At 34.9% G+C, this 144,179-nt stretch overlaps 2 protein-coding genes and 1 long non-coding RNA gene across 3 annotated transcripts; all 3 read right to left on the bottom strand.

The window, feature by feature from the left end:
- Nucleotides 1-5,838: 5,838 nt before the first annotated feature.
- Nucleotides 5,839-7,911, bottom strand: LOC141405996 (uncharacterized). Its single transcript, XR_012413302.1, has 2 exons — nt 5,999-7,911; nt 5,839-5,918 (listed from the first exon to the last, which is right to left on the bottom strand). It is a non-coding gene; the product is annotated as an uncharacterized lncRNA (long non-coding RNA).
- Nucleotides 7,912-27,717: 19,806 nt separating this feature from the next.
- On the bottom strand, nt 27,718-90,857 carry Pal2 (Peptidyl-alpha-hydroxyglycine-alpha-amidating lyase 2). Its single transcript, XM_073988581.1, has 7 exons — nt 90,383-90,857; nt 90,093-90,325; nt 89,809-90,007; nt 89,627-89,740; nt 59,519-59,606; nt 28,363-28,462; nt 27,718-28,137 (listed from the first exon to the last, which is right to left on the bottom strand). Exons 1-7 carry the CDS (start codon nt 90,542-90,544, stop codon nt 27,834-27,836), a joined length of 1,200 nt encoding a protein of 399 aa, XP_073844682.1. The 5' UTR covers nt 90,545-90,857; the 3' UTR covers nt 27,718-27,833.
- Nucleotides 90,858-98,789: 7,932 nt separating this feature from the next.
- LOC141386734 (uncharacterized) lies at nt 98,790-100,565 on the bottom strand. The gene is made up of 5 exons (XM_073955654.1): nt 99,772-100,565; nt 99,510-99,708; nt 99,267-99,455; nt 98,998-99,195; nt 98,790-98,936 (listed from the first exon to the last, which is right to left on the bottom strand). Exons 2-5 carry the CDS (start codon nt 99,705-99,707, stop codon nt 98,790-98,792), a joined length of 732 nt encoding a protein of 243 aa, XP_073811755.1. The 5' UTR covers nt 99,708; nt 99,772-100,565.
- Nucleotides 100,566-144,179: the final 43,614 nt, after the last annotated feature.

The following is a 144,179-nucleotide window of genomic DNA, read 5'->3' as shown; positions in this document are numbered from 1 at the left end:
AGAATATGAAGCCAGGTTAACAAAACAACGGGAGCGATACACACAGATGTTTGTTGCCTTTAATACTATCATGGGCTTCTACAATACATAAAATGCAGGCCAGCACTGTGGATCACGCAGTCGTATACTTAGGTGCGAAACTGTTTGAAGAAGGTCAAGCCTACGTGGCTCTTAGTAGAGTAAGATCTTTGCAGGGACTACGTATAGAGGAGTTGGACTGCAATAAACTAACGGGCAAGAAACCTTGCAATAATGAAGCACTAAATGAATTAAACAGAATGCGAAATAAAAACTAAAAACTAGAAAATAAAAATAGGTAAAAAAACTTTTTAAGTTAACGGTTTTATGTTAAGCATACATTGCAATGTTTAAGATAAATGTACTAAAAACCAAAAAATAATAAAATAGATACAGTCGTGGGAATTATAAACATAAGCATAGACTAGACTAAAATAAAACCGTGGGGCACGTCAATTGTCTACAATCGTTGATTAAAATGTTTGTTTTGTAATGTTACACTATAATTAGGCAGTTGTTCAACCGACAACGATGGCCGTGTGATAAGTAGGGCTAGAATGTGGAAACAAGCTAGCAAGCTCGATTATAAGCGAGTTTTAGGGTTTCATAGTGGTGAGCGAGTAGTACTTTGTCGATTAAAGACAAACTACGAGCAGTGAAACGATTCCTCGCCAGCCAGCAGTGTGAATGTCCAACGACAAACTAGTTGAAACATCTCGTTTATTTACATGGAGTGTATAAATATTGAAATTTCCATGAGCAAGAAAATAGTAAGTAATTTCCTCACCGTCTGCGGGCCAACTGCCTAACAACGAATTAAACGATTCTTCTATCGCACATTAAGTCGATAATTTGTAGACAATTGACGTGCCCCACGGTTTTATTTTAGTCTAGTCTATGCATATGTTTATAATTCCCACGACTGTATCTATTTTATTATTTTTTGGATTTTAGTACATTTATCTTAAACATTGCAATGTATGCTTAACATAAAACCGTTTAACTTAAAAAGTTTTTTTACCTATTTTTATTTATAACCAGTTGGTTCAGAGATCCCTACAAAAAATAATCAGTTGGTTGAACCCTACCCACCACTGGCGAAATCATTTCTTCCAAAATTAAAAAAGAGTGTATACATTTCTAAGCATTTGTTATAAAAAAAATAAAAACTTATAGCCAGTTTCTGTATGTCGAAACGAAAAAGAATGCGAATGAAACACGTCCAAACTTTGGGTTTCGAAATATTTTTACCTTTGCTCTTGCTTCAAAACAAAATACAAATTTTAAAAACACTCACAAGTTTGGTACTATTCTTTCTTTCTTTCGATATACAGAAACATGCAGTTAAGTTGCGAACATTTTTGCGCTAATTCACGAGACGGAATTTTTTAATGAAGTGGAGTTGGAGTCCATGTCGAAAGTTGAACTAGTGATGGGAAGGTAACATAAAAAACATTTAGGATGATGAAGCATAATCCGATGCGCTTGGATTAAACGAAGAACGGAGGAAGCAAGCTCAAATGTAACCGAATTTAATGGAAACTTTTTAATTTGTGTTTATATAATAAAGTTCTTTGTATTCTTTACGCAAATAATAAATGCATTTTATTTATTCTGTTATATTTCGCAATGGCTTGCATTTTTTTGCATCTTTAGACTGATTAAAAGTACAATCCAAAGGAAGCCTTTAAGTTCAATCCAAAGCACTGCATCAAAAGCCGTGATTTGGATCAAAAATGGAGTGCATCCTAGCTGTGTGCTGTGAAAGCAAAAAGCAGTGCATCCTTGCTGAGACTCTTGTAAAATTTAACAGCCCTATTCTGAACATTCCCATGGGAACTGTTTCCCATGGGAGCGAAATTTCCCATTCCCACGTTTTCCATATTCCCAACGACGTGGGAACATCAAATCATGGGAGTTGAATTTTCGAAATTCGAAATTAGTTACACCAAATTATGATAGCATACTTTTAGGGGGCTGCAATTTTGTTTTGTAATACAAAATGCCTATTTGCATTGAATTCGCGGTTTTTGAATTAGATTAGCAAAAGCACAACTTACTTAATTCAACAACCGTGCATTGATTTATGGATTTTTTAAGTGAATGGAGTCAACGATGTGTGATGTTGTTCTAATAAGCACATTTTCTTCAGATTGTGCGAATTGGTGTAAGCATTTTTTAATTAGTAGGCAAACATAATTTTTATGTAAAAAGTAATAGGAACTTTTTAAGTTTGTAACGAATTTAAGAATTGTATGTTGATACCGAGTAATTTTAGTTAGGGGTTTAACGAGTATATCGCTAGTTTTACTTATTCCTAATGATCGCTAGAACTCGTATTTTGCATATTTTAAAAAAAAATCAAAAAGATAAGTTCGGATATTTTTCTCTATTATTACACATTTTTGCTTGTTATTACATATCGTCACCATAAATATCCGAAGACGTATCTAAAAAAAAAAAATAATAATAAAATACGTTTGTGATTGAATCTAAAACTAAAACACATGCCCTTGCAAAATTTCAAGCTTCTACGTTCATAAATAACGATCCTATTCAAGAAAAGGCATTTCGGAAAATGGAATAGCATTGCAATAATTTGGCATATATGTATGTACGCCTGTGATCTTTGTCGTGTCGTTGAGGGTTAGTCTCCTCAATAGAACGTTGGTCGTCTGATTTAAAAAACCCGAAAGTTATATTACGAAAATGAATAAAAGTTGTAAAGATTGTATATTATGGTTATTTTCCAATATATTTTAATAATTATTGCCAAAAATTCTTTTGAAATTGATTTGTTTTTACTTGTTGTTCTGCGTTAATAGAATCAACCATGACTCTTTTTCTCGTATTTCAATACATATGGTCTGTTCCAGAACTGCAAAAATCTACTAATTTTTACTACTTTTTTTGTTTTGTTCGATAACATAAAGGAACATTTTTTATCGGTGTAAAACATGTTAGATTCTTGCAGGTTTTTGTATCATATAAGAATATGCAAAATCCGAAGTCTACTAATGACATATTTTACAGTACATTTTGTATGCTTTTATTAAGCAAACACATGGCGATTATAAATATTTGCAATAATTTTGTCGTGTAGATGTCTTAAAATATGAAATTTCATAAAAATATGAAATTTCTTGAATTTTTTTTTCAAACTCCCACACTGTTTGCTGGGGAGATTTTTCCCACAAAAAGACACAAAATTCTCCCACAATTCAAGATAGAGAATGTATACTTTTTTCCCATGGGAACAAATTCCCAATTCGAACTTCATTCAGAATGAGGGGAGATGGGAAATGGGAAAAAAACTCCCACAAAATTTTGTTCAGAATACGAAAATGTGGGAATGGGAAAAAATTCCCAACTCCCATGCGTTCAGAATAGGGCTGTAAATGAATTTTCTTTTTTAAATCCTCAGCCTTTATTGTGGGTTTAAAATGGGTTAAAATAAATATTTTTCGGCTTATGCTAGGTTTACATTTACGAAATCCACTCGATTTCAACTGTCGATTCCATTGCTTAACCCTTTGAACCCCGATTTTTTCTCCGTAGAGATAAAAATATTTTTCATATTTATTATGATTAGTAGTCGCAAAAATAAGTCCTTTATGCAAAAAATTCTTATCAATTCCTTGCGGTTAGGGAGGTAGCAAATGTTGCCTGTGGGCAACATCGGGCCATTGTGGTTATAAAAATGAACAAAGTTTGTTTCTTAAGTCATTTTATTATCGTTCTATTTTTCTTTATTCATGATGTGAAAAAGCATAATCTGATGAGTTTGTTTAATTCTAGAAGAAAATTGTTGGAAATTTAATGGAAAATTGGTCTATATTTATCACAAATTAGCAAATTTTGCCGTATATGATAGTGTTCATATAACCTGAAATGCTCATATTGAGATTTTTCAGAGAATAGCGTTTGAAAAATATTTTCTATTTTGTATGCAGACTCTAAACCTGATAATATTGACCTTCATCCAATACATAAAATTATCATCATCGATATTTGAACAGATATTCGCTTGATATTATACAAATTCCTAACATGTAATATGTACATGCACCAAAAACTGTGTCAATCTCATCTTGATTCAAGTCCAATCTTCGAATAACAATATAAATACAACATTTTTCACAACCCCGAATGTCCCAATTACCCTTTGTATTTCATTGAATACCACTAACCAGCATTTTCGACTTCCACTAATGTAACCAATTTATTACCACAATGGCCCACAGGCAACTTCCAAATTTCAAAAATTTGTAACTACTAATAGGAACTGTAAATTGTATGTGTGTTTTTTATTTTGTTAGATCAACATCTCAGTAAGATTTTTCAAAAAATGTTGGCTGCAATTATTCAATTCGTTTGACATTTAACGGCATTTTATAAAATCCCTAAAATATTTCATGTCCAAATTTGTACTCGACTACTTAAACAAGCATAACTTCGCCAATCTAGCTATTTATTTAAAAGTAATTTCCATTTTTTTAATCTTCTGAAATCAATCTACCGACACTCACTTTGTATTTATAAATATCTCAAACGGTGTCGGAAATACGTATACACGAACATGCAAAATTGCCCACATGCAACATCGGGCACAAAGGGTTAAACGTAAAATGAAATCCAATGGATTTCAGATGAGTTTTCGTTTTACGTATACACAAAGGAATTGAGAGTTGAAATAGAGGGGGTTTCGTAAATGTAAACCAAGCATTATACTGTTTTATGAGACAATTTTATGCATTAATTAGCGGTGGGTCATATATGGTAAAAACCAAATTTCTTTCGGAATTTCATTTAAAAAAATTAAAAAAAAAATTTTGCGGGCACATCTACGATTTTTGGTATAGAGGTTAAGAAAAAAATATTTATTTCAAATCTGTTCGCGTTCACAAAATTGGCCGATGCGCGCAAAAGTTATATCGGTTTTTATTCGCACTTAAAGAAAAAATATTTAAAAATGTCTTATTTATTTTTATGAGAAAATTTATGCATAAGCAACAGCATTCCATATCTACTGGTAGGTGTTTAAATATTTACTAAATGTGTTTCTGTTTTCGCGGAAAATTAACAAATAATAAAAAAATCTTGAAGTAAATCCAAATTATTCTGTCCCAGAGCAAATATGTAAATATATTAGGTCTGTTCGATAACCCAAAAGTTTGTACAAATTTTTCGCGTTTTGTACAAAATCCTGTTCGATAACAAACTTGTTCAGTAAAAGAGAAATGGGAAGTATTTACCAGTACTTGCAAGAACTTGCAAATACTTTCTACTTGCGAAGTTATCGACAGACTTATGAAGATGGGAAAAGTCAATTGTGCAAAATTACCAATAGATGGAGTTAACCTCTGTTGTTACGATATCATAACAACATTCTGTTTTTTTTTTTTTTTATTTCCCTACGCCACTCTTTCCCGCCCTTGCCGACCGAGAGGGCCACCTCCCCTTAACGTAGGGAGCGCGTACACCTCATATTCCGGAATATGGGGGATTAGTAGACTAGGGAAAACCAGCTACAGCAAAACATCATTTTAAAGACAAACACATCAAAAAAAAATAGGTCTAATCTAACATATTGCCTGGCAACTGCTACAACAATACTAATAACGTAAGATAAAGTTTTTTATGACATGCAGAGGTTCCGATAAAGACATCCTATTATATAACTTGTTATATTCATCACATAAAGATCGGAGTGGATTACTTATTTCATAATTAGATTTCGCTAACGTTAATTTAAGTGGTATGTAGTTTCGAGTATTACGTAAAGGTACATTAAATTGGTTTCAATAAAACAGTTGTATATTTCGTTGAGCTTTAGGCCATATTGTGTTTTATTTATTTTCCAATATTTCGCAATTGATTAAATTGCATCTTCAGGGGATCTACAAAACATACTTAATATTAATATCACAGCTTTTTTATATCTAAAGACACCAACACATTACACAAAGAAATTGCTTACATGTAAAACTTAATTTAGCGTCAAGATTACTTAAAAACTATGACAGACTTCACCGTCATCGTCGACTGTAAATATTGCACTGGATTGCTTTACATATTGCACGATCTCTTCTGTGTTAAGTGTCGGTAGCAGTAGGCTGCGTTGTCGGTGTCGCTTTTAAAGTTGATTCGTTTTGTTGTCTCTAGGTTGTTTATATGTAGCATCTCCAACATCAATCGTTTATTGTAATTATTTTCTGTTTGAAGAATTTTAACTTTCTCAAAGTTTGGTACATGATTGTATGTCTTGCAATGTTCTGCAAGAGCTGTTTTTGGTGCTGTATGATTGTTTCTTAGTTTAATGTCTGATTTGTGGGCAGACATCCGAGTTTTTAACTTATTTTTGGTGGTACCCACATATAATTTGCCACATTTCTCATCACTATTACCATCACATTCTATTTTATATATTACATTGTGTTTATCTGCATTATTTATCTTGGTTTTTGTATTAGTAAAGAATTTGTTAAGGGTATTACTCGTTTTTTGTGCTATTATATATTTGGTTTTATCGTACAAATTAGATTTTTGAAATCTTTCGGATATCTCCGGTACATAAACCATAGATTTGTATACTTTTTCAGTTATTTTTTCTTCGCCTCTCATGTGTTTCGAATTCTTGTTGTAATTATTTATAAGATTATTTATAATCTTATTTGGGAAATTGTTTTTCGATAATATATCTCTTATTTTATTTTTGTTATCGTTGTGAAATTTGGTGTCGCTTATGTTTAAAATTCGGGTTACCAAATTCCTCGCTGTATTTATGACCATCTGCTTTGGGTGTTTAGAATAGAAATTTATAATTCTCCCGGAAGCCGTTGGTTTTTGGTACCAGTCTATCTCTAATTTTCTTGCTTTTTTGTATACCAGAGTATCTAAATATGGTAAGCATCCATTGCATTCCTCTTCCATCGTGAATTGAATATTCTTATTGAAGCTATTAAGTATTGTCAAAGTATCCAATATTGCATCATTCCTGAGTATCACAAATAGATCGTCAACATATTTTGTCAGTATCAGAGGTTTCGTCGTCAATTGTTCCATACAGGTGTCAAGTAGTTTCTCCATCACTAAATCAGCAACTATGGGAGAAGCTGGTGAACCCATTGGCAGTCCTTTCTTTTGTTTGTACACCTTGTCATTATATTTGAAGTACCGATTTTCTTTAATGCAAAAATTGAGAATACGGAAAAATAGGCACTTAGTCATATTAGTGTATTCTTCGATTTCATTCCATCTTTCTTCTACAATTCTTATTCCCAAATCGACTGGTATACTCGGAAAGAGAGATACGACATCAAACGATACCATCTTATCTTTCTCACTAATTGGTAGATTTTTTATTTTATTCTTGAATTCTATCGAGTCTTTCACATTGTATTTGGAATTCTTAGTTAAGTTCTTTAAAATCTTAACCACATATCTACACAATTGAATGGAGGGGGAGTTGACGGACGAACATATAGGCCTTAAAGGGTAACCTTCCTTGTGGATTTTCGGAAGTCCATATATTCTAGGCGCTGTTGCCACGTCAGTTTTTAGTTGCTTCCTTTCAATTGCCGAAATTATATGATGTTTGTACATTTCTTCTACAAGCTCATTATTCTTCCTTATTAAATTTGTTGTTGGATCTTTGCTTAGTCTTTGATATGTCATCATGTCCGATATAATGTTGTTCATCCTTTGTTCGTAGTCATTTTTACTAATTGCCACCGTCACATTTCCCTTATCTGCATTCAAAATGAAAATATCTTTATGTTGTTTCAAGAAAGCACGGGTATGTTCCACTGTACAGTTTACAAATTTGTCTCTTCCACTCTCTGTCATTCTATTAATGTGTGTATCGATCATTGTTGTGAACTTTGTTCTCATCACTTCTTCTCTTTGGTGTCTTTAGATATAAAAAAGCTGTGATATTAATATTAAGTATGTTTTGTAGATCCCCTGAAGATGCAATTTAATCAATTGCGAAATATTGGAAAATAAATAAAACACAATATGGCCTAAAGCTCAACGAAATATACAACTGTTTTATTAAAATCAAAAAGGTCGAAAAAACAACAAAAACTAAAATTACAATACGGTGAGCACGACGTAAAACACCAACAAAATGATCTATAAAAACATCAAGAAAAAATGTAACATTGGACACATCTTAAATAAGCACAAAAATAGAAAGGTAAAAACGACAAAGACAAAATGTTCTTTGACCTTCTTAATAAAATGCCGCAATCATGGAATAGTACCTAATTTTATTAAGAATGCAATTAAAAATATTTATGCAATTTTTAATACACATCCTATACATCACATTCAAAATAGTTTAAAAAGATACATTGAAATCTTTCAAAACAAAATCCTTAACCTCGTCATAAAACAAAAACATTACGAATTGAAGCAATACAACAAAGAAATTCAAGAAGTAGAAGAAGTATTAAACGAACACTTAACACAAGAGGAGAAAAACAGCATTACTCTCAACCAAAGCAAAATAACAACAAATATAGAGAACCAAGTCAAAAATACTCAGAGGCTAAAATTTGAAAAACTAAAACAAAAACAAATGATAGAACTAAACATAAAGCATAACGAAAAATGGTTTGTTAATAAAACAACAACGGATTTCCCATTCGATGTAAAGTGGCTTCTCTCACTCGGAGATAAATTTGGACTACCAACAACAAAAACGCAGTTTCCATTATTCAAGTTTATTGCGGACGGAGATGAGGTTATTCAAACATGGAACGAAAAAGAAAGAGAAGAAGTGATGAGAACAAAGTTCACAACAATGATCGATACACACATTAATAGAATGACAGAGAGTGGAAGAGACAAATTTGTAAACTGTACAGTGGAACATACCCGTGCTTTCTTGAAACAACATAAAGATATTTTCATTTTGAATGCAGATAAGGGAAATGTGACGGTGGCAATTAGTAAAAATGACTACGAACAAAGGATGAACAACATTATATCGGACATGATGACATATCAAAGACTAAGCAAAGATCCAACAACAAATTTAATAAGGAAGAATAATGAGCTTGTAGAAGAAATGTACAAACATCATATAATTTCGGCAATTGAAAGGAAGCAACTAAAAACTGACGTGGCAACAGCGCCTAGAATATATGGACTTCCGAAAATCCACAAGGAAGGTTACCCTTTAAGGCCTATATGTTCGTCCGTCAACTCCCCCTCCATTCAATTGTGTAGATATGTGGTTAAGATTTTAAAGAACTTAACTAAGAATTCCAAATACAATGTGAAAGACTCGATAGAATTCAAGAATAAAATAAAAAATCTACCAATTAGTGAGAAAGATAAGATGGTATCGTTTGATGTCGTATCTCTCTTTCCGAGTATACCAGTCGATTTGGGAATAAGAATTGTAGAAGAAAGATGGAATGAAATCGAAGAATACACTAATATGACTAAGTGCCTATTTTTCCGTATTCTCAATTTTTGCATTAAAGAAAATCGGTACTTCAAATATAATGACAAGGTGTACAAACAAAAGAAAGGACTGCCAATGGGTTCACCAGCTTCTCCCATAGTTGCTGATTTAGTGATGGAGAAACTACTTGACACCTGTATGGAACAATTGACGACGAAACCTCTGATACTGACAAAATATGTTGACGATCTATTTGTGATACTCAGGAATGATGCAATATTGGATACTTTGACAATACTTAATAGCTTCAATAAGAATATTCAATTCACGATGGAAGAGGAATGCAATGGATGCTTACCATATTTAGATACTCTGGTATACAAAAAAGCAAGAAAATTAGAGATAGACTGGTACCAAAAACCAACGGCTTCCGGGAGAATTATAAATTTCTATTCTAAACACCCAAAGCAGATGGTCATAAATACAGCGAGGAATTTGGTAACCCGAATTTTAAACATAAGCGACACCAAATTTCACAACGATAACAAAAATAAAATAAGAGATATATTATCGAAAAACAATTTCCCAAATAAGATTATAAATAATCTTATAAATAATTACAACAAGAATTCGAAACACATGAGAGGCGAAGAAAAAATAACTGAAAAAGTATACAAATCTATGGTTTATGTACCGGAGATATCCGAAAGATTTCAAAAATCTAATTTGTACGATAAAACCAAATATATAATAGCACAAAAAACGAGTAATACCCTTAACAAATTCTTTACTAATACAAAAACCAAGATAAATAATGCAGATAAACACAATGTAATATATAAAATAGAATGTGATGGTAATAGTGATGAGAAATGTGGCAAATTATATGTGGGTACCACCAAAAATAAGTTAAAAACTCGGATGTCTGCCCACAAATCAGACATTAAACTAAGAAACAATCATACAGCACCAAAAACAGCTCTTGCAGAACATTGCAAGACATACAATCATGTACCAAACTTTGAGAAAGTTAAAATTCTTCAAACAGAAAATAATTACAATAAACGATTGATGTTGGAGATGCTACATATAAACAACCTAGAGACAACAAAACGAATCAACTTTAAAAGCGACACCGACAACGCAGCCTACTGCTACCGACACTTAACACAGAAGAGATCGTGCAATATGTAAAGCAATCCAGTGCAATATTTACAGTCGACGATGACGGTGAAGTCTGTCATAGTTTTTAAGTAATCTTGACGCTAAATTAAGTTTTACATGTAAGCAATTTCTTTGTGTAATGTGTTGGTGTCTTTAGATATAAAAAAGCTGTGATATTAATATTAAGTATGTTTTGTAGATCCCCTGAAGATGCAATTTAATCAATTGCGAAATATTGGAAAATAAATAAAACACAATATGGCCTAAAGCTCAACGAAATATACAACTGTTTTATTAAAATCAAAAAGGTCGAAAAAACAACAAAAACTAAAATTAAATTGGTTTCGCCAATTAAAAACTGTGATTCAATTTGTCCACGCAAAAGTTTAATAATGAATATAGATCTGAGCATTTAACGTCTTTTTTCCAACGTTGGAAGGTCAATTAACTTTAGACGGTTTTCATATGGTGGAAGAGATTCACTTGTGCTCCACCCTAAGCCTCTAAGAGCAAATAAAAGAAATTGAACTTGTACTGATTCTATCTTATCAGAATAACATTTGTAAAAAGGACTCCAAAGTACACAACCGTATTCCAATGTTGGTCGGACAAGGCTAATGAATAAGCGTTTGGTCACGTATGGATCGTCAAATTCCTTAGACCAGCGTTTTATAAAGCCAAGTAAAGACTTGGCTTTATTAACACAAGACTCTATACGTAAGTTGAAACGCAATTTACTATCTAAAATAACTCCAAGATCCACAAACGAGTCTACATTATCCAATTTGTGCGAACCTATGAAGTAATCGCAAGAATCAGGACGAGATCTATAAAATGACAATTTTTTACATTTTTTTAAGTTTAATGACATACCGTTGACACTACACCAGTTGGAAAGAGAATACAAATCATGTTGCAGATTAATTGATTGATTATAAGAATCATGATTGCTAAACAGTTTAACATCGTCAGCAAACATTAATACTTTAGAGCAACGAATAACAGATGTAAGGTCATTTAAGTAGAGTACAAAAAGTAATGGACCTAAATGGCTACCCTGAAGAACACCAGAATGCACAGTTATATTTTTTGACAGAATATCATTAAAAGAAACCCTTTGGGTACGGTCCTGTAGATAAGAGCGTATCCAAGACAAGAGTATTGATGGTAACCCCATCGAATCAAGCTTATATATTCAGCCCTATTCTGAACGCATGGGAGTTGGGAATTTTTTCCCATTCCCACATTTTCGTATTCTGAACAAAATTTTGTGGGAGTTTTTTTCCCATTTCCCATCTCCCCTCATTCTGAATGAAGTTCGAATTGGGAATTTGTTCCCATGGGAAAAAAGTATACATTCTCTATCTTGAATTGTGGGAGAATTTTGTGTCTTTTTGTGGGAAAAATCTCCCCAGCAAACAGTGTGGGAGTTTGAAAAAAAAAATTCACGAAATTTCATATTTTTATGAAATTTCATATTTTAAGACATCTACACTACAAAATTATTGCAAATATTTATAATCGCCATGTGTTTGCTTAATAAAATCATACAAAATGTACTGTAAAATATGTCATTAGTAGACTTCGGATTTTGCATATTCTTATATGATACAAAAACCTGCAAGAATCTAACATGTTTTACACCGATAAAAAATTTTCCTTTATGTTATCGAACAAAACAAAAAAAGTAGTAAAAATTAGTAAATTTTTGCAGTTCTGGAACAGACCATATGTATTGAAATACGAGAAAAAGGGTCATGGTTGATTCTATTAACGCAGAACAACAAGTAAAAACAAATCAATTTCAAAAGAATTTTTGGCAATAATTATTAAAATATATTGGAAAATAACCATAATATACAATCTTTACAACTTTTATTCATTTTCGTAATATAACTTTCGGGTTTTTTTTAAATCAGACGACCAACGTTCTATTGAAAACGTGTTAGTCTCCTCAACGACACGACAAAGATCACAGGCGTACATACATATATGCCAAATTATTGCAATGCTATTCCATTTTCCGAAATGCCTTTTCTTGAATAGGATCGTTATTTTTGAACGTAGAAGCTTGAAATTTTGCAAGGGCATGTGTTTTAGTTTTAGATTCAATCACAAACGTATTTTATTATTATTATTATTTTTTTTGAGATACGTCTTCGGATATTTATGGTGACGATATGTAATAACAAGCAAAAATATGTAATAATCGAGAAAAATATCCGAACTTATCTTTTTGAATTTTTTTAAAAATATGCAAAATACGAGTTCTAGCGATCATTAGGAATAAGTAAAACTAGCGATATACTCGTAAAACCCCTAATTAAAATTACTGCTTACACCAATTCGCACAATCTGAAGAAAATGTGCTTATTAGAACAACATCACACATCGTTGACTCCATTCACTTAAAAAAATCCATAAATCAATGCACGGTTGTTGAATTAAGTAAGTTGTGCTTTTGCTAATCTAATTCAAAAACCGCGAATTCAATGCAAATAGGCATTTTGTATAACAAAACAAAATTACAGCCCCCTAAAAGTATGCTATCATAATTTGGTGTAACTAATTTCGAATTTCGAAAATTCAATTCCCATGATTTGATGTTCCCACGTCGTTGAGAATATGGAAAACGTGGGAATGGGAAATTTCGCTCCCATGGGAAACAGTTCCCATGGGAATGTTCAGAATAGGGCTGATTAACAATTCGTGTACAACGGTGTCAAAGGCCTTACTGAAATCTGTGTATATAACATCAGTTTGACATTTATTTACGAATCCATTGTGAACGTGACATGTAAGTTCCAATAAATTTGTCAAGGTAGACCTACCCTTAACGAAACCATGTTGATAAGGTGATATTATAGATCTAGCGAAATGAGTTATTCGGCGTGAAACCAGATGCTCAAAAAGTTTAGGAATTGCACTTAGTTTTGCAATACCTCTATAGTTTTCAATCACACATCTACTATCAGATTTAGGCAAAGGAATAATAAAGCTAGATCTCCAGACAAGTGGGAAATATCCCAATGTCAACGAGTCATTGAAAATAATTGTTAGGGGACGATAAAGTTCATATGCACATGATTTTAAAATAGAAGTCGGAACACCATCAGGACCTGGTGAGTTTGAATATTTCAATGACAATAAACCATTTAATACTTCATCCTCAGTGAGAATAATGCGAGGAAACTGGTTAAGTTTATGAATATTATAAGGGTAATTAAGGGAGTTAGTTGAAAATTTGGAGTAAGTATTTTGAAAAAAGTCAGCAAACATATTTGCAATGTCATTAGGGTCACATGATTCTCTACAACCAAGTCTCATGCTACTAGGAAATTCACGTACTTTTCTTTTAGAGTTTACGAATTTATAAAATGTTTAGGATTACTATGAAAATTATTTCGCATCTTAATTAAGTAATTTGAATAACACCTTGAATTTTCTCTGTTGAACGCATTTCTAGCTTTTGCATAATTGGTAAAGTTTAAAGTGGAATTACATCTTTTAAATTTTTTATACATTCTACTTTTCATATTGCGCAAACTCCTGAGATGTGGAGTAAACCAAGCAGGACCCATTTCTGAGCACATCTTTAAGAGAGGGACTGATACTGTTAATGCATCATTAAGTACTTTATAAAAATTTGAAATACGGGAATCAATGTTTCCCTGAGGTAACCAAGTATTATTTGATAAGATAGAACGCAAAAGGACCACATTAGTTTTACCAAAATTTAGTTTACTTGGCTTAGTTTGTGATAAAGTTTTAGTAGTTGAACTATTATTGAGGTCAAGAGTTACCATAAGGGTGGGATGATACATATCTTCAGGTTCTGAGAATGGAGGACTTGCACATACAGACGAGTTTATGGTTGAAGAAAACACTAAGTCTAAAATTTTGCCTTTAGAATTATAGATATTATTTATTTCATATTGACATTGATCAAAAATATTTTCCCAGAAGGATAACATGTCTGTAGAGAGTTCTGTTGATGAAACAGGTACATAATCTACTATGTTGTCACCTGAGACCCATGTTAAGTTTGGTAAATTAAAATCACCAAGACAAATCAATTCAGAATTTGCTGAAACTTCTTTTATTAATTCAGAATGTTTAAGATAAGTGTCTATGTCTGAGTTTGGGGCAATGTAGGAGCACGTTATAATAAAGGATTGATTTAAATATTTTATTTTAACACACACAAATTCAATATGAGGGTATTCGGTAAGCATAATTCGCTCTGATGCAATGGAATTATGGGGGTCGATTATGGATAGCAACTCAACTGTCGTTGCGTTGCCAGAAGAGAAAATCATGCAATTAAAATGAGCAAAAAGACGAAATTTTTTGTCAAATTCAATCAATATCAGTGTTTTGAACCTTCAGCTATTAATTTAATTGTAAAAAAGTATAAATTTTTATGCGGAAATAGAAAATTCTATTACTAAATTTGCTTTGGGCAACGCAACTGGAGTTGGGTTGCTATCCATAATCGACCCCATGAACTGCAATGAATACTCCTCCACCAATTTTGTTTAATCTATCTTTTCTGTATACTTGGTACTGATCTGACAAAATCTCAGTGTCACGGATACCAGGTTTCAGCCAAGTTTCTGTAAAAACTAAGATTTTAAGATCACAACCAAAAGATTTTAAGTAAATATTATTAAGTTTAGTATTAAGACCTCTAACATTTTGGTAAATTAAGGATAGCGAACTTATTGGTTTTTTGAAACAGGCACGACTGAAGGAATAACTACAGGATTATTAGTATTAGATTTCTCTCTGTATATATATTCTTTACCTAGTGTACTTTCTGGCCAAAATGAATCATTTAATATAACATTAAAGAACTCATGAGGCACAGTTAATTTAAAAGATGATATGACACGTGGCGTTGACGAATTATATTTCATAATTTTGCAGTCAGTGTCACGTAAATTATTCAATCTAGCTTTTAGGTAATTATAGATGTTATCTACAGTTGTATTAGGATGTAGTCTGGAAATAAAAATGCTTTTTCTGGGAGGAATTACGATTAGTTCATTACTACCCCCAGACCAAGAAGGATTGGAATTTAAAGTTTGATCAGTTTCCTGAATTTGAGGTGTAATTGGAACAGAAGCATTAACATTTGAACAGGGTCCATTGACAGTAACTAGAGGAACAGAATTAGTTAGAGAACATATGGGTAACATTTCTGAAGAAGGCATTTCTATTGTCGAATTTCCCTTTGAACTTGAGACGATTGGAAGTGATGGACGCTGCCCCGGTAGGGCCAGGCTATTTTCCGAAGGTAAGGTCTCAGCAGACTTGTGTGGCGGAACCACAGCTGGTGAATTAAGGCTAATTAAGTTATCACCAGGAACAACAGTTGAGATTTTTTTACGTTTCGGAGAGCCATCAGCGAAATCAAAGTTTTTAAACATTTTTTCAAAAATTTCAAGCCTTGAAAAAACGACTTCAAAATCCTTCCTCATGGCAGCAAGCTCCATTTTAGATTCCCTGAAGAGACGCTAAAAATCTACTTCCAGGGACCTACAATTGGCACATGCCCAACGAAATCCATTATTGCGATCAGTAATGACATCAAAATGCTTGCCAGTGAAACCTAAGCATTTCAAATGTTCATGCTTCTCACATAACCAACAAGTCAACAAACGCTCTTTCAAACTTGTAGCTTTACAGTCTTTATTTATACATTCCATTATTAATAGTTATGCCTAAAAGTATGCTATATCAAAAGCCAATAAAAAGTTGTAAAAAATTTAATGTTGTTTAATTTTAAAACCGCCTCAAAGTATGCTCTAAATATTAGTCCAATAAAATATTACGAACAAATAAAAGCACAAGTTATCCACTTTGTAGAACACAAAAATAACACAACTAAACACAACAAGGGTTGCCAGGACTTACGAAAACTCTTTTTTTATTTGAAAATTTTGCGTATTAGACGAAGGTAATGTTTTTATTAATTTTTAATTATTAATTAATCCTCAGACACATCGATTGTGGGGCGGCTTCGCTCAAGCTGATATTTATTTGAAAATGTTGCCTATTAGGCGAATGTCATTTTTTTTTATTAATTTTGAATTACGATATCATAACAACATTCTGTTAAACGAAAACTCTTTTTTTAATTGAAAATTTTGCGTATTCAGACACATCGATTGTGGGGAGGCTTCGCTATCATCTAACTTTTTTCCTCTTTCAAATGCAATTTGTTTTTTACAAAGTTGAATTTTTTGTTCAAATCTTTGTATGGCTTTTATGACAAACGCTTAGCGTAGCCTCTGAAAGTTATGAGTTTGGTTGTGAACACTAACACGCCGTGACAACACTTTTTTCCATGTGTTTTTCAAGGACGTGGGTTCGAACCCCAGCCTGGCTCAAGCTTTTTTTATTTTTCTCTGAAATGTATTGGGATATTGCCAAGAAACAAATTTAAACTCAAACTAATTTTTTATTAAATAAAAAACAAATAAAAGTAAAAAAAAAAAAAACAATTTTAGCCACAAAACACGACGTTTATGTTTTCTATGGGGAACAAATGGAAAACAAAAGCGATTAACATTGCTGTTATCTTTATTTTATTTATTTTATTTAAATATATTTATTATAATTATAAATTATAATAAAGAAAAATTACAAAAAGCTCTAGCAATAAAAGCTATCGGCTAATTTGCTGTTATCTATTACACTAAATTGTTTAGCCCTCTTTAACCAAAATTTGGAACTATTATCACATGTTTTTGGAAAATGCATGTGTTTACGTCTTAGTTTCTATACGTCTTTGCCCAGACTCCGTAGAAACCTCTAAAAAAGAAATTAAAAATATCTACAGAATCTACACCATTTTCACATGTAATTCGAAGAATTTCAGTTGTAATTTGAGAATTCCAGTTGAGTTTCGAACTATTTCATTTGTAATTTGAGAATTCCAATTGAAAGTCGAAGTTTTTTTAATTTGTAATTCGAATTATTTCATTTGTAATTTGAATATTTCTATTTGTAATTTGAATTTTTCCATTTCCATAAAACTATGTCAGGTTTACATTCTACTCCCAAAGAAACCAAAATACAAATTCTTAGCCAAATTGATTGGAAAATGTGGCCAAGAACCTCGAAATACGTAAAATCAAGATGTACCTTTATATGGGCGCTACTACGAAACTTGGAAAAACTTTGAAAATTTTCTGGGAAATGGCGTTCTTTACCCTGGGCAAAAAAAAAATATGCAAATTGCAGACCAATCAATTGGAAAATCTGGCCAGAACCCTTGAAATAGCTTAAATCATGCGGTTCTTATATATGAAGGTTATACTTAAACGTGGACCTATATTTCGCCAATATTTGGCGAAATTAGTTAGAAAATGTGCCTAAAACGTAAAAAGTATTGGAAATCGAAGTAAACCCTTACATGGGAGCTAAACCAAAAAAATGGACCAACATGACCCATTTGTTGTACCAATGATTCAATACGTAATCCAAAGGTCTCTATCATAGCGTTATCTTTAATCTTGTGAAGTATAGCGCATAATATTGGGAACCCATCGTCCTGGGTTAAGGTAATATATAAGGGACTCTAAACAAGTTTGGCCTGAGAACCCAAAACTGTTTTGGCGTTTTGATCTACTAACCGAATACACAATCGCCCCACTTGAAATGTCTCACCCCCAGACCACGACCTAAAATTTATTGCACAGTGTAATCAACCATAACCGACATCGCATGAACTAATGTTTAGCACCGTCACCCTCTGTACTTAAACCACTATAACTTAGCCATTTGTTAACCGATTTAAAACAATAATAGCTCATTCAAAAGATATTATTCACCCCTTTAAGAGGAAGCAGAATCAAAAGAAATCCGTTGTGATAAAAATAAGATATGCCCGTTTAAATTTGAAAATATAAGAAACCCAGATTTTCACTACTTTTACCGTTATAAAAAAATAATACGAAGCGACCCAAACGAACTAAAGGCATTTTCGTTCTCCATGGATACCAAAACGATGGAATTTTTCATCAGAACGCTTGAATATTTTTCTGGTCAACTTTTGTAGCACAGTGTCATTTATCGACATTTTCCGAAAAGTTTGCACCTTCTCAAGACCAAAACTGCCTGAAAAAGCGTTCCAATGCTTTTGCGATGTATTAGAGAGTTCTTAACTACTGTCTTGGCTACAATTTTTGTCTTTGCGTTGACTCGAGTGGTTTGGCTGGTATATGCGAAGATGTCAAAAAACGTAGATAAAAAACTTAAAGCCAAAATCGGGAGGCTCGATTTTCATCGCAGACATATGGTCCAGTAGACTTTTTTGCTCAGTTCAATCCCAGGAATCAGAATCGCGAAGGGCCTATTAAGGTTTTTTTCCTTCCACACAAATCGCCCCGGCCTAATATGTATGTATACCTAATTGTAAATAAATATACATATGTATGGATGTATGTATGTCGGTAACATTTAAAATTTAAATGAAGTAAATACTTAAGCTATCAAATTTTGATGTCAACATTTGTAGTAGTATGTGTAAATTTTTCAAAATAAGAGAATGTGTGTGTGAATTTTAGACCAAAACTTAAAACTCGACGCCTGACGTGTGCGTACAAAAATACAAAAACAAAATACATGTATTTGTTTTTGTTTTCAATTTGAAATACATGTATTTTGTTTTTGTATTTTTGTACGCACACGTCAGGCGTCGAGTTTTAAGTTTTGGTCTTATGGATTGAGGAAAATCAAAATAGCTTTGATTTTCAAAATGAAACCCAGTCAATCCGATGAATATGGTTTATTTTCAAATTGTCAAAAAGAAATTCTGGAAAAAAGAACATTTTGTTTGTGAAGAAATAAAAAATTTAAGTTCATTAATTTTTAGAGGAAATTTTGAATTGATTGAATGCTTTGCTACACACTTATGGGTACTTTACACGTTATGTTTTTTACATATGGGTTGTCACTTTTTATATACATACAAAAGGAATATGCAAAGTGACAACACATATGTAAAATAACATATCGTGTAAAGTACCCATTATCAAGCACACACGTACGTAAGGGGTTCATCGTCTGGACAAGCCAATTTGATAATGTATGGGCCGCTTTAAACTTGAGACCGAAAATTCTGTACATACATAATGGTTTTGAAGGAGAAATGCAAAGATGTAAATATACTAAGATGGGAAAAGTCAATTGTGAAAAATTAACTGTAGGTGGAGTTAACCTCTGCTGAGTTTAAATGTTTTTCTTGTCAATATTCCAATGAACTTTCGTTTAACAGAATGTTGTTATGATATCGTAAAAACAGAGGTTAATTTTTCACAATTGACTTTTCCTATCTTATGGGTACTTTACACGATATGTTATTTTACATATGTGCTATCACTTTGCATATACATTTTGTATATAAAAAGTGACAACCCATATGTAAAAAACATATCGTGTAAAGTACCGATTAGTATATTTACATCTTTGGTCTTATTGCAGACTATGACAATTTTCTTTGTTATTCTCTTTCAAATTTTCATTGACGTCCACACACCTATATGAAAATTTTGATATTTTCATTGTTTTACATTGCACGATGGGGCCAATGACAGGTTTTTTAGACAAAAAGTCATTTTTTTCAAGTCAGTGGTTGAAATCAAATAATAACGGAATTATATTCTTAACACTATCAAACCTCCAAAACCAAAAAAATTACAATCTGGCAACGGCCCACTGCGACGTGCCAAGCTGTCAAAGATGTCATAATTATACCCTACACCACTATGTGGGGAGGGTATTATAAGTTGGTTTTGGCCAAAAAGTTTGTAACGCATCGAAATAATGGTCGCAGACCCATACTTATATATACCAAAATGAATGTCTCGACGAGCTGAGTCGATCTGGCTATGTGTGTCCGTCAGTCAGTCCGTCCGTCCGTCCGTCTGTCCATCTAAACCTTGTAATCACGCTACAGGTCGCAATTTTGATCGGATCGTCACGAAATTTTGCATGTTGATAGGGGTCCCGGAGGGGAAGAAGCCTATTGATTTTGGTGATGGTCGGATAATATTTAGGGGTCGGAAAGGGCAAAAACTTAGGTGGATAAAATGACAACGTTTTTTTTCCAAAGTGAATATCTCAGCTTCTATATGGGGTATACCAAAAGCAAAACCTGACAATGAAAGTAAAAAATATCACCTTTCTAATGATGTAAAGCAGGTGCTCGTAGGTAATCAAACAACGAAGATATCACAATAGAAGCAAATAAAACCCCAATTTTCATTTTTGCGATTTTAACTATATTGACGAATAGCACAGCTTTGGTTGAAAACTTTCTAAAAGCAAAGTCTGACTCTGAAAGTAGAAGATCCCCTCTTTACAATGATGCAAACTAGGTCGGCGTTGGTAACCAAATAACGGAGATATCGCAATGGTCGGTAATACATCCCATTTTTCTATTTTTTTGGAAATCACGCTACATGTCGCAATTTTGATCGGATCGTCACGAAGATTTGAGGGTTAATGGGGGTCTCATAGATGAAGAAGGCTATTGATTTTGGTGATGGTCGGATAATAATTAGGGGTCGGACTGGGCAAACACTTATTTGGAGAAAAGTCAACATTTTATTTTAAAGCCAATATCTCTGTTTCTTTAAGAGGTATATCAAAAGCAAAACCTGGCAAGGAAAGTAGAAAATATCAGCTTTACAACGATGTAAAGTAGGTTGTCGTAGGTGGTCAAATAGCAGAGATATGGCAATAGTCGATAATGCATCCCATTTTCCGATTTTTTGTAATCACGCTACAGGTCGCAATTTTGATCGGATCGTCACGAAATTTTGGGGATTAATGGGGGTCCCAAAGAGAAAGAAGCCTATTGATTTTGATGATGGTCGGATAATATTCAGGGGTCGGAATGGGCAAACACTTATTTGGAGAAAGGTCAACGTTTTATTTCAAAGCCAATATCTCTGTTTCTTTAAGAGGTATATCTAAAGCAAAACCTGGCAAGGAAAGTAGAAAATATCACCTTTACAAGGATGTAAAGCTGGTTATCGTAGGTGGTCAAACAACAGAGATATCGCAATAGTAGATAATGCATCCCATTTTCCGATTTTTTTGTAATCACGCTACAGGTCGCAATTTTGATTGGGTCGTCACGAATTTTTTGGGAGTTTATGCGGGTACCACAGAGGAAGAAGCCTATTTAGTTTGGTGATGGTCGGATAATATTCAGGAGTCGGACTAAGCGAAAAGCTTATGTGGAGAAAAGTCAACGTTTTTATGCGAATATCTCCGCTTTTGGTTGGCGTATTCCAAAAGGAATACCCGTCAATGGAAGAAGAAAAGATCTCGTTTATATTGATGCAAAGTATGTTGGCGTAAGTGAGCAAACCGAGATATTGCAAAATTCAGTAATATACCCAATATTTCCATTTTTTATAATCACGCTACAAGTTGGAATTTTGATCGGATAGTGACGAAATTTTTGGGGGTAGATGGGGGCCCCACAAAGGAGCCTATTGATTTTGGTGATAGTCGGATAATATTTAGGGTTCGGAATGGGAAAAAACTCATTTGGAGACAAATTCAAAGTTTTATTCTTTGTGAATATATCGGCTTCTAGTAGGGGTATTCCAACGGCAAAGCCTGTCAATGGAAGAAGAAAATATTACCTTTACATTGGTGTAAAGCAGGTTGGTAATGCATCCAATTCTTCCATTTTTTGCAATCAAGCTACAGGTCGTAATTTTGATCGGATGGTCACGAAATTTTGGTTGCTTATGGGGGTCCCAGAGAGAAAGAGGCATATTATTTTTAGTGGTAGTCGGATTATATTCCCTAAAAGAAATGTTTACCAGTGAAAAGTTTATGCACAGGGGTAGTGGTGTAGGGTATCACATGGTCGGCCCCGTCCCGACTATAGCCTTTTCTCACTTGTTTTAATTCCGTTTATTTCTGACATTCAGTCGTAATTAAACAATTTAAGCTTAAAACACATCCAACGTTTGGGTAGTTTTGTGTCGTTTTGGCCGTTTTTACACTGTTGGGCATGATGCCGTAAAATTCAAATTCATTTGAAATATATGCCGGCAAACAGATCAACGCTGGACTTTGGTGTCGGCGTCGCCCTGTTGTTGTTGTTATTTTCTAAACGCCCAACACAAAACTTTACTCAAACGTTGGATGTGTTTTCAGCTTTAGGTATTTTGGCGCCAAATCCTGATCTTGATATTGATGTTGATATTTTAAATTTTTTATAATGGAAAATACGGGTAATGATGTGTAAATTAAGATAATTATTAAAAATGTAAATGTAATATTAGATGTGGTCAAGTGATGTGTCAGTAAGTGATGCTTTTTGATGTAGTCTGTGGTATCGTCCATGTGTTCTTTGGAGTAGAACTTTCGGTACCGGTGCGTATTCTCGTAAATATATATACATATACATTTGGTGAAAGGTGACGATATCAGCTAACAGTTTTTGAAAAGAAATTTTGCGTATACTTGCGAATTAAAAAAAATCAATTTCCAGATTTCGTAAAACTGCAAAATTTGGATATTTCTATTTTTTGGTTGGAAAACCATCTAAAGCCTAAACATGTAATACACTGGATTTCTGCCAAGGTTAATGGAGGTGACAACGACAACTATATGACTGTAGTTAAAAACAAATTAATAACATTTGTGCACGCCTTAACCAAATTAATAACTTCTGTGCGCAGGAAAAGACCAAAGTCGGACGAGGTCAACTACGTGATACCCTATCCTGAACTGAATATAACACAAATTGACCGACTCTACTCTTGGCAGAATTCGGCCAGAAGTACCGATCCGGATCGGACTTATTTTATGAATTTAGTGTACAATAAACATCAAATCGGATGAAAAATGTATATGGAAGATATATCTAAATCTGAACCGATTTAGATATAACTTGGCAAACCTATTTATAGTCTGAATACCGCAACAATTGCCAATTTACATCAAAAGTAGACAAAATTTGCGTATTTGGTGCACCGAATAACTCAAATGGGGCGAAAATATATGTATGTATATGGGAGCTATATCCAAATCTGAACAGATTTTAGTATAACTTGGCAAACTATTTTCTAGCTCAAATTCCGTCATACAATCAAAATATCAACAAAATTGGACAGACATAGACAGACATAGACAGACATAGACAGACATAAAATATATATGGGAGCTACATATATCCAATTCTGAACCGATTTCAATATATCTTGGCAAACTTATTTCAAGTCCGAATTCGGTAACATGTTGCAAATTTCACCATAATTGGACAGAATTTGCGTGTTTGGTCCACCAATTACTTGAAATCGGGCGAACATATACTTTTATTTATTTTATTTTTTTGTTGTAAAATAATGCAGCCTATTTTCTCGGGTTTTGTTGTTTTAAAATTTTAAAAACAACAAATTTTATTTAACACGTTCGCGGACGTGAATGCTATAGCATTCAATTTCATGGTGACGTAGGATGACGTGAATGCTATAGCATTCACATGCAAAGTCAATCTTTAGTCATTTACTTGTATACAATCGCATGTTTTCGTGATTTATGTACATAATACGACTCATTTCATATATATCCATAATATAATAAATAAAAAATTATTATAATATTAATAACTGATTAATAAATACACAAAAATGAATTTCGAAAAAAATGTCGCAAATGTAATCGGACTAAACTAAAGCGCCCCCCAATTTGAGGTACAACAAAAACTATTAAAATCTATATTTCGTTGCGTATACTCTATTCTAGATGACACAAGGACATCTTTTAGGCATAGAGGATACTAAATTATTAATTATTGCAGGCGAAATAATTCATTTTCGGAAAGTTTAGCTTAAACCCTAAAAAATACTGAAAATCGGGTGGTACCGATATATGGGGGCTATACCCAAACGTGGGCCCGGGTCCACGATTTTCGGTGGAAATATTTTGTGACCAACAGGAACCTTAAGTACCAAATTACAGCTAATTTAGTAGGAAAATGTAGCTTAAATACCCAAAATACCGAAGATAGGAAGGTACCGCTAAAAGGGGGCTATACCAAAACATTAGCCGGTGTTCTTCATATTCGTCCAAAAATTATGCTACAGCATCCTCTGGTCAAATACAAAATCGCTTAGATTTAAAAATTAGCAAAAAACGATTCACAGAAGAACGGTAGACGACGGCTTCTTCAGTCGACGACCAGGAAAAAAAATCCTTTCATATCGACAAAAAATGAAGGAGCCAGACTGGAATTCGCCAAGACCCATTTGAACTGGATTGTAAAAAATTGAGGACTGTGCTGTTTTCCGATGAATCTATGTTTAATTTAAAGTATTCAGATGATTAAAGGCGTGGGCCAAATGAGCAACTGTTAAATTCTTTTTTCTCGGACTAAGGGATTGGACCAATTTATAAAATTAATGGAATTATGGATAGTTTCAAGTATCGTAACGTATTAAAAGGCGCGATGTTGCCTTATGCCGAAGAAGATATGCCACTTAGATGAACCTTCCAGGAAGATAACGAAAGTGGTTAAGGAGTGATTCTAAAACAATTCGACAGAAGTTCTCCATTGGCCTGCCCAATACCCTCAACTTAGCTCCCGATTGGGACTTGTGGGAGATCGATAACTCAAAAATCAACCGAAAAAAATTGCAAAACCAAAGAAAATTAATTTGAAGCCGCAAAAGTAGCCAGGGAAGCGATATCGCTAGCAATAATTGGGGGGTGCTTTAGTTTTGTCCGCTTATATTTGCGACCTAAAATGTTTTTTGAATTTTAACTTTAGTTTATTAAATTCTGGCGAAAAGACCAAATTGATGGTGTCGACGCGCAAAGCGTCCATAGAGCTCGGACCAACTGTGGAAGTTGGTACCTACAATTTTGAGGTAGTTAAAGACTTCGTCTACCTCGGCACTGCCTTAAACACAACAAACAACATCAGTTGTGAAATAAGAAGAAGAATTGTATTGGCCAACAGATGCTACTATGGTCTAATGGGTACTTTACACGATATGTTTTTAACATATGGGTTGTCACTTTTTAAATACAAAATGTATATGCAAAGTGACAGCCCATATGTAAAAAACATATCGTGTAAAGTACCCATAAGTAAGTATTTTTAAAACAAAGCCACATCTCGTCAAACAAAAATAACACTATACAAAACGCTGATACTACCCGTGCTAATGTATGGCTCCGAAGCATGGGTACTTGCGCAAGCAGATAAGGCAGTGCTTGGTGTGTTTGAGAGGAAATTTCTTCGAAATATCTACGGGCCGATTTGCGTTGACGGTGAATATCGACGTCGTATGAACCACGAGCTATATAAGCTATACAAAGAATGAGTGATGATGAACCCGCTAAAAAGGCGTATGAATACATGCCACATGGCAGTGCACGCAGAATCGGCAGGCCTAAGCTTCGATGGAGCATACAAGTGGATGAAGAAATGGAAAGGCGCGGTATTCCAAAAAGTCAAGCGAAAAACAGAGAGGAATGGAGATCTTTTCTTAGTTCGGTCTATGGAACAAATGTTCTGTAATGGGCCAACTAAGTAAGTGAGTAAGTTATTAAATTCTGATTTCCTTATTTTTGTGTTTTCCAATAATAAAAATATAAATAAATAAAAATAAAAAGAAAAAATAAATTTATAACTTCGTTTTCTTAAAAAATATTATTTTAAAAAAATGTACTGAGGGTGTGCTTTAGTTTTGACCGACACTGTATATGAGAGCTATATCTATACATACATATATGAACCGATATCAACCAAATTTGGCAGATTAGTTTCTAGGCCGATTATAAACATCTGCACTAAATTTCAAAGGTCTAGCTTGCCCCTGTGATTATTTGCCTCAAAACACTGACTTTGGCCCCACAGTGAATTGGTTTGAGAGTTACGAATTTAAACACCAAGAATAATTTCAGATTACAGAACCTTGTGTACAGAGTTTCACCATAGACTAATGAAAGTATAGACAGAGAAATCTTCTCACCTAAATTCTCTCACTGAGTGTGAATTGAGTCAGTCAGCTATGCACTCAATTTTAAAAATAAATTTTTAAACTATTTTATCTGGTAAAAGATAATATTTTGGTATTATTTGGCCGGATCTACATCCTCATATAAAAATATTCAACAAAATATTGCAATTTACCACAAAACATTGTGCAATTGAGTGAGATGTCTGCGTAGTTTCCGTTTGGGCGACATCTACAAAAAACAAGAACACTAAAATTTCTCTGTCCATACTTTTATTATTCTATGGCTTCACCCCATTCACACCTCTTACCTATAAACTCAACAATTTGTACAAATTTTCAGTAACTTCTTGTAATCGGCTAAGGTCTTCTTCATTGTACTGTAGAGCAGGTATCGGCACCAATACAAATGCATTGTTTGCGGCCTCACGCATACGACTCTCTCTCGCTCTCTCCACAAACAGCGTGTGCGTTAATGCATTGCTAAAATTAAAAATCATTGAAACAACCGACAACAGAACCTTCTTCTTTGACTTCTGAACGAAGACTGAGAGGTGGTTGTTCTGTTGTTATTCTCATCAAGGGCACGTGTGCCCCTTTTTGCCGGACATTGCTGTAGAGCAGCATTCGGCACACAACAACAACAATTTGAGCAAACACTGCTGACAGTGCATTGTTTTTCAATTAGTGAGTGGAGAGAGAAGCTCTCTTTGCTTGCTCGCGAGTAAAGAGGTGCCGAATTCCGCTGTAGAGTAAACTAACAACATCCAGTAACAATTTGTACAAATCTTGAGTAAACGAACACACATATTTTCATGTTAATGAAAATGTTCATAGTCTGGCTTATATTTCAAATAAATCTTCATAAAGAAGGTTAACCCAGCAAAGAGCTATAATATAAACAGCTTCTTTCTGGGTTAACCTTCTTTATGAAGATTTATTTGAAATACATATAGCAATGGAATTGACATTTGAAACCCAGTGGGTTTGTTAAATCCGGTTATATATAAACGTACTATAAGACTTACAGAAAATACCAGAGATGGGAGTCCGAAATTATAAATGATGTTACCTTTAAAAATTGTTTTTCGAATTCGTTAACAAAGAACACTATTGGATATACATTAAATTTATTTAACATAAGAGTGTGTATCATACATTACTACATATTTTTTTACATACATACATATGTTCATGACAGAGTTTTTGTCATGTTTAAGTTTCATAATCTAAACCAATACATATTTCCAGATACGATTGGTTTGATGATTTGTACCTATTTCTGTGACGTATAAAGCCGAACCATTCACGCTAACTGCAATCGAGTGGGGATTTTTGAAATCTCCCCAATGACCAATAATGGTTTCAGAGCGAGGGTCTAAAGTGAAGCCTCTTACTGGTAACATTGAAGTAGGCCCATTTACAGCATATACGAAATTTCCATAAGCTGCAACTCCGAACACCCTACCAAAATCAGGCTCTTGAATGGTAGCAGAAGGTAGACCTTCTCCCTGAGATGACTTTAATCCAGCCCTGCAATTATATTTATTTAAACAATGTAATGCTTGATTTACATTTACGAAATCCACCCGATTTCAACTGTCAATTCCTTTGCGTATACGTCAAATGAAAACTGATCTGAAATCAATTGGATTTCATTTGTCGTTTAAGCAATGGAATTGACAGTTGAAATCGAGTGGATTTCGTAAATCTAAACTTACTACAAGTGATGTGATGAATATATACACTTTTACTTACTTGGGACAAACAACTCTCATATTTTCACGATCAGCAATACAGAGAAGATCCAGTTGTTCCAAAAGAGTAATAGCATGAGGTACTTGCAGGGACAAGAATTCTAAATATTTGAAGAAATAAATTTATTATAACAACAATATGCTTATGTGTGTAAGTGTAAAATGTTAAAATATTAATAATTACTTTTATAATAAATTGCTCTATTCCAGAACCTGCAAAAATCATCCATTTTTTTTAATTTTTTACAAATTTTTAAAAATAAATGTTGTAAATAGTGGGCTCAAGGCATATCGACCAGGTAGTGGCATCGACATATTTGTAATATGTTATTTCAAAATATTCTTTATGTTGTTGGCGAAATTACAACATAAATATTTTTTATAAAGGGATTTGACACTTCATATTCGAACAGCTGGTGTGATACCACTACCTTGGTAATTGTGTCATGAGTGGGCTCTTGCAGGTTCTGGAACAGAGGACATATGTACATATGTACATAAATGACATAGAAATATAAGTATAGGAAAACTCAATTGTTAACATTGTTAACCATAGACTCAAAGACGTATAGAATAGAAATAAAGACATGAACAAATGCATTTTCCAAAAACATGTGATAGTAGTTCCACATTTTGGTTACAGATGGCTAAACAACTTACTGGAATTGATAACGGCAATGTCAATCGCTTTTGATTCCCATTTATCCCCACAGAAAACATAAACGTTGTGTTTTGTGGCTAAAATTTGTTTCTTTACTTTTATTTGTTTTTTATTTAACAGCTATACCTAATTTAAGTCGTGACGTGCAAAAAATATTCACCTATCTACCACAACAACGGTCCCTGAGCGTCCGTATTACCCAAATACGTTGAATCCGAAATCCCATTTCAAACACAAAATCCGCGACCAAAACTTATTTAATTGTTTTCATTCGTAAAATAAATAATTTTCCCCTGCAATGAATTGTATTTCATGTTTTGTTGGGCTTTTGTTTTCAAAATACAAAACACACACATACATACATACATACATACAATAACATATCGTACGTTCTGTCAAAGTTGAAAATGTTCAACTTACAAAAAGTATACGCTCGACGTATTTCGGTAGTTCTCATAAGAATACATGTCGACACCTCCAAATAATAGTATGCTAAGTCTAAAAAGTGAGTTTTGCAGAAGAAGCTCTCAAAGTGTGGACATTTTTTGAACTTCACTACTATGCTAAGTCAATATTTGTTTATAACTTCGGTTCGGATTGACCGATTATTACTAAAATTTGACAGAATTTAAGTTAAAGGACGTTCGACACCTCCAAATAATAGTATGCTAATTCTGAACAGTGAGTTTTGCAGGACAAGCTCTAAAAGTTTGGAAATTTCTTTGGCTTTCAGTACTATGCTAAGTAAATATTTGTTTATAACTTCTGTTCGGATTGTCCGATTATTACCAAAACAGAATTTAAGTTAAAGGACGTTAAATATAAAAATGTAAAGAACTTGAAAACATGCTAAGTCGACTTAGCATACTATTGTTTGGAGGCGTCGATGTGTTCTACTTTTTTCACCACACACGCCCTGGGAATATGGTCGTATTTAGGCATAGCAGTAATAAAAAACAAAAGCGAATGCCGTCAAATTTAAGTTTAAATGTTTTTCTTGTCAATATTCCAATGAATAACAGTTTTCGTTTAACAGAATGTTGTTATGATATCGTAACAACAGAGGTTAACTCAACCTACAGTTAGTTTTTCACAATTGACTTTTCCCATCTTAGTATATTTACACATTTGACTTAGAACAAAATTATAGTCAATTTAGGCCGAAAATTTAGATAAAAACTTTAAAATGCCTGAAATCGTGTAGTACCGTTACATAAAGGCTATACCAAAACCTGAACTTATGTCCATAGTTTTTGGTGGGGAAGTTTCTGTACCAATGGGGTCTCCAAATGCCAATTTACAGCCAATTCTGGCTAAAAATGAAGATAAAATCCTTAAAACACTAGAAATCGGGTGGTACCACTATATGGGGGCTATATCAAAACATGGACCTATGTCAACAATTTTTGCTGGAGAAGTTTCTGTACCATTGGGGACTCCAAATGCCAAGTTACAGCCAATTCGGATTCGGCCTCAAAATGAAGATAAAATCCTCATAATCAAAGAATTGGGTGGTACCGCTATATGGAGGCTGTAGGAAAAATTGGGCCCATACATATATTGTCATCCAAATCTGAAAAGTGCAAAGTTTCAGTTCGATTGGTCAACTGCAACTGTGTGCAAAATGAGTTACCAGAGTTGAAATGCATGTTAAATAAAACTCCGTCAAAACACTGTAAAATGGACCAATCTTTGTTTTAATTTCATATTCATGTGTCATCCAAATCTGAAAAGTGTGCAAAGTTTTAGTCCGATTGGTCAACTGCAACTGTGTCAAAATTGAGTTACCAGATTTGAACTAAACGGACCAAAGCAAGTTAAATAAAACACTGTAAAAATGGCAATAACTATAAATTTAAGCTACTTATTATGGTAAAAGACAATATGTGGTTATTCCTGGCCGGATCTACATGCTCATATAAAACAGCGTTAATCACCACTGGGCTCGCGAGCCGTGTCTGTGTGAACACACACAATCTCAATTGTGGTGAGTTTGAACGTTACTCTCACCACCGATCATCTCCTTTGTTTTAGCAATGAATTAACGCACACGATGTTTATCTAGAGATGGATAGATAATCTCGTGTGTGTGCCCAACACAAACGCAGCGGTTGAATTTGTTGTTGCTGGTAAACACTGCATTAGTCTATGTCAGAATTCCGCAGACCTTTACTCGCGAGCAAACAAATAGAGCTTCTCTCTCTAGCCCATTAAAAACCACATACACAGAGTTTGATCATTTTTTGTTGTTGTGTGCCGATTGCTGGTCTATGGCTAAACCATAGATCAGTGTTAATCACCACTGGGCTCGCGAGCCGTGTCTGTGCGAACACACACAATCTCAATTGTGGTGAGTTTCAACGTTACTCCTACCACCGATCATCTTCTTTGTTTTAGCAATGAATTAACGCACCAGTGACCTGCAACCGGTGCCAATTTTATGAATTGCGGTAGACACAAGAAAAAGCGATACTAGTACGCACCACCACTCTCTTTTTTGCGTTAGAATGTAATCAATATTCTGTTGAAAGTCAAACACAAACATTGCTGATTCATATTTAACGCATTGTATGTAAAGACTTTACTGCTTCGTACAAATTACTACCTCTTGCTCGAATTGTTCGTGTTGACTTCGTTTCGAGTATACCATGGTCCAATTATAAAGGTACTCTCTCAAAAACAAATGATTTTGATTTGAGCTGTCAAAATTCATATTTGTCATTTGAATTCGCTGTGAGATAGAGAAATGTCAAACTGTAGAGAAACAGGTAGATGTATATCGAAAAAAGAAAACAAATCAACTTTATGTTGTACACGTAAAATGTCAACATTTGTTGTGTTTTGTATTAGAATTTATTTTACAATAACTTATTTTGGCAGTTAAAGATCGATCAGCTGGTATTTTCTGTTACGCCAAACGGAAAATGTTTTGTATGCATCTACCTTAATTGACAATAAAGAAATTCGCATCAAACATATTCCGTGTCGGCGAAAACAAATTTTTCGCCTTTGTTTATGAATTATAACATTTCAAATCTTTGTTTTTGTTTGAATTCGTTTGAGAGAGGACCTGTATAATTGGTCCATGGAGTATACTTTATGCTTACAACTAGCGAAAAGAAAAACAATCGAAAACACATAAAAAAATCTAAACGCATCAAATGAATCACAGTTATGTCCGCCTATGTACGTTGTCGTAACACCTAAACAAACGCATTCTCTGTTTAGCTAACACAGCCTTTGTATAACACAACAACACACCTCTCTCATAAATTCCCCATATTTGTAGGCAGCTATATTTAGACCCAGGTCAGGCAATTAGGCGCCCGTGTGCGCTCATTTAGCGTTACTCTCTCCACACACACAATTCAACCCATTGAAAAAGCATGCACTCACACAATGATGCCCCGTAAAGTATGCAATATAAAAGTATGGTGCCTGACCTGGATTTAGACAACTGTGCCGCTTTTGTTTTCAGTTCTCTCTTACTTTATGCCTTGTAGGATTACTACTCTCTCTTCATGTGGTGTTTGTTTGTACATTAACGATCACAGATTAGTATTTCGTAGATCACACACATTTATGAATGAATCAAACCGATTGTTTGAGATAAGAAATGCATTCTTGTGGTAGTCATTGGCGTATGCTGATTTTTGGTCAAATGAATGATTTGTTTACGAAATGATGCGATACACTACATAGTTGCGTTGATTCAACGCAGGCCTCTGCAGTATAGGTAATTTGCCCTGTTTTTGAGACAAAAATTAATAACAGCGGAATTAAAGGATTTTTTAACTTTTTAAATTATTTATATGTAAAAGTGATATAAAACAAAGATTTTTACAGATAAATTCGGATATAAGGAACAACGGTTATAAGCAACTACGTATATAACGAACAAAGCTATTTTTCCTAATGCCATTTTTATTAGTTTTCTTATACACAACAAATTGATGAAAACGATCACGGTAGTAAGTAAAACAAATTTTGCCCCCGCGAGTATATTTTCCAACGAATTGTTACTACAGTTTTGTATATTTTTTGAATATACTTTAATAACGACGAGTTCAGTACTCCCTTAAACCGTATCAATGATTAATATGTAATAGAGAGATAAAATAAAGCTTACTACTGCCTCACCGTTTATAGAAAACCACGGATATACCGAACAATTTGTCGCCATTACTAATTTTACTTGCAATGAAATTGTAAACACCAATATTTTTTACATTTATTGTTTATTTCCTCAAACCAAACTTCCACAATTTTAAGACTTTTTATTGAGAAGTAACCTAATAAAATCTCATAAATTTCCAAAAACGGGCAAAATCGGGTTTTGAAACCTAGTAATACCAATGCAGAAGACTTTCAGTAATGTGTTCTAGGTGGCAAAATCACGGCCAAACACGGCCAATTTAGTATAAGTCTATATGAAGTGAGTTTAAGAAAAATAAAATATTTATTTCTGACTTTTTGTGTTTTTTGGTCCCTACACAAAATGTTTAAGCTATATTATAAATTAAATAAATTCCTCTCGCAATTGCCAATATATTCCATTTTACATATATTTATACTAGCAAAGTGCCCGCAACTCCGTATGTGGAAAGGATATAAAAAATATAAACAATATATAATATGGAAATTGCGAACACTGAAAATGTTGGTGCACTAATACCAATTTTAATCAATATTAATTTTTATTTTAGTACTGTGCGTACCCCTTTAATTCGATTCTCAAAAAGGTCAACCGTATCTCACCCTTACACATTAACAACGTTGCACACCAATACTCACTTTTACTCCAAAAAAAATACAGATTCCAGCACTGTCCCTTCACCCAAAAACAAACTGAGTACCATTAAGTACTTTAAGTGTAAAATAATTACAAAAAAATTAAAGTAATCTTAATTCTAAGTCTCAGGATTCCAGCTGTATCCGTTCGTCCAATTCCTAATTGTACCAAACATATTATTATTTCGCACTCTTCGTATCCACAAGTAAGATTTTCCTAAACTACCTCAATCCTTCACTTTAACAGTAATCTTAATTCCAAATTTCAGGATTCCAGCTCTATCCGTTAAAACAAATCCAAATTTTACCATATTTGGAACAATTTAGAACTTTTGTACCCATAAATACGAATTTTTAAAACTTCATCAATACAACAGGGATGCAATAATTATAATTTCAAATTGCAGGAATCCACCGCTATCCGTTCACCTAAATCCAAATAGTACCAAATTTAGTACTTTTCGTACCCATAAGTACGATTTTTCAAAACTACCCGAATCCTACTCTTCGACTGTAATCGTAATTCCAAATTTCAAGATTCCAGCTCTACTAATTCACCCAAATCCAAGTTGTACCAAATTTAGTACCATTTAGTACTCTTCATATCCATAAGTACGAATTTCCAAAACTACCTTAATCCTACACTCCAACAGCATTCTCCAAATTGCGGGATTCCAGCTCTATCCGTTCACCCAAATCCCCATTGTTCCAAATTTAGTACCATTTAAAATATTTCGTTCCCATAAGTACGATATTCCAAACCTACTTCAATCCTACACTCCAGCAGAAATCTCAATTCCACATTTCAGGATTCCAGCTTTATACGTTCACCCAAATCCCCATTGTACCAAATTGAGTACCATTTAGTACCTTTCGTACACCCATAGTTTCCAAAAACTCTTTAGTACATCTCTCTTACTCTATTCATTCACCCAAATCCAAACTGTCCTAAATTTAGTACTTTTCGTACCCATAAGGACGAATTTCCAAAACTTCCACAATCCTAAACTCCACCAGTAATCTCAATTCCAAATTTCGAGATTCCAGCTCTATCCGTTTACCAAAATCCCCATTGCACCAAATTTAGTACCATTTAGTATTTTTCATATACATAAGTAAGAATTTTCCAAACTTCCCCAATCGTACACTCCAACAGTAATCTCAATTCCAAATTTCAGGTTTTAGCTGTATCCGTTCACCCAAATCAATATTGTACCAAAAATGTAGTACCATTTAGTACATAAGAGCGAATTTTCAAAACTACCTCAATCCTACACTCCACCAGTTATCCAAATTTCGAGATTCCAGCTCTTTCCGATCACCCAAATCCCCATTGTACCAAATTTAGTACTTTTCGTACACATAAGTGTGAGTTTTCCCAACCATCTCCTTTTAGAAGCACCACTTTCCAACCTTGATTTCCATATCAAATTCTATGATTCTAGCTATATCCGTTCAAAATATACAATTGGTAGATACTAAATTTTGTAAATTTTAGTACTTTTCGTACACTTAGTACACCCTACACCCTTACAGTAATCTTAATTCAAAACATCAGGTTTCAAGCTCTATTCGCTCGCCCAAATCCAAGTTGTACCAAATTTAGTACCAATTAGTCCTTTCCGTACCTATAAGTACGAATATCTAACACTACCTCAATCGTACACTTCAAAAGTAATCTTAATTCCAAATTTCAGTATTCCAGCTCTATCCTTTCACACAAATCCCCATTGTACCAAATTTAGTACCATTTATAACTTTTCGTTCCCATAAGTACGATTTTTCAAAACTACTTCAATCCTACACTCCAACAGAAATCTCAATTCCACATTTCAGGATTCCAGCTTTATCTGTTCACCCAAATACCCATTATACCAAATTGAGTACCATTTAGTACTTTTCGTACACTAATAGTTTCCAAAAACCCTTTAGTACATCTCTCTCACTCTATCCATTCACCCAAATCCAAACTGCTCTAAATTTAGTACCATTTAGTACTTTTCGTACCCATAACTATGAATTTCCAAAACTTCCACAATCCTAAACTCCACCAGTAATCTCAATTCCAAATTTCGAGATTCCAGCTCTATCCGTTTACCCAAATCCCCATTGTACCAAATTTAGTACATTTAGTACTTTCCGTTGCCACAAGTATGAATTTCCAAAACTTAGGCGTGTCGCCCAGCGCGATGAAAACAGTCGCGGCGATAGTCGCAGAAGTCACCCTGAAGTGACCTCCGTTGTGAAAAAATGAACCACGCCGGCGTGTCGTCTTAGAAGTCACTTCATCGACACTTCTAGAAGATCATATCCGCGATAGTTCTAGAAATTAAAAAAAAATATTTTTTTCTATTTTTTATTTTAATTTTTATTATTTATTTTTTTATTTTTCTTCTCTTTTAGAGAAATTATTCTTTGCAATTTCGCATACATTACTTTTGTAATTTTAAAAATGTTATGTTTTGTTGCCTGACTTGAGAAGCGAACCCGGAACTTCAGAGTACAAAGCGAGTATGCTTACTACTGCACCACCGCCTCATATAATCATCAGATAGAAAATGTTCTATATTTGTTCAAATGTGTTAAATCATTAAATAAATGTAAACAATCGCCTTGGAAGTCACTCCGAAGGGTCGGCATACGCGATAAAACGTAATCACAATAAGACTATAGAAATAGTTTGTGTAATTCACCAACGATCTTCCTTGGCGTGTCTCCGGAGTGACCTGTTAGGCGAGGGATTGCGGAACTCACTTCCAATTGCTGGCAGGGTTGTGATTACGTTTTATGCCGACACTTCAGAGTGACTTCCAAGGCGATTGTTTACATTTATTTAATGATTCAACACATTTGAACAAATATAGAACATTTTCTATCTGATGATTATATGAGGCGGTGGTGCAGTGGTAAGCATACTCGCTTTGCACTCTGAAGGTCCGGGTTCGCTTCTCAAGTCAGGCAAAAAAACAACATCACATTTTTAAAAAACAAAATTAATGTAGGCGGAAATTGCAGAGATGAAAAATAAAAAAAATAAATATAAATAGAATTTTTTTTTAATTTCTAGAACTATCGCGGAAATGATCTTCTAGAAGTGTCGCTGGAGTGACTACCAAGACGGCACGCCGGCGTGGTTCATTTCTTCACAACGGAGGTCACTTCAGGGTGACTTCTGTGACTATCGCCGCGACAGTTTTCATCGGCCTGGGCGACACGCCTAAGTCACTTCCGCGATAGTTTTTCCTTGCAGAGTGCTGGTGAACACTGCCATAGATGAACAAAATGAGCACTCGCCGTTACGTTTTCGTACGATTCACCATACAAATGCCCTCTTCTTGTTCGTCATTGGGTTAAACTCTGTTGTTACGACATTATAGCATTGTCAGTGATTTTAACCGCTAAAACAAATACTAATGGACTGGAAAGACTGGATTACAATTATGAGTTCAAATATTTTTATATATCGTCACCATAAATGCCGGAAGACGTAACCCACAAAAATAAAACTTTACAGGAGAAACAAAAAACGTTATAAAATAAAAACGGTGTTATAAAATATCGAATATTTTTAGTATCGTGTTTTAAGACAGAGAAGAAATATATTTTTGGAAAAAAATTAAATTTTTTTCCAGAATGTTAGAAGCTGTGTGGGTTACGGACCAAAACAAGTTAAATAAAACACTGTAAAAATGGCAATAACTACAAATTTAAGCTACTTATTATGGTAAAAGACAATAGGTGTGTACGATAACTTTCCCAGCAATAATTACTCAGTCAGTTCCAGCAACCTCTCTCAGTGAATTTTACTCTCTCAAGCAAGAAAAATTGCAGAAAGTTATCGAACAGCATTTTGCAAAAACTTGCAAGAAAGTCAGCTGTTTCCGAAAATGTATGAAATTTGTTTTTGTTTCTTTTGATATTTTAAACCAAACGGAACAAAAACATACATTTTAAAATTGCACTTTACTTATTTAATGCTTTAATCCTATCCACAACGCTTTAGAATCTAAAAAAATGTGCAATCGTGAAATTTTCTTGGTCGAAAATGTTAACATTTCGATTTGTTTACATTGAACATGTGATTAAAAGTCAGCTGATCAGACTTGCAAATTTTTGCGGGACAAATTTTCCCAGCAAAAATTTGCAAGTTCTCAGTCACAAAACTCTCCAAAAATCTCTCCAAACTCGCTCTCTTTTGCTGGATAATTTTGTTATCAAACAGCATTCAGCAAAAATTTGTACGAATTTGTACAAATTATTGGGTTATCGTACACACCTAATATGTGGTTATTCCTGGCCGGATCTACATGCTCATATAAAACAGCGTTAATCACCACTGGGCTCGCGAGCCGTGTCTGTGTGAACACACACAATCAGGGATGCCAGATAAGTTTGGTCGAAAATCGGCACTTTTCGGGTGCCAAAATCGGCAAAATCGGCAAAAAATTTTCAAAATCGGCAAAAAATCGGCAAATTAAAGAACATTTATTTCAGTTCAAATTATCGCTTTATTTAATAAGCATAAGTTTAAAAAATAACATTTTAAGTACAACAAAACCATTAACAATTTATAAACCAAGGCAACAATTCAAAATATGTATGAAAATAAATGGTTTTACCATATGCGTAAGTAGTACATATATATTTATAAGTACGTGTATATATGAGATCAATATATTTTCAATTCAGTCAAGCTAAACAAAACGTATACAAATATTGTCTTAAGATGATAATTAATAAGGTGATTGTTTATATACCCTCAGCATTTATGCTAACGAGGGTATATAAACTTTCATACGGGCAAAATGTGCCTCATCGAAATAATGGTTTTAGACCCCAAGTATGTTTGGACTAAATGTGTTTCAGACAATTTGGAGTCGCCCGTCTGTATGTCTGACTGGGTATGGGGCATGCATGGGCATTATCGGTCAACTCCTTCAGGTACCTCTCCCACAAAAGTTCGAAAATATTTGGTCCATACTTTGCACATCGTGAAATGTCTACCAGACTTAGATGAGGTTCCAATACGCACTCAATCGGTCCACTCCTTCGGGAACCTTCCACACAAAATTTCGGATAAGTTCAGTTTAGGACCTGCTCTCGAATCGCATTGGTTTTTGTTCCAACATTTTGTATACGCTGCCTCCATTATGACAGTAAAAGCTTTTTCAGGGGCATGTCCATACTTCATGAGAATATAGCCCGAGAGGTGTAAAAACCCCTATGGCACCAAATATAGTGGCTGTAGAGCACTATAATTCTCGAACTGATCAACCGATTCCAAAAGTTATACGATGACCCACTGAAATGACTAGTGGGCGTGATATCTATCGGAAAGATATAACTCTCATGTCGGTCCATTCCTTTAAGTACCACCTCCACAACACTTTTGAATTTAAATTTTAATCCACATTTTTCGGCAAGTTCAAATGTCTAAAAATGGCCACAAAATTCTGAAAAGACCTTAAAAACATTCGATCTGTCCGAAAAAGAAAGTTTGAATTCACATAGGCTGAGGGTATACCTCTGTCAGCAAAGCCGACTGACACTTTCTTACTAGTTGTATTGGAATTTTGAAATTTTGGTTTACAATTAAATTCAATTTCTGTAATAAATATTTAATTTTATTTAATTTAAAGTAGTCTTTAGTAAAGAGAATTCCTTCCATCGAGTCCCTAACTAATCGATTTCGGCACTTGTTTTTATTTAAATTTACTTGGTTACAAACTCTTTTCACATTTGCTGAAGAATTTGGCAAGACTAAAATATGTTTAATAAATTTCGACAAAATAGGAAATAATGGTTCAGAATTTGCACATATTAATTCACCGATTCCAAAAGTTATACGATGACCCACTGAAATGACCAAAATTCTAGCAACTCTATTTCTGAAATTTAAACGTGAAAGTTCGCGTGATTCTTGCTTTTCGTTTATGTTTATAAAGCATTCGTATTCCTTTATAATGTCGAAAAATTAATCTTCTGTGTCATTTATTATAAAACTTTAATTTATTGAAGCTAGGCATTTAAATTTATTTTCAAAATTAAATCGCTTCAAAATCTGACCGCAAAGTTCAATGTAAAAGTTTGTGCAGTTTTTAATTATTTCCACTAACTAACCCACTTTTCGACAATTTCGTTTTTTGAAAAATTTCCTTGGCGTATATACTGAAGTACACGTTTTGGTAATCAAGAAATTTCAAACTGTTTTTATATGTTAAAAAATTTTATTATTATTAATCAAACTACTCTTGACGATATAGTTGACTTTGTTATTGTACCAAACCTAGCAACCACAATTTTCATGTGAACAAGTTGCCTTAACTAAAAATCGGCATTTTAGGGGTAAAAATCGGCAAATCGGCATTTCTATTTTTTTGGTCTAAAAATCGGCAAAATGCCGATAAATCGGCAAATCTGGCATCACTGCACACAATCTCAATGGTGGTGAGTTTGAACGTTACTCTCACCACCGATCATCTCCTTTGTTTTAGCAATGAATTAACGCACACGATGTTTATCTAGAGATGGATAGATAATCTCGTGTGTGTGCCCAACACAAACGCAGCGGTTGAATTTGTTGTTGCTGGTAAACACTGCATTAGTCTATGTCAGAATTCCGCAGACCTTTACTCGCGAGCAAACAAATAGAGCTTCTCTCTCTAGCCCATTAAAAACCACAGACACAGAGTTTGATCATTTTTTGTTGTTGTGTGCCGATTGCTGGTCTATGGCTAAACCATAGATCAGTGTTAATCACCACTGGGCTCGCGAGCCGTGTCTGTGCGAACACACACAATCTCAATTGTGGTGAGTTTCAACGTTACTCCTACCACCGATCATCTTCTTTGTTTTAGCAATGAATTAACGCACCAGTGACCTGCAACCGGTGCCAATTTTATGAATTGCGGTAGACACAAGAAAAAGCGATACTAGTACGCACCACCACTCTCTTTTTTGCGTTAGAATGTAATCAATATTCTGTTGAAAGTCAAACACAAACATTGCTGATTCATATTTAACGCATTGTATGTAAAGACTTTACTGCTTCGTACAAATTACTACCTCTTGCTCGAATTGTTCGTGTTGACTTCGTTTCGAGTATACCATGGTCCAATTATAAAGGTACTCTCTCAAAAACAAATGATTTTGATTTGAGCTGTCAAAATTCATATTTGTCATTTGAATTCGCTGTGAGATAGAGAAATGTCAAACTGAAGAGAAACAGGTAGATGTATATCGAAAAAAGAAAACAAATCAACTTTATGTTGTACACGTAAAATGTCAACATTTGTTGTGTTTTGTATTAGAATTTATTTTACAATAACTTATTTTGGCAGTTAAAGATCGATCAGCTGGTATTTTCTGTTACGCCAAACGGAAAATGTTTTGTATGCATCTACCTTAATTGACAATAAAGAAATTCGCCTCAAACATATTCCGTGTCGGCGAAAACAAATTTTTCGCCTTTGTTTATGAATTATAACATTTCAAATCTTTGTTTTTGTTTGAATTCGCTTGAGAGAGGACCTGTATAATTGGTCCATGGAGTATACTTTATGCCAGCCAAGATCACCCATATACGTTAACGTGACTGCAACAACAAAATATGTTCTCTTTATTCTCATCTGTCTCTCAAAATATTTTGAGCACCATCGCTTTATGCATACAACTAGCGAAAAGAAAAACAATCGAAAACACATAAAAAATCTAATCGCATCAAATGAATCACAGTTATGTCCGCCTATGTACGTTGTCGTAACACCTAAACAAACGCATTCTCTGTTTAGCTAACACAGCCTTTGTATAACACAACAACACACCTCTCTCATAAATTCCCCATATTTGTAGGCAGCTATATTTAGACAACTGTGCCGTTTTTGTTTTCAGTTCTCTCATACTTTATGCCTTGTAGGATTACTACTCTCTCTTCATGTGGTGTTTGTTTGTACATTAACGATCACAGATTAGTAGTTCGTAGATCACACACATTTATGAATGAATCAGACCGATTGTTTGAGATAAGAAATGCATTCTTGTGGTAGTCATTGGCGTATGCTGATTTTTGGTAAAATGAATGATTTGTTTACGAAATGATGCGATACAATACATAGTTGCGTTGATTCAACGCAGGCCTCTGTAACGCACACGATGTTTATCTAGAGAGGGATAGATAATCTCGTGTGTGTGTGCCCAACACAAACGCAGCGGTTGAATTTGTTGTTGCCCTGCCAGCAATTGGAAGTGAGTGATTTTCGCACTCCCTCGCCTAAGAGGTCACTCCGGAGCACTGATGGGCAAATTGCGAGAGACTCGTGTATTTTTTACACTTTTGTGTGTGAGGGAGAGCATTTCTGCCCATCAATGCTCCGGAGACACGCCAAGGAAGATCGTTGGCGAATTACACAAACAATTTCTATAGCCTTATTCCCTGCAAGCAAAAACTATCGCGGAAGTGACATAGGCGTGTCTCCCAGCGCGATGAAAACAGTCGCGGCGATAGTCGCAGAAGTCATCCTGAAGGGACCTCGTCTTGGAAGTCACTCCATCGACACTTCTAGAAGATCATTTCCGCGATAGTTCTAGAAATTAAAAAAAATATTTTTTTCTATTTATTTTTATTTGATTTTTTATTTTAATTTTTATTATTTATTTTTTTATTTTTCTTCTCTTTTAGAGAAATTATTCTTTGCAATTTCGCCTACATTACTTTTGTAATTTTAAAAATGTTATGTTTTGATTACGTTTTATCGCGTATGCCGACACTTCAGAGTGACTTCCAAGCGATTGTTTACATTTATTTAATGATTCAACACATTTGAACAAATATAGAACATTTTCTATCTGATGATTATATGAGGCGGTGGTGCAGTGGTAAGCATACTCGCTTTGCACTCTGAAGGTCCGGGTTCGCTTCTCAAGTCAGGCAAAAAAACAACATCACATTTTTAAAAAACAAAATTAATGTAGGCGGAAATTGCAGAGATGAAAAATAAAAAAAATAAATAAATATAAATAGATTTTTTTTTAATTTCTAGAACTATCGCGGAAATGATCTTCTAGAAGTGTCGCTGGAGTGACTACCAAGACGGCACGCCGGCGTGGTTCATTTCTTCACAACGGAGGTCACTTCAGGGTGACTTCTGCGACTATCGCCGCGACTGTTTTCATCGCCCTGGGCGACACGCCTAAGTCACTTCCGCGATAGTTTTTCCTTGCAGGGTGCTGGTGAACACTGCCATAGATGAACAAAATGAGCACTCGCCGTTACGTTTTCGTACGATTCACCATACAAATGCCCTCTTCTTGTTCGTCATTGGGTTAGACTCTGTTGTTACGACATTATAGCATTTGCTCTGTTCCTTTACGTACCTGAGGTTACCATTTCTTACCATTTTTAACCTGTAAAGTGTTCCCTTACTTTTAATAGCATACAATTTATATGATAGCAGTTTACCACTTTTGCCATTTTCTGCCATTGTTACCATTTTTAAAAGTAAAGGAACAGACCAATTGTCAGTGATTTTAACCGCTAAAACAAATACTAATGGACTGGAAAGACTGGATTACAATTATGAGTTCAATTATTTTTTTATATCGTCACCATAAATGCCGGAAGACGTAACCCACAAAAATAAAACTTTACAGGAGAAACAAAAAACGTTATAAAATAAAAACGGTGTTATAAAATATCGAACATTTTTAGTATCGTGTTTTAAGACAGAGAAGAAATATATTTTTGGAAAAAAATTAAATTTTTTTCCAGAATGTTAGAAGCTGTGTGGGTTACGTCTTTTGGTATTGTATTTTTCTGAAATGCTAAAAGACGTAACCCACACGTTACGTCTTTTGGTATTGTATTTTTCTGAAATGCTAAAAGACGTAACCCACAATTTATTGAGAATACATTTGAAGAAACTAGTATAAACGAAAAATTATAAACAAATTAGAACTGGTTTATTGGCCTACGCGGTTAAGCGAACTTTAAACTAGCAATCTGACGGTGTTGGGTTCAATTCCCAGTCTTGACGTTGATATTTTACTCTAGTATGGAAATCGACCTATGAGCCCTGGATTTCATGAAATTGTTTCAATGAAACCATCTAGTGTGACCAAGGACTTAGGTGAACTGTCTATTCCAACCATCACTATAATTACTTATAATTTCAATTGTATTAGACGATATTAAATCTGGAATATTATATTTATTGTTGTATTTAAGTCAATTTATGGACAAAATATAGTTCATATAAATTAAGTGATCTGTAAAAGTTTTAATGTAACTTCTAATTGTCATAAAAGCAATGACAATCACTTGGAATTAAGCGTTTTAAGTCTTGCAGGTGTTGAAATTTCTTTTTTGAAACTTTTAGCCTTTGTGTTTACATCTGAGGAGCATCCACTGGCTCAGTATTTCCGGAACTTCTCTATGGTATAATCTGGTAGTCGTCTTTGATATCAGTTTTAAAAAAGATTATACTGCTAGGATCAAAAGAAAAATGCTCGCAGTGACTGTAGGATCTCCTGTCTTTTTGTATAAGTAAACCAATACCGAAAATTTGCGTTTTTCTCTGAACCTATTTGATTACAACAATCAGTTGATCTCTATTAAACCATGGGTTGGTTGACAAGACCATATTTTGCAAACTTACAGCCTAATCGTATCCGTCTTCAAAGAATACATCTTTGTACTAGAACGACGTGAAGTTTGAGCATATACACGTTTTCGTATCAACGCCTCAAATATTGAATATTTCCTTTTTTTAAGTTTTTGCCTTTTTAGGGGCGAAGGCCATTATTATTTGTGAGATTTAATTAATTAAAAAAAATTTCCGTTCGTTCTTTCTCTTGGGAAAATGAACAATATCGAGACGAGCATTGCCTTCCGAATAACCACTTCCTTTTGTACGGTTAAAATATTGTTTTCCATATGTTCATTTAGATGTTTATTTAAATCAGGGCATAGGTCTTCTGTCAACATCTTCAATTATTTCAATTATGGATTTTTTCTGTAAGACCAGTAAAAACCGTCTAAAGTGAAAGTTATTGCTTAAAAAATTAACTAAAAGAATGGTCTTTGTGATTTTTGAAAAAAAGCTACCATTCTTGAGATATCGTCACCTAAGAGTCAAATTACGGATATGGAGAAATAAGCCGAGTAAGAGACAAAACTGTTAAAACAACTACACCATGTGATAGGTATTTCCATAAGCTTTCATACGTTACCCATTTTTGAACCTGGATTTTCGGGTCAAATAACCGGTTAACCGAATCCGCCCCCGTGGCATTATAATTGCTGCAAAAATCAAAGAATACATTGTTTGCACTGCTGTTTAGTTTTGAAATAATGTGGGTTACGCCTTTTGTGTTCTATGAAAGTTACAGTATGCTGTTACGTCTATTGGCATTTATTGAATAGGATCGTTATTTTTAAACGTAGAAGCTTGAAATTTTGCCAGAGCATGTATTTTAGCTTAATATATCAGATTCCATCAAAAAAACTAATTTCGGTTTCCATGTCGGTTACGTCTTCCGGCATTTATGGTGACGATATACACTTTGATACGAACATAATTACATACAGTGAGCGTTAAAATAAACTTTAGACCTGTCAACAATTTTTTAATTGCATTATTACACCGACATTGGGATATTATACATATCAGATGTTTCATTAGGGAATAAATTAAGATTACCAAAATAACAAAAAATTTGTCGCGTCAAAATAAAGTTTACACTTTTGCCAAACGGAAGAAATGTTGTATTTCTTTAACAGAATGAAGGTATATTTCGGCTTTTGAACTTCTTTTCATTATATAGGAGCCTGCAAACATTAAATCAACGAGTGTTTTGGTGCAATCCAGTGATATTTCTTTTATTGGACCCGTGGTACCGCTTTTGTGTAAATTTTTTTTGCAGTATAGAGACTATAATGATTGATCCTAGATACGTAGGAGTCATGTTACTTATAAATATGGGGGAAACGCTTCAGATCACTGACCGTATGTTACGTTAACCTTTTGTATTTGCCCCATTCTTCTACACTAGGATCTTGAGTATTGTGTAAATATGGGTGGAATATTTTGTTCTCATATCCCTGATAGTCCAGTCAAAGTAGACATGCGCGTAAGGGATTAAGCGTAAGCTGTAATTTTGAGTGAGGGTTTCTATTGACGATTGGTGTCTGATATGTCTGCGTTTTTGGAAATTCGTACTAGAAGGATTCAAAAATTGCTAAAATGTACTTAAAATTGTATAATTTGATTACCAGTTAATCAACACCGAGGAAAAACGGCTGAAACTAGAATCGTGAAATTGTGGGCGACGGTTCCTATTAAGGTGTAGGTGTGTGGTATGTCTGGTTTTGTAAAAATTGGTAAAAGGGTGCGAAAAGTACGAAAAATTGGAAATTTGGACACTATTGGATAGTTGAATAAAAGGGCTTTTGCAAATTCGGACAATCAATTTACGACAAGTAGTAAAAGTTGCTAAATGTGGTATCATTTGGTGTTATGTGAACGAATAAAGCTAAAATCTCAAATATTGTTATGCTTATCTCGATTGGGATAATTTGTTTATGTAAGGACGTGACTTGGAAATGTATACAAATCATGGTGGAATAATAAGGTGTAACGCCAAAAACAGCTGATCTTCATACCAGTTGTCAAAATGCGTTATTGTGAATAAAATCACATACAAAATTTAAACAAGCAATTCACAGTAATGCATTATTGTGAGCAAATTTGACGTTTGGCATGATTTGATGTAACACCTTCTTATTCCACCATGATACAAATGTATACGAACACTACTAAAGTCGTTATTTGCCGCAGGCATAGCGCTTGGACCTGGACCTAGAGCTACGAATCTGATATAATGGTACTAGGGCAGCCCTACTCCGAACGGTGAGATGTTTCACCATCAGTTCTCTTTCGGTTTTGTTGAAACAGAAATAAGTGAATATTTTTTAGAGTTTTTTGTTTAAATTGTTAATTGTTTAATCAGGGGAAACGTTTTTGTGGATACTGAAGTGCAAAAATGAATGAAACGTCGAAAGAAACTTCCAAAAATTTTTTTTTCATAATTTCTCTTACAGCCAGTTTCTGTATGTCGAAAGAACAATGTGTGCGAATGAAGCACGTCCAAAGTCTTGTGTGTTTTTCATCTTTTGTTTGTTTTGAAGCAAAAGCAAAGTTTGGGCGTGTTTCATTCGCACACGTTCTTCTTTCGATATACAGCAGAGTACGTAAAAATACTTTAAATAACATTTCCAATCGTTTCGTTTCGTATTTTCCATAGGAACAATACAAAACGAAACATAACCCTCGTTGGCCGAGCTCGCTGTTTAGTTTTGTTTTGTTTATATTCGTGAGTGCGAACAAAACGAAAAGCGAAAAGTACTCAACTCCACAAGAGCAGATAGAAAACGGAATAGTACTAAACACATGTGAATAAATCAAAAACGTTTGGTGGTTGATAAAATTCACTGTGGTATGCTGATTGGTGGTTGATAAAATTCACTGTGGTATGGTGATGCTAACTTATAGGGTTGTTAAGCAATCACATGTGTGTGTTTCTGAGTGTGTCATTGACAATACGCACGGCAAACGTTTCCCAAAAATACTTCTTGTTTGGGTGGTGAATGAAACAACTCGGCAAAGCATAGTAGAAGTTACATTTACGCAATCGTACGGTTTCCATCTTTTTACATTGAAAAGTTTGTGTTTTTGTTTTGGTTGTGAGAATGAAACGATTCAGAGAAGCTGAAAAGTTTGTGGCTTTGTGTGATTGGTACGGGAATCGTTTTGTTTGTTTCCGTTCATTGATATACAGAAACTGGCTGTTAAATTGTGTTTTTATTCTCTTTCTTGTGAAAAAAACAACTTTGTGTGTTGAGTTCAGATAAGGAGGTGATTGTGGAAAATTTTACTATTAGTGGAAGTAGTTAGTGGTACTAAATTTGATATGGACCGAAATATAAAACTGGAGTTCTAAAATGTAAGAGTGCGAAGGCTTGAGAAGTGGCTTTCGGAATTTGTGCTTATGTGAGGGGTTAAAGGACTGAAAATTGTATTACGGTTACTGCAAAGTAACAAAAATTAAAATTATTGTTAATGCAGCGCACTCGTGTAGATGTACTCAATTCCCTAATTATTCCCTTTACACTTTTACTCAAACACCGATGTATCAAAAGATAAATCGTTTTTTGTCTCTCCTGAAAAGTTGAAAGATGCGAGGTTGAGAAAGTAAGGCATCGGTATTCTAGGTATTTCCATAAGCTTTCAAACGATACGCACTTTTCAGTAATCGGTTCAGTGAACCGGGTCTAGCACGGTTTTAAATCTGGCCTTTCGTGTCAAATAACCGGCGAACCAGATTCGCCGCCCATGAAAATTATGCATTTCCGTAATCAGAGCAACAAAACCTATGTGGGTTAAATGGGCTATTGTTGCATAAAATGTCTCTAACTTGGAATAACTATGCTAAACACGCTCCGATTTTGTTGAATTTTTTTTATAAGAACGTATAATTTCGCTCTTCAAGGAAACATATATTTTTGGGGGGACAGAACCGGTTACTCCGGTTATTTTAGCTGTTTAACCAGAATACGTGTGTATTTTCTTTATAAGTGTATATAAATCATGTGTTTTTTAGAACCGCTATATCTCAAGAATGGTTCCTTCTATGAAAAAAAATATAATGACGACACCTGTAGAGAATTTTTCTGTCTACAATATTTGCCTTTGTCACTTTTTGATTAGATACACCGTTTTCAAGAAAACACCCGAAAACCTAAAAAGGCCATACATTTTGACCCCGAATAAATATTTTTGCACACATGGGAACTTTTAGGACAATGCTTCTAATGCAAACCCTAGCTCTCCACCAAAATTCGGCGTTGTGGGAATTTTTGCTATTTCAATGTCTAATTTGACTGGACTAAAAGCCATTTCTTCGCACCCCGTTACTGTCATGCATCATCCGAACATGCAAGAGACTTCACAACATTTAATTTTGTAATTCAGCAACTTACCGGACGGACGTGTTCTTCGTTGCTGCGCCAAAACCAATAAAAATCACTGCTAATAGCATCTTGCGGTTGGTGAATTGTTGTGGTATTGGAGTGTAAGCCCCTCCTGATCTTCATTTCACTGATGTTTAAGATTAAGCGGCGGTGAGTGTTTATTAAAATTAATATTTATTTTGCCTAAAACCGATTGTTAAGCAAAATAATAAAAAAAACTTGCGAGGGAGACAAACATTGCTTTTGCCAGCAGAACAGTTGTTTACAAATAAAAACACCGTCAACTGGCTGTCTCTACAAGATCTATTTAACAGGTCACGTAAGTAGCACAACAACAACTCATTTTTGGCGGAAAATTCTTCAATATGTCAAAATGTTTGTTTACGTTTTCATACAATTTATTCACAATAACAAAAAATTTGACAGATTGAAACCAATCAGCTGGACGTTTTACGCCACCTTATTATTTCATCATGTGTCTCTATCAAAAATAGTGGTTGAGTTCAAGATCTATTTAACAGGTCACGTAAGTAGCACAACAACAACTCATTTTTGGCGGAAAATTCTTCAATATGTCAAAATGTTTGTTTACGTTTTCATACAATTTATTCACAATAACAAAAAAATTTACAGATTGAAACCAATCAGCTGGACGTTTTACGCCACCTTATTATTTCATCATGTGTCTCTATCAAAAATAGTGGTTGAGTTCAAGATCTATTTAACAGGTCACGTAAGTATCACAACAACAACTCATTTTTGGCGGAAAATTCTTCAATATGTCAAAATGTTTGTTTACGTTTTCATACAATTTATTCACAATAACAAAAAATTTGACAGATTGAAACCAATCAGCCACCTTATTATTTCATCATGGTTGAGTTGTATTTTCCCAACACTCATAAATACAGTGTTGCTTCGGATTGTAATACATATACGAGATTTGAGTTGGGTTGGCAATGCGTGAGCATTTGGTGTGTGTCTTGGATACACACTAATATTGCAATATCGACATGAGTCACCCTGTTTCAGATCCAGTAAATTATGAATCTGAAGAAGTAACGCCACGTAACAGCATTGGTTTCTTCCGATTGAATAAACTTCAAAAATTGGAAAAATCGAATGCTGAGCTAATAGAAAAAAACCAGCAATATGAAAAATGATGTAAACAACTCCAGAAAGATGTTGATTTTCTGAAACAACAACTAAGCAAGCAAAACGAAACTTTCGAAACGGATGAAGATGAACTCCAACATGAAATAGGACTGTTTGGCAAAAAATCAGTAAGCCCAAAGCGTGATGCAAATCCATTAGAACAGTGGCAATCCCAAAAGCGCAAAAAACGTCAAAGAGAAAGCCCAGTACAGCCAACAAATACAAAAAAGGCTGCCCCTGTAAGTAAATACTGGCTAAGCAAGACACCGCAAACATCTAACAAATATGCATTGTTGGATAATGAAAACGAAAATGATTCAATTATCCCTACTGAAAAAGAAAAATCAGTCAAACCACCTCCAATATATTTTGAAAATGTGTCTAATATCCAACCATTGATTGCCCATCTCTCACAAGTTGTCCCAAATCAATATGAACTTAAATCCCTCCGAAATGACCAGGTTAAAATTCTACCAAAATGTCACGAAACCTACAAGAAAATTGTTATAGAACTGGATCAAAAGAACACTGAGTTCTATACATACAAACCCAAGAATGAGAGGGGATTTAAGGTCATACTCAGGAACATGCATCCCACAGTGGATATAGAACTTCTCAAAGAAGAACTCGCGAGAGAAGGGCACCAAGTAACTAACATATGGAACAGAAAAAGTCGTTTCACAAAGAAGCCACTCCGTCTCTTTGAAATATAATTGGTTAATAAACCTAACAACAAACACATATACTCCATTACAAAGTTAATGGACAGTATAATCAAATTTGAACCTCCACGACCAAAAAGAATTGTTCCTCAATGCTCGAACTGTCTGCAATATGGTCACACGAAATCATATTGTCGCAAAAAGGCTGTGTGTGTCAAGTGTACAGGTAACCATGAAACCAAAATGTGCCAACGGAAAAATTGGGCTGATGACGTAAAATGTGCTCTTTGCGAAGGTAACCATCCGGCAAATTACAAAGGATGTTCAGTATATAAACAGATATACAGTCAACATTATCCCACTCTTAGGAGAAACCAAGAAAGCCAACAGAATGAACCTGAATCTATTTCCAATCCATCGCAACGCACTGAAAATATTTCATATTCAAAGTCAGCCAGAAGTACAGTTCCAACTAAACATCAAAACACGGAAAATCAATCACATCCACCTACAAAAGTGACTGAAATTCATGCCATGCTGAATAGCCTCAACACGATAATGCAACAAATGGCAAAACTCATTGTAAGCATCACTCAAAAAATTTCTGATATTTAAATGAAGTTACTAAAAATTGTTTTCTGGAATGCGAACGGCTTATCGCAGCATTCCTTAGAATTGAAAAATTTTCTTTTATCCAATCAAGTTGATATATTACTGATATCGGAGACACATTTTACTCAAAAGCATCATTTTTCCATTCCAAAGTACAGATTTTACCACGTCATGCATCCAAGTGGAAAAGCACGTGGTGGATCTGGAATCTTAATAAATGAATCCATAAATCATCACCAAGGCGCGCCATACTGTACAGAAGAAATACAGGCTACAAACATTATTGTGCAAAGTCTGCATGGTCCACTTACAGTGTCTTCACTATACAGCCCTCCAAGACATAATATAAAAAAGGAACAATATATTAGTTACTTCTAAACTCTTGGGAATAAATTCATAGCTTGCGGAGATTATAACGCCAAACACACACAATGGGGATCGCGACTTACCACCCCAAAGGGTACACAGTTGTACAATACCATAAAAGATCTAAATCTAAGAACTATTTCACCTCACTCTCCTACTTTCTGGCCCACTGACCTGAACAAAGCTCCTGATCTTATTGATTTTTGTATCTCAAAGGGGATCCCAGTATCTTCAGAAACTTGCTTCACTACTCATGACTTGTCTTCTGATCACTCACCTGTTTTCTTGACGTTGCATTCAAAACACATCATGAATGATGAACAAGTAAAAAAGCATTAAGTTCGGCCGGGCCGAACTTTTCATACCCTCCACCATAAAATATTCATTCCTGTACCCAACATTAAGTGAGTACGTTAAAATGTCAGATAATGTACATAAAATGCTTCATTCGGGAGGCCCTTTTTATGGTGCCTATATCTAACTGTTGACAATTTTTGGTGGGCTAGAAATTGGGAGGTACTGTTATATAGGGGTTATAATAAAACATGGGCCTATGTTGACAGTTTTTGATGGGAGCCATGTCAAATAACTCCTAATTCGGTTAAAAAATTTAGCTAGAATCCTCAAAATATCGAAAATCGGTACATAACGTGGGAACTTCAAATATCATTAACAGCTAGTTCGGAAATATGAACTTAAATGAACAATTTTTGTTGACTTTTAAATTTCAAATTACAGAAAGTTCGTCCAGAAAATAAAGCTAAGGTACGACAAATCGGGAGGTTTGTTTTGGGGCTATACAAAAACATGGACCTACGTTCCGTTAAACATTTTAAGTAAAATCCTCAAAGTACCGAAAATCGGGAAGTATCGTTATATTGGGGCTATGTTGAAAATTGTTGATGCAGATGTGTGGTGACCACTACAACCTTCAAATGTCAAATTTCAGTTAGTTCTGTTAAAAATTGTAGCTAAAATTGCCAAATTACTGAAAATTAGGAGGTACCGTTACATGGGAGCTATATCCGAACATGGACCTATGTTGACAATTTTTGATAGAGAGGTGTTGTGACCACTAAGAACTTCAAATGTCAAATTACTGCTAGTTCGGTTTAATATTGTAGCTAAAATCATCAAATTACTGAAAATCGGGAGGTACCGTTATATGGGGCCTTTCTTGACAATTTTTGGTGGAGAGGTGTGGTGACAACTTAGAATTTCAAATGGCAAATGTTCAAATTACAGATAATTCGGTTAAAACTTGTTGGTAAAATTCTCAAAATACCTGAAATCGGGCGGTAAGGTTATATGGGGGCTATTCCAAAACATGGACCTATGTCCACTAGTTATATAAGTTTATTGACATTTAAGAGCCCTAAATGTCAAATTATAGCTATATCGGTCTGAAAATGTAGCTAAAAACGTCAAAATACCGTAAATCGGGGGTACCGTTATATGGGGGCTATACCAAAACGTGGACCTATATCCACAACTTTTGTTATATAAGTTTATTGATACTTAAGAACCATAAATGTCAAATTATAGCTAAATCGGTCTGAAAATGTAGCTAAAACAGTCAAAATACCGTAAATCGGGGGGTACCGTTATATGGGGGCTAAACCAAAACGTGGACCTATGTCCACAACTTTCGTTATATAAGTTTATTGACATTTAGGAACCCTAAATGTCAAATTATAGCTACATCGGTCTGAAAATGTATTTAAAAACGTCAAAATACCGTAAATCGGGGGGTACCGTTATATGGGGGCTATACCAAAACGTGGACCTATGTCCACAACTTTTGTTATTTATGTTTATTGATACCTAAGAACCCTAAATGTCAAATTATAGCTAAATCGGTCTAAAAATGTAGATAAAAACGTCAAAATACCGCAAATCGGGGGGTACCGTTATATGGGGGCTATACCAAAACGTGGACCTATGTCCACAACTTTTGTTATTTATGTTTATTGATACCTAAGAACCCTAAATGTCAAATTATAGCTAAATCGGTCTAAAAATGTAGATAAAAACGTCAAAATACCGCAAATCGGGGGGTACCGTTATATGGGGGCTATACCAAAACGTGGACCTATGTCCACAACTTTTGTTATTTATGTTTATTGATACCTAAGAACCCTAAATGTCAAATTATAGCTAAATCGGTCTAAAAATTTAGATAAAAACGTCAAAATACCGCAAATCGGGGGGTACCGTTATATGGGAGCTATACCAAAACGTGGACCTATGTCCACAAGTTTTGTTATATAAGTTTATTGATATTTAAGAACCCTAACTGTCAAATTATAGCTACATCGGCCTGAAAATGTAGCAAAAAACGTCAAAATACCGCACATCGGGGGGTACCGTTATATGGGGGCTATACCAAAACGTGGACCTATGTCCACAACTTCTAATATATAGATTTACTAACACTTAAGAACCCTAAATGTCAAATTATAGTTAAATCGGTCTAAAAATGTAGCTAAAAACGTCAAAATACCGCAAATCGGGGGGTACCGTTATATGGGGGCTATACCAAAACGTGGATCTATGTCCACAAGTTTTGTTATATATGTTTACTGACACTTAAGAACCCTAAATGTCAAATTATAGCCAAATCGGTCTGAAAATGTAGCTAAAAACGTCAAAATACCGTAAATCGGGGGGTACCGTTATATGGGGGCTATACCAAAACGTGGACCGATATAGCCCATCATCGAACTTGACCTGCCTGCAAACAAAAGACGCATTTTCCCAAAATTTCAGCGTCCTATCTCCATTTTTGTGGATGCTAGAGTGATTACCACAGACGGACGGACGGACGGACGGACGTGCTCAGATCGACTTAGAATTTTACCCTGATCAAGAATATATATACTTTATAGGGTCGCAAATGAGTATTTCAATGCGTTACAAACGGAAAAACAAACTTAATATACCCTCCATACTATGGTGGAGGGTATAAAAATGTAAATTACATAACAAAAAAACCAATTGGCATTACTTTAGATTCTAAATACGTAATTCTGTCAATCTTAAAGTATCTTTGAAAACCGAGAATGAAATCATAGAGGGTGTCGAACACTTAGTGCAAGTTATTCAGAACGCTTCATGGAACTCAACCCCTAAATTAAGCTTCCAAAATCCTCCATCCGTACCAAATCTAGTGCGGATAAAGATATCTGAAAAAAGAAAAGCCAGAAAGCGATGGCAACAGACTAAATCTCCTGAGGACAAACGAATTCTTAACAAGGCAACCTCCGACCTCCAAAAGCTGTTAAAAGATATAAACGAGAAAAAAATTGAGCGAGAGATTCAAAACATCGGTCCTTCGAAGTCTACAGATTATTCTCTATGGAAGATAACAAAAAAGGTTAAACATCAGACCAAAACAAATTATCCAATTCGTAAAGCAGACAACAGCTGGACCAAAAGTAATTCAGAAAAAGCAACTACATTTTCAAGTTATTTATATGATGTATTTACTCCAAATTGCAGTGAAAACACTCCATCTTACATCAAGAATTTCTTAGATCAAACACATCAACTAGATCTACCGATAAGGAAATTCTCAAAAGCTGAAATCTCACAAGCTATAAAATCGTTAAAACTTTCCAAAGCTCCTGGATACGACCTGATTACTCCTTAGATTCTGAAAGAACTCCCGCAAGAAGGTATAAGTCTGATTACTTATATCTTCAATGCATGTTTAACTCGCAATTTTGTTCCGCCACAATGGAAAGTGGCACAAATTTCTATGATTCAAAAACCTGGTAAACCGGCCGATCAAGTGAAATCTTATCGGCCTATAAGTTTATTACCAATTCTTTCAAAAGTCCTAGAATCACTGTTCCTTAAAAGATTAATGCACATTATAGAGGGCAAACATCTAATTCCTCCCCATCAATTTGGGTTCCGAAAAAAACACGGAACGATTGAGCACATTCATCGCTTAGTTGAAACGATAAACGATGCATTTGAATCAAAGAAATACTGTACCTCTGCGTTTCTAGACATCTCACAAGCCTTTGACAAGGTATGGCACGATGGATTATTGTACAAAGTCAAACGACTTCTTCCAGTAAACTACTACCTGTTCATTAAGTCTTATATACAAAATAGACTGTTTTTCGTCTACGAAACAAACGAAATGAGTGAACTAAAAATCATAAGAGCCAGTGTCCCACAAGGAAGTGTCATGGACCCAATATTGTACCTTCTGTTTACATCAGTCTTCCTCAAAGTGAAAACGCTATTATTGGCACATTTGCTGATGATACAGCCGTTTTAGCCACCGACGAAAATGCTCCCAATGCTAGTCACAAACTACAAAACTATCTGAATACTCTTAGTACATGGCTAAAGTGTTGGCGTATAAAAGCAAACGAATCCAAATCTACTCATATTACTTTCACCCTCAATCACGGAATCTGTCCACCAGTTCAGATGAACCAAATAGAACTTCCTCAAGAAAAAGAAGTCAAATATCTTGGACTTTATCTAGACAAAAAACTGAACTGGAATACCCATATAAAAACCAAGAGGAAAGCTTTAGACATTCAAGCCCACAAAATGATCTTTCTTATCTGCCCCAATTCAAAAATGTCACTTGAAAACAAATTACTTATTTACAAGTGTATCATAAAGCCGATTTGGACATATGGCATACAGTTATGGGGTACAGCCTCCAATACCACAATAAAAATTCCCCAACAATTCCAATCAAAAATGCTACGTAAAATTACTGGCGCGCAGCAATACATAACAAACAGCCAACTGCACAAGGATTTGAAGATAAACACAGTTAAAGAAGAAATTTCATCCCAACTACAAAACTACAAATTAAGGATTGAAGCACATCCAAATCCCCTGGCAGCAAATTTGATGAACAATCCAGAAACTTTTGTCAGACTCCGAAGAAGAGCTCCTCAAGACATTATATAAATCTAAAGTCAAAAATAATAATTAAAAAAAAAGAAACTGTCCTGTATTTTTCTATAACATAAATATTTTTGTTTTATGTATATATACACAATATAAACAAATTATATGGGTTAACCACTGGGTGACCCCTATGGAATGAATGTAATTACGATATACAGATCAGAATAATGTAAATATCGCTTATATGATAGAATGCATTAATAAATTGAATTTAAAAAAAAATTGTATACATCATTCGCACCTTTAAAATCTTTGTTCATAGTTTGCAAAATGCAAAATGGTCGGGATTATTGGAAAACATCTTTTCCCACACTGTTGCTAAAAAACTACTAAAAATTCAAAAAATGCCTAGAAAGCTTTCATTGATGGGCATCGTAGAACAAACCATGTAAAGTAAATACTACAACAAATACAACTCAACAACAACCACATAGAAATTTGTTTTTGTTTGTAATGTTAGTGTCAACGGTAAATGTAAACAAAAAAGTCTATAAATTATTGGAATTTAAAAAAACTAAAAATTTTCACATTTGATTCCATATCATTGATTTCCATATCATTCCACTAAATGCATAATTTCTCGCAGAAAGTCGAATTCTTGCAAAAATGTTTGGGGTCGCTTCAATCTTTTGTTTGTTTGGTTTAGACACACAAATTTCTCGGGAAAGTAAATTCAGTTTTTAGGCAATAGGGGGTAGGAAAGAGTATTGAGGAGCTCTTTCCTCTCCGCTCTCTCCCAAAAAAACTCAATTTAATTTCCCGAGAAATTTGTGTGTCTAAACACAGACTATTTGAAATCAAAATAGCACACGTTTATTATGGCTTTATTCATTTCAAGTTTAACAAAATACCACACATATTAACAAATATTGTACCGTCTCTATAAGCGGTGTTTTCGTGTTCAGCACGTCGTTCGGACCTGGAGGAGGTTACATGCCCATTATATGAAGAAGTCTTTATGGGAAATAGTTTTTTGTTCTGAAGAATAAATTTGTTCTTCAAAATATACATATATGTATATCCCTAATATACATCGAACATAAAAAATACATATATAAAATGTCGTATGGAATTTGACACTAACTTTACAGCCCAGTTCAGTCAGCTGGGTATTGCTGTTACCATTTATTGTTCTACCATGAGTGATGGGAATGTGCAAAACATAATCAAATATTTGCTCTGTTCCAGAACCTGCAAGATGCTACTATTTCTTACTACGATAACATTTTTTCCTTTATGTTATCGGAAAAAATAGTAAAAATTAGTAGATTCGTTCACTCAAAAATTTGTTTGAACATACCTGTTATCATAGCGATTATGAATGATCACGCAGGGAGCTCACCTTTCACTACTAGAGCAATTAATAATGAGAAAGGTCCATATTTATATTAGGCATTTTTCCTTGCGGCAATTGTCAGTTTGATGGAGAGAGAGGTGAGGTATATGGTAACCCTTTGCCTCTCAACATTCTCTCTCACCGACAAACTGACAATTGCCGCAAGGAAAATTGACGAATGTAAATATGGACAAGGAGGAGCAAAAAGTGAACAAGGGTTCACGCAGTTTCAGTGCACACTCAACATTCTGCTAGTATAATCAGGATACGTTAGCTGGGAACGGCTTGATTGCCGAGGATCTGGAAGGGGCATTATAGTAAGTTTACATTTACGAAATCCACTCGAATTCAACTGTTAATTCCATTGCTTAAACGTCAAATGAAATCCAATGGATTTCAGATGAGCATGGTTTAATAATAAAGGTTAGCTAAAGCTTCCTGTCAATTTAAATTTTTTTCTTTCGACTGTTCCTAAAACGTCAAAACAATATACACAATCTTTGTATGTGTGTGTGATGTTTGAATAATATGCCAACAATTTTAAAAACAATCGAATTCAATGATTTTCAAAATTGTTTTTAGAACATTTGTATGGAAGAAATCCTTCAGCTTATTATTGAAACAAACATTTTATCATATCCGCAACTCGATTATGTGGAGAAACCTTGGCCCTTCATTCATTTTTCGCGTTTTTTCATAAAATGCTCAAAATTGGTATTTTGTAAACAAACCCACTTGTTGCCTTTTTGTTTATTAATTTTGAAGTTTTATGAATTCAGGAAAAACAAGGGCTCTATAGATTTTTTTCATTTAAATCTACCTCTTTACTTATACCATGCAGATGAGTTTTCATTTGACGTTACGCAAAGGAATTGACAGTTGAAATCGAGTTGATTTCGTAAATGTAAACCAAGCATTATACTTATACCCTAGACAGACGGCAGAGTTAATTTGCATTAAAAATTCCTTAATTTGAATTAACTTCTTACCCTGACAGACGATAGTTCTGCATTTATGAAACAGCTGTTTGTGTTTTTTGTTTGTACCCAGCAGATCATTTCATAAAGTTTTACAAAAGTTTGCCAAAATATGCGAAACAAATATACTTTCTACCATTGAGTCCGCGATATTTTCGAGTAATTTTAATATTAAAAAAATGTCGCATAACTCTAAAGAAACATTTGAAGAAGATATTATTTTCGATAGAATTGGTATGGTGGGTAATGAAATGCTTGTGAAAATAAAAATTTTAAAAATAGATTTGATAGAAGGCGCGGAAAACGATTAGCTGCTAATCTATTCGAGAAAGACCACTACTTATTTGAAAGAAAAGCGAAAATTTCTGATTTGTTTTCCTTTTTTATTTTCTTCAATTCTTAAATTCAGTTTAAATTCCCTTTGATTTTGTGCATTAAGAATGTGGATAATGCACGAATTAATTTGAATTAAGGCATCTAATGCAAATTAACGCTGCCGTCTGTTTAGGTTATCACCCCATAAAAATATAGTGTATATTTTGTGGGAGTATTTTCTGTTCACATGCACATATGGGTGACCTTAAAACATCATAATGACCTATGTCGTACATATGTATTTACTTACCTGGGGGCTGAGGTATGGTGCGCAAAAGTCTTCCCGCTGCATTAAATTTCAGAATTCTTTGATTGCAATAGCCATCGGCGACAAAAAACTGTAATATAAATGTTCAATCTTGATTTATTAAAATTGTTCATTTTTAGAGAGCGCAAGAATCAACAAAAGTGTCTTAATTGTCAGAACTTCAAGTTCCTTATGTTTAAAATGTATAAACAACAACCTCAAAAATCATTATTTTAGACCAGGGGCTGGATTCTGTATGAAAATTTGAAATGAAAAAATAAGTGTGTCTGCGTACTCCATAATTTGTAATAATTATTACAAATTATTACTGAATGTTGTTTTTTTACACAAATGTTCAGCAAAAGAGAATGAATTGAGAAAATTGTTTTGAAATTTTTATTACTGAGAACTTATAATTTTTACTGAAGGAATTTTGTTCAGTAACATTTTGTAGCTTTAGGCAGTTGTCAAAAGTTTAAAATATTCAAATATCATAATCGTAAATATTAATCAAATTGAACATTTTTACTGAATGTTGTCTTTTTACTTTTTTAATTTTTTCCTTTGAAAGAGTATAAAATACTTTACTCTCTAAAAAGAAGTTACTGAGTAATATTTACTGAGAAAGTACAAGGACAAAAATAATATTTCCCTAATAATTTGTTTCATTTGACAGTTTTCTCCATTATATAAGTTTTCATTTCACATTTTCATAGAAACGGAATTGAGCCCCAGGAATTCTGTACCCACCATACCAGTTGCTGATATTTTTCGAATGCTTGCCGTAAGTTCCGAAAACGATATCATTTTCGAACGTTTGGCAAATGTTTTTGAACATTTGGTGAACGTTTTTTCTTCACAAGAAAAATTGTTTCGAGAAACATTTTTTACTTTGGAAATTTTTTGTTTCAAAAGATAATTTTATGTTGTTTGTATAAAATTCCCATTTGCATTTTTCAAATAATTTCGATATAAATGCTACGCATAATATAAACAATAAGTGTTGATAAAGACAACCTATGGTGCGTAGGTTACCAAATACAAGGCAAAAATGCTTTTCAACAGTATCGCAAACATAACAAAGAAATAATGACGAAAAAGGTACATAACAGAAACTCCACCAAAAATGTTTTCGCCTATATCGTAAATACTATCGTCAATTCATTCGCTAAAAATATTATTACCGATATTCGAAATCGAAGGTTTTCCTCCCACAAACTGTAGTGGGATTCTGTAACTCTCTACCGATGGAATTAACGACAAATGTCGATAGTTAGCGATATTTGTCGGTAAGTGTTATTCTGTATACAAATTCTACCGATTTTATCGAAAATCTTCGGTATTTATCGAAAATCTTCGGTCAGTTACCGACGAAAAAAAAGGTGTCGTTAAGTCTACCGACATAAAAGAATTTTCATATTTTAGACGAAAAAATCAATAAAAATCAAAATTTTAAAAAATGATTTTGGAATATATATTATGCCAAATAAAAAGGTAAGCTGAGATATTTTTACGCATAAAAAAGAAAATTCTGCGACATATGGTGGATCCTTTCAGTCTAATTAATAGGAAGCTTATGACACTTTACGAATTGGAAATGGATACATTTTATAAAATAATGGATGAAATTGGGGGTCATTTGGTAACCTCCAGAATTGTGCGAAAAATTTCTGAGAAAATAATAACTATTTTCAGTACGAACAAAATATGTTTAAGGATATATTCCGTAACAGTTTCTACCCATATAAAATTTATTGGTGGCTTCGATTAGCATCAACAATAAAAGAAAGAATATCACCATGTTCGTCATATTCCCTGATAATACGTAATTCTGAAATAACAGATCAATAAACAAAATTTAAAAAATCCTGTTCAAAATACACATATTAAATGTTAGAATTATACATCTTCTTTTTCACTCTATATTCGATCTTATTAAAAATACCCCTCCACATCATAAAAATTCTGAAAACAAAAAACAATCCAACCAATTTGTCGAATATTACACCACGTTTACATTAGAACTTGTAGAGTTATGAGAATTTATATGTACGTATACCCAGTGGATTTGACAATAAAAATCCACTGGAATAAATAAAAAAATAAAATAAATATAGTTATATGTAAACGTACATTTATAGTGTTAACTACGATTTTTAATTTTTAGTTTGAATTTTTCTACATGTAATTTGAAAAATAATCATTTCATATACAATTGTGATTTAAATAATTTCATTAAAAATTTGAATTATGTTAATTTTGAATAAGCATTATGTCGTTTAAAGTGTGACCTGCATCTTCTTTAAAGTTCCGTCATTCTACCGATTTTCGTCGGTAAAATTTTTGTATCGATAACATTGAAATAAAGAATAGCACTTTCGGTAATTCAACCGAAAATTTTCGTTAATTATCAATATCGGTTCGGTAGAAAAAAAAGTTACAGAATTCCACTACTGAGCGACGAATGAATCGCTTTCAACTCATTATCGTGTGTCGTTTTCGAACAAAATATCCGGAAAACTATCATGAAACAAGATCAATACTATCAAGAAAACGATTGCTATCGAAAATGGTATGGGGGTAACTTTTATCGATTGAAAATTTGTTTATATTTCTTTTGTTTTTGCAACAGCTATACCTAACTTACGTCGCGACGTACAAAATTATTCACCTACCTACCACAACAACGCTAAGTTGAGTCCAAAATCACATTTAAAACACAAAATCCACGACCGTATTTCAGGTTTTGTTTGGTTTTTGTTTTCAAAATACAAAACACATACATACATACATACACGTTATACGTTCTGTCATAGCTGAATTTGTTCAACTTGAAATAAAATACGCTCGACGTATTTCGGTAGTATTCATAAGGCCCATACCTATATACGTATGCCCAGGGCGTGTGTGGTGAAAACAGCAGAACACATGTATTTTTATGAGAACTAACGAAATATGTCGAGCGTATACATTTTAGCTCTGTTCCTTTACGTTCAAGAATCCTCAAGTTTTTACTCGAAAAGCGTTCCTTTACTTCAGACACAATACAATTCATATGGGAGCAGTTTACAACTTTTACTACTTTCGCCGGTTTTGCCATTTTCAAAAGTAAAGGAACAGACCATTTATAAGTTGAACAAATTCAACTATGTATATATATATATATATATATATATATATATATATACAAACATCCCATACGGGACAAGGGAGACTTCTCTCATATCAATGAGTGCACCCCGATTCATATTAGCTCAATGATATGGGACCTACAGTTTATCGCCGAGTCCGAACGGCGTGTCTTAAGACACCACTTTGTAGAGAAGTTTTACATGGCTGAAATACTCAGGAAATGTCGCCAACATTACTGAGGGCTATTTTGCCACCGTTGAAAATTTTGATGTTGACTGGCCGGGGAATCGAACCCACGACCTTCAGCGTGCAATGCGGGTGTGCATACCATTGCACCACGGTGGCACTATGACAGAACGTTATTGTTTGTATGTTTGTGTGTTTTGTATTTTAAAAACAAAAACCCAACAAAACATGAAATACAATTCAATGCAAACTCATTACTTTCAAAGGCAGCGCTAAGCGTTTTTCATGAAAGCACAACTAAATGGGAAAATCCCCATTGTTGTTGTAAAAAAAAAAAAAAAATAAAATAAAAAAAAACAAAACAAAATGCATTTGAAAGAAGAAAAGTTCGAGGACAGCGAAGCCGCTCCACATCCGATATGTCTGAGGAGCCTTTACCGAAGGCGTAACATGCATGTCACATAGTGTTGGGTGTGTGGGTTCGAATCGTCGTCGGCTTCCCTTTTTCACTTGCATTATTCATTGATCATCAAGCTCGATTCCAACGAGAAATTAATTAAAAAGTAATACTAAAAATGATCTTCGCCTAAAAAGGCAAAAATTTTCAAATAAAAAAATTGGGCGTGTAAAAAAATACTAACATGGTTGCCGGCGTCTGATTGGCTGATACGCCGACTTTGACATTTTTTCCAGTTTTTTACGTATTTTCCATTTTTCCGTTCCCGAACTATTTCAAAAAACTTGTGTGTGAGAACAAATTTTTTTGCAGTTCTCTCTTTTACGTGTTTTACCATTAAAAAGTACGGGAACGAAGCTAAAATCAGCTGAGCCAGGCTGAGGTTTGAACCCACGTCCTTGAAAAACACAGGAAAAAGTGTTCTCACGGCGTGTTAGCGTTCAGAGCCAAACTCATTACTTTCAAAGGCAGCGCTAAGCGTTTGTCATGAAAGCACAACTAAATGGGAAAATCCCCATTGTTGTTGTAAAAAAAAAAATAAAAAAAACAAAACAAAATGCATTTGAAAGAAGAAAAGTCCGAGGACTGCGAAGCCGCTCCACATCCGATATGTCTGAGGAGCCTTTACCGAAGGCGGAACATGCATGTCACATAGTGGTGGGTGTGTGGGTTCGAATCGTCGTCGGCTTTCCTTTTTCACTTGCATTATTCATTGATCATCAAGCTCGATTCCAACGAGAAATTAATTAAAAAGTAATACTAAAAATGATCTTCGCCTAAAAAGGGAAAATTTTTCAAATAAAAAAATAAAAAATTTGGGCGAGTAAAAAAATAGTAACATGGTTGCCGGCGTCTGATTGGCTGATACGCCGACTTTGACATTTGTTCCAGTTTTTTACGTATTTTCCATTTTTCCGTTCCCGAACTATTTCAAAAAACTTGTGTGTGAGAACAAATTTTTTTGCAGTTCTCTCTTTTACGTGTTTTACCATTAAAAAGTACGGGAACGAAGCTAAAATCAGCTGAGCCAGGCTGAGGTTTGAACCCACGTCCTTGAAAAACACAGGAAAAAGTGTTCTCACGGCGTGTTAGCGTTCAGAGCCAAACTCATTACTTTCAAAGGCAGCGCTAAGCGTTTGTCATGAAAGCACAACTAAATGGGAAAATCCCCATTGTTGTTGTAAAAAAAAAAAAATAAAAAAAACAAAACAAAATGCATTTGAAAGAAGAAAAGTCCGAGGACTGCGAAGCCGCTCCACATCCGATATGTCTGAGGAGCCTTTACCGAAGGCGGAACATGCATGTCACATAGTGGTGGGTGTGTGGGTTCGAATCGTCGTCGGCTTTCCTTTTTCACTTGCATTATTCATTGATCATCAAGCTCGATTCCAACGAGAAATTAATTAAAAAGTAATACTAAAAATGATCTTCGCCTAAAAAGGGAAAATTTTTCAAATAAAAAAATAAAAAATTTGGGCGAGTAAAAAAATAGTAACATGGTTGCCGGCGTCTGATTGGCTGATACGCCGACTTTGACATTTGTTCCAGTTTTTTACGTATTTTCCATTTTTCCGTTCCCGAACTATTTCAAAAAACTTGTGTGTGAGAACAAATTTTTTTGCAGTTCTCTCTTTTACGTGTTTTACCATTAAAAAGTACGGGAACGAAGCTAAAATCAGCTGAGCCAGGCTGAGGTTTGAACCCACGTCCTTGAAAAACACAGGAAAAAGTGTTCTCACGGCGTGTTAGCGTTCAGAGCCAAACTCATTACTTTCAAAGGCAGCGCTAAGCGTTTGTCATGAAAGCACAACTAAATGGGAAAATCCCCATTGTTGTTGTAAAAAAAAAAAAAAAATAAAAAAAAACAAAACAAAATGCATTTGAAAGAAGAAAAGTCCGAGGACTGCGAAGCCGCTCCACATCCGATATGTCTGAGGAGCCTTTACCGAAGGCGGAACATGCATGTCACATAGTGGTGGGTGTGTGGGTTCGAATCGTCGTCGGCTTTCCTTTTTCACTTGCATTATTCACTGATCATCAAGCTCGATTCCAACGAAAAATTAATTAAAAATGATCTTCGCCTAAAAAGGCAAATATTTTCAAATAAAAAAATAAAATCAACTGAGCCAGGCTGGGGTTTGAACCCACGTCCTTGAAAAACACAGGAAAAAGTGTTCTCACGGCGTGTTAGCGTTCAGAGCCAAACTCATTACTTTCAAAGGCAGCGCTAAGCGTTTGTCATAAAAGCACAACTAAATGGGAAAATCCCCATTGTTGTTGTAAAAAAAAAAAAAATAAAAACAAAATGCATTTGAAAGAAGAAAAGTCCGAGGACTGCGAAGCCGCTCCACATCCGATATGTCTGAGGAGCCTTTACCGAAGGCGGAACATGCATGTCACATAGTGGTGGGTGTGTGGGTTCGAATCGTCGTCGGCTTTCCTTTTTCACTTGCATTATTCACTGATCATCAAGCTCGATTCCAACGAGAAATTAATTAAAAATTAATACTAAAAATGATCTTCGCCTAAAAAGGCAAATATTTTCAAATAAAAAAATAAAATCAGCTGAGCCAGGCTGGAGTTTGAACCCACGTCCTTGAAAAACACAGGAAAAAGTGTTCTCACGGCGTGTTAGCGTTCAGAGCCAAACTCATTACTTTAAAAGGCAGCGCTAAGCGTTTGTCATGAAAGCACAACTAAATGGGAAAATCCCCATTGTTGTTGTAAAAAAAAACAAAATGCATTTGAAAGAAGAAAAGTTCGAGGACTGCGAAGCCGCTCCACATCCGATATGTCTGAGGAGCCTTTACCGAAGGCGAAACATGCATGTCACATAGTGGTGGGTGTGTGGGTTCGAATCGTCGTCGGCTTTCCTTTTTCACTTGCATTATTCATTGATCATCAAGCTCGATTCCAACGAGAAATTAATTAAAAAGAAAATTATTTATTTTACGAATGAAAACATTTAAATAAGTTTTGGTCGCGGATTTGGTGTTTTAAATGTGATTTTGGACTCAACGTATTTGGGTAATACGGACACTCAGAGAGCGTGGTTGTGGTAGAGAGTAGGGATACGTATTATCGATCTTTCGATCTTTTGATTCTTACTTAGAACTCAAGAATCGATCTTTCGATCTTTTGATACTTACTTAAAACTCAAAAATTGATTTTTCGATTCTTACGTAGGAATCAAAAATCGATCCTTTGATTCTTACTTAGAACTCACTTGGATAAAAGAATCGTTCGATCGAGATGATTCCTTAGTTGAAAATGTGAACGTTTTAGTGTACAATGCTTCGCGTTTAACACTGACGTACCGTTAGATTAACTTTATTCATCAGTACAACAAATAATATAATATTGTTGTCTTGCTCTTACCAATGTAATCTGTATATTTCATTTTCGTGGTACATCAAAAAGTCAAAACAGAATTAATCTTTCGATTCCTTCTGCAAGAATCGAAGAATCATAATAGAAAAATCGATCTTTCGATTCTCTATGAAGTCAAAACTCGATTCCAATTTTTAGATTCTTCAAATCAAAGAATCGAGGAATCGATTACTCGAAAATCGACTTGCGTATCCCTAGTAGAGAGGTGAAATATTTGTGTACGTCCCGTCGTTAATTAGGTATAGCAGTAAAGTGTTTAAAAAGTTAGTCCATATTTACATTAGGTAATTTTCCTTGCGGCAATTGTCAGTTTGATGGAGAGAGGGGTGAGACAAACTGACAATTGCCGCACTGACAATTGCCGACAAACTGACAATTGCCGCATGGGAAATTAAGTAATGTAAATATGGACTTACTTACCTGTGTATATTTTGAGATTATGTTTGTTTGAAAACAAAAACATTTCCCATAGTTTCCCTTACTAGGCGTTTACACAAGACAGACTGTCTACAAATACAACTCTGATATACTAACACATACATACATTTGTCTGTTGTCTCCCAGCCATGGCACAATTACCCAGGTAGTGGCATTGTAAAATTTTGAATATGTTATGTCAAAACTTTCTTTATGTTGTTGTGGAAATTACAACAAAAATAATTTTTTTATAAAGGGATTTGACTTTTCATATTCGATCAGCTGGTGTGATACCACTACCTGGTAGTTCTGCCATGCTCCCAGCTGTCCATAATTTTTTCACAGTCGGGTTAAAAAATTTTTGTAAAAATATATGCTCTGTTCCAGAACCTGCAAGAAGCTAGTATCTTTTACTACGATAAGATTTTTTCCTTTATGTTATCGGAAAAAATAGTAAAAATTAGTAGATTCTTGCAGTACTGGAACAGAGCAATAATAATTGTTCCACAAACATCACAGAAGGGATGTGAACTAATAATTGAAATTTGTTGAAAACAAAAGAACATGAACAAAAACAAAATGTGTGAACGGAAAACAAAAAGAAATTGACGATTTTCATTCATATTTTACAACTGTTTTTGCAGTTGTCTGGACGCCTACGTCACACAGGCAAGTTTTGGGGTTTTGACAATCAATAGATGTACTCAACTGTCCTGTCATGTGTAAACGCAGGGTTAGTGATTTCCCAGTTATCAGTTATACTATTTCAAGTAATTTTAATATGGGTTGTGTTTTGCTATAGAAAGAATTTGTGTGTTTGAAATGAGTCAATACAAAAACAAATTTTCTCTTTTTAAATTGTGTGTGTGAGCACATACACCGATAGCAGAAGGGGGAACACCCCTTTTTAGACATTCTCGAAATTGGAAGAAAACCATGGCACAATTATCAAGGTAGTGGTATCGTAAAATTTTAAATATGTTATGTCAAAATTTTCTTTATGTTTTTGCATGGTAGAACAATATAAGGTAAGAGCAATACCCAGCTGACTTAACTGGGCTGTAATGTTAGTGTCAAATTCTATACGACATTTTTATTTCTATTTTCGATGTATAATAGGGATATATTTTTTTACGAAAAATATATCATTCAGAAAAAAAACTATTTCCCGTAAAGACTTCTTCATATCAATGATATGTAACCTCTTCCAAGTCCGAACAACGTGCTGCACACTATAAAGGCCTCGACGATCTAAGCCTGAAAGTAATATTACAATATGCAAAGTTATGACCAATTCGGCTACTCCCATTTTAGGGAACATTTTTGAACTATTGTGGGGGAGGTACGGGAAGGAATGGTCCTATCGGTTGCTTCGTTCGAGAGTTATCGGGCGCACCAGCCAGTCAGACAGGCTCAATCGATTACAAATTGTCTGAAACGGATTTCGTCCAAACATACTTGGGGGTCTAAACCAAGGCTGCCCAAGAGAGCGCCCATGGGCTCTCAGTGATTGTTTCTCTCTCCACACACACAACGCAACTAACTGAAAATGCATGAACTCACACAATGATACCCCCTAAAGTAAGCAATAGAAAATGATGGTTGGCACTCACATGCTGTCGGTGTGTGTCAATTTGCTCACTCACACAATTAAAAAAGAGAGAAAAATAGTAGAATTGTAAATACTTGTGTAGCAACTGGGGTATAACCGAAACTTGATTCTCTCTCTAGCTAATCCGTGTAATTGTAGAATGTGTTTATACAAATTATTTTTCGTCAATTTTATGAAACCAGACTGAACGGTATGTTGGGAAACTATAAAAATGTTTGTGTTTCAAAACTAATAGGCCGTTTACATATAACCGGGTTAACCCAGTGGGTCTGGGTTTCAAATGCCATTTCCATTGTGTATACTTCAAATAAATCCTAATAAAGAAGGTTAACCCTGCAAAAAACTATAATATAAACGCCGTATAACACAATAACAAAATATCTTTGTAGTTGTATGAGCAGGCCTGGGGCTCAATTCTGTTTCTATAAAAATGTGAAATGAAAACTTTTATAAAGGCACAAAATATCAAATCAAAAATTTTATAAAGAAAATATTTTTTATTTCAAAATTCCAAAGAACAAGAATCCAGCCCCAGATCTAAACCCATAATTTCGTGAGGCACAGTTTTATTTCATGGTAGAACGAACAAGGTAAAGTAAATACTACAACAAATACAACTTAACAACAACCACATGGAAAATTGTTTTTGTTTGTAATGTTAGTGTCACCGGTATATGTAAACAAAAGAAGGAAATGTCTATAAATTATTGGAATTTAAAAAACTAATATTTTTTCACATTTCATAAAATATTTTGAAATACATCAATGAAAATTCGTTTCATTTTCAATTTGAATGTTTCCATATCATTCCATTAAATTGATAATTTCTCGCAGAAGGTAGAATTCTAGCAAAAATCTTTGGGATCGCTGGAAATTTATTGAAAAAGGTGAAGGCGAAACAAATATATAAAATGTCATAAAGAATTTGCCAATAACATTACAGCCCAGTTCAGTCAGCTGGGTATTGCTGCTACCTTATATTATTCTACCATGGTTTTATTTGTATCAGAGTGTATGTATATTGGAGTGACCCACACAAAAACAATTTTTTGGATTTGGATTTCCTACCCAAAGTTTTTTGAAATTTTATAGGGAGTGGTTAAGATTAAGATTATTTTTTAAGATTAACCCGTACCAAACCTGCGACCTTTGTTTCCATAGTAATTTGTATGCACCTTTGGCAAATGCCACAATTATGGTCCGATAGATGAAAAAACGTTACCAGTTCATTATTGTGGCTAAAAAACGATTTCTACAAAAATTTTTGAAAATCAGATCGGATTTTCATATAGCTATATAGGGCCCAAAATCGGCCAAATATACATATTGAAGCTATATCAAAATTCGATCCGATTTTCAAAATTTTTTGTAGTAATCGTGTTTTATCCACAATAATGAACTGGTAAAGTTTTTTCATCAATCGGACCATAATTGTGGCATTTAGAGAATTTTCGTGAAAATGCACCTTTGACCACATACAAATTACTATGGAAACAAGGATCGCTAGATTTGCACGGGTTAACCTTAACCGATCGCCATAAAAAAACTATTTCCCGTAAAGACTTCTTCATATCAATGATATGTAACCTCTTCCAAGTCCGAACAACGTGCTGCACACTATAAAGGCCTCGACGATCTAAGCCTGAAAGTAATATTACAATATGCAAAGTTATGACCAATTCGGCTACTCCCATTTTAGGGAACATTTTTGAACTATTGTGGGGGAGGTACGGGAAGGAATGGTCCTATCGGTTGCTTCGTTCGAGAGTTATCGGGCGCACCAGCCAGTCAGACAGGCTCAATCGATTACAAATTGTCTGAAACCGATTTCGGACCATAATTGTGGCATTTAGAGAATTTTCGTGAAAATGCACCTTTGACCACATACAAATTACTATGGAAACAAGGATCGCTAGGTTTGCACGGGTTAACCTTAACCGATCGCCATAAAATGTTATACTTATATAAGGGTTTTGAATCAAATGGAAAAAAAATTGGTGGTAGGAAATAAAAAAAATTTGGGTCACTCAGACAAAAGGCTGAGGCGACTATTAAAACTCATAATGTTAAGTTATACATAAGACTTCGTGATGCCTCTACAAGAATGTAGATACGCAATACTATTAAGAATAAATGGCAACAGAAATATTACAAAAAAATATACAAATAATAAATAAATAGACATCACTTTTCAATACAAACTCCTTAGGACATGATAGCTCAATTAATTCAATTAAATAAATATTTAATTCAATATCACACGCAGAAAAATTTATGTTAGAAATATGTTTGGATCCAAACAAATATATGTTTGGGACCGGTTGCAAACAAATATATGTTTGCAACATTTTGTAACATATCTCAATTTGATATGTTTGGGTAAAACATATTTTTTATGTTAGAACATTTTTTTCATGGGTGGAGAGAGGATGTTTGTCAAAGAGAGTAATAGCAGTTCTCTCGCGGCTGTGGAATGCTGTTTTATAATAAAGAGTTGTGTGTATTGTATAATAGAAGACATAGAAGCGAAGAAGGGGGCTTTGGTGATTTGATGGCGTGTATGCGTCAAACTCGTGTGTTTCTTGTTTTGTTGTTGTTAACCAACTTAGCAGACGAAGAAGAAAAGAAGAAATGATATGAATTTTTATTTGAAAATTTTGCCTATTAGGCGAAGGTCATTTTTTATAAATTTTTAATTAATTTCTCGTTAGAGACGAGCTTACTGACCAAGATGCTTTTTGAAAAAGGAAAGCCGACGATACGAACCCACACAATCACCACTGTGTGACATGCATGTTTCGCCTTTGGTTTAGGAAGGCTCCTCAGACACATCGACTGTGGGGCGGCTTCGCTATCCTCTAGCTTATTTCCTCTTTCAAATGCAAGTTGTTTTTTTTTACAAAGTTGAATTTTTTGTTCAAATCTTTGTATGGCTTTCATGACAAACGCTTAGCGTAGCCTTTGAAAGTTATGAGTTTGGTTCTGAACACTAACACGCCGTGACAACACTTTTTTCCATGTGTTTTTCAAGGACGTGGGTTCGAACCCCAGCCTGGCTCAAGCTGATTTTTATTTTTATTTGAAAATTTTGCCTATTAGGCGAAGGTCATTTTTTATAAATTTTTTAATTAATTTCTCGTTAGAGACGAGCTTACTGACCAAGATGCTTTTTGAAAAAGGAAAGCCGACGATACGAACCCACACAATCACCACTGTGTGACATGCATGTTTCGCCTTTGGTTTAGGAAGGCTCCTCAGACACATCGACTGTGGGGCGGCTTCGCTATCCTCTAGCTTATTTCCTCTTTCAAATGCAAGTTGTTTTTTTTTTACAAAGTTGAATTTTTTGTTCAAATCTTTGTATGGCCTTTGAAAGTTATGAGTTTGGTTCTGAACACTAACACGCCGTGACAACACTTTTTCCATGTGTTTTTCAAGGACGTGGGTTCGAACCCCAGCCTGGCTCAAGCTGATTTTTATTTTTATTTGAAAATTTTGCCTATTAGGCGAAGGTCATTTTTTATAAATTTTTTAATTAATTTCTCGTTAGAGACGAGCTTACTGACCAAGATGCTTTTTGAAAAAGGAAAGCCGACGATACGAACCCACACAATCACCACTGTGTGACATGCATGTTTCGCCTTTGGTTTAGGAAGGCTCCTCAGACACATCGACTGTGGGGCGGCTTCGCTATCCTCTAGCTTATTTCCTCTTTCAAATGCAAGTTGTTTTTTTTTACAAAGTTGAATTTTTTGTTCAAATCTTTGTATGGCTTTCATGACAAACGCTTAGCGTAGCCTTTGAAAGTTATGAGTTTGGTTCTGAACACTAACACGCCGTGACAACACTTTTTTCCATGTGTTTTTCAAGGACGTGGGTTCGAACCCCAGCCTGGCTCAAGCTGATTTTTATTTTTATTTGAAAATTTTGCCTATTAGGCGAAGGTCATTTTTTATAAATTTTTTAATTAATTTCTCGTTAGAGACGAGCTTACTGACCAAGATGCTTTTTGAAAAAGGAAAGCCGACGATACGAACCCACACAATCACCACTGTGTGACATGCATGTTTCGCCTTTGGTTTAGGAAGGCTCCTCAGACACATCGACTGTGGGGCGGCTTCGCTATCCTCTAGCTTATTTCCTCTTTCAAATGCAAGTTGTTTTTTTTACAAAGTTGAATTTTTTGTTCAAATCTTTGTATGGCCTTTGAAAGTTATGAGTTTGGTTCTGAACACTAACACGCCGTGACAACACTTTTTTCCATGTGTTTTTCAAGGACGTGGGTTCGAACCCCAGCCTGGCTCAAGCTGATTTTTATTTTTATTTGAAAATTTTGCCTATTAGGCGAAGGTCATTTTTTATAAATTTTTTAATTAATTTCTCGTTAGAGACGAGCTTACTGACCAAGATGCTTTTTGAAAAAGGAAAGCCGACGATACGAACCCACACAATCACCACTGTGTGACATGCATGTTTCGCCTTTGGTTTAGGAAGGCTCCTCAGACACATCGACTGTGGGGCGGCTTCGCTATCCTCTAGCTTATTTCCTCTTTCAAATGCAAGTTGTTTTTTTTTACAAAGTTGAATTTTTTGTTCAAATCTTTGTATGGCCTTTGAAAGTTATGAGTTTGGTTCTGAACACTAACACGCCGTGACAACACTTTTTTCCATGTGTTTTTCAAGGACGTGGGTTCGAACCCCAGCCTGGCTCAAGCTGATTTTTATTTTTATTTGAAAATTTTGCCTATTAGGCGAAGGTCATTTTTTATAAATTTTTTAATTAATTTCTCGTTAGAGACGAGCTTACTGACCAAGATGTCATGAAAGCCATACAAAGATTTGAACAAAAAATTCAACTTTGTAAAAAAAAAAACAACTTGCATTTGAAAGAGGAAATAAGCTAGAGGATAGCGAAGCCGCCCCGCAGTCGATGTGTCTGAGGAGCCTTCCTAAACCAAAGGCGAAACATGCATGTCACACAGTGGTGATTGTGTGGGTTCGTATCGTCGGCTTTCCTTTTTCAAAAAGCATCTTGGTCAGTAAGCTCGTCTCTAACGAGAAATTAATTAAAAAATTTATAAAAAATGACCTTCGCCTAATAGGCAAAATTTTCAAATAAAAATAAAAATCAGCTTGAGCCAGGCTGGGGTTCGAACCCACGTCCTTGAAAAACACATGGAAAAAAGTGTTGTCACGGCGTGTTAGTGTTCAGAACCAAACTCATAACTTTCAAAGGCTACGCTAAGCGTTTGTCATGAAAGCCATACAAAGATTTGAACAAAAAATTCAACTTTGTAAAAAAAAACAACTTGCATTTGAAAGAGGAAATAAGCTAGAGGATAGCGAAGCCGCCCCACAGTCGATGTGTCTGAGGAGCCTTCCTAAACCAAAGGCGAAACATGCATGTCACACAGTGGTGATTGTGTGGGTTCGTATCGTCGGCTTTCCTTTTTCAAAAAGCATCTTGGTCAGTAAGCTCGTCTCTAACGAGAAATTAATTATGAATTATATTTTGTTCTTTCTTCAGTGTTTTAGTTGCCTTTGTAGAGCCAAGACGGTAAAGTGAGTGAATAAATCAGTGTTTTGTGTTTTCTTAAAGAAATTGTGCTTTTTGGTAAATTAAATGCCCAATACATTTTATAATCGAATCGGAAAGTTGAATGGAATTATTTTATTGGACAAGTAAGAAATCGCATTTAATATTGGTAATTACATACATACTTATGTATATTCGAAATATGGCATATCCAAGGTAAAGTAAATACTACAACAAATACAACTTAACAACAACCACATGGAAAATTGTTTTTGTTTGTAATGTTAGTGTCACCGGTATATGTAAACAAAAGAAGGAAATGTCTATAAATTATTGGAATTTAAAAAACTAATATTTTTCACATTTCATAAAATATTTTGAAATACATCAATGAAAATTCGTTTCATTTTCAATTTGAATGTTTCCATATCATTCCATTAAATGGATAATTTCTCGCAGAAGGTAGAATTCTAGCAAAAATCTTTGGGATCGCTGGAAATTCATTGAAAAAGGTGAAGGTGAAACAAATATATAAAATGTCATAAAGAATTTGCCAATAACATTACAGCCCAGTTCAGTCAGCTGGGTATTGCTGCTACCTTATATTATTCTACCATGGTTTTATTTGTATCAGAGTGTATGTATATTGGAGTGACCCACACAAAAACAATTTTTTGGATTTGGATTTCCTACCCCAAAGTTTTTTCAAATTGATCCAAAAACCTTACATATGAAATTTTATGGGGAGTGGTTAAGGTTAACCCGTACCAACCCTGCGACCTTTGTTTCCATAGTAATGTGTATGCACCTTTGGCAAATGCCACAATTATGGTCCGATAGATGAAAAAACGTTACCAGTTCATTATTGTGGCTAAAAAACGATTTCTACAAAAATTTTTGAAAATCAGATCGGATTTTCATGTAGCTACATAGGGCCCAAAATCGGCGAAAAATATACATATTGAAGCTATATCAAAATTCGATCCGATTTTCAAAATTTTTTGTAGTAATCGTTTTTTATCCACAATAATGAACTGGTAAAGTTTTTTCATCAATCGGACCATAATTGTGGCATTTAGAGAATTTTCGTGAAAATGCACCTTTGACCACATATAAATTACTATGGAAACAAGGATCGCTAGGTTTGCACGGGTTAACCTTAACCGATCGCCATAAAATGTTATACTTATATAAGGGTTTTGAATCAAATGGAAAAAAATTGGTGGTAGGAAATAAAAAAATTTGGGTCACTCAGACAAAAGGCTGAGGCGACTATTAAAACTCATAATGTTAAGTTATACATAAGACTTCGTGATGCCTCTACAAGAATGTAAATACGCAATACTATTAAGAATAAATGGCAACGGAAATATTACAAAAAAATATACAAATAATAAATAAATAGACATCACTTTTCAATACAAACTCCTTAGGTCATGATAGCTCAATTAATTCAATTAAATAAATATTTAATTCAATATCACACGCAGAAAAATTTGATGGCGCTTGGCGATTTGATGGCGTGTATGCGTCAAACTCGTGTGTTTCTTGTTTTGTTGTTGTTAACCAACTTAGCAGACGAAGAAGAAAAGAAGAAATGATATGAATTATATTTTGTTCTTTCTTCAGTGTTTTAGTTGCCTTTGTAGAGTCAAGACGGTAAAGTGAGTGAATAAATCAGTGTTTTGTGTTTTCTTAAAGAAATTGTGCTTTTTAGTAAATTAAATGCCCAATACATTTTATAATCGAATCGGAAAGTTGAATAGAATTATTTTATTGGACAAGGAAGAAATCGCGTTTAATATTGGTAATTACATACATACTTATGCATAATCATTTGATTCTAGATGCCGATTCCCCGCTGATGATTTCAACTATGAGGACAATTTGTTTTATTTCACAACTAAGGAGAAGCGTTCCACTACGTTTCTATATATTTTTCTTTTTCAAAGTGTGACTTTTTACAAATTATTTCAATCAGTTTTTCTTTTATTAAAGTGTATTATGTATTTCTTTGGAATTTTGTATGTACCTATGTGTTTGTTGTTCTTTTGCCTTTCAATAAAAACCACAACATTTGTGTGTATACTATAGAGCAGTGTTCACCAGCAACAACAATTTCAACCGCTGCGTTTGTGTTGGACAGACACACACGAGATTATCTATCCCTCTCTAGATAAACAATGTGTGCGTTAATTCATTACTAAAACAAAGAAGATGATCGGTGGTGAAAGCAACGTTCAAACTCACCACAATTGAAATTGTGTGTGTTCACACAGACACGGCTCGCGATCCCAGTGGTGATTAACACTGCTATAGAGATAGCCAGTGAGTTCTTACTGAGAGCAAGTGAGCACACATTTTAAAGTGTTTTACATTGAATTTTACGCTCCCTTGCTCTCAGTTGCATCTTTGCACCCAAACATATATTTGTTTCCACCCAAACATATATTTGTTTGCAGACCCAAACATATATTATGTTTGGGACTGTTGCAAACATATATATGTTTGCTGCAAAATATGTTTGGGACATATGTTAGAGAGACCGTTTTTTTGCGTGCAGCTATAAAAAAATCTAAATTCTTCTAGAACTTAGTGAAAGTCTACTGGTACAGTAATATGGAAAGGATAAGCTGTTACAACAGAGCACTCACTATTTGTCCCCTTCAATATTAGAGTAATTTCATGAAAGAAATCTCATGAAATTATGCGTTCTTAAATCGAGTAATTTTATGAAAATATTGAAATTACTTTTGGTCTGTTCCAGTACTGCAAGAATCTACTAATTTTTACTATTTTTTTCGATAACATAAAGGAAAAAATGTTATCGTAGTAAAAAGTAGTAGCTTCTTGCAGGTTCTGAAACAGAGCATTTATTTTTACTAATTGCATGACACTTATCTTCTACTGTCATCATTATTCCAAAGGGGAAAGAAAATACCCGAAGGCACCCGGAACCTGCGGCCTTGATGTCAAAAGGGATAATTTTGTCAGGCTCATATCTTGCAACCTCTTAGAATTTGCAGTAACTCGTGGAAGCAAAGTTGTGGCTTTCGTCTTAAAGAGTAATAATTGCGGACACATAAAATCCATTCAACCTCGCTTGTTCGTTTATTGTGATCAATTGGTGAATTCTGAGTGAAACACTTTGAAACACTTTGAAAAAAGTGTTTTTTGATTTCCTTTATTTTTTGCTTTGTTGATGCTACTCCTCAATAAAACAATTCAGTACATTTTTAGATTTTTTGGCTATCGGTGGCGGAGATATGAGAAAAAGTAAAAATTTTTTTGTTTGTTTTGTTTATTGTTGAAGATTCAATCTCATTTGATTGCTTGAGTGGAGTATTCCCCCATTGGCTCAACTTCATTTATTACCCTCTATTACAGAGAGTAATGTTTTTCAAAACGAACCGACAGTGTTGCAATTTTTTTTAGTAGCGATCAGTAAAATTTTGCAACACTGTCAGTTCGTTTTGAAAAACATTACTCTCTGTAATAGAGGGTAATAAATGAAGTTGAGCCAATGGGGGAATACTCCACTCAAGCAATCAAAAAAAGTAAAAAATTTTAGTTTTCCATAAAAAAATCTTAAAATGTTTTTGAAGCTACATGAAGTATTTTTGATGAATGGATTGAGAAAAAAATCCATTCTCAAATCTGTTAGAGATACTAATCTAAGTTATTGCCCTCAAAAGTTATGGCGCTTTCAATTCTGATTATAAGAATAAAATCGTATAAAAACGCTACTCATTATATTGAGAAACATTGTTAATTTTTGGCTTCCTACATGCTATATGATTACTGAGGTTCCATAACTTTAGTGAAAAATTCAAATTTTCGCGAAAATTAAGAATGAATACAAAAAAGTTGGTAGTTTGTAATTTTAACTTTAAAGTATGTACGTAATCTAAACATCGCGAAGATTCAAATGAAACCAAAACTATAGAAACATGTTTAGCGGTTTGCATATTATAGCAAAACCAAAAATATATATTCAGCAAATTTATAAAATTTTTGTTAGAAAAAAAAAAATGTTTTCAAATTTATTTTGTAAGTTAGTTGAAGAAATTGTAGGAAAATATTTCGGAGTTATTCTTAAATTTTAGTTTATTTTTACTCAAAAACGCACATATGTTATTATAATCAATTCTCGAATACATGTTAACATCTTGCGGAAGATATGTAAGATGTTTAAACAAATTTTGGGTTCATTTCAATGGGGAATAATCTTGAAATAAAACGGTATCGGGTTATATACATTTTGAAATGCGTGTAAATCGCGAAATCCTCAAAATCACATGATGCGCATGTGGTTTACCAATACAACGAATTCTTTTCTTTTCATTTGTATACATTTACCAAGATTTCATTTGGCGGTTTAGTTGTAGCATCGTCTGCAGTTTAGTGCTCAACAACTGTATAACGTTTATTGGCAGAAAGTGCATACTCTTTTTATACGCATCAATTTTCACTATCAATAATGATAGTGAAATCGGATGCGCATGAAATACATCGATCTAAACCTATTTCATTAAAATCCATCAAGAATCGTAGATGTACATTCACAATCTATTTTTGGGATAAATAGGATACAGCTCGCATACCGCCAAATTTTTAAACCCCTGTTTTCCCAAAAACGGGAGCTATGTGTCGGTTTCTTAACTGAAAAGGAAACGTTCCACCAAAAACGCGAAAAATCGGCGATATTATCAAAAACATTTTCCGCAAATTTTTCAATTTTTGCAGTACCCGTTTCCGCCGTTATATTAGACGGATTTTCACGATCTATGATTCGAACCGTCCAAAAACTAAAATATCGCGGGGTCCCCGAACAATCAAGAGGATATTGGATTGGAGGATGACAAATAATTTAAATATTAGAGCTTCTTAAGACTCTGGCTGTTACCACGATTGCTGATGGATATCCCATAAATTTTAGTATTTTGATGCTTATCCAAGTTTAAGCCAGTTTCAATTAGCTCTTTATGTAAAGATCGGCCAAAAAACGTATCCATAAGACCAAGTGATGTTTTTAGATCCTCGGCATCTTAACTGCATGCAGAACAAATATTTTCTTCATTTTCAAAGAATTGGATGATTGGCTGATATGAGGGTTTTTTCTACACAATTCCTTAAAAGCTAAATTTAAAGAAATACCTCTGAAATTGCCCTGCGAATATGTTTCTTAAACGGCTTTAAATCTAACATGTTTTTTTTAAAATAAATTGTATAAAACACAGTTTTCTAATGAAACTGATCTAAATGAAGTATTTTTGAAAGAAAAACGTATGTTTATATACAAAACTAAAGTACGGTCTATACCAGCCAGAGTGTAATATCAAAGTCAGAGTCTACATTTCAATAGTAAAAGTCATGGTAGAACAAATATAAGGTAAAGAAAATACTACAACAAATACAACTCAACAACAACCACATAGAAATTTGTTTTTGTTTGTAATGTTAGTGCCAAAGGTATATGTAAACAAAATAAAGAAATGTCTATAAATTATTTGAATTTAAAAAACTAATCATTTTCACATTTGATTGAATATTTTGGAAAACATGAATGAAAATTTGTTACATTTTCAATTTGAAAGTATCCGTATCATTCCACTAAATGGATAATAATTTTCGCAGAAAGTAGAATTCTTGGAAAAATGTTTGGGGTCGCTGAATAATGTTATAGTTGCTATAACATTATGGTAATATAATTGTGCCCTTGGAAAGTACAATATATTATGCGCTTATTGGAACTTAGATTCCGATGGGATGAACTAAGGTTTGAATGAAGTGTATTTCCTTACGGTTCCTTTTGCTTTTGGAATTATTTAATTAAACTTTCAACTTACATCGTTTTATTTAAGTATAAGAATTGAGTACTTAATGGTGTGATCCGTGCTGTTGTTCGTGAGGATGACAAAACCAGAAAGGAAGAAGAAACCTATTGCTGACTAATGGCAGCCTAATCAGAAAAGGAACAACAAAAGCACGGATAAAAATCGTATACAATGTTGCCACTTAAATTTACTAAGTAGTGGTAAATTATTTCATAGTTGTATTCATTTAATTACATGGTGATTATGCTAATGGAGAAACAATGGATATGCAATGAAATTCAAGAACAAATAATTAGCAATTCAGAAAAGATAGATAATTAAATCTAGTTATTTAAAACTAATGCGAAAATACATATTATTCAATTTAAAGGTAAACTGCTCTCTACAGTCGCTTAAAATTCATTGAAAAAGCTGTTTCAAACTTTTGTTTTTGAAATCAAAAGAGCAAATACCACATATATTAACAAATATTGTACCGCTTCTATAAGCGGTGTTATAGTGTGCGCAACCTTCTTCGGATTTGGAAAAGGTTACACATCATTGATATGAAGAAGTCTTTACGGGAAATAGTTTTTTTCTGAATGATATATTTTTTTCTCAAAAAAAAAATATATATCCTTAATACTTGTTGTGTATTTATTTCAGCTAAAGTCCATACTTTGTTGCTTCAAAATTTGAAGAAACAAAATGTTTAACAGTGGGTATTGAAATTGATTACTACGATTGATCCTTAATATACATCGAAAATAAAAATAATAATATAAAATGTCGTATGGAATTTGACACTAACGTTACAACCCAGTTCAGTCAGCTGTGAACTGCTGTTATCTTTTATTGTCCTACCATGAGTAAAATTTGGCAATTTTGGCCCAAAACTGGAGTAAACATAATTGTATTGTCCTTTTTCATCCACACTCCTATTTTCTGATCATAAATGACTCCTTTGTCGGGAGGAAAACGTAACCTCAGGCGACTCTTTTAAACAAATCACAAATGAGTCTTCCTCTGCATTATTTTCGAGTCATTTTTGCATATTTTCTGATGGTATATAAAGTCTTTTTCGAGTCGTATTTTAATCATTTATTGGTGATTTGTTGATTAATTTGGGACTCTTTTTCGAGTCTTTTTTAAGTCATGTTTATTATCGTTTATGAGTCTTCATGGAGTCATTTATGAGTCTTTTTATTAGACGAAAACATTAAAAGAATTTTCTATTTATTCTTCTTTGTTTTTTTGTTCCCTTCCTTTGTTGTGTTGTCTTTTCTGCTTTGCTATGGCTTTTAATTATCCCCTTTACCTGAACATGTGTTGTGTTTGTCTATACCAGCCAAGATCATCCATATACGTCAACGTATGTGAGAATAACAATCAGTCGTCGTTGAGCAGCCGACAAGTAAACATAATTTTAGTGGGGACACTGAACAAAACCGCACACACCCGCCACATGTTTACTGGTCACAGGTCTATCAAACACTAAATGTTGATACAAATTTTCTTGTGATTCTCTCACTACTTTACTCTCTTTTTTTATTTTGAGCATCAATGGTCTATACCATCAATGCACAAGAAGAGAATGCTATTTTGGGTTTTTGTATGGGAAAGAGAGTTGTAGTTAACTTTTTCGTAAGGACGCGTGCATGGCTGGTCTATACCATGGATAGGCAATGTGCGCTTACTGAGAGCAAGTGAGCATACATTTCAATGCATTTTACATTGAAGTTTTCGCTTACTGAGAGCAAGTGAGCATACATTTCAATGCATTTTACATTGAAGTTTTCGCTCACTTGCTCTCAGTAAGCGCACATTGCCTATCCATGGTCTATACCATTGATGCTCAAAATAAAAAAGAGAGTAAAGTAGTGAGAGAATCACAAGAAAGTTTGTATCAGCATTCAGTGGTTACTAGACCTGTGACCAGTAAACATGTGGCGGGTGTGTGCGGTTTTGTTCAGTGTCCCCACTAAAATTATGCGTATATCCATGCACATGTTTACTTGTCGGCTGCTCAGCGACGACTGATTGTTATTCTCACATACGTTAACGTATATGGATGATCTTGGCTGGTCTATACTCTTTATATTATACGTTACATTTATAACAGCCAAGATCATCCATATACGTTAACGTATGTGAGAATAACAATCAGTCGTCGCTGAGCAGCCGACAAGTAAACATGTGCATGGATATACGCATAATTTTAGTGGGGACACTGAACAAAACCGCACACATCCGCCACATGTTTACTGGTCACAGGTCTAGCAACTACTGAATGCTGATACAAACTTTCTTGTAATTCTCTCACTACTTTACTCTCTTTTTTATTTTGAGCATCAATGATTTATAATATTGATGTACACGCCTGCACGTTGTCGTAACAACAGAGAATAACGAATTCAAATGAGAGCCATGTCAGCCATTGTTTAACAAAGGCACATTACTCTCCCATCAATTCTCTCTCATTTATTTTGGACATCAATGATTTATATCAAAGTTTTGTAGAAAGTGTATATGAGAATTATTTTCAACAAAACAAAAATAAAATAAAACAATGAGTTTTTAATCACCTATCTGTTCAAAATGTGATCAGAAGGTACATAATTATAATCACTTTTCAAACACCTTTTTTGATTAAGCATTTTTCAATCTTCTTGAAGATCAAAATGTGACAATAAATAACAAAAAAATAGTCACATTTTAAACGCCTCAATGATTTATTTGTGATTGCTACACATTTGTTGTTGTATTTTAAATTGAACTCTTTTTAATCATTACAGGGAGTCACTTTTGAGTCCCTTTCTGATCATACAAGCGACTTAATAAATTTTGAAGCTAAAACCTTCAGAAAACCGAAAATCGAAATATGGGGACTATATAAAGGCGTGGACCTATACCAACAAATTTCAGGTGGAACGTTTTATACCCCCTACGAAGACTAAATACCAAATTTCTGCCATTTCGGTGTGATAATGAGGCTATAACCTTCAAAATACCGAAAATCGGGAGTTACCGTTCTATGAGGTCTATATAAAGTCGTGGACCTATACCGACAAATTTCAGGTGATAAGTTGTATACTCCCTACGAAGACTAAATACCAAATTTCAGCCAATTCGGTGTGATAATGAGGCTAAAACCTTCAATTTCAACTTTTGCAGCACAGTGTTATTAATCTTTAAGACGAGATGTACAACTTTGCTTCCACGAGTCAATCTAAACTCTTAGCGGTTTGGACAACAAGGCCGCAGGTCTTTGGGAGCCCATAACCGCTAATGTTGAAGTGATAGGGAAAAACGCCGGGACACGTGTCTTCTTATTTTTGGTCTTCTATCACGCTGCGGTCTTAGAATATGGTTAATAAACTATGACTCAAAAATTACACACAGGGCCATTATTATATGTGTTCTTTTACTATCTGATGGATTTGAAAACGCAAAATAAACTAATTTGGAGACACTAAAAATATTATTTTTACATAGAAAGTTAATGCCAAGAAGCTCATCCTTGAAATACAATCATCACTTTCAACTTTAAGTTAACCGGAACGCTATAAATATGTTCGGTAAATCCAAACTATAGCAAAAGAAGACTTATAATAACGGGGGTAAGTGTTATAAATACTATAATATTAATTGTTCCACAAACATCCTAGAAGGGACAAGAGACACTTCTCTTATTCACGCCGATTCATATTAGCTCAATGATATGGGACATACTGTCTATCGCCGAGTCCGAACGGAGTGCCTTAAGACACCACTTGTAGAGAAGTTTCACATGACTTAAATACTCAGGAAATGTCGCTAACGTAACGGAGGGGTATTTTGTAACCGTTGAAAATTTGATGTTGCCTGGCCTAGGAATGGAACCCGGGTATTCAGCGTTGGCACACAAACTTATAAATACTACGGACTTAAAATATTGCTACTAACCTACAAGGACCTGCAAAATAGGCTTAGGGGGTTATCCATAGTTGTGCATACCAAAACACTCATTTTTCATGAATTTTTTCAATGAAACTACCAATCTTTCATCTGAAAAAGCACAGCTTGTCCTACTTTTGGAATTTTTGTTGTTGAAAAATATTGCATGGTCTTGTGGAAAATGGATATCTGCGAAACCCTTTTTTACAGCGTTTTGCGGTGCTAACGATAGCTCGAAAACGGTTGGGCCGATCATCGTATATTTTTGTAAGCGTTTTAAGAACTTAATATTGTTTTTAAGCAAAACAGAAATTTAATAAAAAATGAAAATTTCGAATATAGTCCCAATTTACATTAGGCGAGTTTACTTGCGGCAATTGTCAGTTTGATGGAGAGAGAGGTGAGGCATATGGTAACCCTTTGCCTCTCAGCCCCCTCTCTCACCTACAAACTGACAATTGCCGCAAGTAAACTCGCCTAATGTAAATTGGGACTTAGCGAAAAAATTTTCAAAAAATCGGCCAAACAAATTTAAAAAAAATCTGCCTAGCTTAATGACAAGATTTTTATGTATTTAATAAGCTCGCCAAAATCGGTCAAATCATTTTCGAGCTATCGTTGACACCGACTTCAAAATTGCCGTTTCGAGAAACGCGAGCTTAAAGTTTCAATGCTACATACAAATCACAATAAATTGTTGCCTTCCAATGATCATATCTCAGACAATTTTGCTCCAATCGACTTGAAATTTGTTGCGACATACTCCCTTTATTTCAAAATAAGCCAATATTTTTTTTTCGATTTTTTGAAAGTGACAAGTGGGGGTAACCCCTTAGAGGTCATTGAAATATCATAAGCTATGCGAATTATAACCAAAACGATTGACATATTTGTGGACAGAAATCCAGATGAAAATTGCTGAGGCAATGTCAAAAAGACTATGGAAAATGCTTTAATTGTTTATAAACAAATATATTTAGAAAATAATAATTCAACCAAAAACAATTAAAAGAGGCCCAGCAAAATTTTATGTAAGTGGTTCTATGAGATGCCATGATTTCACTGGATCTTTTGCATTGGTTCAAATGAAGTCGTGAAAAATCCGATCTTTTCATCAGCATTTGAACACATTCCATCGATCCAATAGAGATGAATTTTGTGTTTTTATTTTTACACATGTATATTTTCTTTTATTTATCTAAATACGTTTAAAGCTATATAACATTTATTATGCTAGGAAGTCCCAATCATTGAGCTAAAAATAGAGTCGGACTGCACTATTTGGTATTATAAAAATTTCCTTGCCTGCTCTAGAGAACCCTGCTCTACAGAACCTTAAAAACAAGTCGATTTTTAGATTCCTACAAAACAAAAGAATATACATTTCCAAAATGTTGTAAAATAAAATTCACGAAATAGTAGTAATTTGCAGTTGGAGTCCATGTCGAAATCTGTACTGTTAATGGGAAGTAAAAAACCTTTTTTAAGATGAATCAAAATCAGTTGCCGAGGAAGTAAACTCTGTTGCGAGCAGCGGCGGTGCCTAAACTGCAACAGCTGGACCGCCGGAAGTCAAGTATCTCACTAAAGTTATCAACCCCTCGCTAGCCACCCACATTGTTCCCGAAGTCTGGAAATAGACCAGCTACTGAAGCCTGGCAAGGATGCCAGCAAAGGTGAATCGTGCAGACCGATTTCGCTTTTGTCGCCCGTAGCAAAAATCCTTGAGGTATTAGTCCTCCCCAGCATCAGAAATAACTTTTCAGTTGCCGATCAATAGCATGAGATCCGTAAGTAGTACAACAACTGCTCTGCAGGCCATCTCCTCATATTAGTAGTCGAGGACTCAATCTGAGCAAGCCGTGTGATAGAACAGTGATAGTGGCGCTTGATTTATCAAAACCATTTGATACTGTCAAGCACTCCACGCTGTTTAAGGTCATCGAGTAGACTACGCTCAGGCCAAGTTTGAAACGTTGGATAATAAATGATATGTGTGGACGCCAGTCGTACGTAGAATTTAGGATCAAGAAGTCCAAAACGCGTAGAGTGAAACAGGGAGTGGTCCAAGGTGGAGAGATATTGCCGGAACTGTCTAACCTATACCTCTCCTGAATTCCAACCGCTGCAGAAGGCAGTGAGATCGTGATGACATTTGTGAAAAGCTGAACTCCTTTTTGTCTGATCTTACCACCTATTTCCACGCGAGGAATATACAAATACCAGCCAATAAATCTATGGCCACTTTGTTCACCACCAGGGCGGCAGATTTGAGAACAATAGAGTTGAATGTCATAGTCGATGGTAGCAGAATTCAGACCACAGACCCAGGCAGGCCAGGGGGTCTTCATGATCTGGAAAGAGACGTCCAACGTTACAAGAGATAACCCCTAGATCAACAAGCCTATTAAGCAGGTTTAAATATTATTCACATGAATGCAGTCGCAGATACAATTAACAACTATCGTGTGAATGCGGTCCTCGGAGAACATCCACCATCTATCGCAGCTGAGGAGCGTCAGCTGTCAAGACAAAGGAGAGTAGTTTTGGCTCAATACGCTCGGGATGGTGCAGCCGTCTAAATTCCTATAGGGCAAGGATTGATGACACCGTGCAAAACATCTGTTCTGGATGTAAACTTTTTGTTGATAATTGAATAAGAGCTATTTCATGCTATATGAATTTTCGGAAAAACAAACTTATAAATAATACCCTTTCCACATTGTGGTGTAAGGTATAATAAAACAACTTTTCTCAGAGAAATTAAATGCCATGAAAAAAATAAAAATGATTCTACATGAATGAATTTAAAAAAAAAATTATTCATCGGAAAGAAAACTATTTCCCATAAAGACTTTTTCATATCACTAACATGTTACCTCCTCCAAGTCCGAATGACGTGCCGCACACTAAAACACCGCTTATAGAGGCGGTACAATATTTGTTAATATGTGTGGTATTTCGTTAAACTTGAAAAGAATAAAGCCCTAATAAACGTGTGCCATTTTGTTTTCAAAAACAAAAGATGGAAGCAGCTTATCCTTTTGCGATGAATTACCAGCGACCCCAACCATTTTTGCAAAAATTCTACTTTCTACGAGAGATTATGCGTTTAATGGAATGATATGGAAACATTCAAATTGAAAATCTAACGAGTTTTCATTCATGTTTTTCAAAATATTCAATCAAATATGAAAAAATATTAGTTTTTTTTTAAATTCCAATAATTTATAGACATTTCCTTGTTTTGCTTACCAATGACAGTAACATTACAAACAAAAACAAATTTCTATGTGGTTGTTGTTGAGTTGTAGTATTTACTTTACCTGGTTTGTTCTACCCAAGGCATATTTATACAAGGTAGAAGTGACAATCAGCTGTATACTTACTTTTTTGTAAATTTAGTTTTCAAAATGTAATAGGGTCTACACATGAAATTTGAAACTTCGAAATTTGCTACCATAAAATTCTTCTTTTCACCGTAATCGCGTAATAACAATGACCTACGACAGTTCTGTATGCTTTATATTTAAATTTTGATTCAAATTTGTTCTATTTTAGAGGATTTTCAAAATGTTTTTATGTTTTTCCTGAACAAATTTTTGGAACGACCCTATTATTCAATATTTATCTTTGACAATTAATTTTCAATAACAACAATGTTGTTTTTGTAAATTTGTTAGTTGTTGTAATTCTTATATAAATTTGCCTTAGTTCTACCATGGTAAATGGGCTGGTTTTGTTTTTCTGTATGCTATTAGTAATATCATTTACATAGTCCATATTTACATTAGGCAATTTTCCTAGCGGCAATTGTCAGTTTGAGGGTGAGAGGGGTGAGGAATATGGTAACCCTTTGCCTCTCAACACCGCCTCTCACCGACAAACTGACAATTGCCGCAAGGAAAATTGCCTAATGTAAATATGGACATTAGGGTTATGACTTTTTTACAACCTCATATCCCTGTATCATAGCGTGATGAGTTTTGCCATAAGATTACATTAAATTTTAATTATAAGGTGATTCGGTGAAAAAACCTCACGCACAAAATGATTTTAAAATTTGAATTTATCAAAATTATGGACAATTTCTTGAAGTCACTGAAAACAGATATATAATTGAAAATAAACTTTAGAGCCACATGAGATAATTAAAATGACATAAAATTTATTTCTCACTATTTTTCTTCATTTCTGAGAATCGTAAAAATGTCGTAAACGCTTTAATTCAAATATATAATTTTTTAACAAAAAACAAAAAATTTAAAAACAAAGTGACTTTTTTCGCGACTTTTTTAATATTTGAATGTAATAAACGTTATTATAGTTATTAGTGGGTTTATATTTATTTATTTGTGCAACAAAAAATAATTTTTTGAAAAAAAAATTTTTTTTCATTTCATACATTTTTTCAAAAAATTATTTTTTTAAAATCGATTTGTGCGTGAACTTTTTTTATATTTCAATGGAATAAACGATAGCATAGTGATTAATAGGCAAAAGTTCATTCATCCCTGCTACAGGAAATCATTTTTGAGGAAAAATGTCAAAAAGTCATAACCCTAATGGCCATAGCATTTCGTCGGTGTCATGCTTAAGTATTCCATACGCCATTTGCCCGTTTTTAGATAATCGCATTTTTATGTTTACGTCACAACTACGTGGAGCTGACTAAACAAAATAGTTATATTTTTGACTTGAATTATTAATAATAGTATGTAGAACGTATTTGCAAAAATATAGAGGAATATGTATTGGAATATAAAAGTTATAGAGATTTTTTAATAAAAGAATTTTTTTCGATTTGTTCCATATCCACACTTATGACACAAATGTGAAATATATTAAATCACATGGAACAAAGTGACAAACAAATTCCATCTTTGCCTCAATAAATTAAATACTTCTAAATCGAAAATTTAAGATCTGATTTTTGAAATGTGTTTTTAAACTTGTTGGTTTTTAAAATAGTAATTTCATAACCGATAAAGGTTAAGCTTCCGCATTGAAGGGTGGATATCTCGAAACCTAGACTAGATAGGAGAAAGCAGAACAGAAATTCAGTATCTCAAAAATGGCGTATAGAACACTTAAGCATGACACCGACGATTTGTATCCAAAAATGTTAAGTTCAAAATTTTTCCAAATTTTGGAAAAAAAAAGTTGTAAAAGTTGTAAGTTGTTAGTCGGTGGAACGTATTAAAAAACTACTTAAGCGGCTTCTACACGGTATGTTTTATACATGTTATGCATAGCAACTGTCACTGTTTTTTCGTCCATATGTAATTCCTTCTGCACATCAAAATGTTATTTTTCATTCGTTTTCTGTTGTTTTCGCTTTTAATATTGCGAATAAACGAAACAGTTGTTTTGCTTTTGTTGTACAGACGAAAATAGAGCGCGTCCTATTCATAAAAAAATACCTATATATACCGATATCACTTTGACTCAGATTTGTAAAAAGTGACAGTCGTTATGCATAAAACATACTGTGTAGAAGCCGTATTAACACGATTATGTGGAAACATATGTTTCGATTTGCGTTGAAGTTCGTCCGAACCAATCATTAACGCAAATCGAGGTGTTTGTGTATCTCAATGCGATTCGACAATTTGGTGTTTCATCTTACCTCTCCCGTTGTGGCAACTGCGATTGATGTAGGCTTGCAGAGATGTTTTACAGATGAGCCTGGTCTGAAACGTTTTCCTATGGTTAATTGAGGTTTTAGCTCATTTGGTTTAAACTGGCAATTAAGATAAAAATATTGCTCGATTACATATACATACATATATATGTGTATATATAACATACCTTAAAAGCTTGATGCATAGCAACATCAGTAATCCAATAATTTCCATGTGTGTCTATGGTCATTCCGTGGGGCATGTAGAAGAAATCTTCACCCCAACCCGATACGATGACACCTGTTTTTGGATCTAAAACGTAAATAGTCTTTTCCTTAATTGGCCCATTTTCAATCATGTGGTAGATGTTGCTTTCGTTAAAGGTGCTGAAAGTTGAAAAGATATACATATATACATATGTATGTATATGTGTGTATAGTTTTGAGGTAGGTGAAGGTATATACGACTTACTTGGCATTCCAATATCTATCAGCACGGTGGAATATAACCGGATTCCCTTTGGTATCAATTGAAACAGCTGTAACCTGACCGAATTTATGGTTTGTTTTTGGCCAGTTTTCCACTAGCACTGGAGTTGGTACCCGTGTAGGTACATCGGACTCAAACATTGTTTCTACATAGCCTGTACTGCCATCTTGGTCTTCAAAATTATCCTGTTTATTTTCAATATTTATGTCCCTCATCTGTAATACAGTAGCTATGACTCTTTTGTGTGTCCATAATTTATTTTATTTACATACCTCTTCAACATTTTTCAAGTTTCGTTTAAGCATATCTCTAACATTGACAAAGAAACGGTCATTCAGTGCCATATGGTCTTCTGGGAATTCCATATGGAGATGATTTGCCTCCACAATGCCTGACAAAGCAAGGCACATTACAGCCACTTCACATATACCCATAACAATTTTTATGGCTGAACGTTGAAAATTTATTTTAATTTTTTTGATATAATTTTATATGTTTTGTCGAGCGAGTATATTTTAATAGAGCGTTTCAATACATTACATTTATGCCTCTGTTTGCTGTTGCACTTGTGACGTTAGTGGTTGGTTCTGTAGATAAGTAGACAAGAACAACGCATGCGCTAGTTCTATAAAATAATTAGTAGGTATACCAAAAGCAAACATGCCACCAAATATTTCATAAAATGATAACATATGCGTGTATGCTGGTTAGTCACTGGACATGTTAATACTTCAAAGTCATCTGTGAAAATCATTGATAATGTATGTCCATGAGCGAAATGGAGGTATGTATAGGACATTTTGATGATAAAAGACTTCCAGCATAAACTAGTAGTACGTTTACATTAACGAAATCGAGTGTATTTCAACTGTCAATGAAAACATATCTGAAACCCATTGAATTTAATTTCAGGTTTAAGCAGTGGAATTGACGGTTGAAATCGAATGGATTTCTAAAATATAAACATACTGTTGGCGTGATACCACTGACCGCCGATAGCTCAGGGATGAAAAGAGAAGAAATAAAAGACAAAACACGAGTGTATCAGTTTCAAATATTTTCGATTTATTGATGGTAAAAGTGAGTTTCTTGGTACAAGAAACAGTTACCTTTTCTATGTGACGCTACAAAACGAAAGCAATAGGAGTGTGACTCCTTCGAAAGTTCAACAAGTGTGTTGCCAAGAGGGCGAAATAGCGATCAAAGACCGTGACATCAACTACGACTGCAGCATTGGAAAGCGCCCCTCTGCATCCGAACTAGGCGAATACGGCTCCTGGAAGAAGTGCAGAGAAGATATCCCCATAGAGCGGCCAATTAGCGTGGGTAATTGGAATGCTGCAGAGGGGGAAACGAAGTATCGAACGTATACATTGACGTAACCAATGTATCAAAGTTATACATTAGCCGCCCACCTTGACGCGCTATCTGCAAGACAACAGGGTTAGACTAAATTCGCGAGGAAACTTAAACTAGAGTTAGTAGGTGGTAAGGCGTGATATGATTCAGAGGTACGTAAATACAGATTCAATTTAACATTTCCAATAATGAGCGAGGTTATCGAATGCATTTAAACTACGATTTAATTGAAAGTGTTCGCTTGGTCGACTATGTAATTTGACTACAAGGTATTGGGCCTGTTACAATATAACCGAACACAGTTTTCTGAGCCACCAGCGAATTCGAAACAATGTGAGGCGACTCAGGCGACAAAATTTTGGAGAAGAGATCAGCGCCCAATAACAAAACAATTGGCTTGTCTTCTAATGTATCTGCTAATTCGTAGTGAGACAATTTAGTACGCAGTTTCGAAATGGATGACAACGACAAAGAGTTTTTCGAGATAATAGGTGAGACCAACACATCCGTATGTAGGATACTTGCAGAATTGTTGGGTGATGTTAAATTCAAAGAACAAATTTCGTTTGAATTACTACTACTGTTTACCCCAGTCAGAGTGACATTAGCAGGACATGTTTTAACTCCCATTGGGGTGCCACCGTGGTGCAATGGTATGCACGCCCGCCTTGCACGCAGAAGGTCGGGGGTTCGATTCCCCGGCCAAGCAACATCAAACATTTTTCAACGGTGGCAAAATACCCCTCAGTAATGTTGGCGACATTTCCTGAGTATTTCAGCCTTGAAAAACTTCTCCATAAGTGGTGTCTTAAGACACGCCGTTCGGACTCGGCGATAAATAGTAGGTCCCATATCATTGAGCTAAATATGAATCGGGGTGGACTCATTGATATGAGAGAAGTCTCCCTTGTCCCGTATGGGATGTTGTGGAACAATGTTTTGTTTAACTCCCATTGTGTCCTGTAGTCTCTTTGTGATAATAGAGACTTCCGACGAAGGACCAATTATTGATCGAATAGAATAATTTTTGCGATTATGGACGACATTTACAATGGCAGTTCCCAAGAGCACATCTCTATTTCGTGTTGAGTGCAGAACTTTCCGTTGACGAAACAAGATTTAGAATTTTGATTGGAATATAATCTACTAGAAGTGGAGTCCGAAGGAATAGAAGGATTGGATGAGGGAGAATTCAACGAGTTTGTGGAAGTGCACAGTGGTCCCACTTGTATGGAAATGAGTGCCAAAAATAGTTCTAATCGAGCTACCGCCTCGAAATTTTAAACGTAGGTTTATAACAAGCCAAAAAGATATAAAACCATTTTTAGTGGATGTAGGTCCATATTTGGGTATAGCTCCCATAGAAAGGTACCGCCCGATTTGTGGTATTTTGACGATTTTGGCCAAATTAACCAACCGATTTGGATGTTATTTTGCATTTTGAGTTCTCAGTGAATAAACTACCTCCTTGCAAAAAATATTCAATATAGGTCCACGTTTAGGTATAGCCGCCATATAAATGTATCCTCCGATTTTCGGTATTTTGACAGTTTTAGCGACATTTTCCAACTGATTTGGCTGTAATTTGGCATTTTGAGTTCTGAGTGAACCAAATACCTCCATGCAAAAAATGGTCAATATCGGTCTACGTTTAGGTATAGCCCCCATATAAACGTACCTCCCGATTTTCGAAATTTTGACGATTTTACCCACATTTTCCAACCGATTTGGCTGTAATTTTGCATTTTGTGTTCTGAGTGAGCAAAATACCTCCTTGCCAAAAATGTTCAGTATAGGTCCAAGTTTAGGTATAGCTCCCATATAAACGTACCTCCCGATTTTCGGAATTTTTAAGATTTTACGGGCGTGGTATAAGAGGAATAACTTAGCGGGTGGCAGATGGGGGCAGCTGGACTTTTTTTAAGCGTAAACTAGAGACTTTCCCCTGCATTCTAAAAAAAATTTCGAGACTCACAAATGCTCACAACATTAGTAAAACTCAACATAAATTAATAGTAATTATATTAAAAATACCAGAAAAAGTCATTTATTACGAATTTATTTTTAATGAGGTTAGAAAACGAATTATGAATTTGTTTTTTCGTAAAAACATTGCCAATGCCATCACCCATAAGTTTCATTTTAAAAATTGCACATTTACCTCTCCAATTTTTTATAATTTTACTCATAACCTACGAATGCTTTGCGGAGGTATTTTTCGTTTTTAAGGCTTCACATACAAATCACAACTTCTTCGACCACTGTAAATCTACAAAAATAAGGCTGGATGTTAAAAATTTGATATGTTTAGAGAATATTTATTTCAATCGCAACAAAATTTGTCGCCATCAATTTTTCGATTTTTGTCCACGGGCGGAACCACTGTGAAGTGTTACGATTTTTTTCCACGATGGAGTAGCGTGTGATGCCTACCTTTACAGACCGAACATTTGTGTTTGCTATTGAATTTTTTGACTTGGTGTCCATTCGAGAGACAGTTAATGCAAAGGCGATGTTTTTTAAAAAACGAAAACAGTGTCGAAGCAGATGTCCGTGATTTGGGCACATCACACAATCATGATTCATCGAAGATTTCAGTTTAGATGACCTAGTTGTAGAATTTGAACGACTAATTGCTGTTTTTGAGGAGATAGATGAACTAGATTTTGAACGACTTATTGACGAATTTGATGAGATGCATGAGCTAGTTTTATAATTTGGACGACTAATTGGTGAAGATGATTTTTGTGGAGATCCACATTTTTGGGAATATGATGTTTTGGAAGTTTCCATAACAGTAAAGTTTTCAAGACACAACAAAGTTTGTATTAGGGATAGGTAATGGGAAGCAATAATCGATTTTTCGACTTTTCGATTTTGGTCTAAAACTGAAAATGCGATTTTTCGGTCTGGCGATTATTTCAGTTGTTCTAAAACTCGACTTTCGACTTTTTTATAACCGTAAAAAATCGATTATAATCGATTATTAGTCGATTTTCTTCTGAGCATTTGAACATATGTTTTTGTAGCTGTCAGAAAACCAGAAAAAACCAAAAATTAATTGCAAATTACAAAAGAACAAGTTAAAAAGTATCAGTCGGCTTTGCCGACAGAGATATACCCTCAGCCTGTGCAAATTGAAACACTTTTTTCACAAGAAAAACTTATGTATTTAGGGGGTTTCAAAATTTTGAACCGACAAAAATGTTGATTAGCATTAAAGTTCAAAAATTTTGCGGAAAAGGTACTTAAAGGAATGGACCGACATAGACCATGGGGGTGCCATAGGGGGTTTTTACACCCTTCGGACTGTTTTCTCAAGAAATATGGACTTGCCCCTGAAACAACTTTTACCATCGTAATTGAGGCAGCGAATGTAAGTTGCTTCAACAAAAATCAAAGTGATTCAATAGCAGGTCTTAAAGTGAACTTATCCAAAATTTTGTGTGGGAGGTACGGGATGGAGTGGATATTTGTCCACTCCATATTCCATATTCGAACCTGATCTATATCTGGTAGATATTATGAGAATGTGTAAAGTATGGACCAAATCGGTCACTCCCATCAAGAGTTATCGTGCGCACAATTTTTCCGAATATTTTTGAACTTTTGTGGGGTAGGTACCTGAAGGAGTGGACCGATATGGCTTATCTACGAACTTAAACTAAGTTTGGAAACAATATTATGGATGCCAAATTTTGGCCGGAATCGGCATTTTCGTTCGAGAATTATCTTGCGCTTCCACCCAAAAACATGCTGTCATAGGGTTTGTTTTTCAACTTTCAGGCTATTTTTCAGGAAGTATGGACTTGCCCCTAAGGAAACTTGTACCTTCGTATAGGGGACAGTGAATACAAAATGTTACAACAAAAACCAAGGCGATTCGAGAGCAGGTCCTAAACTGAACTTTTCCGAAATTTTGTGTGGGAGGTACCCGAAGGAGTGGACCGATTGAGTCCATATTGGAACCTCATCTAAGTTTGGTAGAAATTACACGATGTGCAAAGTATGGACCAAATCGGTTATTCCCTACAAGAGTTATCGTGCACACAAGTTTTGCGACAATTTTTGAACATTTGTGGGGGAGGTACCTGAAGGAGTGGACCTATATGGCCCATCTTCGAACTTAAATCGAATCTGGACAAAATATTTCGATACCCAAAATTTGAACCGAATCGATTGATCCGTTCGAGAGTTATCGTGCGCACCAGCCAGCCAGACAGACAGACGGACAGACAGACAGACGGACGGACATTGCTAGATCTACTCAAAATTGTCTCAAACGGATATCGTACAAACATACTTGGGGTCTAAAACCATTATTTCGATGAGGCACATTTTTGGTCGTATCAAAGTGTAAATACCCTCTTTAGCCTAAAGGCTGAGGGTATAAAAATGAGGCGTACGTGAAGTATGAAGGTGATGTCACTTGCGAGTATTATGTTCCTGAGGCAGGCAGATTTATGAAGCACTTGACCATGATATGTTATTAAAGCTGAGTAAACATTGTCAGTTTTGAATGACAGCTTTGTTGTTGCTTGCTAGTGTGGCCGTTCATTTTTGTCATTCATCATACAACCGCAAAATGTTTTGTGGTTGCTGGACGGTTGGACTGTAATCGATAATTGGGAAATATCGACATTCAAAACTGACAATGTGTACTGTATTTTATATACATGTACTTTTGTTTACAGGAATGTTTTGGAGAGGGGAAGAAGTTCCGGACAAGAAGTAGATTGGTTTTTGGCAAAATATCTTCTGTAACAATGAAAACAAATTTTTTAGATAACGATTATGGCAGGACAGTGAGTCGCCTCAAGGGAGCAATTTTGCAGTTAAACACTGTGGTGGCAGCCTAATGGACTGAGGCTGATTTTTCTGGTGTGATATTTATCCAAACTACATTACAGATGCACGGACCTATTTCGAATGTAAAAATATGTTGAACAACACAATGATGTTATAAACGGAACAAAATATGCCTCTAATGTGGATCTTTCAGCAGAACAACGGTCCAAAAGCCGCATCCGCAATGTATAGTATTGGATTCACCCGATTCTAATAATAAAAACATCCTAAATTACAATCTATTCTAAAACAATTGAATGAAGTAATGATTTACAAAATGTACTTATTATTTTATCCATAAATTTTTATGACTTTCCCTCAACATCGCATGTAGAAGTTTATCTTGAAGACTTACACAAAAATTATTTTTAAGTACCATTTATTTATGACAACGACAATGCATTAAAAAATATATATACAGACTAACGTTTGTATTTATTATTTTGGCCATATGTGTAGTTAGTTGAGTTGCAAAATTACAAATTACCATTATAGAGTGAGTTCCATGTTCCTTTCGTTCTACGACTACAACTATATCAAGAAATTCTATAATATTAGCACTCGATTCAGTATCATTATTTATCGACACTCAAGTTGTTTAAAAATTTTAACCATATTTTTATCGACTTTGGTATTCTGAAATATTTTAAACAACTTTACTCATTGTTATTTCAAATTTTGTCGTTAAATAAACAGCAATACTTTTTGTGTTGTTAAATTGTCGACAATAAGTTGTTAAAATGGCATTTGAATATCTTATGTACGATTTATCTAGTGAAAACAATTTTAGGAGAGAACCGGCAGTAAATAGAAGAATACTTCGCGACTTGGACAATCCATTCACAATGCCAATAACGGAATTTAAAAAAATGTACCGCATAAGTCCATCCTTAACTCAAGAACTTATAAATATTCTGAATGATTATCTACGAGGATCGCGAATTACGGCTTTAAGTACTGAAAAACAGGTAATTCTTTCGTGAAAAATCAGAACAAATATCTCGAACCGTACATTGGTCTCTTTTAAAGGTTCTTGCAACACTAAGATTCTATGCTACGGGATGTTATCAACGGCCCGTAGGAGAACAATGGGGTATATCAATGAGTCAGTCCTCAATAAGTAGGTGTGTTCATCGCGTTACGGATGCCATTAACGACTCCCTTTTTTGTTCCAAAATTAAATTTCCAATGACTCAAGAAGAACGTCAAGCAGCAAAAGTAACATTTGCTGGAGCATCATCACCATTTGTAGGTGGCACTATTGGTGCAATAGATTGCACCCATGTTTCCATTTTGGCTCCAAAGTTTCATGAAGAGGCTTATGTAAATCACCATGGATACCATTCAATAAATGTCCAAATGGTAAGATTTGTATTTCCACGATTTTGATATAGTATAAACGAAATATAAATATTTTTATAAGTAGATATGTGATCCGAATCTTAAAATTTTAAATGTGAACGCCAAATTTCCTGGTGCCCGACATGATTCCTTTATTTGGAGTTCTTCTGCCATAAGAAGAGTGATGCAAAGGAGTTTTGAAAACGGAAATCAACACATGTTTTTAATTGGTATACTTTGGAGTTACATAGTCTTATGCAACACGGGTTCTTACATCGAGTTACCCACTACGACAACTTGATTTAAGAGCGCATAATTTAATTAAATTTATTTCGCCGTTATTTAGGAGATTCTGGATATCCCTTGGAGCCTTGGCTGATGACCCCATTACCAAATCAACCCGAAGGTACGCCAAAATTCCGTTACAATGAGGCTCTTTGCAAAGCGCGGAACCCTGTTGAAAGGCTGTTTGGTGTTTTAAAGAGTAGATGGCGTTGCTTATCCCGGCAGAGAATGCTTCTATATGACCCAGGCTTTGCAGGAAGAGTTGTTAATGCGTGCTCGGTGTTACATAACATGAGTTTAGGCGAAGAACCATACGACGTTTCAAATGATTTCTTGGATTCGAAAGAGGTCATAAACAATGTAACATTTGATTCACCTTCATCGGTAGCAAAACGCGTCCAAGAAAGGTTGATCAACAATCACTTTACTTAGTTTTGTTTGCAATAATAACGCAAAATATTGACCATATAACTTACAGTGTTTTGATACTGATAAAGTCGCTGTTCCGGAAGGTCAGGTTTCTGAAATAAAGTCCAGGTTTTTAGGAAAATATACTGTAGAAATCGACTTTCTGTTCGTCCTCTATAACCCACCCAAGCGAGTATCGCTTATAATGACTACTGCTATAACCAACTTCGAACGTAGATTTCAAACAGAGATGCTTAAAAATGTTTCTTGTCTGAGAACGGCAGATCTAAGCAAAGAGAGTATATGCGTGGTTTACTTTTTTGTTCAGGCTGATTTTAAAACAAAATGAAACATAAATTATACATTTCGTGTTAGATCGTATATTTGTATACATACATATATGTATGTACATATGTATATTTATCCATTGTATTTATTCTAGTTATAATTAAACGCGTTGTTAATGGCGTTTGTTAAATTATTAAACGCGGAAGCACATGCCTTCAGTCCTTCTCCCATAGTTTTTATGCCTTCTGCCATCATTCTAGTGCTTTCATTGTTTGCAGCACTAGATTCTGCCAACATCTAAAGACAAAAAATTCAAAAATATTGCAGTAATGTTAAACATTTACTAACAGACGTTTACCTTAAATGATTCAGCTTGATTTTTGGCTATTTCTAAAAATTTTAGTTGCAAATCTTCTCTTTCTTCATGTTTTCTTTTTGACCCGCGCTGCGACCTCGTTTTGTCTGAACTTCTTTCATCATTGGAAGGCATAGATGGTGAAATCGTTGATGTTGCTTGTGTAATTCCTTCACCATCTTCCAGAAGCAACTGTAGATCCTGCTTCAATTGAAAATATATATGTACATATTATGATAAATAATTCCCATACATATGTATGTTAACATCACCTCCTCCAGTGGCACGTTTTCTTTAACAGAATCGTCGCCTTCGACATATTCTGTGCCAATTATTGATACAATTTTCGTTTCTAAATCCGTCAATGGTTCCAATGAGATTGGCCTGTTCCCAGTAAGAGCTAGTTGTCTCTTCCTCTCCCGATATTTTTGGCAAGTTCGGCTTTTTAAGTCCTTCCAAACCTACAAAGAATAAAGTAACTATTAATATATAAACTATTAATTGCAACTACTCACCGTTTGCCATTGGTCAACAGCCTTGTCAGCACCTCCAAGCCCGTTAAGAAGAGTGGTTAACTCACTCCACTTCTTATTGTTTTCGTATTTTCCGTGAAATTTCAAAAATTTTCCGCTTGCCAATTCCGGATTAACGGCCATAAAGTCCACCATATTTCGAATTTGCTCCTTAGAGGCTCGACTTCGTTTAGTAGCCATTCTACAAGAAAATCTTTAAACTTATGTATGCTATTTTTTTCTATTTCAAATCATTAATACTTACGTGGAATACAATGAACATTGACACAAAGAGTTTTTTATAAAAAGTGGTAAATTTTCGCGGAATATGGTATTATAAATATCTTCTTTTCCTTGTTATTTTTATTTTATTTATTTTTGACAACTTCAACTTACAGAGTTACCGCTTTAAAATATTTATTTTCGATAGAATTTTAACGTGAGTTACTGAATAACACAATCGTTACTGCAAACAACAAAACTGGCGATAAAAATAACCACTCGACTGTCGTTAAAAAGTTACAGAATAGGCCTACTGGTAAAGGACTTTAAATGTATGTGCCCATTTAACGACATAAATTGAAAACATTGGTATTGATTGACTGGGTTTTAAATGTCAATTCCATTGCTTCCCAGCAACAAATTTTGGAAGTTGTGCAATTGGAGTTATGATTTCACAACATCTTTCGATGTAGTCTAACAGAGTTATGAAAAAATCACTCCGTAACATACATTTTATAAGCAGTTGCTGTAGAGATCCCTACAGAAAAAAAATCAGTTGGTTGATCCCTACACATTTCTTCAAAAGGCAAACAAGAGTGTATACATTTCGGAGAGTTTGTTATAAAATAATGAAATAAAAACTGAAGTTGCGAACATTTTTGCTGTAGTTCACGAGACGGAAATTGTTAATGGAGTGAAGTGCAGTTGGAGTCCATGTCGAAAGCTGAACTAGTGACGGGAAGTCAACATAAAAAACCATTAGTATGATGAAGCAAAATCAGATGCGTTTGGATTAATTGGAGAACGGAGAAAGTAAACTCAAATGTGATTGAATTTAATGGAAACGTTTTTAATTTGTGTTTAATAATGTTCTTTGTGTTGTTGTTTTACACAAATAATAAATGCATTTTATTTATTCTGTGATAATTCGCAATAGCTTGCATTTTTACTGCATCTTTGGATTGATTAAAAGCACAATCTGAAGAGTGCATTTAAATTCAATCCAAAATACTACATAAAAAGTTGTGATTTGGATCGAAAACGGAGTGCATCCTAGCTGTGTGCTGTGGAAGCAAAATGGAGAGCATCCTAGCTGCGCGCTCTCTTGTAAAATTCATAGGTGGATTCATAGAAAAAAATGTACTCCAACGGCAACTGTACTGATTCAACTGCATCCGTGGATGCAAAATTTTTGCTGGGTTATATTTCAAACAAATCCTCATAAAGAAGGTTAACCCTGCCAAAAGCTCTAATATAAACAGCATATAAGATTAGTTTAATTGTTAGATATATTATGTCCAATTTACATTAGCAGCTTTTTCGTCATTTGGAGCTGTTTCGTCATTTATTTGCTAAAACAGGCAACATTTTGCGTCATTTACCATACAAAAATTAATTACGATAGCTGCGTCATTTATTCTAAACAACGCACGAAAACACCATACTATTATAAGCACCCCTGTTTTTTTTTGTCATAAACTACGAAAAATTGCAAATGTTTTATGATGTCTTTGTTTGTTTGTGTGTGTTGTAGAAAAACAAAAATACTCAAAAGTGAAAATAAATGTTTAAAAAACTTGAAAAATTATGTTTTTTTTTTGTTTTTAGAATTAATTTAAGTTATTCGATACACATTTGTGTTGTGAAATTCCTATTTCTCTGAATAAATATATTGTGTGCGTGTGTTTGTGTTATTGTACTAGTGTGTATGTGCGATTGTGTGCGTAAGCAAATGACGCAAAAATACAGATGTAAACCAAACCCGTTCGTGGGTATTGATTTGGTTACGAAGTTTTTCGGCAAATCACACACACGCGACCCGAACGCAAAGTAAGAGAGCAAATGTTTTGATTTTTTTACTTCAGTCTTGTACTGAATTTCATGCAAGCAGGTTGATGCCGCTTTATTTGTTTATTTTTGGGTACACAGAAAAGATTTTGCAGTTGTACAGCAAATATGTGGAGGGAAGAATTTGAAAATGATTTTTGTTTTGTATTAATATTTTTAATGACGCAGAATGCCTCGTCTGCAATGCAACAATAAAAAATGTATGTATGCTTAGAAAGTCTTAAAAAATCATTTTTATATACAATTTGTTTTTTCTCTCAAAAAAATTAACATATGAAGAAAAATACTTTTCAAATTATGAAGTTATTTATATTATTTTTAATTTAAGTCATACAAAGCGAACGCGCCAACAATATATTTTTCATTTCACACTCAATATGAAAATCATCACCCTGTTCTGTCAGTGTAATTTTACCCACACATAAACAATTTAAGCGCTCGCTCTTCTTGGTCGGCTATGATGTAAACCCTGCCAACATTTGCTATCTGTTTCTTGTCCAATGAGTCACTTGGATAAGATTGCTCAAACGAATGCGATAGTCTCATTCTTATCCAAAAAGATCATGCTCTCGGGAAGAACTCTTCCACTCATTAGATAGTTTTTTGAGTGTCTAATTGGACACTTCAGAAAGTTATTAAAACGATAATATCGGTGGAGCAATGGTAAGCATGCTCCTCGCTTTGCAATCTGAATGCCCGGGTTCGATTCCCAGGCCAGTCGACATTTTTTTAATGACAAATCTTTTTTTAAGCTATAAAACATTAATATGAGCTAAAAACTTGATAAAAATAATAATAAATAAAAAAGAACAAAAATTTATTTTGATTTTCTTTTTTACTTAATTCCTTTTTATTTTATTGTTGTTGTTGTGTCGTTAATCCTTTGTTTGGGTTATTTTTGGCTCTTTGGTTTTTTATTATTTAATTTATTTAATTCATTATCAGCCCTATTCTGAACGCATGGGAGTTGGGAATTTTTTCCCATTCCCACATTTTCGTATTCTGAACAAAATTTTGTGGGAGTTTTTTCCCATTTCCCATCTCCCCTCATTCTGAATGAAGTTCGAATTGGGAATTTGTTCCCATGGGAAAAAAGTATACATTCTCTATCTTGAATTGTGGGAGAATTTTGTGTCTTTTTGTGGGAAAAATCTCCCCAGCAAACAGTGTGGGAGTTTGAAAAAAAATTCAAGAAATTTCATATTTTTATGAAATTTCATATTTTAAGACATCTACACGACAAAATTATTGCAAATATTTATAATCGCCATGTGTTTGCTTAATAAAAGCATACAAAATGTACTGTAAAATATGTCATTAGTAGACTTCGGATTTTGCATATTCTTATATGATACAAAAACCTGCAAGAATCTAACATGTTTTACACCGATAAAAAATTTTCCTTTATGTTATCGAACAAAACAAAAAAAGTAGTAAAAATTAGTAGATTTTTGCAGTTCTGGAACAGACCATATGTATTGAAATACGAGAAAAAGAGTCATGGTTGATTCTATTAACGCAGAACAACAAGTAAAAACAAATCAATTTCAAAAGAATTTTTGGCAATAATTATTAAAATATATTGGAAAATAACCATAATATACAATCTTTACAACTTTTATTCATTTTCGTAATATAACTTTCGGGTTTTTTAAATCAGACGACCAACGTTCTATTGAAAACGTGTTAGTCTCCTCAACGACACGACAAAGATCACAGGCGTACATACATACATATATGCCAAATTATTGCAATGCTATTCCATTTTCCGAAATGCCTTTTCTTGAATAGGATCGTTATTTTTGAACGTAGAAGCTTGAAATTTTGCAAGGGCATGTGTTTTAGTTTTAGATTCAATCACAAACGTATTTTATTATTATTATTTTTTTTTTTTTGAGATACGTCTTCGGATATTTATGGTGACGATATGTAATAACAAGCAAAAATATGTAATAATCGAGAAAAATATCCGAACTTATCTTTTTGAATTTTTTTAAAAATATGCAAAATACGAGTTCTAGCGATCATTAGGAATAAGTAAAACTAGCGATATACTCGTTAAACCCCTAACTAAAATTACTCGGTATCAACATACAATTTTTAAATTCGTTACAAACTTAAAAAGTTCCTATTACTTTTTACATAAAAATTATGTTTGCCTACTAATTAAAAAATGCTTACACCAATTCGCACAATCTGAAGAAAATGTGCTTATTAGAACATCACACATCGTTGACTCCATTCACTTAAAAAATCCATAAATCAATGCACGGTTGTTGAATTAAGTAAGTTGTGCTTTTGCTAATCTAATTCAAAAACCGCGAATTCAATGCAAATAGGCATTTTGTATTACAAAACAAAATTACAGCCCCCTAAAAGTATGCTATCATAATTTGGTGTAACTAATTTCGAATTTCGAAAATTCAATTCCCATGATTTGATGTTCCCACGTCGTTGAGAATATGGAAAACGTGGGAATGGGAAATTTCGCTCCCATGGGAAACAGTTCCCATGGGAATGTTCAGAATAGGGCTGTATATTTTTAGAATTGTTTCAGGAATTGTCGCTAATATTAATTTTGTCATTTGAAAAATGTGATGTCGCCTGACCTGGTAATCGAACCCCGGACATTCAGATTGCAAAGCGAGTATGCTTACCATTGCACCACCGTCGTATATAACCATCTGTGTACAAATGTCTTATTGGTTCAACTTACAACAATTCTAAAAATAAATGTAAGCTGTCTAATTTGTATCCAAATAAAGGATGGAAAATAGATATGTCTATCTAATTTCCATCCTTCATTGGGATATAAATGAGATAGCTTACATTTATTTTTAGATACATATGTTATTGTTGTTATTTGTCTATCGTATTCTTTTCTAAATGGTGACTGGATACGACGCAAATGGGATAACAATATAATTGTTATTGTATATTAGACAAATGTCTCATTTTTACAGAAAATTAGACACCAAAAAGTTCCTCATTTATAAAATTAGATAAAACTCACTTCAGATTGCTTGTAGGGAATACACTTCATTTGATTCTAGGATTTCGTAAAACGAAATCATTTAATGTGCATATGTAAATTGGACTTTAGGGTTAGTGGCTTTATACAAATTACAGTAAATGTTTTCAAAACTGTCCTAGATATGTCCCTAAACTTCAAATTTGCAAAATGTTTGCAGTCAAATTTCATTTAAGTGTGAGTTAAATAGTACGATGAGCAAATGGTGGACCAATGTAAATCATCCTTTCAATAGTTATCACACCAATGAAATATTTTAGTAAGGCGACCGATACGACCCATATTTGGAACATGATCTAAATTTGGACAAAATATAAAATGAAGCAAATATTTCTTTAAATTTTAAATTAAGAATATTGATACATTTGATTACGCCGAATTTGCGAAATAAAGATAAATTTATTGTTATTAATTTTAAATAGATCAATGAAGTTTACAGTTTCACAAAAGAGGGCATTTGTCTTCCCGAAAGCCAAACGCTGAAACTTTCCCATTATTTTGGCATGCTTAGGTCGAGTTCCCCAATACAGTAATTTTATACAATTACTTTTGAATGGAGCTCGATTTATGAACGCCAAAATAATGGGAAAGTTTCGTATAAAAGTTTCTGCGTTTGGCTTTAGAGCTTCTTTATCTGTGTTTGTTTTTCTAATTATAATCCAATCCAACACAAGGCAGAGCGATTTTAAGGTACCAAGTATCCATCTATCAAAAAGAATGAAAAGAAAAATACATAATTAGTTAAATTCTTAATCATATATCTTTGTAATGTACCTACCTAGACAAACAACGTTTGATAAAAATTAGATACAAAGGGATTGGAATAATTCATTTTCAGGGGTTCGTACGAAGAAGTCGTATATGTATTGTATATATAATTGGTTGTCAATCATCACCAAGAGTATGCGTTTATTTCCATACATATGTATATCCTGAAAAAGAGAAGAAAAATAAAGAATTATTAAACAAATGTGACAAACGTCATATTTTACGATATTTAAAAGAAATATATAATTTAACAGTAAAACCAATAGTCTACGATTCGAATTATTTGAATTTGTTATTATGGTGTAATCTGACAGGTATGCCTTCGTGCTGCAATGGTAAAAACACTCGTCTTGAATACTAAATGCTCAGATTAGATTCCAAGGCTAGACAACAATACATTTTCAATGTTATAAAGTTTTCCCACAAGTGTATCTCAAATCACCCCATTCGGACTCGGCGATAAAAATGGAAGTTTCATATCCTTCAGCTAATATGATTCGCGGTGACCTAATATGTACAATTGTCCTTTCGGGGATGTTTGTTGGAACATACAAATACAATACGACAGATGCAGTGTAAAAAATCGTAATTATTCTTCATACTGTCCATACTGTTGAAACCATGGTAGAGAATTTTATTAAAATAAGACTATTTTTATTCGTATGTACACAAATTGAAATGCAATTCGGTTTCACATATTAAACATATTTACATATCGTAACCTGCAATGCCCGAAAACGTTTCCTCAAAGTTACCCTTTGTGCGTTATGCCTGATTTTGACTATGTATGATTTAGCAATTATCTGCATTTATGAAAATGACACTTTAAATCCACTGGATTTGCAAAATCCAGTATAGTCTAAATGTACTATTACGTCCTTGGGCATTTCAGGTGACGATATGAAGAAAACTATTGTTTAAAAAAAATAAAACGAATAAAACGAAGTGACCCAAACGAACTAAAGGCATTTTCGTTGTCTATGGATCCCAACACGATAGAATTTTGCATCAGAACGATTGAATATTTTTCTGGACAACTTTTGTAGTACAGCGCCATTTATCGACATTTTCCGAAAAATTTGCACCTTCTCAAGGCCAAAACTGCCTGAAGGAGCGTTCCAATGCTTTTGCGATGTATTAGAGAGTTCTTAATCACTGTCTTGGCTACAATTTTGTATTGGATGGAAAATCTCAATGGTTTGGCCGTTATATGCTAAAATGTCCAAAACACGTGGATAAAAAACTTTAAGTCAAAATCGGGAGGCTCGATTTTCGCGGTAGACCTATGGTCTAGTGGACTTTTTTGCTCAGTTTAATCCCAGGAATCAGAAACGCGAAGGGCTCATTACATACGTTGCAGGTGTTGCAACATTTGTTGAATCCATTTATGTATTTTTGTTCCTAAAATAAGAATTTACAAATAAGTGCATCAGAGAAATTCAGACATAAATATTCGAACAGAAACAAAACCTATTAATACAGTTAAACTTCTCTATAAAGAATTTCTCTTAACGAAGTTGTTTTAAGGCACAAATGGAGATACCCAAACATAACATAGTATTTCGTCGATTCGCATTTACTACGTTATAGAGAAGTTCGACTGTATGTAATGTAATCATATCAATCAATTTAAACACTACATATCTTCATCCAAAGACTTTAGGAATACCAACATATTAAGATGTTGAGGAGATAAGCGCGACCTTATTTGTTTAGCTATAAGACTCGCATGTGAAAATAGTCGCACTGTGGGAACTGAAGTTGCAAGAATCGACAGATGCTTTCTGGCAATTTTGGCCACAATCGGGTATTCGTTTTGTAGAGATTTCCAAATTAATAGAGGGTTCGGATTCGATCTCCGATTCACTGTTGGAGCATTTATGTAGTGCCGTAATTGGGATGGAATACGCATGTCATCAGAACTGGGTCGTCGTTCACGGACAGTATTAACGTCCAGGAAATGCCACACATTATCCGGATCTATTGGTTCGGTTCATTCTCTTCAACGACATCCAATTCAGCTTGGGAAACTTCTCTCGACTTCATTATCTCACTCTTGACTAGATCTCCCAATACATTTAGAGCTATCGGGACATTTGTAATGTTGGAGAATGTTTTTTTTTGAATCGAGGATCAAGAAGAGTTGGCAACGCATATGCCATAACATTCTCAAGGCTGTGAAATCTAGTTTCGATTTCTGCTGAAAGAGTGCCAAGAACTTGCTTTCCAATTGCGGTGGAAGGACTCGACGATGATATTTTCTGAGTAATATACAGACGACATAAAATATGTAAAATATGATTGCTTAAGTCTGGAGTATTCCCCCATTGGCCTTTGCAGAGTAATATTTACAAAACGCATCGAGTATTCTCATTGTTCCACTTTGATTTAAGGGAAGTATAATTAATTACAAAACAATTTATTTATAATTTTTAATAATATTTTTATTTATTTTTTTAGGATTTCCTGGACGGTTTTAGGCGAGAAGAGAAGAACGCTTGTAGTTGGCGGGTAAGTTACAACACAACTGACTTTTATTTCATATTTCATTTCTAATTCATTTTCTTATTCTATTTCTTTACAGCTAACTTCATTATTACTTACATACTATTTTTATACTATTCATTACAACTATGAAATTCAAGTATGTTAACATTAAATTAAAATTCAAATTAAACCCTAAAAAGAAATCAATAAAAATTAAAAGAAAAGAAAAAATGAATATTTAATTAAAAACAAAAACAAACATTTATCATGCTCCAACATTCTGGCCCCATTGAAGGGCTGCAGGACTTCAACAAATTGGCAGTGGAGCTAGCTTCGCAATTGGCCTCTTATAGACTCCGGTCTTCGTTCTTATTTCCGCCACCCTGACTCTTCCGTCTTTGCCTTCGGTGACGCTGACGACTCGGCCGGTGAGCCACTCCTGAGGAGGTAGATTGTCCTCGTGGACCAAAACCAGACGTCCGAAGTAGAGTATTGAGAAGGATTCAAAATCCATTAAAAAACTCAAATTACAAGTCATATAGTAATTAAAAGTATCAAATTACATATCTTAAGTAAACAAATGGGGTAAAAAGGGTCGCAGACTCATTTATAAAGTAAACAAACAGCATACCATGGGGTGACCGTGGGAAATTCTTGGAATTCCTTATGCTGGGGGGAGCATGTCCACTATCAACGTGGGTGGCTTCGTTTGTCCGTCCGTCTGTCCGTAAGCATGCTGGATCGTGTCCATGATCAATGTGGGTGGTCTCGTTTGTCCGTCTGTCTGTTGATTGATCTAATTATGAAGCATTGACCATTGTTGAGGCATTGTGTTTATTGTATGTTTGTGTGTATGTCGTTTGGTTCTTTTGCTTTGAAATGGATCAGCAGTCACAACAGCTAAAGTGCCTGGGTGGCTACTGTGTGATTGTATGTATGTCGTTTGGTTCCCTTTGCTTTGCATTGGATCAGCAGCCACGATAGCTTCATTATATGTTTGTGTGTATGTCGTTTGGTTCTTTTGCTTTACTTTAAGTCAGAGGACAAGTGTACTGAGTATTTACTGAGTGTTTGAATATGAATTCGATCGATCTTCTCGATTTGTTTATTATTATTCGATGAAGGCGACAATGTCTTTAATATTTAATTGAAGGGTAGATTGAATTTTTGGTTGCTTCAAATTGATCTTGTCAATGGATTTGGATATGAATGCAAATATGATTGGGAGAGTTAAGGGGGAAAGGGGAACCAATGTGTACAAATGAGAAATCGATGACCATTGTTGAGGCATAGCGCTTGTGGTGGTACACTGGAAAAATATGTATGCATGTGTAACCGTGGGAAATTCTTGGAATTCCGTCCGTCCGTCCGCGTGACCGTGGGAACTTTTTTGGAATTCCGTTTGTCCGTCCGTCTGCTGACCGTGGGAACTTTTCGAATTCCGTTTGTCCGTCCGTCTGTCCGTGGGCATGCTTAATCGTGTAAATGATCAATGGTCCTGTTTGTCCCTCCTTTTGTCAGTTCATTGATCTAATTTCCTAATGTTATGAAATAAATGACGTCATCAGTTGGGTTTAAATAAAAAATGAATGAAACTGTACTCAAAAAGAATTTCTTTGAGTGCATAAATCGAAACAATCCAAATGAATTCATTTGGATCTTTTCGATTTTTTTATTTCAGAAGTCAAGTAAAGAATTAGCAAAAACTTGAATATTGGATTGAAGGGATGGTTTGGGATATTAAAGCATATGTGGGTGCGTGTGTATGTTTGATTCTTTGCAGTTATGAGGAATGTATTGACATTAAGTTCTAGCAATTTGTTATGAGTAAGAGGTTGAGAGGTGACCATTGTTGAGGCAATCAGTTTATATATATATGTTTGTGTGTATGCAGTATGATTCCTTTGCTTTGCATTGGATCAGCAGCCACGATCGCTTTATTTTATGTTTGTGTGTATGTCGTTTGGTTCTTTTTCCATTCCTTTTAATCAGCAGGCGTAATTGTCGCCTTTAACGAAAGCAAAAGGCGACAAGTGCCTGGGGCTATCTGCTGTGTTTGAATATGAATTCGATTCTCTTCTCGATTTGTTTGTTATTGTTTGATCTTAATATTTAATTGAAGGATGGATTGAATTTTTGGTTGCTTCAAATTGATCTTGTCAATGGATTTGGATATGAATGCAAATATGATTAGGGAAGTTAAGGGGGAAAGGGGAACCAATGTGTACAAATGAGAAATCGATGACCATTGTTGAGGTATAGCGTTTGTATGTACGTCAGTCCAGCTTCCTTTAAATTTATGCTGTGTATGTTTGCATTAAACCAAAAGGAGGAATCATTGAACTTTCATTCAGTATTACACAATATCGGATTTGTTTTGATTAAATGTTATGAATCTGGGTTATTGGACCACACAACGTCTGATTCTTTGAACACTGTATGTATGTATATACATATATGCATATATTTTGTCGTCTTGAACTTGAAAAGGAATATATTTTTAATATAGAAAATGCTGAGCATATTTAATGTAAACAAATAAAGTGTTTAAAAGCGAAGGAAGTTTTAGAAAAATTATTCAGTTTCTAAAAATTATCGTACGTGTATCTCATCATCTTAAAAGTACAAAATATGTCAGTGCCAGTTTCAAAGGACGATTCAATCTTCCGTTTGCAACAACAGCATTTACTCCAGGACAGCATCGGTGACGCATACTTAAGTAGAGTAATGGAGAACTATGAATTTACATCCATGTTGCGGAACAATTTTTTAAACGATATTGCTGGAGATCAATACTGCATACATGTAATTATGAGTTACGAGTTAGAAATTTTGAGAAAGGGTCTCCCGGAGAAGCCTAAAATCCTGAAGGTAGAGGAATTGCCGACTGTATCACCATTGATTTTAAGCGATATTGACAGCTATATAAAAGAACATCTAAACGCACTTCTAAACATAGCTTGTAGAGTAGAGGATAACAATATAAATAGCTTTTTAATAAAGTTTTTAAACACTTATAAATAAAATCAATTTCGAAAATAAGTATAATCTCTTCTTTTTTTAATGGGGGGAAGGTTGGGTTGGGTGGAAGGGTTGCGAAATCCATGTTTAATCGTGTTACAATTTTAGTATAAAAAGCCCATACTTTTAAATACGATTCACAGTTTAAACGCTATTAACAAAAGTAGGAAGCATTGTTCTGCGACCATTCGATTGAAGCAATGATCATTGTTGAGGCATTATTATGTATGACCATCAACTTGATGTTGTTATATGTTTACATTAAAACAAAAGGAGGAATCATTGAACTTTCATTCAGTATTATTCAATATCCAATTTGTTATTATTATGGATTATTGGACCTTTTTTAAAGATATGAAATGCGGCTGGAACATGAAATAGAAGCAAAAGTATGCTTCAACTTGACCTTGAAATAACATTTGAAAATATGCTTATGTTGCTTTTCATCACAACATCTAAATGTCACCCCATTTCTCTGCAATTTAATACACAAATTATGAAAAACATAAATCTCACTCTTCATTAAAATTTTCGATCTATAAATGCACACCTATATTATAATAATTTTATTAGTCAGAAACATACTTTCAAACTGTTACAATATGGATTCTCAATATATACTTCCTGAAATCTTCAAGGAAAGCACATTAAGGGAGTCGAAGGATATCGAAGCAGATAAATATTTGTTAAGAATAACAGATGAAATTCAGGCGGAATTCTATATAACACATGGTTTGAAAACGGACAGAAACAGAATCCTTAAGCTTTTAAAAAGGTTGGAGAAAATCACAAATGCCAATAATAATTGAATTTAAATGATTATTAATAAATAAGAAATAAACAAATATATTTGTTGCATATTTTTTTGGGGAAGAGAATGCAATGGTTTATGTATAATTGTCATCTTCGAATCTAAAATTTTGTCCCTGTGTTTAGAGAAAATGTGACAACACTATACACAGTTACTATTTCGTGCCACAGCTCGCTTTTCGCTTCAACAAATTCTTATTATAGCTCACCCTATCCCTAATTTGGTTCAACAGCTCTCTCTTAGAGTTAAACAGCTTCATATTATAACTTAAGAGCTCCCTAATCTTATTCAACAGTTTCGTACTCAACCCTCTTCACTTAAGATCGAACCTCTTAATACAAGGAACACATTTTGATAGTTATCAAACATACCATTTGCTTCAAATTTATGAAAGTTAAAAAAAGCAAGCAAATAAATATTAGTGTACCTCACTCAAATTGAAAATTCGAAGGAAAAGAAACTTTAACAAGGCCATCTAGGGGTTGAGCTATCGATACCTAAATTATTACGAAGATATTATAAATGCTGACTTGTGTACATAACTGTACCATATTACTCATTAAAACAAAAAAATGAAATAAAAAACAATGATATTCAGAAGACCATAGATTGCATTTATTATATAAAACCCTATATGTATGTATGTATATATAGTTTTGTCGTCTTGGACAGTCATTTCTTTTGATGTATTCCTTTTATATTTAATATAAACATTAAAACTCTATAAAAGTTGAGTTAGACTCGGAAACTATATTCAGTTTTCAAAATTCCTTTAATGGAGTGAGACATTTCTTCAAGAAAAGTAAGAAAACTAAAAATGGTCAATAATATCAACGGAGAGATTGGAGTTGAGTTCGAGAATGATGCAGAGTTCGAAAAGATTTGTTGCAATATGTTAGACCATTACGAGGCAACACAAAATACACCACAACAAATTCAATTATTTGAAATGGACTATGAGTTCGAGGCTGCTTGCGTAAAAGCTGTAAATGAATTCGAGGCAAAGTATAATGAGTCTCTGCGAGTGGAAACCGATGCTGAAGGAAAGGAGAACGAAACCCGAACAAACCAATCTTTGGAGAATTCAGAAGAAGATTATCCGTATATACCAGAAGCACAAAACGTATGGGCATTGGATGAAAACGATCCATGGTTTATAGTTTAGCCGACGACACTCAAGCTTTTGATATGTATATTAGAGGTGCCTATAGCACCACTCTTTGTTTACTTCTGCATTTGTTTCTTCTTGAAAAATGTTGACATTTAAATAAATGAATAATATTGTTTGTCTACAAAAATATATCTTTATTCTGGGATAATAAACAATAGAAAAGGTGAATACACATCTGTGGGACTGTAAGTTTTAATAATCTACTACTGTTAATCATGCAATTATGACCGTCTAAGCAAAGTTATAAAATATTAAAGATTGAACAAATGTATAAGCTGTTGAGTTGGGTTCGGGTTAGGTTGGTTTCAGGTTAGGTTGGCTTGGGTTCCGGTTAGGTTGGATTCAGGTTGGGTTGGGTTCAAGTTAGGTTGGGTTTGGGTTAGGTTGGGTTCGGGTTAGGTTAGGTTCGGGTTAGGTTGGGTTCGGGTTAGGTTAGGTTCGGGTTAGGTTGGGTTCGGGTTAGGTTGGGTTCGGGTTAGGTTGGGCTTAGATCAAGGGATACACTATTTATATTGTGACAATGTCCCACATTTAACAGTAGAACTCTAACTATGGCCGAAGAAATGTTGAAACGATTGGTTCAATCCCGCAATGTTTTGAAAAGAAAATTTCAAAACATCAAAAGGGGAGAACAAGCAAGAACAACGCAATTGGAAAATACCTTCAAACCTATAACAGAAGAGTTAAACAAATTAGTTAAAACAACAAGTGAGAATGCATCCAAATACATGATACCCAAGACAAAAAATATGCATGAATATGAGAAAACACCGTTTTCCAGTATCGAGAAACATAAGGAAGATTTTAAAAACGAAATCACTGCAAACGATGAAGAGTACGAAGAAGATAATAATCAAGATGAGTCAAGCAACGATGAGGGTGGAGAAGAATCTTTTTATTCTGATCATGATGATTATGATTATGAAAACAATCTTCTTCAATTGAAAATCAATAATAATCTGGACACTGTATACGGTCCACATAAAGATGTTAATGGGGAATGGAAATTTGGCGATAAACCTTTACATATAAATAATGATAAAATTGTCGTAGGAAACCAGAATTGGGCGCTCACACCAGGCTTATTTGAACTCCTATTTCATCAAAAACCCAAAAACTACGATGAATCAGAGTTGGAGATATATAAGAAAATTTTATTGGGCTCAAATGCACATAGAGTAAACTACAACCATAATGAACGAGTGAAATCTAACAAAGGATATAAATACACCAATATAATAAAGAAGATAATCGATGGCACTCATACTGGTAAAGGCCTAATGAGAGTAAATCCAGAAAAACCTCAATATGTATATTGGAACGATCCCAATGTTCTTGTTGAACGACTAAAGCGGTTGGTGGAATCAAATCAAAGTGGAAAATATGATCATACGAATGAGATGGTCTCTATAATTGAAGAACTACGAGAGACAGATATTATATACTAATCATATTATATATTATATCAAATGTGTACATTGCGATTACGAAATAAATGCAATCTATGGTCTTCTGAATATCATTGATTTTTATTTCATTTTTTTGTTTTAATGAGTAATATGGTACAGTTATGTACACAAGTCAGCATTTATAATATCTTCGTAATAATTTAGGTATCGATAGCTCAACCCCTAGATGGCCTTGTTAAAGTTTCTTTTCCTTCGAATTTTCAATTTGAGTGAGGTACACTAATATTTATTTGCTTGCTTTTTTTAACTTTCATAAATTTGAAGCAAATGGTATGTTTGATAACTATCAAAATGTGTTCCTTGTATTAAGAGGTTCGATCTTAAGTGAAGAGGGTTGAGTACGAAACTGTTGAATAAGATTAGGGAGCTCTTAAGTTATAATATGAAGCTGTTTAACTCTAAGAGAGAGCTGTTGAACCAAATTAGGGATAGGGTGAGCTATAATAAGAATTTGTTGAAGCGAAAAGCGAGCTGTGGCACGAAATAGTAACTGTGTATAGTGTTGTCACATTTTCTCTAAACACAGGGACAAAATTTTAGATTCGAAGATGACAATTATACATAAACCATTGCATTCTCTTCCCCAAAAAAATATGCAACAAATATATTTGTTTATTTCTTATTTATTAATAATCATTTAAATTCAATTATTATTGGCATTTGTGATTTTCTCCAACCTTTTTAAAAGCTTAAGGATTCTGTTTCTGTCCGTTTTCAAACCATGTGTTATATAGAATTCCGCCTGAATTTCATCCGTTATTCTTAACAAATATTTGTCTGCTTCGATATCCTTCGACTCCCTTAATGTGCTTTCCTTGAAGATTTCAGAAAGTATATATTGAGAATCCATATTGTAACAGTTTGAAAGTATGTTTCTGACTAATAAAATTATTATAATATAGGTGTGCATTTATAGATCGAAAATTTTAATGAAGAGTGAGATTTATGTTTTTCATAATTTGTGTATTAAATTGCAGAGAAATGGGGTGACATTTAGATGTTGTGATGAAAAGCAACATAAGCATATTTTCAAATGTTATTTCAAGGCCAAGTTGAAGCATACTTTTGCTTCTATTTGGTGTTCCAGCCACATTTCATATCTTTAAAAAAGGTCCAATAATCCATAATAATAACAAAATTGGATATTGAGTAATACTGAATGAAAAATCAATGATTCCTTCTTTTGTTTTAATGTAAACATATAACAACATAAAGTTGATGGTCATACATAATAATGCCTCAACAATGATCATTGCTTCAATCGAATAGTCGCAGAACAATGCTTAAACAAAGCTAAAAGCTAATTCTATTCTTTCCCTGCATTCCCCCTTCAAATCCCTTAATCATAATGTAACCAGTGTTGCAGCATAATTCCAGACTTTCCTCATAACTGTAAAGAATAAAACATACACATGCACCCACATTTGTATATTCCAATAACCCGAATCTTAATTTGACTTCCAAAACAAACATATCTAAAAGATCTAACGAATTCATGTGGAGCATTAATGTCATACATTCTTCACAACTGCAAAGATCCACTTATATCCAAATCACCCCTACAATTCCATATTCAAGTCTTTGACGATTCCTAGTTTGACTTTTGAAATAAACAAATCGAAAAGAACATGCATTTCACAATATTGTGGAATTCATTAAGCATACATATGTTAAGCCAACTAAAAGTTCTTGTCGATTTCTTATTTGTAAAGATTGATTTCTTTTTTTCGCTATTCCCTTTTCCCCCTTCACTCTCCTAAAATAAACCTATCTTCACTTTTCCATACACAGAGGTAAGGAAATAAACGTCATAATCTAAATATATTCATTTTCAAGGTCAATATAACCACAAATATACATACATTTATACATACATACAGGGTTTAAAGAACCAGACGTGGTGTCGTCTTTAAAAAAGTCCAATAACCTAGTTTCATAACATTTAATCAAAACAAATCCGATATTGTGTAATACTGAATGAAAGTTCAATGATTCCTCCTTTTGGGTTAATGCAAACATACACAGCATAGATTTAAAGGAAGCTGGACTGACGAACATACAAACGCTATACCTCAACAATGGTCATCGATTTCTCATTTGTACACATTGGTTCCCCTTTCCCCCTTAACTCACCCAATCATATTTGCATTCATATCCAAATCCATTGCAAAGATCAATTTGAAGCAATCAAATATTCAATCCACCGTTCAATTAAATATTAAGATCAAACAATAACAAACAAATCGAGAAGATCGATCGAATTCATATTCAAACAGCAGAAAGCCTCAGGCGCTTGTCGCCTTTTGCTTTCGTTAAAGGCGACAATTACGCCTGCTGATTTAAAGGAATGGATAAAGAACCAAACGACATACACACAAACATAAAATAAAGCGATCGTGGCTGTTGATCCAATGCAAAGCAAAGGAATCATACGGCATACACACAAACATACATAAAACTCATTGCCTCTTCAATGGTCACTGCTTCAATCGAAGGGCAACATTCATACAAACATATGGTTAATGCTCTAGCTAATCTTAAAGCATTCGATGCTTGCTTCCCCTTTCAACCTCTTACTCATAACAAATTGCTAGAACTTAATGCCAATACATTCCTCATAACTGCAAAGAATCAAACATACACAAGCACCCACATATGCTTTAATATCCCACACCATCCCTTCAATCCAATATTCAAGTTTTTGCTAATTCTTTACTTGACTTCTGAAATAAAAAAATCGAAAAGATCCAAATGAATTCATTTGGATTGTTTCGAATTCTGCACTCCAAGAAATTCTTGTTGGGTACAGTTTCATTCATTTTTTATTTAAACCCAACTGATGACGTCATTTATTTCATAACATTAGGAAATTAGATCAATTAACTGGCAAACGGACGGAGAGACGGACGGACAAACAGGGCCACCCACGTTGATCATGGACACGATTCAGCATGATTACGGACAGACGGAATTCCAAAAAGTTCCCACGGTCAAGCGGACGCGCGGACGGACGGAATTCCAAGAATTGCCCCATGGTAACACGTGTTATTTGGTACATTACGGACAGACAGACTGAATTCCAAGAATTTCCCACGGTCACACATGCACACATATTTTCCCAGTGTACCACCACAAACGCTATGACTCAACAATGGTAATCGATTTCTCATTTGTACACATTCGTTCCCCTTTCCCCCTTTCCCCCTTAACTCCCCCAATCATATTTGCATTAATATCCAAATCCATTGACAAGCTCAATTTGAAGCAACCAAAAATTCAATCCACCCTTCAATTAAATATTAAAGACTTTGTCGCCTTCATCGAATAATAATAAACAAATCGAGAAGATCGATCGAATTCATATTCAAACACTCAGTAAATACTCAGTACACTTGTCCTCTGACTTAAAGTAAAGCAAAAGAACCAAACGACATACACACAAACATAAAATAAAGCGATCGTGGCTGTTGATCCAATGCAAAGCAAAGGAATCATACGGCATACACACAAACATACAGTAGCCACCCAGGCACTTTAGCTGTTGTGACTGCTGATCCATTTCAAAGCAAAAGAACGAAACGACATACACACAAACATACAATAAACACAATGCCTCAACAATGGACAATGCTTCATAATTAGATCAATCAACAGACAGACGGACAAACGAGACCACCCACATTGATCATGGACACGACCCAGCATGCTTACGGACAGACGGACGGACAAACGATGCCACCCACGTTGATAGTAGACATGCTTCCCCCCAGCATAAGGAATTCCAAGAATTTCCCACGGTCACCCCATCTCATGGTATGCTGTTTGTTTACTTTATAAATGAGTCTGCCACCCTTTTTACCCCATTTGTTTACTTAAGATATGTAATTTGATACTTTTAATTACTATATGACTTGTAATTTGAGTTTTTTAATGGATTTTGAATCCTTCTCAATACTCTACTGTCCGACCTCCAGATTGGCCTGAGGATGACGCCACTTCGCCTTGCCTTGTAGACCCAGGATATAGTCCCTGGACCAAGCCCGCCAGAACCTCTGCTTGAGACCGGAGAGCATCTGCCAACGCTTGCAGTACCTCACCTTGCTGTCGTTGTCTTCTACGTCGTATTCTGGCGGCAGCGAACGCAGACCCGCTCCGACTAGTAGATGCCCGGGTGTCAGAGCTTCCACGTCGTTGGGGTCTGGAGACAGCGGTGGTATGGGGCGACTGTTTAGCACCGCCTCTACTTCTGCGAGCATCGTCACCATCTCTTCTTGTGTCAGCAACACTTTGCCGACAGCTCGCAGAAGCAGAAACTTCGCCTGTTTTACGGTAGCTTCCCACAGGCCCCCGAAATGAGGAGCCCTCGGAGGAATAAAGCTAAACTGCACGCTGCACGAGGCTGCGTATTCTTCCACGGCTTTGTGGCTTGCTAGGAACCTCTCTTGCAGTTCCCTCAGCTCTCGGCTGGCTCCTACGAAATTCGTCGCATTGTCGCAGTACATCTTCTTTGGGAGCCCACGGCGTGCGGCAAACCTTTTAAATGAAAGAATAAACGTATCAGTGGATAAATCAGATACTAATTCTAGGTGAACCGCTTTGGACGTGAAGCAAACGAAGACGGCAATATACATTTTGGTTGGTGGTCTCCCGCGTATTTTCAAAGTGATATCAACGGGACCACAAAAGTCTACGCCTACTATTAAAAAAGGGCGCAAGGCTCCCACTCTATCAGGGGGTAGATTTCCCATTATTTGGGTCATCAGCTTTGGTTTATATCTGTAGCAATGAATACAATTCCGAACTATTCTGTTACATTCTTCTCGGGCATTTATTAGCCAAATTTGTTCACGGGACAAGTCTACTAAGGCTTTTGTACCAGCATGACAATTTTTGAAATGTAAATCTCTCAAATATATTGAAACGAAATGATGCTTCTTTGGGAGTAGAAGGGGAAACTTGGTATTGTGTGGTAATTTTGCATTAAGCAACCTTCCACCTACTCTTAGGAGAGAAAATGTTCTTTTACACTCAGAGAAATCATGTATAAACGGCGTTAACTTCTGAAGATTCGATTTTAGGCAGATTGAATTCTTTATTTTAGAAATATGCTCTGAAAAATTGGACTTTTGAACTACTTCGACCAATTTCAGGAAAGACCAATTCAACTCTTGAGCTGTAACACAGATAGAATTTGGAATCTTTCGCTTCTTAGCTCTATCAACGAATCGAAAGATATATGAGACCACTCTAAGAAGCTTTTTATAAGATGAGTGATCATTTATTAATTTTAGAAGAATGCTCCCAGAACATTCCTTATCTGTCTTACTATCTGACGCCAATAAAACTTTGGATTTTCTTACTTCCAATGATTTTTCTTCCTCTGTCAACTCAAAATGTTTGTCGACAGGTCATTTAGACTTATCGTCTAATAGAAACTTGGGTCCTTCGAACCATGTTGAAGATTTAAGTTCTTCAACACTGCATCCTCTCGACACTATGTCGGCTGGGTTCTGTTTAGTGGGCACATGGCGCCAAATACCGCTTTCTGACCATTCTTGAATTTCTGCGACTCTATTCGAGACGAACGTGGCCAGAGTTGAAGGATGGGTTTTTAACCAATACAGTATAATTTCGGAATCGGACCAGAAGTATACATTTTTAACTTCAAAGTTCATCATTGGTTTAATTCGTAACCACATATTTGCCATTAAATGTGCTGCTGATAGCTCCAATCTCGGAAGAGACATTGTTTTGAGCGGTGCTACTTTGGATTTGGCTGTTAAAAGCCGACAAGAAACTCCACTGGAGTCCAAAGCACGAACATAAAAGCAGCAGCCATAGGCTCGCATCGAGGCATCTGAGAATCCATGAATTTGGATCCTCGCGGAAGTGGTCGTGTTTACGAATCTTGGGATTTGAATCGTACCTAGCTTTGAAAGGTTAAATTTGAAATCTTCCCATGCTGTATTCAAACGCATAGGAATCGATTCATCCCAGTCTAATTTATTAATCCAAAGTTCTTGCAAGAGCATTTTGGCTTTGGTAATTATAGGGCACAAGAGACCGAGGGGATCAAACAATCGTGATGATATTGACAAAATGTGTCGTTTTGTAGCCTTCATATCTTGAAAGCCTCCCTCAATATAAAATTTGAAAACATCACTTCTTGGAGCCCAATGAATTCCTAATGCTCTTGCAGTTTCAGAATCTGAGTGCAATAATTTTTCACTGCAAATTGTTTCATTGAAATCTGGATGATTTGAAAACCATTTAGTAAGTTTGAATCCTGCTGAACTGAGAATGGTAGTCACTTGGTCACGAATTGTGATCAGACTACTCAAATCAGCAGCACCAGTCAATAAATCATCCACATAAAAGTCGTTGCGTATAACTTCAGCCCCAATTGGCAAAGTCTCTTTGGACAAATCGCTTAAATGGCTTAGACAACGAATTGCCAAAAATGGCGCAGAAGATGTGCCATAAGTGACCGTGTTCAATTTGAAAATTTGTAACGGATCACTATCGTTTGCTCTCCAAAGGATTAAATGAAAATCTCTATCTTTCTCGTCAAGTAAAACTTGACGGTACATTTTCTCAATGTCTGCAGTAATTACATATTTATGTAGACGGAAACGAAGCAGAGTGGAGTACAACTCTTCTTGAATAGTTGGACCAACCATCAAGAGATCGTTGAGCGAAACATGTGAAGATGTCTTGCTCGAAGCATCAAAAACGACGCGTAGTTTAGTTGTTGTACTTTGCGGTCGGAAAACGCATTGATGAGAAATGAAATAATGTGGTTTATGAGGAACTATATTATTTTTCATTTCCATATGACCTAAGTCAAGATACTCTTTCATGAAGGAATTATACATTTCCTTAGATGTGTCGTCACGAGAAAGTCTCCTTTCTAAAGAGAGAAACCGCCTTCTTGCAGTTTCGAATGACGAACCTGTAGGGTGGTGCTTGCCAGGATTGAGTTACATTCCCGGAACTATTTCAAATATCCGTGCTATCTTCAAACTCGAATACAATCTATGTTTGTTGATTGACAAGCATCCTGAACGCCCTCTTCAGGCGAATTTTCTACAGATACATTGGCTATTCATAAGCTATTGGGTATGTATACCTTTTTAATAATCGCTCTTTTGTCCAAGAGAGTGTTTTTTCCTATAAGAGGTTTGTTGGATTAAATATTACTATTTCTCGGCCATTTTGTTACCAGAAGTTCTTATAGAAAGTTTGGAGCCTTAAAGTATTTCTTAGAAGAAAGTGAATTCATTGGTTAAATACGGTTGTTCATCAGTTAATATAAAATTTTTAAAAATTTCTTAAAACCTATCAAACACTGAAAAGCGGTGAGTTTACGTCAAGTAAATGCCTTGAATTTTCTTAAATGTTCAAATTCTTAGATTGCTGTAAAATATGTACAGAACTTGTGTATGCGAATGCTGTAATTTCTTGAAATAGCTGACGAATCCTCAACCTAATTTTTTGTAGCACTTCTACATGTTCATAATGGTGCCACTTCGATAAAAAGGTAATGATTGAAAAAATTATCTTTTTATTCTCAATTTAATTGAGAGTTTTTTTATTTCCCTTTGTACAGATTTGGCACCTAATGCCTTGTAATAGCTATTCACAGCAGAGAAATAGAAAATACCGGTTTGTTATCACCCACACTTTTCTGTTCAGTTGTCTTTTCGTTGATCAGCAAAATTCATTTCTCGACTATTCTTTGTGCTAAGCATCGTTAGTGCGGTTAATCACGTGAAACACACCCGAAACTACCAAAAAGGCTACCATTAATTAAAGTTTGCAAAAAGTTTGTACGAAATACTAAGATACGGGCTGAAGTCCGCATTATAGCTTCATATCATTGCGCAAACTACCCAAGATCTATAAAGAAATCACTCCAGCTATTGGTGACGGGGAAGAAAAGGAATACCACCCGAGCTGCAAATCAACGTACCAGTAATAAAAACCACGAAATACGTCGAAAGGAGTTTAAAGGTTTTAGAAACCCATGTAAACATTATTAAGTTCAATTAAGTCCTTTTGAAGTTATCATTAAAAATGTGTAATAATTGTCAGCAGGTGAATGGCCATAGTGATTCATTTAACAACTGGAATTGTGTTCCAAACCAAAGAGTCCCATTCAGTGGTATAATGCAAAAGATAGCCTAAATGTGCTTATCAATTTCATATTCAATTTAAATACACATAAGTGCTAAACTAGACAGAGTTTACTGTGAGTAATTCATGTGCCGACAAATTGTTACCCTTGCATATTTAAAACTATTTACTTAATTTAATGTTTGATCCCACCAAACAGGCAAGCATACAATCTAGATACACTATTGTTCAGACATATATGATACATACATGACATACAAACATTACACTTGCAAGTGATGACAATACTGGGTTTTGTGCTTTGCTAGAATGTTGAGATCAAACGTTTGTGTTAGTGCTAAGCTTGGAATGATAAGCGTGTTGCTGAGTCTGGTTTAATGTTTAGCAACATTGTTGATTAAAAAGAGAATTGAAACCCCATATAGCTAACATCACTCTGCAACTATAACCATCAGCTGTTCACTGAGAAAGGCCTTTCTGCTTGGAAGCAACGGTAACAGACGTGTACAACAGTGAGTAAAAAGTCTCATAATATGTAATCTCTTATTTTTTTGTTTTGTTCCGTATGATTTCGTGAGATTATTTTTTTTCCTTTTAATAATGCTCTCGGTCAGCAATGTTAGCATGAACACTTTTTTATTGCTTTCTTATGTGATAAGCTATAAGATACTTTATCGTGAAACATTAGAGTGGGTCTCATTTAATTTTACGGATTTATGAATTGGTATCTAAAATAAGAATATAATTGGTTACTAGATTTAGTGTACTCATTTAAGCTTAAACAATGTACATATCAAAATTATTTAATAATTCAGCATGGAATTCTGAAATTTTGCAGATGGTATGCTTATCTGCACTAAATAAGTTGCCTAACTGAAGAATAGAGTTAAATTAATAATGAATATGGTTGAAATTAGTTTTAATAAAAGCACAATGCGTTGCATTCAGTAAGTGATTCATAAGTTTGATTCCTTGGTGTAGTAGGGTAGCAAAAGTAAGTTAGACTCGGGGTCACAGGAACTATTTCTTTCTTCCGCTTGGATGTAATGGACTGTGATCAGGTTGGGCGGGTATTCCGGACGTATAACCATCTTTTCGTCCTGCGAAAACTTCAAAAGTCGGAAAGAAACATTCTATCACTATCTTCTATAAACCTATTTTCTATTGTCGCTATCCTCATTGACGAAACATTTCCGAGCACGTACTTTAAAATAATAGCTTGTAGCTGAAAGAAACGGCAGTGGAGCTATGAACCCATACCCTTACGACGAGTAAAAGGCCGGAAACCGACGTGCTCTGCTCCCTAAAATTGCCTCTAACTCCATCTCCTTCTATTCCAATTAGTTATATGCTACAATATATATTATTTTTGGCGCCCAACGTGGGGCCCGAATAGAGATAAACGGAAAATTACGAGAACACCAGCTTTGTATTATAGACTCTTTGAGGGAAATATCAAATCCCTGTTCGGCCGCAACCAATTATTGTTTCGTTTATTCCTTTATTTCATATTATTTTCTATTTATGTAGACTTATTTCTTTAGAGATTTCTCTTGAAGTACGGGTATTAGAAGAAACAGATATTTTCGTCATTTCCTCTTACAGATTTTAGGAGAAGTTCGCCTCAAATTCTATCATGGATGTTATTAGTTTTGTTCTTTATCTGATTGGAATGCCGAGTTCTGGCAGCTTCAGCTGGTTCGGACCACAGAATAAGGAAAAATTATTAACGTTTTTTTTTTATAAGTTTGGAAAATTGGAATGGTCTTGTTTCTATTCCTTTCCATCTTATATCGATTACTTTCTTTCTTCTAATTATTTTGTTTCTTAAATGGCTTTTCTTGTCTTTGTAACTTTTCTTACCTGAATGCTTTGGAATCAGACTGACAGTACTATATTTTTTTGATATACATACATATAATATAATTTTTTTTTCTAAAAATTGCTTCTTCATTGGATCTTCATTTTACGTTACAAATTTTAACATACAGTTTTCACACACTATCCAATAAATGTTCGTTATTAGGGAAAATTGAATTAATCGATTAATTTAATAATTCTATGCGGATTCCCATAGGGGTTTTCTGTTTGGTATTGATTTTTTTAATTGTTGTTTGGCTTTAAATCTTCTATATAGGGAATTGAACATTACCATAGTAAAGTGAAGTTTTGTCTATATCGAGCCCTTCCCGCGAAAAAGATGTAAGCGACATTTTTTCGATTTTCGTTTTTTTACGGAAATCTATGAAGAATATTCCAACACACCATCTCCCAAATTTTTAGAACTCAGCCATGTACCGTTACGAAATTAGAGCAAAAACAATTTTGATGTAAGCGCCATTTTTGCTTTTTGTGTACATTTGTTTGTGACAGCGAATTGTCGCTTACATCAAATTGCACATTTACATACCATGTCGTTATTCAACTATATTACAAGAAATACGTTTTCATCTTATAATTCTTCGAATAAATACTTGCTATAAAATTAATGTGCTTTGTTTTTAAATTGTAGATAAGAATTACTCTAAAAATGATTTGTTTCAAATAATTTTTTTTGATGTAACCGCCACTTCTCAAAGTAAAAGCCTGATTGCGTGACAGCGAAAAAGATGTAAGCGACACAAACTACCGTTATGTTGAAGATATTCCACAATTTTTGTATTTTTTCAGTAAATAGGATTTAATAACAGAACTATACCAAATTTGAATAAACAATGTTGGTTATATCAAAAGTTATTCAATAAAAACCGTCTCCTGTAAAATTAGCTTTTTGTCGCTTACACCATTTTCGCGGGAAGGGCTCGATATATTCATATCCATTGTGCTGGGATTTTTATAAGCGGAATCCCAAGGAGCAGATACAACGAGTTTATCAGATACTTTCCGAGGTAGTGATACGAACTTGTCATATATATGATTTTTACAGCGTTGGTTGCTTTTTGAGTAAATGTTAATTTGATTGTTGGGTGGAATTTTTTTCAAGCCCCCTATCTCATCGAAGCTTTCGTTAATTTGACTTTATTTTAAAGGGAAAACATTGAGATTTCCCTATAAATAAGTGCTAGTAAAGAGAGACACCGATTTTAGATATTTGTTAGTATTTTTTTATATCACTAAATTAAAGGAAAAATCATATCGGAGGGTCCACTGTAAAGCTTCTGTTCCACAAAGATTCATTTTTGAACTATTTTGACATTCATTACTCTGGGGAAAATCTTAAACTATGGCTTTACTCTCAGATGATGCTTCTTTTGTACCTGGAAATGATAATTACCCCATTTGTAATGGTTGCAATGAGCCTATTACTTCAAGTTCCTTATTACAGAAGATAGCTTGTAGCCACATCTTTCATAAGAATTGCTTGGAGATTTGCATCAAGTCTAGGCCATTTTGTCCAACATGTAAAGCCATGATTTTGTGCGAGACTCAGACGCCGTCCACTTCGCAGGCTAAAACGAGGTCTCAGACGAAAGCTGCTAAGAACGCCACAGTTCCGGGTAATGACGGTGCTACTCAATCGGTTGCTAATAGTACGGGAGTTATCCCAGATTCTGGCAATGTATCGGCCGATAGGATTGAAGGGGTAGTAACCAGTATTGTTTCCTCTCAGCTTTCCTCATTCAGAATTGAAATGACACGATTGATTGAGACTAGTATTACGGCTGGTTTATCTGGGCTTATGCGAAACGACTCCCCACAAAATCGTTCTCAAAACACTGTTACACCTCCTCCGCAGATTCCGACCCTTCCTTCCGTAGAAGATCCTTCCGTAGAAGATAATGGTTTCAATAATAACTCTGGATTGAACACTTCTGGTTTCGGTACACATGCTTCTTCGGAACTAACTTCACGTCTAGACAAAGTTCTCCAAATAATGTCAAATTGGAAACTTAAGTTTAACGGAGGTCTGAATGGATTATCAGTTGATAATTTCATTTACCGAGTCGAAGTCCTGACCGCACAGACGCTTCAAGGTAATTTTAATTTGTTGTGTGGTAACGCCAGTTCCTTGTTCGATGGAAAAGCCAATGACTGGTTCTGGCGTTACCATCGCTCAGTAAAATCCATTCGTTGGAATGAGCTGTGTAGGGCATTAAGGGAGCAATACCAAGACTCAAGGACTGATATAGATATCCGAGAACTGATCAGGGAACGGAAGCAGAAGCCAAATGAATCATTTGACAGCTTCTACGATTCCATTGTAGCCCTGACAGATAGACTCCATACACCCCTTTCGGAGCGCAATCTCGAGGAAGTTCTTCGGAGAAATCTTCTTCCGGAAATACAACACAAGATCCTGAACATCGTGATAAAATCATTGCAAGGTCTTAGGGATACGTGCAGACGTAGGGAGTTTTTCATGCAAGACATGAGACGTAGGCATGGATTTTCAGTTACCAAGCCGATCCCTACGATCAAACGAATTTCTGAGCTAGGCGCCGAGGTGGGTGATGTGGTAGATGATCCAGATTTTGTATCTGAGGAGCTGGAACTGCAAGAAAAGTGGTCATCGATACCAAGAATGTCTTTCGGATCGTACCATTTTTTTGCTACGGATGCGGTGCTCCGGATACGTATAAACCCAACTGTAATAGGTGCACTTCAAAAAACTTAAAAACCAATGCACAAAAGAGTGCAGTGATTCCTCACAGATCGCTAGATCTGGAGTGATGATTATGAAAAGACCTTCTACTCTTTTAACCAGCCATGTCGAACCTGAAAATGCACTTAGTGCAACTACCAATTTTAAGTCCAAAGTTTCAGCCAGCACTCCAGAACCTCAGAATAGCGAAGGTCGTGGAGACCATTACCATTTCAAACCCCTTCACTTAAGATTACAAGAATATGAGAGAGCTCGTGAAAGAATTTTCAATGAAAGTCCAAAGGACAAATCTAGGTCTTCAAAACGAATGAAATCCTTTTGGGAAAATGTTAAGCTTTTTAAGAGAAGACTAGTAGGTTCCATTTTAGATACCGCAGCTGATGTCCGTCCGTATGCGGAAGTAGTGCTGTTTGGGAACAAAACTTTGGGACTCTTGGATACCGGAGCTTCCATTAGCTGCATTGGCTCTGAGGCCGCTAAGAATTTTCTTGCTTCCAATGTGCCTTTCAAGAAATTAAAGTCTAAAGTACGAACCGCGGATGGCCAGGGGCAGGATGTAATAGGGTGTGTTGAAACCATGATAGCTTTTAAAGGCGAAGAAATTCCAATTAAACTTTTTATTATACCCAGCCTAGATCGTGATCTTTTTCTGGGTATCGATTTTTGGGATAAGTTCAAATTACTACCGCCCGAGTTAGCACGCAACATTAGCATTTCCCCTCCCGGAGTTTCGGAAGTTTCTATGCAAATACCCCTTTCTGATATCCAAAAACAGCGTCTTGAGCATGTCATTTGTTCATTTCCCTCATACTCTAAAGAAGGTCTTGGGCGGACAGACATCCTTTGTCATAGCATTGGTACGGGTGAGGCGAAACCAATTAAGCAGCGCCATTTTCCCGTATCGCCTACAATTGAAAACCTAATTTACGAGGAGTTAGACAGGATGATTGCCCTTGACGTGATCGAAGAATCCAACAGTGCTTGGTCTTCGCCTGTTGTCCTTCATAGGAAACCGGGTAAAAACCGGTTTTGTCTAGACAGCAGGAAACTCAATTCGGTCACGGTAGGAGATGCGTATCCACTTCCTCAAATGGATGGTATTCTTAGTAGACTTCTCAGAGCCGAGTATATTACGAGTTTGGATCTGAAGGATGCCTTTTGGCAGATTCCTTTGGATCAGAGGTCTCGAGAAAAGACGGCATTCACCGTCCCAGGGAGGCCCCTGTATCACTTTAAGGTCATGCCATTCGGGCTATGTAATGCCCCTCAGACCATGTCCCGTTTGATGGATAAAGTGATACCGGCGGACCTCAGGGCGGAAGTGTTCGTCTATCTTGACGACCTTCTGATCATATCGGAATCTTTCGAAAGGCATCTCGAAGTTCTCAGGCGAGTGGCCAGGAAGATTCCTGAGTCTGGTCTCACAATCAATGTCGAAAAGAGCCATTTCTGTGTCCCCGAAGTGCGATATTTAGGTCATGTGGTTGGAAACGGCGTAATCCGTACTGACCCCGAAAAGGTATCAGCCATAACCGATTTCCCTCCACCTCGTTCCGTAAAGCAAATCCGCAGATTCTTGGGAATGACCGGATGGTACCGGAAGTTTATTAGGGATTATGCGTCAATTACCACGCCTATCACAGACTTGTTGCAAAGAAAGAAAAAATTTGTATGGACCGACGAAGCCCAAAAAGCTTTTGAGGTTTTAAAGACTCATCCGAGTTCAGCCCTGTTCTGCACAGCCCTAACTTTTCACAGCCGTTCTTTATACACTGTGACGCTAGCAGAACAGGAATAGGAAGCGTGCTGGTGCAGAAGAATGCGGAGGGTGAAGATATTCCTATCGCCTTTATGTCGAGGAAACTCAACAAAGCCCAACGCAACTATTCAGTCACCGAACAAGAATGCTTGGCAGCAATGCTAAGTGTCAAAAAGTTCAGACCCTACGTTGAAGGACATGAGTTCACGATAATTACTGACCATGCGTCATTAAAGTGGCTCATGTCCCAGACGGATCTGAGTACAAGGCTGGCTCGATGGGCTTTAAAACTGCAGGGATACAAATTTAAAATTCAGCATAGGCGTGGTAGCTTGAACATAGTCCCTGTCCCGGTCACGGTAGGAGATGCGTATCCACTTCCTCAAATAGATGGTATTCTTAGTAGACTTCCCAGAGCCGAGTATATTACGAGTTTGGATCTGAAGGATGCCTTTTGGCAGATTCCTTTGGATCAGAGGTCTCGAGAAAAGACGGCATTCACCGTCCCAGGGAGGCCCCTGTATCACTTTAAGGTCATGCCATTCGGGCTATGTAATGCCCCTCAGACCATGTCCCGTTTGATGGATAAAGTGATACCGGCGGACCTCAGGGCGGAAGTGTTCGTCTATCTTGACGACCTTCTGATCATATCGGAATCTTTCGAAAGGCATCTCGAAGTTCTCAGGCGAGTGGCCAGGAAGATTCCTGAGTCTGGTCTCACAATCAATGTCGAAAAGAGCCATTTCTGTGTCCCCGAAGTGCGATATTTAGGTCATGTGGTTGGAAACGGCGTAATCCGTACTGACCCCGAAAAGGTATCAGCCATAACCGATTTCCCTCCACCTCGTTCCGTAAAGCAAATCCGCAGATTCTTGGGAATGACCGGATGGTACCGGAAGTTTATTAGGGATTATGCGTCAATTACCACGCCTATCACAGACTTGTTGCAAGGAAAGAAAAAAATTGTATGGACCGACGAAGCCCAAAAAGCTTTTGAGGTTTTAAAGACTCATCTGAGTTCAGCCCCTGTTCTGCACAGCCCTAACTTTTCACAGCCGTTCTTTATACACTGTGACGCTAGCAGAACAGGAATAGGAAGCGTGCTGGTGCAGAAGAATGCGGAGGGTGAAGATATTCCTATCGCCTTTATGTCGAGGAAACTCAACAAAGCCCAACGCAACTATTCAGTCACCGAACAAGAATGCTTGGCAGCAATGCTAAGTGTCAAAAAGTTCAGACCCTACGTTGAAGGACATGAGTTCACGATAATTACTGACCATGCGTCATTAAAGTGGCTCATGTCCCAGACGGATCTGAGTACAAGGCTGGCTCGATGGGCTTTAAAACTGCAGGGATACAAATTTAAAATTCAGCATAGGCGTGGTAGCTTGAACATAGTCCCTGATACCCTTTCAAGGGCCAATACGGAGGACCTCTCTGCTATTTGTGGAATCTCTGAGGTTGATACTGAATGCGGTTTATTTGTTGACATGAAGTCTGAGCATTTCCAATCAGAAGAGTACCTCGAACTCTTAGACAAAATTAAGAAAAATATTGATAGTATGCCAGATCTTAGTATTATCGATGGTTTTCTTTACCGTCGAACCGAACACGCAACCGGTTATCAGATATACGATGACTTTGCTTGGAAGTTGTGGATACCGCGGGAGTTGAAAGCCCACGACTATCCCCTATCAGCACATGGCGGTATTAAAAAGACATTAGTCAAAATACGGAAATGTTTTTATTGGCCCAATTTGGTGGTTGATGTAAAAAACTACGTCAATCGTTGCGAAATATGTAAATCTACAAAACACCCGAACGCTATTCTCAGGCCTCCAATGGGTAAGACTCCGGAAACACTTAGATTTTTCCAGAAGTTATACGTCGATTTCCTGGGGCCATATCCGAGATCGAAATCCGGCCATATTGGCATTTTTATTGTTCTGGACCATTATTCAAAGTTCCCTTTTTTGAAGCCAGTAAAGAAATTCACAGCGGAAGTACTTACAGGCTATATGGAAAATGACCTTTTCCACACGTTTGGGGTCCCAGAAACCATTGTTTCGGACAATGGTTCACAATTCCGGTCGAATGTCTTCAATGAATTGTTAAAACGTTATGGGATACAACACATTTATACGGCTGTACATGCTCCCCAATCGAACGCATCCGAAAGGGTGAACAGATCGGTATTAGCGGCTATTAAGTCTTATGTAAGACCGGACCAAAAAGATTGGGACGTACAGTTAAGTAGTATATGTTGTTCCTTGCGTTCTTCTGTCCATTCGGCCATTGGTACCAGTCCCTATTATCTAGCATTTGGACAGAATATGATTACCGATGGTGCAACATATTCGTTACTTAAGCAATTAGATATGCTAGAAGATCGTGAGGTCAGATTCAGTAGGAACGATTCCAGAGATATAATGGGGAAAAGAGCTTCTGACTTGACTAATAAGCAGTTTGTTAGGAATGAAAAGTCGTATAATTTGCGTTCTAGAGATGTGGCATATTGCGTAGGTCAGGAAGTGTATAGGCGCAATTATAAACAGAGCAACTTTGAGCAAGGCTATAATGCCAAGTTGGCCCCTACCTTCTTGAAAGCACGAGTACGAAAGAAAATGGGAAATTCGTACTACGAACTGGAAGATCTCAAAGGAAATCTAGTCGGCACATACCATGCCAAAGATATACATCAATAAAAAATAAAAACTACTTTGTCATATGGTGGTGTGTTGGCAAGCTTTATCAGCCTTGAGGTTGCAACTGAACCCCGAAGTCTGATTTTGGCGGGGGGGAATGTAGGGTGGTGCTTGCCAGGATTGAGTTACATTCCCGGAACTATTTCAAATATCCGTTGCTATCTTCAAACTCGAATACAATCTATGTTTGTTGATTGACAAGCATCCTGAACGCCCTCTTCAGGCGAATTTCTACAGATACATTGGCTATTCATAAGCTATTGGGTATTTATACCTTTTTAATAATCGATCTTTTGTCCAAGAGAGTGTTTTTTTCCTATAAGAGGTTTGTTGGATTAAATATTACTATTTCTCGGCCATTTTGTTACCAGAAGTTCTTATAGAAAGTTTGGAGCCTTAAAGTATTTCTTAGAAGAAAGTGAATTCATTGGTTAAATACGGTTGTTCATCAGTTAATATAAAATTTTTAAAAATTTCTTAAAACCGATCAAACACTGAAAAGCGGTGAGTTTACGTCAAGTAAATGCCTTGAATTTTCTTAAATGTTCAAATTCTTAGATTGCTGTAAAAGATGTACAGAACTTGTGTATGCGAATGCTGTAATTTCTTGAAATAGCTGACGAATCCTCAACCTAATTTTTTGTAGCACTTCTACATGTTCATAATGGTGCCACTTCGATAAAAAGGTAATGATTGAAAAAATTATCTTTTTATTCTCAATTTAATTGAGAGTTTTTTTATTTCCTTTTGTACAGATTTGGCACCTAATGCCTTGTAATAGCTATTCACAGCAGAGAAATAGAAAATACCGGTTTGTTATCACCCACATTTTTCTGTTCAGTTGTCTTTTCGTTGATCAGCAAAATTCATTTCTCGACTATTCTTTGTGCTAAGCATCGTTAGTGCGGTTAATCACGTGAAACACACCCGAAACTACCAAAAAGGCTACCATTAATTAAAGTAAAGAAATCACTCCAGCTATTGGTGACGGGGAAGAAAAGGAATACCACTCGAGCTGCAAATCAACGTACAAGTAATAAAAACCACGAAATACGTCGAAAGGAGTTTAAAGGTTTTAGAAACCCATGTAAACATTATTAAGTTCAATTAAGTCCTTTTGAAGTTATCATTAAAAATGTGTAATAATTGTCAGCAGGCGAATGGCCATAGTGATTCATTTAACAACTGGAATTGTGTTTCAAGCCAAAGTGTCCCATTCAGTGGTATAATGCAAAAGATAGCCTAAATGTGCTTATCAATTTCATATTCAATTTAAATACACATAAGTGCTAAACTAGACAGAGTTTACTGTGAGTAATTCATGTGCCGACAAATTGTTACCCTTGCATATTTAAAACTATTTACTTAATTTAATGTTTGATCCCACCAAACAGGCAAGCATACAATCTAGATACACAATTGTTCAGACATATATGATACATACATGACATACAAACATTACACTTGCAAGTGATGACAATACTGGGTTTTGTGCTTTGCTAGAATGTTGAGATCAAACGTTTGTGTTAGTGCTAAGCTTGGAATGATAAGCGTGTTGCTGAGTCTGGTTTAATGTTTAGCAACATTGTTGATTAAAAAGAGAATTGAAACCCCATATAGCTAACATCACTCTGCAACTATAATCATCAGCTGTTCACTGAGAAAGGCCTTTCTGCTTGGGAGCAACGGTAACAGACGTGTACAACAGTGAGTAAAAAGTCTCATAATATGTAATCTCTTATTTTTTTGTTTTGTTCCGTATGATTTCGTGAGATTATTTTTTTTCCTTTTAATAATGCTCTCGGTCAGCAATGTTAGCATGAACACTTTTTTATTGCTTTCTTATGTGATAAGCTATAAGATACTTTAACGTGAAACATTAGAGTGGGTCTCATTTAATTTTACGGATTTATGAATTGATAAGAATATAATTGGTTACTAGATTTAGTATACTCATTTAAGCTTAAATAATGTACATATAAAAATTATTTAATAATTCAGCATGGAATTCTGAAATTTTGCAGATGGTATGCTTATCTGCACTAAATAAGTTGCCTAACTGAAGAATAGAGTTAAATTAATAATGAATATGGTTGAAATTAGTTTTAATAAAAGCACAATGCGTTGCATTCAGTAAGTGATTCATAAGTTTGATTCCTTGGTGTAGTAGGGTAGGAAAAGTAACTTAGACTCGGGATCACAGGAAATATTTCTTTCTTCTGCTTGGATGTAATGGACTGTGATCAGGTTGGGCGGGTATTCCGGACGTATAACCATCTTTTCGTCCTGCGAAAACTTCAAAAGTCGGAAAGAAACATTCTATCACTATCTTCTATAAACCTATTTTCTATTGTTGCTATCCTCATTGACGAAACATTTCCGAGCACGTACTTTAAAATAATAGCTTGTAGCTGAAGCACAGGCAGTGGAGCTATGAACCCATACCCTTACGACGAGTAAAAGGCCGGAAACCGACGTGCTCTGCTCCCTAAAATTGACTCTAACTCCATCTCCTATTCCAATTAGTTATATGCTACAAACCCAAACGTTTCACATCTTCCTTGAAAGGTAAAGGCACTTGAAAGCGGTCTGACGGTAAACGTCGCACATATTTTTGAAAATGTTCCTCACATTTATTTGCTCATCAGACCAAATCTTTAATGAATTATTTGGAATCTCTTCCAACTCCCAGAATTTTCTAACAATTGCATCAATCGTTTCACTATTCCCTATTGAACTATTTAAATGGCATATAGTAGAAGTGGACCCCTTTGACTCATCGTATTTTCCAGCTACGATCCAGCCAAGCGAAGTTTTTTGTAAAACTGGAAGACTCGGATTTGGCCTACACAAAGAAGTTCGAAGAAAACTTCAGCACCAATTAACAAATCAACTCTCCGAGGTTCATTAAAACTAGGGTCAGCCAGTTCAATATTTTTAGGAATGTTCCAATCAAAAATTGATATTCTTTTATCGGGTTGAATATTTGTTATGGAACTCAACACCCAGAACTTAGAAGAAAATAGCCTAAATGTGCTTATCAATTTCATATTCAATTTAAATACACATAAGTGCTAAACTAGACAGAGTTTACTGTGAGTAATTCATGTGCCGACAAATTGTTACCCTTGCATATTTAAAACTATTTACTTAATTTAATGTTTGATCCCACCAAACAGGCAAGCATACAATCTAGATACACAATTGTTCAGACATATATGATACATACATGACATACAAACATTACACTTGCAAGTGATGACAATACTGGGTTTTGTGCTTTGCTAGAATGTTGAGATCAAACGTTTGTGTTAGTGCTAAGCTTGGAATGATAAGCGTGTTGCTGAGTCTGGTTTAATGTTTAGCAACATTGTTGATTAAAAAGAGAATTGAAACCCCATATAGCTAACATCACTCTGCAACTATAATCATCAGCTGTTCACTGAGAAAGGCCTTTCTGCTTGGGAGCAACGGTAACAGACGTGTACAACAGTGAGTAAAAAGTCTCATAATATGTAATCTCTTATTTTTTTGTTTTGTTCCGTATGATTTCGTGAGATTATTTTTTTTCCTTTTAATAATGCTCTCGGTCAGCAATGTTAGCATGAACACTTTTTTATTGCTTTCTTATGTGATAAGCTATAAGATACTTTAACGTGAAACATTAGAGTGGGTCTCATTTAATTTTACGGATTTATGAATTGATATCTAAAATAAGAATATAATTGGTTACTAGATTTAGTATACTCATTTAAGCTTAAATAATGTACATATAAAAATTATTTAATAATTCAGCATGGAATTCTGAAATTTTGCAGATGGTATGCTTATCTGCACTAAATAAGTTGCCTAACTGAAGAATAGAGTTAAATTAATAATGAATATGGTTGAAATTAGTTTTAATAAAAGCACAATGCGTTGCATTCAGTAAGTGATTCATAAGTTTGATTCCTTGGTGTAGTAGGGTAGGAAAAGTAACTTAGACTCGGGATCACAGGAAATATTTCTTTCTTCTGCTTGGATGTAATGGACTGTGATCAGGTTGGGCGGGTATTCCGGACGTATAACCATCTTTTCGTCCTGCGAAAACTTCAAAAGTCGGAAAGAAACATTCTATCACTATCTTCTATAAACCTATTTTCTATTGTCGCTATCCTCATTGACGAAACATTTCCGAGCACGTACTTTAAAATAATAGCTTGTAGCTGAAGCACAGGCAGTGGAGCTATGAACCCATACCCTTACGACGAGTAAAAGGCCGGAAACCGACGTGCTCTGCTCCCTAAAATTGACTCTAACTCCATCTCCTATTCCAATTAGTTATATGCTACAAACCCAAACGTTTCACATCTTCCTTGAAAGGTAAAGGCACTTGAAAGCGGTCTGACGGTAAACGTCGCACATATTTTTGAAAATGTTCCTCACATTTATTTGCTCATCAGACCAAATCTTTAATGAATTATTTGGAATCTCTTCCAACTCCCAGAATTTTCTAACAATTGCATCAATCGTTTCACTATTCCCTATTGAACTATTTAAATGGCATATAGTAGAAGTGGACCCCTTTGACTCATCGTATTTTCCAGCTACGATCCAGCCAAGCGAAGTTTTTTGTAAAACTGGAAGACTCGGATTTGGCCTACACAAAGAAGTTCGAAGAAAACTTCAGCACCAATTAACAAATCAACTCTCCGAGGTTCATTAAAACTAGGGTCAGCCAGTTCAATATTTTTAGGAATGTTCCAATCAGAAATTGATATTCTTTTATCGGGTTGAATATTTGTTATGGAACTCAACACCCAGAACTTAGAAGAAAATTGGGTTTGATTGAGTCTCGACATTATAGACAGTTGGACACTATTCTTTGAAAATGAAGATGTGTCAGAAATGCCACTTAAATTTAATCTGCCACATTCTCGTTTTACTTTAAGCCTCAGTACCAGGTCCTCAGTAATCAAATTAGGTTGAGAACCGGAATCCAAAAGAGCTCTAGCCATAATAAATTTCCCAGAACTACTTCTTACTTAAACCAGTGCTGTAGCCAAAATTACGCCTTCACTCGACGCCGAATGGTTGACCGAAGCATTGGAAGTAGATGGCTGCTCTTCATACAGATTTGAATTTGGATTATCAGAAGCATATCGATGCAGTAAGAAATGGTGTGCACCACTGCATACTCTACACTTCACTCCTGAATTGCATTTGGCCACAGTATGACCTTTTTTCAAACAATTAATGCAAGCAGGGACGGCTTTAATAAACTCAAATCGTTGGAGAACTGGTACAGCAGTAAAAGACGTACAATTTGTTACGTTATGCTGCAAAGATCTACAAAAGATACACTTTTCGGGAGATTGTTTCTATTTAGAAACCGAAAGTGAAGTCTTAAAATTCCTTTTAATCTGATTATCGAACTTAGGTTTGTTAAGTTTTGGTCTTGCACCAGAAGATTCTTCAGCAGAAATGTGCTGATATCTTTTATTTAAAGCAGCCTCGCAATCAGACCATAACGGGAGCTTTTCGAAGTCAAGCTGTTCTTCCCATTTGGATTTAGTGATTGGATCAACCTTTGACACAACTAAATGAATCAATATGGCATTCGTAATCTTTTTGTCATCACCAATTGACAACAATGAATCGTATATGGCAGAAACAGTATCGATCATGCTTCGCAAAGCAGAAGCCGAAGGTTTGGTGATCTCAGGAAGATCGAAAAGCTTAGCAATATTATCAAAAAATATCAAGCAATCATTATCATAAACCTTCTTTAAGCTGGCTAATGCTTTGGGGTAATTTTCTTCAGAAATCTGAAAAGCTTTTACAGTACCAAGAGCTTCGTCGGATAAGCATGAAATCAAATGGTTGAATTTTTCTATGTCTTTCAATGTCGGATCTGTGTGAACTAAATTTTCGAAAATACTTATGAAATTCTTATATTCGGAATATTTTCCGCTGAATTTTGGCAATTTCATGTTTGGTAATCTAGATTGATGCGATTGAGCACAAAAAGAAGTCTCAGACATACTACTCCTCCTATTTTTAGATAAAACTCCTAAAAATAGGGACTTTGCCGATACACATAAGTCTTCCAATTCACCACGATCATCATTATCGGGATCTAGAATATCTAGTTCGGATAGCAAATGCATTGCCTCATCAATATATTTGTTTAAAATGTCTAATCGACATTCTAATTCAAATGAATTGAAGGATATTTTCTTTTCTCGGAAAGAAGTCTTAATTCTTTCAATATTTTTTATTATTTTTTCCTGTTGTTGCTTCAAATTGGCTATTTCCGTGTCAGGATTACTTTGGTGTTTCTTACCACCAGCCATTTTGCTATATATCAATAAGTTTAAAGGAGACTTAAGCAACAGGACAACACTACACACTTTTATATTTATTAGTGGTAGGTATTATGTTATAGTTTTTTAAGAAATAAACTCTCGCCTTTTCGATGAAAATATAAATTGTCAGCTCTAAATAGTATATTTATACTATCTCAATTAATTAATTTTAGTTCAGCAATTGAACACACACAAAATTTCAATAATTTAGAAATTCTGTAAAATTGTGTAGTCTAAAGCACCCTTTAGTATTTTGTGTATATCGATAACACCGATAACACAATTGATCAAATTGAATAACCGAAGATGGGTACTCAATTACTCACAAAGTATGTGGCACTAATGAAATTAAATCAAAACAAAAGAAAAATATTAGAAAAGTGGCAAATGTGCGAAAATAATAATTAAATTATATAAAATTGCCAAAAATAATAAATATTTTGATTGAATAATTTCACTCGCGAAATAAAATTTTATAATAATCGCGGAAAAAAGGTGCTTCAAAAAGAATAACACAAACAAGTGGAATGGCTGACAAACGAAAAGCAAAGCGGAATGAGAAAAGAAAAACAAACTTAATCTGAATGTAATAATTAAGTTTGTTATTTAGCCGCGAATATTTAATACCAAAGCGAATCACAAAATGTAATATATGTAAATTGATGAAGCGAGTTAACACCTAACACATTCATAGTTGCAAAACTATACCAAATAATAACAAACAATGTAAAACAGAATTTAAAATTATAAAGTTGCTGACGATATGTCTGCAACATTTTAGCAGGTGGAACTTCCGTTCCCATAATGCTACAAATTTCGTAACAGAATTAAAAATTAATAAAGTTGATGACTATAGGTTTGCAATATTTTAGCTTTTGGCACTTCCGTTCCCATAATGCAACAAATTCCGGGAAGAAGATCAGGTGATATGACTGACTAGTGCATAGTTGTAAGAATTCATAAAATTGTAGTTAATTTTAAGTTAGTTCTACTTTGCTACTTAACTAATAAACACGGAGGTCGCTCCGTATAAAAAAATAAAAAAAATATTTTTTTAATTAAACAAATAGTAGTGAAGTTAATTGGCGCCCGAGCAGGGACCCGGTAGATTAACGTGAATTAAAGTAATAAGGACATAATCCAGAGTACCTGGAACGGTGTTTGAAAAAAATTCGCAGTGTGAAAAAAATAAATTCTATCGGTGTCCCAATTGTCCGCGCGGTTGGAACTCCCGCGAAAAACATTGTGAAGAACGAGGCCCCTAAGTACCTATCGAAAATAGGAAAAAGGACGGTGTTACGCACCAGCCGCTTCACAGGACTTTAAAATCTGTTAAGTGAACTTAATAACTATAAAGATAGTGAAAGTTAAATAAAGAAACAATTTATATAAATTCCTAAAGGAAAAATATTAAAGAAAACATTAAAGAAAGAATAATATTAAATATAAAATATTAAAAGAAAATACAAAAGAAAAATATTAAATAAAACATAAAATAGTGAAGAATATTAAACAAAAAATATTAGAGGATTAATGAAAACTCTAAACTTAAATATTAAAAGAAAATACAAAAGAAAAATATTAAATAAAACATAAAAGAGTGAAGAATGTTAAATAAAAAATATTAAGGATTAAAGAAAGCTTTAAATAAAAAATTTTTAAGTGAAGAACCATATAATAAAGAACCATACTAAAGAAAAACTGAAATCTGCCGGATCTTGTTAAATCAAATAAACAGCAGACAGCAGTATTCCACAAACAACAGAAAAGTGAAATCTCCTGGATCGTGTTGAAACAAATAAACAGCAGACAGCAGCACTTTGAAAACAACAGAAGCTGATCATGCATCATGTTCCAGACAATTATTATACTGTAAGAATAATGTATTTCTATTTATCTTAATTACATTATATTTTAAAGCATATAACTTGAAAATTAAATATAATAGAAAATCTATAACTATATCCAAATTTATTCGTGAACATAATAAAATTTTATCTAATACACACAATTCTGAAAATTAAAAAACAGTAAAAATGTCCAATCCTAGTAATTTAATCCGCCCTCCTATCCTTAACTCCTCAAATTCTAATCCCAACCCAAATCCTGCTGTACCAGCACCACCCGTTCAAGCCGTACAGAATCTTACGCCTGATATAATTGCTCGAATGGTACAAAATGTAATAGAGACGCAATTTGCAGGCTTACTGCAAATAAACTCTGAACAAAATTCGGACTTTGGAAATTACTCTGATCAAACGATTGATCCTTCCTTAAATAACAATATTTCAGACTTCGACAAAATTCCAGATGTAGTTAAATGTTTGCGTGATTTTTCGGGGGATCCAGGAGAATTTAGTTCATGGAAAAAAAGCGTAGATCGAATTCTTCAGATCTATGAACCCATAAGGGGTTCTCCCAAATATTATGGAATTTTAAACATCATACGAAATAAAATCACCGGCAATGCGGATATTGCCCTTGAATCGTATAACACTCCGTTAAATTGGAAAGCTATCGCGAAATGCTTGACGTTGCACTACGCCGATAAAAGGGATATTCGTACTTTGGAATATCAAATGATATCCTTAGTGCAAGGCAACCAAACTGTCCAAGAATTCTATGGCCAGGTATATACGCAATTGTCCCTTATCCTAAATAAGATTAGTTGTATGGATTTACCGGATGAGTCGTTGAAACTTTTCACACAATCATACCGAGACAAAGCGCTCGATACGTTTGTGAGAGGTCTTAATGGCGATTTATCGCGTCTACTAGGTATGAAGGAACCTGTTGATTTGCCACAGGCCTTACATCTTTGTCTCAAGTTAGAAAATCAAAATTTCCGTACCGATTATGCTAATAGAAGCAAAAATATTCCTAACGGAATCTTTAACCATCAAAATAAAGGGCAAAAACCGAGATACCATCCTCAAAAAAATCAAAACCAGCAACAATTTTACCCTCAATTAGCCCACATGCCACATCCAAAGGTAAATTCTAATAACCACAATTATCAAGCACCCATGCAAAATCAAAATATCCAGTATAACGGGAATAACTACCAGCAAAAATATTTCCAACCTCAAAGACCAACAGCTCCTAAGCCCCAGCCAAGACCAGAGCCTATGGACGTGGATGAAAGCCTTCGATCAAAGGGTATAAATTACATGAACCGACCGAAGCAGAATAATTTCTTTGGCAAGAGGCCACTGCCGGCTTCCTCCAATGTCCCAGCGTATAAGGTGCAAAGAAACTTTTATCTGAATGCTCATAATCATACACCAAATGATGCATATTATGAAGAACACCCACCGGAAGAAGGAGAAATCGATACTAACTCTGAATATGGTAATTCAGACTATTCGCAGGAATATTATCCTCAGATGGACGATGAAACACTTGATTTTGCGAATCAGGAAGAACAACTGGCTGACACTAGCGATTTACATTTTTTAGGCTAATGGATTCATCGTTACCTTATGTACGATGTAAAACAGACAATGGGAACATTTTAAATATATTAATAGATACAGGATCTACAAAAAATTACATTCAACCTTCACTCCCAAAAACAATTATACCAAATCAGAAAAACTTCTTTACAAGATCAGTGGCTGGCGATATAGAAATCACAAGCCACACATTTCTTAATCTTTTCAACATTAGAGACAAAAAATTAAAATTTTATATCCTTCCAAACTTAAAATCTTTTCATGGAATTTTGGGCAATGATAGTCTAAAACAATTAGGAGCAGTTATTCATACCAGAGACGGTTACATTTTGCTTGAAAATGGAACTAACATAAAAATTCATCAGATGAGGTCAGATGCAATAAATCTAATTAAAATAAAGGATGATCATATGACAAATAAGCAGAGCAAAATTATTAAAGAAATAATACAAAAAATGCCTAACCTATTCGCGGAACCGGATATGAAACTAACTAAAAAATGCCCCCTCTATTTTCCAGAGAGCACTTGATATATTACGCGAATGTATCGGAGTGTGTTGTTTCGTTTACATTGACGATATAATTGTTTTTAGTCGCAACGAGGACGATCATGTCCATCATTTAGTTAAAGTTTTCAAAACTCTTGAAAGTGCCAACATGAAAGTCCAATTGGACAAATGTCATTTCTTTAAAAAAATCTGTTGAGTTTCTAGGTTTCGTTATTTCTTCTGATGGAATAAAAACAAATCCAAAAAGAACAGAAGCTATTTCTAAACTTCCACAACCCAAGACATTAAAAGAATTAAGATCATTTTTGGTGTAACTGGGTATTATCGTTGTTTCATTCCAGACTATGCGAATCTCGCTAAACCCCTGACATCTCTTTTAAGAGGGGAGGAAGGACGCGTGTCCAAAAATAAATCCTCAAAAGTTAAAATAAATTTGAATTCAGAAGCCATTTCAGCTTTTAATAAATTAAAATCAACCCTTGTGTCTGAGGATGTAGTGTTGGCTTATCCTAATTACAACAAGGAATTTGAGCTAACTACAGACGCATCAAACTTTGCTCTTGGTGCCGTGCTTTCCCAAGAAAAGAAACCGATCGTTTTCATATCTAGAACTTTGAGCAAAACTGAGGAAAACTATGCCGCTAACGAGAAGGAAATGTTAGCTATTATATGGGCATTAGATTCCCTAAGAAATTATTTATATGGTACTGCCAAAGTAAAAATATATACTGATCACCAACCACTTACGTACGCGTTAAGTAATAAAAATAACAATACTAAAATGAAACGCTGAAAAGCAATTTTAGAGGAATATAACTATGAGCTTTACTACATACAAGGGAAAACTAATGTGGTAGCCGATGCGTTATCGAGAATTCCACCAGAAATAAACACCCTAACATCAAGCGAACACAGCGATGAAAGCTCTTCGCATTGTTTGATTCATTCGGTAGATGCACCGATTAACGCATTTAAGAATCAAATTTTTCTCAATCAAGGTCCAAATAAATCGTATGAATTTAAAATAGTTTTTCCGACATACCATAGGCATATAGTTACAGAAGACTCTTATGACTCAGATAATTTGGTAGGAATTTTAAAACGTTACCTAAACCCATCTGTTGTTAACTGTATAAAAACTGATGAACACATTATGGGAAAAATTCAGGAAATATATCCATTCCACTTTAAAAACTACAAAATAAGGTTTACTCAAATTATGGTTGAAGACGTGATTAGCGATCAAGAACAGGAGGATATAATTTTGCGTACACATAATCGAGCACATAGAAATGCTCGTGAAAACAAAATTCAAATAATCGGAAAATACTACTTTCCATCCATGAAAAATAAAATAGCTAAAGTAGTAAAGAATTATGTGGTTTGCAAAGAAAATAAATATGATCGCCATCCCGCTAAGCCGGAAATTCAACCAACTCCCATTCCGAAATTTTCTGGACAAATTGTCCACCTTGATATCTTTATTACAGACAAACATTCCGTTCTGACAGCCGTTGATAAATTTTCTAAATTCGCAGTAGCAAAGGTAATAAAGTCAAGGGCTGCTGAAGATATTAAGCAACCGTTGAAAGACATTCTTTTCTTCCTTATTCCTGAATCAATAGTGTTTGATAATGAAAAATCTTTTAATTCAGTTTCCATCAATCATATGATAGAAAATGAATTCGGCATCCAAGTGTATCGTACGCCACCTTATACAAGTTGTTCGAACGGACAAGTGGAACGTTTCCACTCGACACTTCAAGAGATCATGAGATGCCTCAAGGCGGAAAAAGCTCACCGTACCTTTGAGGAATTATTAGAGAGGTCAGTCAAAGAGTATAATTTGTCAGTTCATTCGACAACAAATAGTAAACCCGTTGACATTTTATTTGGTCGCAATGTGAGTAGAGATCCAGAGATGCTTGAAAATTCCCGTAACGAGACAATACGCAAGTTACAGGACAAGCAAGTGTCTGATCTCAGTTACCATAACAAAGAAAAAGAACCGCTGAAAATTTATTCAGAAGGTGATATCATTTATGTCAAAATTAATAAAAGACGCGGAAATAAACTTACTCCGAGGTACAAAAAGGAAATAGTAGCTAGCAATCAAAACTCTACTGTTAAAACCAGGTCTGGAAGGACTGTGCATAAAAGCCTTATAAAAAAATAAATTTTGTTCATGTTTCTCTTTTTCAGATCGATTATAATATTCTCAAAAGCGGAATTTCAAATTATTGATTATACATCTGCTCATATTATAATAATTAATAATGGGCAAAGTAAAATCCAAGACGGAATCTTCAGAATAATCCATCCAATAGACAT

Source organism: Musca autumnalis, unplaced genomic scaffold (genome assembly GCF_047663935.1).
Source record: "Musca autumnalis isolate F117 unplaced genomic scaffold, ASM4766393v1 scaffold_5, whole genome shotgun sequence".
Lineage (NCBI taxonomy): Eukaryota > Metazoa > Arthropoda > Insecta > Diptera > Muscidae > Musca > Musca autumnalis.
The sequence above is the reverse complement of the archived record's forward strand: the minus strand, read 5'-3'. Positions and strand labels throughout refer to the sequence as shown.

Excerpts from the sequence above, each read along its gene's own strand:
- Pal2 (XM_073988581.1), bottom strand. The coding sequence starts at position 90,544 with ATGGGTATATGTGAAGTGGCTGTAATGTGCCTTGCTTTGTCAGGCATT. Across the intron at positions 90,008-90,092 it reads GATAGATATTGGAATGCCAA|CACCTTTAACGAAAGCAACA; the intron begins GTAAGTCGTATA and ends TTCAACTTTCAG. Across the intron at positions 28,463-59,518 it reads CACCATACCTCAGCCCCCAG|AATTCTTGTCCCTGCAAGTA; the intron begins GTAAGTAAATAC and ends TCAAATATTTAG.
- LOC141386734 (XM_073955654.1), bottom strand. The coding sequence starts at position 99,707 with ATGGCTACTAAACGAAGTCGAGCCTCTAAGGAGCAAATTCGAAATATG. Across the intron at positions 99,196-99,266 it reads AAAACGTGCCACTGGAGGAG|GATCTACAGTTGCTTCTGGA; the intron begins GTGATGTTAACA and ends CAATTGAAGCAG. Across the intron at positions 98,937-98,997 it reads ATCAAGCTGAATCATTTAAG|ATGTTGGCAGAATCTAGTGC; the intron begins GTAAACGTCTGT and ends TTTTGTCTTTAG.